The sequence below is a fragment of the Leucoraja erinacea genome, chromosome 39, assembly GCF_028641065.1.
Source record: "Leucoraja erinacea ecotype New England chromosome 39, Leri_hhj_1, whole genome shotgun sequence".
NCBI classification, from domain to species: Eukaryota; Metazoa; Chordata; class Chondrichthyes; order Rajiformes; family Rajidae; genus Leucoraja; species Leucoraja erinaceus.
Window position 1 is genome coordinate 1,585,371 of NC_073415.1, and position 144,179 is coordinate 1,729,549.

A 144,179-nucleotide genomic window follows, 5' to 3' on the forward strand; every position below is an offset into this window, starting at 1 on the left:
TCACGGGGAGAACGTGCAAACTCCGTACAGACAGCGCCCGTAGTCAGGATGGAACCCGTGTCTCTGGCGCTGTGAGGCAGCAACTCTACCGCTGCGCCATCGTGCCACGACTTAATTGGTGAAATATCCATCAGTGGCTAGACTTGAAGGAAGGCCGCATGACCAATTGGTTTGCAAATGATATTAGAGTGAGCCATGTGGTAGACGGAGAGCAGGGAACTGTCGGCTACTGGGAGGCAGGGGTAGTTTGATCAATGGGGCAGAGAAGAGGCAAGCAGTTTAATGCAGGGATGTGTGTGAGGGAGTGTCGCAGGGAAGGGATGCAGTGAATGTTGACGAGTGCGCTGGGACAGAGGGACGAGGATAGTGTTAAGTACCTGTCCCACTGTACGAGGTAATTCAAGAGTTCTCCCGAGTTTCTCCCTGATTCTAGCTCATGTAATGTCCGTAGCGGGTCCGTAGGAGTTCGTGGATGTCTAGTAGCGGCTCGTACAAGCAGCGGTAGGTACTCGGGAAATCCGGTAAACTCGTGACGTTTTTTCAAAACCGTGAAAAATGTCCACGGGTAAAAAAATACTTGTGATGAGAAAAATGGTTACTTTTCACTCGTACGAGCCCGCTACGTACATTACAAGAGCTCGAATCAGGGGAGAACTCGGGAGAACTCTTGAATTACCTTGTACAGTGGGACAGGCTCTTTAGTGTGTGGGGATCGCTGGTGGGTGTGGAGTCGGTGGGCCGAAGGGCCTGTTTCCACGCTGTATCTCTAAACTAAACTACAACTAACACAACATGGCAACAGCCTGTTCGGCCCACCGAGTCCATGCTATCCCCTTTCTCTTCCACTCCCTACACACACACATTGGGGACAATTTACAAGCTCGCCCGAAGGAAACCCACACGGACACAGGGAGAACATGCAAACTCCACACAGCCAGCAACCAAGGTCAGGATTGGACCCGGGGGTCTGGCGCTCTGAGGCAGCAGCTCCACCCGCCGTGCCGTGCCGTGCCGTGCCGCCCTTAAACTCCTTTGATTCTGCGAAACTGAGAAAGATAACCAGAAAAACAGGAGTGAACTCGTTTTCGACCAACGAACAGTGAGCCTGAGTCACTGAGTCACACGGCACTGAAAGAGGCCCTTCAGCCCAACTTGTCCAAGGTGCCCCATCTACCCTAGTTCCATTTGCCTGTATTTGCCCCATATCCCTCTAAACCTTTCATATCTATGTACCTGTCCAAGTGTCTTTTAAATGTTGTTACAGTCCCGGCCTCAACTACCCCCTCTGGCACCTCGTTCCATACACCCCCATCCTCTGCTTGAAAAAGTTGCCCTACAAATCTATATTAAATCTTTCCCCTTAAACCTATATCCTCTGGTCCTTGGGTGAATGACTGTAGTCTTATTAGTCTGAAGAAGGGTCTCAACCCAAAACGTCACCTATTCCTTCGCTCCATAGATGCTGCCTCACCCGCTGAGTTTCGCCAGCATTTTTGTCTACCTTCGATTTTTCCAGCATCTGCAGTTCTTTCTTAAACGTTGTTTAATATCACAACAGTTAAGAAACAGTTGGACAGGTACATGGTACATGGATAGGACAGGTTTGGAGGGATATGGACCAAGCGCAGGCAGGTGGGACTGGTGTAGCTGGGACATGTTGGCCGGTGTGGGCAAGTTGAGCCGAAGGGCCTGTTTCCGCACTGTATCACTCTATGATTGTATACACCTCCTTTAGATCACCACTCAGCCTCCTGCACTCCAAGGAATCGTCTCAGCCTGCCCAACCTCTCCCGATAGCTCAGGCGCCCAAGTCCTGGTAACATCCTCGTAAACCTTCTCTGCGCCCATTCCAGCATAAAGACACCTTTCAATGGCAGAATGACCACAACTGAACACAATACTCCAAATGTGGCCTCGCCAACGCCTTGTATAACTGTAATATTCCTTGCAACCGCAACAAGCCCTTACTAATGATCATGTCAAGGCTTTGACTGATTTAAAGGGGAATCATCATTTCATTTGCTTAAAGGGGCTCTAGGGGAAAATCACATTTAATTTCATGTCACAATGAACACCATTGATTTGGAGATGAATATGAATTAGAATATATGAATATGAATAAGTTCATTGGCCAAGTATTCACATACAAGGAATTTGCCTTGGTGCTCCGCCCGCAAGTGGCAACATGACACATTAGTGACAGTTAGGAATGACACATAAAACATTAAACATTAATAATAAAACACAATACGACAAATGACATGCTTCACCCCGATAAAAAGTATCATAGAGTCATAGAGTGATACAGTGCGGAAACAGGCCCTTCGGCCCAACTTTCGCACACTAACCAACATGTCCCAGCTACACTAGTCCCACCTGACCGCTTTTGGCCCATATCCCTCCAAACCTGTCTAGATCTTTCTCAAACATTGCGATAGTCCCAGCCTCAACTACCTCCTCTGGCAGCTTGTTCCATACACCCACCACCCTTTGTGTGAAAAAAGTTACCCCTCAGGTTCCTATTAAATCTTTTCCCCTTCACCTTGAACCTATGTCCTCTGGTCCTCAATTCCCCTACTCTGGGCAAGAGACTCTGCATCTACCCGATCTATTCCTCTCCTGATTTTGTACATCTCTATAAGATCACCCCTCATGAATTACTCCAATGTATTTGAAGTTAGGAAAGTCTCCCTCCGCAGTGAGATACCACAGGGTTTCCCTTGAAACGAGAACCCTTTAAATACCTCTAGAGTAAGTTCTTTCAGGTTCTCCCAGCTATAGGAAGGAGGCCATTAAGTTGGAAAGAGTGCTGATGAGATTTACCAAGGTGCTGCCTGGGCCTTGCGGGCTTGAGTTGCAGAGAGAGGCTGGGAGGTTTTTCTTTGAAGTGTAGGATGCTGAGAGGCAGCCTTGCTGGGGTGTACAAGACATGAGGGGCACAGATAGAAACATAGAAACATAGAAATTAGGTGCAGGAGTAGGCCATTCGGCCCTTCGAGCCTGCACCGCCATTCAATATGATCATGGCTGATCATCCAACTCAGTATCCCGTACCCGCCTTCTCTCCATACCCTCTGATCCCCTTAGCCACAAGGGCCACATCTAACTCCCTCTTAAATATAGCCAATTAACTGGCCTCGACTACCCTCTGCGGCAGAGAGTTCCAGAGATTCACCACTCTCTGTGTGTGAAAAAAGTTCTTCTCATCTCGGTTTTAAAGGATTTCCCCCTTATCCTTAAGCTGTGACCCCTTGTCCTGGACTTCCCCAACAACGGGAGCAATCTTCCTGCATCTAGCCTGTCCAACCCCTTAAGAATTTTGTAAGTTTCTATAAGATTCCCTCTCAATCTCCTAAATTCTAGAGAGTATAAACCAAGTCTATCCAGTCTTTCTTCATAAGACAGTCCTGACATCCCAGGAATCAGTCTGGTGAACCTTCTCTGCACTCCCTCCATGGCAATAATGTCCTTCCTCAGATTTGGAGACCAAAACTGTACGCAATACTCCAGGTGTGGCCTCACCAAGACCCTGTACAACTGCAGTAGAACCTCCCTGCTCCTATACTCAAGATAAGGTCTTTCTCCTAGGATAGAGGATTCTAAAAGTAGAGGGCGCAGCTAGACTAGAGGGGAGAGACCTCAGGGGAAACTTTATCACTCAGAGGGTTGTCTGTATCTGGAACGAGCTGCCACAGGAAACTACAGAAGTGGATATAATTATGACATTTCAAAGACATTTGGATTGATTTGGGATAGTAAGGGGTTTAGAGGGATATGGGCCAAATGCAGGCAAGTGGAACTCGAATATTGGTCGGCATGGACAGATTGGGCAAAAGGGACTGTTTCCACACTGTGTAACTGTGGCTATGACCTGTTGAGATTTTTGTATCTGAAGAGCTCGGCACCTGAACTCAGAGATTGTCCTCCCCTTGTCCAGTATCACAGACTCACACTGTTAGTTTAGTTTAGAGATACAGCACGGAAACAGGCCTTTCGGCCCACCACATCGATCACCCGTTCACACTAGTTGTGTGCTATCCCACTTTCCCATCCACTCCTTACACACTAGGGGCAATTTAGATGGAGTCAATGGTGTCACTAACGCACGATGGGGAAATGACTGAGGGAGTCTAAACCTACAAAGCCGCATGTGTTTGGGGTGTGGGAGGAAACTGGGAGAAGCCCATGTGGTCATATGGTGAACATGCAAACTCCACAAGGACAGCCCCAGAGTCCATATCGAACCTGGGTTTTGGAAGGCAGTGTCAAGGTGATCTGTTATCTGCCTGCACATACTCCATATCCCTCCATTCCCTGCTTATCCATGTGCCTATCCAAAATCCTCTTGAATGCCACAATGGTATCTGCCTCCATCACCACTCCTGGCAGTGTTTGCCGGGCACCCACCACCCTCTGGGTAAAGGATTCACCCCGCACATCCCCTTTAAACTTGGCTCTCCTCACCTGAAAGCCACACGCTCGAGTTGTTAAAAGGACACAAAGAGTAAGAGCAGCGGTAGAATTACTGCCTCACAGCACCAGAGACTCAGCTGCGATCCTGACTGTTGGTGCTTTCAGTGCGGAGTTTGCACGTTCTCCCCATGACCTGCATTTTCTCCGGGTGCTCCGTTTCCTCCCACACTCCCACACTCCCACACTCCAAAACCGTACAGGTTTGTAGGTTAATTGGCTTCGGTAAAATTGTAAATTGTAAATTATCCCTTGTGTGTGTAGGATAGTGTTAGTGTGCGGGGATCGCTGGTCGGCACGGACTCGGTGGGCCGAAGGGCCTGATTTTGTGCTGTATCTCTAAACTAAACTAAACTAAATTAAATACTGGAGTAACTGAGCGGGTCAAACAGCATCCCTGGAGAACATGGATAGATGACATTTCAGATCAAGACCTTTCTTGTTTCAAAGCTAGTGTTTGATATTTCCATCCTGGTAGAAGGTTCTGACTGTCTACCTTGTCTACAGCTTAGGACAGCACTTTGGCCATGCTGTCTTCAGTTTCAGAGGAGGTTCACGAGAATGATCCCAGCAATGAGTGGGTTAACCTATGATGAGCATTTAACGGCACTGGGCCTGTACTCACTGGAGTTTAGAAGGATGAAGGGGTACCTCATTGAAACTAACCGGACAGTGAAAGGCTTGGATAGAGTGGATGTGGAGAGGATGTTTCCACGAGTGGGAGAATCCAGGATTAGAGATCATCGTTTTAGAATTAAAGGACGTTCCTTGAGGAAGGAGATGAGGAGGAATTTCTTTAGTCAGAAGGTGGTGAATCTGTGGAATTCTTTGCCACAGACGGCTGTGGAGGCCAAGTCAGTGGATATTTTTAAGGTGGAGACAGATTCTTGATTAGTACGGGTGTCAGGAGTTATGGGGAAAAGGCAGGAGAATGGGGTTAGGAGGGAGAGATAGATCAGCCATGATTTATCAGGGGGCGCTGGAGGCAGGTTCTCTGGATGCTTTCAAGAGAGAGCTAGATAGGGCTCTTAAAAATAGCGGAGTCAAGGGATATGGGGAGAAGGCAGGAACGGGGTACTGATTGGGGATGATCAGCCATGAGCACATTGAATGGCGGTGCTGGCTCGAAGGGCCGAATGGCCTACTCCTGCTCCTATTGTCTATTGTCTATTGTCATGATTGAATGGTGGAGTAGACTTGATGGGCCGAATGGCCTAATTCTGCTCCTATCATTTATGACCTTCACTGCAATTTCTGCATTATTACCTGCTAGGTTGGTGGTGATTCAGTGCATTTTGAACAGTTATTTTAGTACAAGTGGCTCAGCAGGTGAGTTGAACAGGAATGATATTGTGGGAGAAGGCTCAGGTATCTCCAGTTCAGGATACGCTGCTCTGATCCCACTCCCTCCTTTCCCGCCCTCACCATTAACACTTTCCTTGGTCAACTGTTTATTTTATAGCTTTAAGGTGAGAGGGGAAAGATTTAACAGGAACCCAAGGGCAACTTTTTCTTATGGACGAGCTGCTAGAGGAGGTAGCTGAGGCAGTGACTATAACGGAGTCCTTTACCCAAGCCAATTAAACAACAAACCTGTGCGTCTTTCGAGTGTTGGAGGAAGCCAGTGCACCTGGAGAAAACCCACGCAGTCACAGGGAGAGCATACAAACTCCGTACAGACAGCACCCGTAGTCAGGATCGACCCTCACGCAGTCAAGGGCCGGTCCCACGAGCATGCGACCTGCATGCGGCAAGCGCGACCAAACCGGAAGCGGGGGCCGCGCGGAGGTTGAGTGAGTGACGTGAAGTTCGAGCGAAGTCCGCGGGAAGTTCGCGCGTAACGTACGTTGAGGCGGTGAGTACGGTGTCGAGGCGGCTACTGGGCCGGCAGGACGTTGTCGCTCGGAATTTTTGAACACGGCCAGTTTTTCGGAGCCCCGCGCGATGTCGGGACCAGCTCCGCACAACTCCATACGGCTCCGGCGATCGAAGTGGGACCGGCCCCGCGAGCCCGTACGGCTCAAGCGACTACGTTAGGTCGCGCTTGCCGCATGCAGTCGCATGCTGGTGGGACCGGCCCTTAAGGCAGCAACTCTACTGCTGCACCACTGTGCCACCTGCATTTAAAAGACGCTGGATTGGAAAAGCTCAGAGGGGTGAAAGATTTAATAGGAACCTGAGAGGCAACTTTCCCACACAAAGGGTGGTGTGTGTATGGAACGAGCCGTCAGAGGAGGTAGTTGTGACAGGGACTATCGCAATGTTTGGGAAACATTTAGACGGGTACATGGATTAGGAATGGGACCAGCTTAGATGGGTCACCTTGGTCAGCAGGGACGAGTCGGGCCGAAGGGCCTGTTTCTGTGCTGTCGGACTATTATTGTTAAATTTGGTGACGTGAGGTGGGGGAGGAGGGAGAGAGAGATTGCTGGATAGAGAAGGAGCAGCAGATAGTGAGGTTATAAGGTCAATATTAGTTTGGTCTAGATAAGGCGGATGAAAGGCTTAGATAAAGGCTCAGAGCAAGAAAGAGAAAGTGTGGGCGAATTTGGATTGTAGTAAGTTTAGGTGCCGGGAAATAGAGTAATTACATAGAGAGGAGGTGAGATTAGACACAGGGTTAGTCAGATTAGATTGATAGCGGATAGAGATTCAATATAGCGCAGTTCATTATAGTTTTATTACAATCCTGGTGAATTATGTTCATTAGAATGTAATCCTAAACACACACTAATCCAAATGAATGAGTTGGTCATTTGCAAGTATCTGGATCTTGTTATGCTGTGTTTATGTGGAGCAAACAACAAGGGCATGAAGCGCTGAGCTCACCTCCCCCCTCTGCCCTTCAATGAAGAACTGAGAGAGCCAGAGTCTCGCTACGGTGGAGGCACACTGACCCCTGGTGGCGCTCTGGATAACTGCAGAGATTCAGACCAATTTACATTACATAGAAACATAGAAATTAGGTGCAGGAGTAGGCCATTCGGTCCTTCGAGCCTGCACCGCCATTCAATATGATCATGGCTGATCATCCAACTCAGTATCCCGTACCTGCCTTCTCTCCATACCCCCTGATCCCCTTAGCCACAAGGGCCACATCCAACTCCCTCTTAAATATAGCCAATGAACTGGCCTCAACTACCCTCTGTGGCAGAGAGTTCCAGAGATTCACCACTCTCTGCGTGAAAAAAGTTATTCTCATCTCGGTTTTAAAGATTTCCCCTTTATCCTTAAGCTGTGACCCCTTGTCCTGGACTTCCCTAACATCGGGAACAATCTTCCTGCATCTAGCCTGTCCAACCCCTTAAGAATTTTGTAAGTTTCTATAAGATCCCCTCTCAATCTTCTAAATTCTAGAGAGTATAAACCAAGTCTATCCAGTCTTTCTTCATTAGACCCACCATCAGTAATAACCTCAAACTACAAGATAGACACAAAAAGCTGGTGTAACTCAGCGGGACAGGCAGCATCTCTGGTGAGAATATGTCCTTCCTACTGATTTCATCTCGAAGGTCCTTGGTTTAACCAGAAATGGCCCAGGGCAGTTCGGAGAAGGGGCGATGTTACACTGATGCATTAGTGGGCAAGTTCTGGGATTGAAGGGGATAGAAGGGGGAATTTGGTGCAGAGTCTTTGGGGTGGCAGTTGCAGCCTCACAGCGCCAGAGACCCGGGTTCCATCCTGACCATGGGTGCTGTCTGTACGGAGTTTGTACGCTCTTCCCTGTGACCACGTGGGTTTTCTCCAGGAGCTCCGGTTTCCTCCCACACTCCAAAGACGTACATGTTTGTAGATTAATTGGCTTCTGTAAATGATAAGTTGTGTGTGTAGGATAATACTAGTGTACGGGGTGATTGGTGGTCAGTGTAAACTCGGTGGGGAAAAGGGCCTGTTTCCGTGCTGTATCTCTAAACTAAACTAAACATAACGGAAATATTTAATAAGGAACTGCAGATGCTGGAAAATCGAAGGTAGACAAAAATGCTGGAGAAACTCAGATGGTGAGGCAGCATCTATGGAGCGAAGGAAATAGGCAACCTTTGTCTACTAATGGAAATATTTGCTGTGGTGAAAGTGATTTTAATATTTCTATCTGTTGCCGGAGTGGGAGGTGATTTTCAGCAGGAAGACACTGTATATAGAAATGCACAGAAATGTCTATGGGGAGAAAGCAGGGGAATGGGGTTAGGAGGGAGAGATAGATCAGTCACGATTGAATGGCGGAATAGGCTCGATGGACCGAATGGCCTTATCCTGCCCCTATCACTTATGAAGTTACCGCCAGATTATCCTTGTTTGGGAGAAGACCTCTCCAACTTGTGGGTTTTCAGGACCAACTCTCATCACTTATGACCTTAAATGCAAGGAAGAAAAGTATTAGAGACTGCAGATTAAAAAAGTGTCTCCAAAGTGCCTAAAAATGAGTTCCATACCAAAGATTTCCGGCTGTGGAAAGCAACTTGTCTGGAAATATCACAATCTGGTTTGGGAACTGCTCTGCCCAGGACAAGAAGGCTCTGCAGAGAGTAGTGCGTTCGGCCGAACGCACTATGGGAACTTCACTCGCCCCCCTGCAGGAACTATACATCAGGAGGTGCAACTCCAGAGCCAACAAGATCATGGGGGACCCCTTCCACCCCAGCAACGGATTGTTCCAGCTGCTACGGTCAGGCAAACGCCTCCGTTGCCATGCTGTGAGAACGGAGAGGTTGAGAAGGAGTTTCTTCCTAGAGGCCATTGGGACTGTAAACTCCTATCTCACCAGGGACTAACTTTACTGAACCACTCTACTGCTTTTTTTTTTAATTGCTTTTTTTTTTCCCTTTTTCCTTCCGCCCACATTATTGAATATGCAAAAGAATATGTGATTCTGTTCCATTCGTAGTTTGTTTGTCTGTTTTTTGCACAATCCGCGAGCATTGCCACTTTTCATTTCACTGCACATCTCGTATGTGTATGTGACGAATAAACTTGACTTGACTTGACTTGAAGACAGACACAAAAAGCTGGAGTAACTCAGCAAGTCAGACAGCATGTTGTCTGGAGAGAAGGAATGGGTGACGTTTCGTGTCGAGACCCTTCTTCAGACTGAGAGTACAGGAAAAAGGGGAAATGAAAGATATAGATGGTGATGTAGAGAAATACAGAGAAAATGAATGAAGGATATGCAAAAAGTAACAATGATAAATGAGACAGGCCATTGTTAGCTGTGGGTGAGATCAAATACACACAATGAGACTCAACTAAGGTACACAAAAAAGCTGGAGAAACTCAGCGGGTGCAGCAGCATCTATAGATGCTGCTGCACCCGCTGAGTTTCTCCAGCATTTTTGTGTACCTTCGATTTCCAGCATCTGCAGTTCCTTCTTGAACAACATGAGACTCAACTAGATGTCTTAGAAGCTGGTACGATTTGGGAGGGGGAGGGATGGAGACCGAGGGAATGCAGGGATTATTTGAAGTTAGAGAAGTCAATGTTCATACCGCTGGCCCAAGTGAAATATGAGGTGCTGTCCCTCCAATTTGCGCTGGGCTTCACTCTGACAGTGGAGGAGGCCCAGGATTGAAAGGTCAGTGTGGGAATGGGAGTGGGTTAAAGAGTTTGGCAACTGGGCTGAGATCAGGTAGGTCTAGGCGGACTAGAGTTATCTTTAGTTGAGTTGACATTGATTGTATTTCATCCAATTAACCTTCTGTGTTTTTTTTTCCATTTTGTATCTTCACAGTCTTGGTTCCTCTGATAGTTTCAAGCCTTTTCCCATTGGCCAGCGACGAGACCAACCTGATACCTTCCTTGACACAAGTAAAATTGACCGAGAGAGAGCGAGAGAGCGAGAGAGAGAGAGAGAGAGAGAGAGGGGGGTGGGCGGGGGCGGGAGGGAGGGAGGGAGGGATTCACAGTCATCATCGCTGAGCTCTGGGAACAGTAAACAAAACCACCGACCAACCGAGACAACTCGAACGATCGAGGAAGAGAGGGAGGAAAAAAAACACACACACTTTGGATTGATCTCTCCAGCCATAGCAATCATTTTGTCCCCGCTCAAGTGTGCGTGTGTGACACCACACTCATTTATCCACAAATATTGCAGTGTAATGTGGCTTTAAATTTGGTGGGAGCATCACGTTTAAATAAGGACTGTGATTTTTAAGCTGTTTTTTTTTTTTAAAGCCAGTATTAAGAGTGGAGACTGATGGTCAGAAAGCACTCGTGAGTGGGTTAGCCAGAATGATGATCAAACCCAGAAATAATTTTTTCTTTCAAACGAGACGACACACTACAATGCAAAAGCAATTTATTATCTTTTAAGTGCCTCTCCTTGACTACACGTGGAATGAATTAACGGCTGCATAAATGTATTCGAATATTTATAAATATATAGAAGCTATAGAAGGAAAATAATAGTTATTCCAACCCCCCTCCCTCCCATTTACCCCGACCAAACTCTGCTACAGCTGCTCAAAACCTGGCTTCATAATCGGGCTTGGCTGTTACTGAAACCAATCTCCATGTGATTTTGACCCCCTTCCCCATAATCTATGGAGGGGAGAATGAGAATGAGCTTCATCCCCCAAACCATGGTGTCTAGGGGCAGTGCCCAGTGGAGGGAAGAATGAGATTCAGCCCCCCTTCTCAGAGAGGTCGCTCACAATCTTAGATACCCCCACCCCTCCTCCCACCTCCCACCTCCACCAGCCTGCGGTCCCCATCTCAATGTCATCTCTGACCCCCTCGGTCACTCGAGGCCGGTGACCCTGTGGGGAGAAGGCAGGAGAGCGCGGTTGAGAGGGAGAGGCAGATGGGCCGCGATTGAATGGCGGTGGGGACTTGATGGGCCGAACGGCCTCATTCTGCTCCTAGAACTGACGGACAGTGAGTCGAGGCTCCCACAGCTCATAGATAGCTCGAGTGGTAGCGTTGATCTCAGCTCTCCCCCCCCCTTCCCCCCTCCACTCATCACCCATCACCCTCCCCCCTCCCTCTGGCCATCCGCCCATGCGGTGGTGGTGGGGTTAGGGGGTGGGTTGCGAGGGGGGGGGGGGGGGTTGAGGACGGTTAGGGTGGGCTTTACGGAGACCTGAGTCTCAGGACGGGGGGTCCACCAGAACTCACAAGATGGCGGGATGAACTCAGGCAGGCCACCCCGACCTCTCGGCGTTGCCCAACCAAATATCTTGTCCTTAAGGTGTAAGTGATAGTTCCACCAAATGCCAAGCCTGTTCTAGTGACTCCACAGGGTGACTACACACTAACGTCTGGAGAGATGCTCACCTCCACTGCACTGTACCATTGTGGCCTTGACCACGGACCCCTCCACTGCCCCCTGCTGTCTCGCACACTGAATTACAACCGGCCAAAGGTCGCTGTGGCGTGCGACTGGGTTTACAAGATGCATGATTGCCTTTGTTCTCCACGGGGGGCAACACGCCTCTCCCCCTCTACCTGGCCCTGACCGCAGCTCTCCCCAGGCTCACGTGTACTCAATCCGGCACTCATTCCCACACACACCATTGCTCCTCCGCCTCTCCACACTTGCACACTCCCCCTCACCCACTCCTTCCTCCCAGTGTCCTGCCTCCCACAATACCCATCTTCCCACTCCCTCCCTGGTCCCTTTACACCCTCCATCTTCAGACACCATCAATGAATGAAAGCTCATTAAAGTGGGGGTCAAGTCAGAGATTGATAGATTCTTGATTAGTACGGGTGTCAGGGGTTATGGGGAGAAGGCAGGGGAATGGGGTTAGGAGGGAGAGATAGATCAGCCATGAGTGAATGGCGGAGTAGACTCGATGGGCCGAATGGCCTTATCCTGCCCCTATCACTTGTGAAGTTACCGTCAGATTATCCTTGTTTGGGAGAAGACCTCTCCAGCTCGTGGGTTTTCGGGACCAACTCTCTCACGGTTATTCATGGGGTTAGAGAGTGGGAAACAGTTCAAAACCAGCAAACACAATGCCAGGAATCTCGACAGGAGTGTGCCTTAGACAAGGGGTTCCTAGATGTTACAGTCTAGCATTAACTGTACGGTGGTCAACACCAGGAAAGGCAGGCTGCGGCCTAGCGAGGGACAAAGCCTTAACCTCGATAACCCGACTTCAAACCTATCCGGCCTTAACCCTGTGAGTGAAACCACTGTTGTTGACAATCATTTCACGACCCAACAACTCATAGACCGACCGTAAGACTGTAAGACACACAGAGGCAGAGTTCGGCCATTCGGCCCATCTCCGCCATTCGATCCTGGCCGATCTGTTCTTCCCTCACAACCAATATTCTCCCCGTAACCTGTGACGTCCAACCAGACCCGGGCCACGACCCAAAAAACGTCACCCCCTTCCTTCTCTCCAGAGATGCCGCCCGTCCCGCTGAGTTACCCCAGCATTTTCTTGTGTACATCTTCAGTTTAAACCAGCGCGTGCAGTTCCTTCCGACACATGACATGAAAATCCATTGGCCACCAGAGTGTAATTCAGTGAAGCGAGCGGTATTGAGGTGTTTTGGAGGGGCTTGGCATAGGGGAAGGGGTTGACAACACTGGGTGTTCCGGGGCTGGCAAGGTGATACAGATAGTTCCTCAGATGAGCATCTCTCTCCAGTTAAAAACACACACAAAACTAAAGCAATTCTAGGCTTAACACTGCATCCGAGCTATAAAAGCTTTGTATAAGACACAAGGATCTTCACTGTTAAGAATTTTCTCCTGCTTGCAATCTGGGTAGTGATAGTTTTGGCTTTGCTTTCTGGTTTATTGCTTAAGAAAAAACGAAAAAAAAAAAAAAAAAAACCTGGTTAAATAATTCTTGCAGATTTTTAACAAACGCATAGACAGGCTGTTTTGCAGGCCGCGCCAGGCCTGTTATTTCTGGATCATATTAAGCAGTGCAACAGTTTGTGGTAAACTCTTACAGAGACAGTGTCCCCTTTAGTTTCCTTTCTTTCCCTTTGACAGGCAAGCCGCTGCCTTAAGAGCTCCGTTAAGAAGTATTCGAGATTTAACGGGGTTTCCCCGCATCTTTATCTCTCTCCCCCCTTCATCTAGTCCCCCCCCTCACCCCTGGCACACGCCCACTTTGCCCGGGCTGCTTGCAAGCCCAAGGTGGTTGAGATCTTGAGATGGGTCGGGAGGTAGAACCTAATCGAGGGCCCATTTTCCTGGGCACAATCCTGTCTCTTACCCCCACCCCCCCCCCCCTCTCCACCCTTCCCTCTCTTCCCGCCCCACGAGGCAGGGTGGACAACTCCCGCCAACCGCCATCGACCCGTGCGCTAAATAACAGGGCAGCACCTCCCTTGTGAAGGGTTTGACACAGGTGCCGCCTTGAAGGCCTTGAACGACAGATGACCATGGCGCAGGGACTGGCCCTTCGGCCCATCATGCCTGTGCTGGGCAGTTGGGGTTGGAAAGGAGGGGATGCGAGTGGAGGGCTTTGTGTGCGTTCCACGATGCCGCAAGCCAGGGGTCTCGGCCTCTGTAGGGAAGACCACCTCTGTGTCCAACGCCATGTGCCAGCGGGCACCCCTGCCAGCTTACCACCCCCCCAGGCACACTCTGGGTGAAGGGGCATCTCCAGTATCCACTCCCCGCCCCGCCTGATACAGGCATCCACCACCTTGTCCAGCAAGCTTTGACGAGACTGCCGATGGGACGTGGTGGGCAGTTCAGCTCGGGATACCATGTGCAAAGACAGACGAAAGGGATAATGTCTCTCCATTAAAACATAGCTCAAAGACTGTAACGCCGACTGAGAGATGAGCCCAGGTTTGGCTCAGTGAGTGACCCCACACTCACCCACTGCAGGGCACAAGTGACTCAATCACACTGCACCCCGTCAGGAGCAACTTGGAGAATGTTACTTAGCTCTTTTTCTTTCAATAAACAGTTTTCTGTCCAAACCAACATCTCCTGTATCCCAGGGGTGAGAGGAGAGGCCACTAGGTGGGTTCATTTTGGGAAGTCCCAACATGTTTGGTTCCTAATGAACACCCTCTAACATGCAGTCTCCCTTGGTTTGTGTGCAGGGCATTTTCCTACAACTGGCTGCTCGAAGAGGCAATGACTGGCCCACAGAGACCATGGCTAATCCTGGGAGTCCATAGCTATCCCAGAGTGACCATAGCTAGCCCGGAGAGGCCATAGCTAGCCCAGAGTGACTATAGCTAGCCCGGGAAAACATAGCTAGCCCAGAGTGACTATAGCTAGCCCAGAGTGACCATAGCCCTGTAACCATAGCTAGCCCGGAGAGGCCATAGCTAGCCCGGAGTGATCATAGCTAGCCCGGGAAAACATAGGTAGCCCAGAGTAACCATGGCTAGCCCATATAGGCTGTGCCTCTCCTGGAGAAACTGTGGCTAGCCCAGAGTGACCATAGCTAGCCCAGAGGTCCACAACTATCCCAGTGTGACCATAGCTAGCCCAGAGTGACCATGGCTAGCCCTGAGAGACCATGGCTAGACCAGAATGGCCATAGGTAACCCAGAGAGTTAGTGGTCAGATACAAGAGACCATGCCTAGCTCACAGAGAATGGCCATCTCAGAAAGACCATATCTAGCCCCGAGAGTCCATGGCTAACTCAGGAAAACCACGGCTTGCTCAGAGAGACCATGACTAGCCCAGAGACCATGGCTAGCCCAGAGACCATGGCTAGCCCAGAGACCATGGCTAGCCCAGAGACCATGGCTAGCCCAAAGACCATGGCTAGTCCAGAGACCATGGCTAGCCCAGAGACCATGGCTATCCCAGGGAGACTGCACCTCTCTCGGAGAAACAGAGACTAACTTGGAACCACCTTCATTCTGAACATAGGCACTGGAAGGGTAACTGGTCCCAGGTGGCTGGTATGGGATGGCGGCAGGTAGCACCCTGGCTGTTTGTGAGGGTCAGTGTGGCAATCTACGCTGTAAGTTGTCTCCAGTGTGTAGGATAGTGCTAGCGTACGGGGTGCTCGCTGGTTGGCGCGGACTTGCTTTGCCGAAGGGCCTATTTCTGTGTTCCATCTCCAAAGTGTAAAGGCTAACGATAAACCCTTGCTTGGGTAACAATCTCCAAGACCACCCTGGGGTTAACTGTGTGGGCCCACGATGTCGATACATCTTCGATAGGTTTCTCAGTCGTTCTTACAGTCTTTGCCTCATACTAAATCTGCTACTTTTTCCATTGCAATCTCTCACACACAAAAAGAAAACGAAAAAAAAAAACAGCTGCTTAAAGAGGAATAATATCTGGTAATAGCAAACTTTTCCTGACACAGTAGATACACAAAAGAGGGGATGATGTGTAATCCGTGAGGAAAACCTAATGGGCAAACCTACATAACCCAATTATCCATCCACAAGGAATCTCAGAACAGAGGATATCCCAAGATTAGGATGGCCTACTCCTGCACCTAATTTCTATGTTTCTATGTTATGGGTCCCAATGACCCAAGTCTGGCTTCACTCCAAGGTTAGTGTAAAGATGAGATTTGGCTTTCAATTGGATGAAGCAAACTCAAACACAGCGTTAGGAGAAAGATTCCGTGAACCAGGGTGCAGTTAGCATTGAGGTATCGACAAAGATAACTTCAGCAGAAGAGGGCAACAAAATAAACATGTCCACTCTGGGATAAAAATGGTTGCCCATCAGTTTCCCATTTACACACAGCTCTTTATGCCCACACCCCATTCACACAGCAACCAGCTAAACCCTCTGCGACCACATTAGGATAATCGTGCAACCTTTTCTCCTGCTAAATCAAATAAAAACCCACAAAAAGCAATCTAAAAAAAAAGGAAACTTATGAAGGCCAGCCTGCATTTTATTTTGCGACGGGGATTTGACAAGCATTTTGTCGAAAGGAATTAAAAAAGTAACAGTTCTCGATAAAACCAAGTGCAATGCATTGGATAGTTAAATATCTTTGTATGTTAGGGATTGTTGACGAAAAGATAAATTTGTTTTCTATTTTTTTTTAAAAAGGGTTTGCCTTTTTTTTTTTTTAAGTCCCTGCTCCTTGGGACTCTAAACGTAAATAGGAGCATTCTTTCCCAGCCTTACTATGTGTGAGGAGCTAATGTATGACTCCTTCATTTCTCTTGTGTTTATTATTTTTTTTTATTATGAATAAATCTGTACCCATTGGGGAGGGCTGACGGAGAGAATTAAAAGAAACAGATAATTATAAATAATAAAAATGGTGCTTTTTACAATATAAAGTAATTCAAATCTATGATTACAGTATATAGGTAATTAAACCATTGATTGTTATGGGAGTTGACTGTAGGTAAAAAAAAATGAAATTCATTATAGTTTATCTTATTATTTCTTTTGAAACAAGTCTCTCTCTCTAATCTGAGATATACTGTGTAGTACTAAAAGCATTTTGATGTTTTTCCTGTTAATCGCTTTCCTGACATAGAGTACAGTATCATGTATGTTATTCTATGGTTTCCTGTGATGTGATGGAATGCTCTATTCGTACCTTATTTCATTGTCCTATGGTATCCATGCTGATCTCTTCAGCCTCTCCATTAAACAGCTACATCATTAAGACAAAAAAAAAAAAATTGTAATGTTCGGGCAAAAAAAAATGTTTCAAGAGGGGGGGGAAAATTTTTTTTTTCCTTTCCTCCCAGCAAGAGAAAAACAAAATGACGCAAGTCCTTACTACCATGTTTATCGGCGTGCTTTAGGTCGGGCCGGGGTAGAGGGGTGTGAGGTAGCGAGTCTCTGGGCTGGATGGGCTTGTGTAGAAGGCAAGTGGACCACCTCCCATCACACCCATTGTGAGTTGCACCATCTTTGCCCCCCCCCCCCCCCAAAGCCAACCCCCCCCACAGGCGGGCATGGGTTTAGGCATCTGGTTGGCCGCACTCTTCCCCATGTGTGGGTCCTGCTTCATAGTTCTCCATTGAGGAAAGCTTCACCCCATCCATAAGGTCACAAGGTCGTAAGGAATAGGAGTAGAATTGGGCCATTCGGCCCATCAAGTCGACTCTGCCATTCAATCATGGCTGACCTATCTCTCCCTCCTATCCCCGTTCTCCTGCCTTCTCCCAATAACCTCTGACACCCGTACTGATCAAGAATCTATCTATCTCTGTCTTAAAAATATCCACTGACTTGGCCTCCACAGCCTTCTGTGGCAAAGAATTCCACAATCCGTAGACAGACACAAAAGGCCGGAGTCACTCAGCGGGTCAGGCAGCATCTCTCGGAGAAATCTCTCACGCACAACAAAATTGAAAAAAAATTTAAAAAAGAATATAAGCTGGTGACAACAAACTGTTCCTGACACAGTAGAAACACAAAAGAGGGAATGATGTGAAAACCTAATGGGAAAACCTGCCAAATCCACAAGTAATCCTAGGTTTTCCCATTGGGAGGTTATCACAACTTTATGGCATTGGCATCTCTGGAGAAAAGCAATTGGTGATGTTTTGGGTCAAGACCCTTCTTCAGTGGTGGCTGATCATGTTCCACTGTGGGCACTGCCTTATAGCTCACGTTCCTCCCCCCACCCCATAGTCTCCATGGTGAATATCTCAATGACTTGCAGACCTCTCCTGTGGAATGACGTGCCCTCTTCTCTGTATCTCACGCCATTTTGTCTTCTTCCCAACTCTGGCCTTCGTCCACCCATCTGCCATTCACGCCCCCTCACCTCTATCCACCTATCAGTTGCCCGGCATCGTCCCACCACCGCCTCTCTTCCAGCTTTCTCCCCCCTTCTACAATCAGTCGGAAGAAGGGTCTTCACCCTTTGCGTGTCATCCTCAACTGAGCAACTGTTTAAAATTCACCAATTTTAGATTATTATCCAACAAGCCACTTTCTTCTCCCCCCCTCTCTTCCCTGAGCCCAACTTGGATGTGCACCCATTTCCTCCACTATCCCACCTCCCCTTTCCACTCCCCCCACATCTCCTACATCCTTTCCTCCAGCCTCACAATTCTCGACACTGCTCTTCTCATCTCATAGACTTTTGTCTCCTGTTCTTCTCTTGCCTTTGTCCACCCATCTGCTCATCAACCCCAACCTCCCCCTCGCCTTTATCCACCTATCACTCCTACCCCTCCTCCCTTCTAGCTTTCTCCCACCCACCAAAATAGGTGACCCGAAACGTCACCTATCCGTGTTCTCCACAGATGCTGCCTGACCCGCTGAGTATCTCCAGCACTCTGTGCCTTTTATTGCATGAGAGAGAAAAAAAGACCCCTCACCTCCCTTCTATGGCAACGGAGTTGCTTCACGTATGTTATTCCATGAGTTTATGCATTGTGACTGAAGTCAAGTAACCATGTCCTCTCTTTGTCCCATAACCTACATTGTACCCAATCCGATCACTTCAGCTAATCCACCAAACACCACATCATTTCAAAAATATTGTGATGTTCATAAAAAATGTTTAAAGAGAAAGAAAATGCAACCCACCCCTCAGTTCTCCTACTCTGGACAAGAGTCTGTGCATCTATCCAATCTATTCCTCTCATGATTTTGTACATCTTTATTAAGATCACCCCTCATCCTCCTGCACTCCAAGGAACACAGTCCGAGCCTGCTTAACTTCTCTCTGCAGCTCAGACTCTCCACTACACTTGTGCTGCACTCTCCGAGACACTCCCTTTTAGGTGAGAGATTAAGCTGAGGGCTCACCTGGACTTTCAGGTGACTGTAAACCACCCCTTTCAAAGGACTTCTCCCTGGTATCCTTGTCCCAATGGAGTGATACATTGCCCACACCTGCCAACATGTCCCATGTACACTAGTCCCGCCTGCCTGCGTTTGGCCCATATCCCTCCAAGTCCTGTTTGTCCACAATCAGTCCCCTTACACTTCACTGCTGTTTGTAAGGAGCTTTCTATACATACCTTCACTGCCCTGTTCCTTGCACTACACCAACAATTGATGATAAAGCACTATCGATCATCCTGGGGTCATGAAGTGTGTAAAAAGATTCCTTCATTACAGAGTCTAGAGTCATAGAGTGATACCAAGTGGAAACAGGCCCAACTTGCCCACACCAGCCAACATGTCCCAGCTATACTAGTCCCACCTGCCCACATTTGGTCCATATCCCTCCAAACCTGTCCTACCCATGTCAATCCACATTCTACGGAGTAACATCAAGGGTAAAATGGCACAAGGAAAGGATTAATCAGGCACGTCTTCCAATTCACACCCTCAACGTCATCTTGAGCTGAATTTTGTGGTAATTTGTACAATATTGATCTGTAAACCACAACGTGCCTGGATTTGAGGCAGAGATTTGTCTTTGATCAGTGGGGCTATAGAGAGGGATGGCTGTCCCCCTCTCCATTCAAAGGCAATGAAAAGCCATTGGGATGGAGACCAGGCCTGCTCTTGCCCTCACGCCTGCCTCCGGCTTGTTCCCTGTCCATGCCATTCCCATTCATTCCCAATCCTATTCCCATCACTATTCCCTTTTCCAATTATCTTCCCATTCCCATTCCAATTTCCCATACCTAATCCTATTCCTATTCCCATCCCTGTTCCTATTAGCATCCCCATTCCTATTCCCATCCCCATTCCTATTCCCATCCCCATTCCCCATTCCCATTCCCATTCCCATTCCCATTCCCCATTCCCATTCCCATTCCCATTCCCCATTCCCATTCCCCATTCCCCATTCCCCATTCCCATTCCCATTCCCCATTCCCATTCCCATCCCCATTTCCCATTCCCATTTCCCATTCCCCATTCCCCATTCCCCATTCCCCATTCCCAATTCCCATTCCCATTCCCATTCCCATTCCCATTCCCATTCCCATTCCCATTCCCATTCCCATTCCCATTCCCATTCCCATTCCCATTCCCATTCCCATCCCCATTCCCATTCCCATTCCCATTCCCATTCCCATTCCCATTCCCATTCCCATTCCCATTCCCATTCCCCATTCCCATTCCCATTCCCATTCCCCATTCCCATTCCCATTCCCATTGTCTACTAACAGGATGCTTCTCCTTGAAGCATTGTCCACCCCGGGATGTGGGAGGTGGGAGCATAAAACACAGACTGGAAACCAAGTGGGAGAGACAGGGGGGGCGGGGGAGTCTAGGGTGTTAGTTGAAGTTGAATCTATCCTTGTATTTAAGCCTTAATCTGAACCACAACTATGCAATTCTTGAAAGATGTCAGCGCCTTGCTGTTAGTTAGGGGCCAGGGTGGGGGTTAGAGCGAGTGGAGGTTTTCAGAGCCAGAGGGTCTGTGCTGAGGGTGAGTTGTGTTCGAGGGGGTGGGGGAGTAATGGGTGGGGTCATGTTTTGAGGTGGGACGTTGAGCACCATCACTGTTATAGCCGGGGGTGGAGGTGCCAGGCGAGGGGGTCTGATTGGACCTGGGTGATTGAGGAAGAGAATGGGAAGACCAGGGATTCGGGGCTGGCCGGGAAGTGGCATCTCCGAGACCACTTGCCAGCTGGGATCTGGCAGTGCAGACAACATTTCCCCTTCCCATTCCCATTCCCCTTCCCATTCCCATCGCCATCCCATTCCCCATGTCCCATTCCTCATTTCCCTTCTCCAATCCAATTCCCATTCCCTTTCTTTTTCCCATTCCCTTCCCATTCCCCACTCTTATTCCCACTACCTTCCCATTCCCATTCCCTTCCCATCCCATCCCATACTGACCTTTCTGCCCTGGGCCACCTCCATTGCCAGAGTGACATGTGAAAAACTGGAGGAACAGGAGCTCGAGTTCAGCTTGAGGAGCTTACACCCCTAATGGTGCAATCATTGAATTGATCAATTTCAGATACAGTATCCAACCACCAAACCCACCCCTCCCCCCCGCTTCCTCCTCCCCCCCTCTTTCTACCTTGTGCCCCATCTGGATGCGCACCCATTTCTAGTAGAGGGGGGCAAAGCCTAGGTTGGTTGTAAGTCAGAGAGGAAGAGGACTGGATCACGGTCCCACACGCGTTAGATCAAGAGAGGGGACGGAGAGTGCATTGTGGGCTCCCCGACACGGTTCACTGGCGGTGATGTGGCCACTGTGGATGGCCAGTGAGTGGTTGGCACCAAACATTGCCCCTCCACTGGCCCCCACAGCCACCAACTGGGGGCAGTTGGCGATCGAGAGTGGGCACAGAGTCCCGGGAGGTAGAGGGGGATTTAAGGCACGCCTATGCACCCTGCACCCTCCCAAACTATAACTGGCTTCTGGTCATGGATACTCATGGGGAGTGGGGGAGTGGGGGGGGGGGAGGTGGGGGGCGGGGGGGGGGGGTAGTGGGGGGGGTGGGGGGGGGGGGGAGAGAGGAGAACAAAAACACTAAAAAACGAAAAAAAAAATACTGGGGCTTCTAAATAAATTGTACTCATAACCAACATTTCCCTAATAGAGGAAACGGCTAGACCTGTCTCCTCCCTGATTCTCCTGTGCACGCCTATATCTATGGTCTAATGCATGTTTAATTACAATTTCTTTCTCCATAATAAAACAATTTTATAGAGCAAAACATGTTTAACAGATTGAATAAAAAAGATGTTCTTGACTGTATTCAACTGTGTGTTGGTGCTTTGCAAATGCCTTGTGTCATTGCAATGGTTTATCACTCTCCCGTTCATTCTCCCAACCTCCATTTTATCCCCCCCTATCCCCATATTTAAGAATAAGGAGTAAGCCATTTAGAACGGAGACGAGGAAACACTTTTTCTCACAGAGAGTGGTGAGTCTGTGGAATTCTCTGCCTCAGTGGAGGCAGATTTTCTGGGTGCTTTCAAGAGAGAGCTAGATAGAGCTCTTAAAAATAGCGGAGTCAGGGTATATGGGGAGAAGGCAGGAACGGGGTACTGATTGGGGATGATCAGCCATGATTACATTGAATGGCGGTGCTGGCTCGAAGGGCCGAATGGCCTACTCCTGCACCTATTGTCTATTGTCTATTGTCTATTGTCCAAACCAAACCATTCGGACACTCCAGCCTGTTCTACCCTGCAGGCAGGTCCCTGCTGGTCCCTCTCCCAATCTCACCACGTCTACTCAGCCCAAAACCCGTGATGTTTACATAGACTGGGCAGCTGTTTCACCGGACACGTGCGGTCAGTCCTGGCGCCAAGGCCTGCTGGCTCTCCCAGTTGCCAACCATTTTAACCCCCGTTCCTATCCCACACTGACCTTTCTGTCCTCAGCCCCCTCCACTGCCAGAGTGAGACCACACACAAACTGGAGGAACAGCACCTCATATTCCGCTTGGGCAGATCACAACCCTAAGTTGGCACAGCGGTAGAGTCGCTGCCTCACAGCGCCCGAGACCCAGGTTCGATCCTGACCACGGGTGCTGTCTGTACGGAGTTAGTGCATTCTCCCCGTGACCGTGTGGGTTTTCTCCGGGTTTCCTCCACATCCCAAAGGTGTACAGGTTTGAAGGCTAATTGGCTTGTGTAAATTGTCCCTAGTGTGTAGGACAGAACTAGTGTACGGGTGATTGCTGGATGGAAGGCTCATTGGGATGAAGGGTCTGTTGCCATGCTGTATCTCTAAACTGAACTAAAAACAAAACTAATCTCAGGAGTCTCACAAGCATCTCATCTCCTGCATCCGATGTTCTCCATGTCAGTTCAGTTTAGTTTATTGTCACATGTACCGAGCTACAGTAAAAAGCTTTTGTCATTTGCTAACTAATAGCAATGTTACGGGACGGGAAAGGAATGGAGGGTTATGGTCTGAGCGCAGGTATATGAGACTAGGGGAGAATACGTGTTCGGCACGGACTAGAAGGGTCGAGATGGCCTGTTTCTGTGCTGTAATTGTTATATGGTTATATGGTTACAAAATGTTGTGAATTTAAAAATCAAGTCTGCAATTTATCCCATCAAATAAAGCATAAAAACAAGTTTAATTTGACACCTAATTCACTTTCATATCTTCAGTATTAAAAAAGTTATGGCCATTTTCATACTCAGAAATTAGCATCTTGTTCCCTATTGCTTTTCCATTGACTTAACACAAAAGCTGTGATCGAGGACAGTCAAAAGCCCATAACTTTCTTAAAAATTAAGAGAACTGAATGAGATTTTCAGTTATATAGATTGAAGCATTCGGAAACAAATATAAAACATCTTACTTGGATGACCTGAAATTAAAGCCTATAATTAGTTAATTACCTAATTGTAGCTAATTACAAAATTGACGGAAATAGCAATAAACACCCAGACTGCCTTGAAGATTCAAAAATGTGATATTCTCAAGATCAGAACTTTAATATTATTGTATTATGTGCTGTAAGTCCGTAACAGATAGGTAAATAAATTACAATTTTTAGCAATAGACCAAGTCTTTATGGAGAAGATCTCTTGCTAGTTGGTACATTGGCATATCATAATCAGTAGCATCATCATACTCCTCAGATTGTAACCAATAAGCAACTCTGTACACCTTGTTTTTCCTCAACTTTTCAATTTTGGCATTGTAAACTACAAGTTTTTGCTCTTCAAACCACACATGACATGCCTTTCTGCCCACTACTTCCCTACTAACAATGTCCTGTAGATTCAATTTCTTAAGAAAAGGATATATTTTTTTAAATAGCCTAAGAATCCAAATAACAAAACTAATCTCATTCACACAAGAATTCACAATGTAACATGATTTTTAAATCTCACTGTCATGAATTTATATCCCAGATGGAAGGAATTTAATGTTTAATTCCCATAAATTAATCTAGAAACATACACTCACTATAATTAAATTTATTATTTTTTTCCACAATACAAGGGACTAAACTGATATTTAGTCTAAAAATATTGACTATGGGTAAACAATAACACAAAATATAGATGATTTAGATGCTCTTGTAAGAATGATTGTCCAAATAAAAGAGCATTTTAATCATCTTGCGAGTGGCTTTTTCTCGAACGCGATCAATTGGAACGTTGCATTTGCGGTGAATTTCAAACCCATATCGGCAGCAAAAACACTGCCGGTTCGTATGGGGCCCAAATCACATTTTCGCAAATGAAAATTAGATTAAAGCCATCCCGAGAAACAATTTTTTACGTAAAATAGACGACTTACACTATGTTTTGTCCCCTTCATGCGATCCGTCCCGTTGTAGGCATTGAGGGCGTTTGAAGTCGCTTTTTATTTTAATGTAATTATTGAATTGTCTCGCGATTAAATAAATTTAAAAATAGGGAACGGATGTCCGATCGATTGTTCTTCAGCAGCTTAGCAGCCTGAGGAAAGCCGCCCCTGATAAGCAGGAGAAAACAGCATTTTAATCGCGCCCCCCCCTCCCCTCAAAGGCTCCAAAGTTGCGCACACGGCCAGTGGCAGAACTGCAGCACCGCTGAAGGTAAGTTTTGTAACATCATTATAACTAGTCAGCGGAAAGACAATACATTGTAATTGTAATAAATTTATTAGCCAAGTATGTAAATATACAGGGAATTAGATTTGCCAACAGTCATACAAAAAAGCAACAAGATACATAACCACATAAAATTTAAACGTAGACAGCCACCACAACAGCGTGTGAGAATCCCCGGAGCACACAGCATCAGCGGAGACCCACAGCCATCAGTTCAATGTCCGGGCCACACACACACGCTCCTTCACCGTGATGTGACCAGAGTTGTACCGACCGCAGTCGCTCTCTCTGCAGTCCCTGTCGCACCAGACTCCAAGATGTCCTCATGGAGTGATGTTCCTGCAAACACCGAGATCACCGCACTCAATGCACTCCCTCCGAGTCCTCACCAGCGCAGGCAGCACGTCCATCTTGTGTTGTCAGTGACCTCACATTCCCCACTGTGATGGATGGAAGGCAAATAACTCCTACCTTCTTGCCTCCTTTCCTCTCGCATTCGGGGAAATCGAAACTCCTGCATTCGGGGAAATTGAAACTCCCGCAGTCGGGGCAATCGAAACTCCCGCAGTTGGGGCAATCGAAACTCCCGCATTCGGGGAAATCGAAACTCCCGCATTCAAAACATACAAGTAAACACAGACCAAACTAACACAAGAAGCAAAAGGCTGGTGGGAAATCCTGGGGGGGGGAACGGGGGGGGGGGGGGGGAGGGGGGGGGGGGGGGGGGGACGGGGATGGGGGGGGGGGGGGGGACACATGCCCCCCATGTTTTGTAATCCGGACTTTAACAGCCGCTTACTAAGGGCTGAATTGGCCAGTTTGCGGGGCCTTTCATCGCCCGGTGTGGCTTAAAATCAAACTGCTGCATCGAGTTGATCGAGGCTCCCGATGTTGAAGCCCCCGCCAGCCCATGAAAGACCCCGTGAACGTGCCGATTCAAGCCCCGCCATTCAGGGCGGACGAAGCTGCTGTTGCTGGAGTTCGGAGTCGGTCACCAACCAGGTCAGCTCCCGATGTTACCGTCCACAGGGCCCACGGCCGAAGCCTTGCGTATGTGCGTGTGCGCGCGTGTGGCCGTCAAGAAATTGTGGTCCCCCATGATATGATAGTGATTTCCGTCCCAGCCGAAAGAGCCATTTACAGATACATGATAAAGGAATAACGTTTAATGCAAGGTAAAGTCCAATCAAAGATAGTCATCTCCAATAGCCTCCTGTATCTTTAGATCTTTACATAGACTTGCATTCAGTCCACCAAGGCCTGCTGGATCTCCTGGTTGCCAACCATTTTAACCCTCCCCCCTTCCCATTCCCACACTGACCTTTCCGTCCTGGGCCTCCTCCACTGTCAGAGTGAAGCCACATGCAAACTGGAGAAACAGCACCTCATATTCTGCTTGGGTAGCTGGCAATGCAATGGTATGAACATCTTTTGTCGTTTAGTTTTTTGATACAGCGCGGAAACAGGCCCTTCGCCCATTGCATCCGTGCCGACCAGCAATCGGCACACATTAACTCTATTCTACACACACTAGGGACAATTTATACTGATACCAAGTATACAAATCCAAGCCACTTAACTTACAAACCTGTACGTCTTTGGAGTGTGGGAGGAAACCGAAGATCTCGGAGAAAACACATGCACGTCATGGATAGAACGTGCAAACTCCGCACAGACGGGGTGCTCGTAGTCGGAATCGAACCCGGGTCTCTGGCGCTGCAAGCGCTGTAAAGGGGCTGTCCCACTTGGGCGACCTCGCCTGGAAAGCCTCGAGCTGGATCGACCGACCGCACACACACACACACACATCGCAAAGGCGGGGGCCAGGGAAAGTGGGGGAGCGCTGTATGCGCGATGAAGAGGAAGATAAACGGCTGCCACAGTGTACGGTAAGTCCTTTAGAGAGCGGGGAGAGAAGGGGGAGAGAAGGGGGGGAGAGAAGGGGAGAGAAGGGGGGAGAAGGTGAGAGAAGGGGGAAGAAAGGGAGAGAAGATGGGGGGGGGAGAAGGAGTGGAGACACTTTTAAGAAGTTTAATCAAGTTTAGCGGGCATTTTACCTACCGGAAGGTCTTCCGTGGTCCTAAAAACTCCAATGAGCCAATCAAAATACCCTGTCAGCGAAGGAGATTGCCTACGGCTGCCCTCGACTGCCTGTAACTAAATAGCGACCCTACTCCACTGCACTACGAGTTCAAAAGAACTTTGACGATCAAATTTTACAACATGCTGAAAAAATGTCCGCGATCTAGCTGAGGCCACGAGTATTCGGGAACTTCCCTCGAGCATGAAGAAGAGTTCCAGAGACCTCATAGGACCTCCTAGGACCACGTGTCGACCATGCTGCGAGTTTGAAGGTCAAAGTCACTCTTCTAAACTCTCAGAATAAGTCACCCAAGTGGGACAGCCCCTTTAGGCAGCAAATCAATTTCAGATTACTAACCAACAAACCCATCCCTCCTCTTTCCCTGTGTTATCTTCAGCCTGATCCGAACGAGATCTTACTTACATTACTTACACTGAAGAAGTTTCGGGTTTCGACCCAAAACGTTGCCTATTTCCTTCGCTCCATAGATGCTGCATCACCCGCTGAGTTTCTCCAGCATTTTTGTCTACCTTCGATTTTCCAGCATCTGCAGTTCCTTCTTAAACATTTTTACTTACATTTTAAGTTACTTCCACGATCGCTCCCTCCCTCCCCTGCCCTCCACCCTACAGATTACGTGCACCCGTAGACAACCCAGGCGGTCACGAGGAGAACGTGCAAACTCTGCACAGACAGCACCTGTGGTCAGGATCGAACCCGGGTCCCCGCATACAAACAGCATCCTACACACCTAGGGACAATTTACAATTTTTACTAAGCCAATTAGCCTACAAACCTGTACATCTTTGGAGCGTGGGAGGAGACCGGAGCTCCCGGAGAAAACCCACACTGGTCATGGGGGTGAGTGGGCAAACTCTGTACAGACAGCACCCGTAGTCAAGATGGAACCCGGGCTCTGGCGCTGTGAGGCTGCAACTCCACCATTGCACCACCGTGCCACCCATCGCTGGAGATGACGATACTGATACATGATCGGTGTTGCGACTTTTCTCATACAAATATCTCTTAAACGCCATCATCTTTGCCAGCGACTGAGCTAAAAACCACAGCACGGCAATGGGAATAATCACGGTAGAATGTTTACACTGCGGGCGTTTGTGGTGAAAGTCCACCAATTAGATTGTCCTTATCTCCTTTTTATTCCCTTGTGAATCGAAAGAAAGGTTCAGTTCAGCTCAGTTTATTGTCACGTGGACCGAGCTACAGTGAAAAGCTTTTGTTACGCGCTAATCATTCAGTGGAACGGCACACGTGATTACAATCGTGCCATCTACAGTGTACAGATGCATGATAAGGGAATAACGTTTCATACAAGAGAAAGCTCATAAAGTCCGATCAATGATACTGGCACAATCGGGGCAGTCTGGCAGTCATAAGCTCATAAGGTCATAAGTGTGAAATATGAACTATCATAAGGGATAGTAGTAGAATTAGGCCATTCGGCCCATCAAGTCTACTCTACCATTCAATCAAGGATGATCTATCTCTCCCTCCTAACCCCATTCTCCTGCCTTCTCCCCATAGCCCCTGACACCCGTACTAATGAAGAATCTATCTATCTCTGCCTTAAAAATATCCATTGACTTGGCCTCCACAGCCGTCTGTGGCAATGAATTCCACAGATTCACCACCCTCTGGCTAAAGATATTCCTCCCCATCTCCTTCCTATAGGAAAGTCCTTTAACTCTGAGGCTGTGACCACTAGTCCTGGACTCTCCCACTAGTGGAAACATCCTCTCCACGTCCACTCTATCCAAGAAAAGCAAATATGGGGGGAAAGGCTCAAAAGGGGAAGAGGCAGATGAGGGAAGGTATCAGAGTGTGAAGGAACTGCAGATGCTGGTTTACACCAAAGATAGACACAAAATGCTGGAGTAACTCCGTGGGACAGGCAGCATCTCTGGAGAGAAGGAATGGGTGACATTTTGAGTCAAGGCCCTCCATCAGTCTGAGAGTCAGGGGAGAGGGAAACGAGAGATATAGATGGTGATGTAGAGAGATATGGAACAAACAAATGTGTGATATGCAAAACAGTAATGATGATAAATGAAGCAGTCCATTGTTAGCTGTGGGCTAGGTGAAAATCAGTTACAGACAATGAAACTGAACAAGATGACTTTGAAGCTGGTAAGGTTAGAAATGATGTGTTGGAGTCGTGTGAATGGCAGCTGATTACAATGGAAACGAGAGAGATAGACAATAGACAATAGACAATAGGTGCAGGAGGAAGCCATTCGGCCCTTCGAGTCCGTGCTGACCAGCGATTACCCCGCACACTAGCGCTTTCCTACACGCAAGGGCCAATTTACTATTTTGCCGATGCCAATTAACCGACAAACCTGCACGTCTTTGGAGTGTGGGAGGAAACCGGAGCACCCGGAGAAAACCCACGCAGGTCACTGGGAGAGCGTGCAAACTCTACACAGACAGCACCCGTAGTCAGGATCGAACCTGTGTCTTTGGCTCTGCGAGGCAGACAAAAGTCAATAGACAATAGGTGCAATAGGTGCAGGAGTAGGCCATTCGGCCCTTCGAGCCAGCACTGCCATTCAATGTGATCATGGCTGATCATCCCCAATCAGTCCCCCGTTCCTGCCTTCTCCCCATATCCCCTGACTCCGCTATCTTTAAGAGCCCTCTCTCATGAAAGTATCCAGAAAATTGACCTCAACTGCCTTCTGAGGCAGAGAATTCCACAGATTCACAACTCTCTGCGTGAAAAAGATTTTCCTCATCTCCGTTCTAACTTACTTCCCCCTTATTCTTAAACTGTAAGGTGTGAGTGACAAGTGATTAAAGGGGACAAAAGTCAAGGAAAATGTAGAATAGATCATTGTGAGCCAGGGGAAGTTGACAACGAGGCATACAGTGTAAAATTTAACCAGGAGGACAGTCAGACTAGTTGGAGAACTAGGAAGGTAGAGGGATGGAGAGAGAGGGAAAGCAAGGGTTACTTGAAGTTAGAGAAGTCAATATTTATACCACTGAGTGTGATATGGATACGGTGGATGTATTGAGTGGTAATGTTGTACAGCAGGGGAAAGAAGACACAAGTGGGAGTGGCTTGTACACTCTGGAGTTTACAAGGATGAGAGGGTATCTCATTGAAACATATAAGATTGTTAAGGGCTTGGACACACTAGAGGCAGGAAACATGTTCCTGATGTTGGGGGAGTCCAGAAACAGGGGCCACACAGTTTAAGAATAAGGGGTAGGCCATTTAGAACGGAGACGAGGAAACACTTTTTCTCACACAGAGAGTTGTGAGTCTGTGGAATTCTCTGCCTCAGAGGGCGGTGGAGGCAGGTTCCCTGGATGCTTTCAAGAGAGAGCTAGATAGGGATCTTAAAAATAGTGGAGTCAGGGGATATGGGGAGAAGGCAGGAACGGGGTACTGATTGGGGATGATCAGCCATGATCACATTGAATGGCGGTGCTGGCTCGAAGGGCCGAATGGCCCTACTCCTGCACCTATTGTTTATTGTTTATTGGTCTACAGTTTAGTTTAGTTTAGAGATATAACATGGCAACAGACCCTTCGGCCCACTCAGTCTACTCTGACCAGTGATCACCCGTTCACACTAGTTCTATGCTATCCCACATTCCCATCCACTCCCTGCACACTAGGGGGCAATTTACAGAGGGCCGATCAACCTGCTAACCCACACATCTTTGGAATGTGGGAGAGAACCGGAGCTTCCGGAGGAAATTGACGTGGTCAGAGGGAGAACATGCAAACTCCACACACAGACAGCACCCAAGTGTCAGGATTGAACCCGGGCCTCTGCCCGCTGAGCCACCGTGCCAGCCCTCATTGTTTAGGAGACTTCCCATACGCCCTGGGGTAAGAATGGGCAGAGAGAAGTCTTGGGATCAGCACCTTGTGTTGGGAATGGATGGGAGGTCTGGGAATGGGTGGGAGGTCTGGGAATGGGTGGGTAGAAATGGGAATGGGTGGGAGGTCTGGGAATGGGTGGGAGGTCTGGGAATGGGTGGGTAGAAATGGGAATGGGTGAGGGAGTCTGGGAATGGGTGGGAGGTCTGGGAATTGGTGTGGGAGTCTGGGAATGGGTGAGGTGTGTTGGAATGGGTGGGGGGGGGTCTGGGAATGGGTGGGAGGTCTGGGAATGGGGTGGGGGGTGGAGTATGGGAATGGGTGAGGTGGGGTCTGGGAATGGGTGGGGGGGGGGTCTGGGAATGGGTGGGGGTGGGGTCTGGGTGAGGGTGGGGGGGGGGGTCTGGGAATGGGTGGGGGGGGGGTCTGGGAATGGGTGGGGGGGGTGGGGTCTGGGAATGGGTGGGGCAGGGCTGCACCACCGTGCCGTGCCATAAAGTGCCGACACACCACGCTGCCTCAGAAAGCATCTAACAGCCATGATCATATTGAATAGCTGGCTCGAAGGGCCGAATGGCCTCCTCCTGCACCTATTTTCTGTGTTTTCTATGGAACATTACTAGGGACCTTCTTCAGAAGTACAGGTTTGTAGGTTAATTGGCTTGGTAAAAATGTGTATTATCCCTAGTGTGTAGTGTGCGGGGATCACTGCTCGACACGGACTCGATGGGCCAAAGGGCCTGTTTCCTTGCTGTATCTCTAAACTAAACTAAAACCTAATATAATGAATAGAACAGCAGGTGGTGACATGTGCGCTATGGAGTACACTGTATTATATTAACAGAGGTAGGAAGGTGCTGAATTTCACTTGGTTGGCAAGTTTAAGAATGGACAGCAGGAGATGATACATCAGCCAGTGTTATTAGCAACATCTATACAGAATCTATCTGACTGGATCTTGTATGCTGTTTAAGAAGGAACTGCAGATGCTGGAAAATCGAAGGTACACAAAAATGCTGGAGAAACTCAGCGGGTGCAGCAGCATCGATGGAGCGAAGGAAATAGGCAACGTTTTGGGCCGAAACCCTTCCGGGTTTCGGCCCGAAACGTTGCCTATTTCCTTCAGGATTTCAGCCTGAAACATTGCCTATTTCCTTCGCTGCATAGATGCTGCTGCACCCGCTGAGTTTCTCCAGCATTTTTGTGTACCTTGGATCTTGTATGCTGATTGAAATAAGATTAGTTGAGTTTAGCTTGGAGGTACAGTGTGGAAACAAGCCCATCGGCCTTCCGAGACAATGCTGATCCATGATCACCCGTGCATAATTAGTATCCGACATTCTAGGGACAATTTACAGAAGCCAATTAACCTACAAACCTGCACATAGAAACATAGAAACATACAAATTAGGTGCAGGAGTAGGCCATTCGGCCCTTCGAGCCTGCACCGCCATTCAATATGATCATGGCTGATCATCCAACTCAGTATCCCGTACCTGCCTTCTCTCCATACCCCCTGATCCCCTTAGCCACAAGGGCCACATCTAACTCCCTCTTAAATATAGCCAATGAACTGGCCTCAACTTCCCTCTGTGGCAGAGAGTTCCAGAGATTCACCACTCTCTGTGTGAAAAAAGTTCTTCTCATCTCGGTTTTAAAGGATTTCCCCCTTATCCTTAAGCTGTGACCCCTTGTCCTTGACTTCCCTAACATCGGGAACAATCTTCCTGCATCTAGCCTGTCCAACCCCTTAAGAATTTTGTAAGTTTCTATAAGATCCCCTCTCAATCTTCTAAATTCTAGAGAGTATAAACCAAGTCTATCCAGCCTTTCTTCATAAGACAGTCCTGACATCCCAGGAATCAGTCTGGGAATGCGGGAGGAAATTGGAACCCCATTCCTGAGATTTAGTTTAGTTTAGACATACAGCGTGGAAGCAGGCCCTTTGATCCACCGAGTCCACACCGACCCCGTACACTAACACCAACCAACACACACTAGGGACAATGTTGCCTGGGAGACCGCTCCCAACACTGCTGGGAGACCGCTTTTCGGGGCTTCCGCAACGGCGACTTCTCCCGCCCGAGTTGCGGGGTTGAGGATGACCTGGAGCGGGGCCTTGCATCGCCCGGCGCGGCTTTAAATGGCCGCGGGACCTTGTTAGCGCACGCCGGGGGCTCCAACACCAAGACCCGGAGTGCGGCCTTGCATCGCCCGGCGCGGCTTTAATGGCCGCGGGACTTATTTACCATCGCCCGCCGGGGGCTTTGATTAACATCGGGAGGAGAACGAGGACCGCAGGGGAGAGATATGACTTTGCCTTCCATCACAGTGAGGAGGAGATTCACTCTGATGGATGTTCGTGTAAATTGTGTTGTGTCTTGGTTCTTCTTCTTGTTTGTATGACTGCAGAAACCAAATTTCGTTTGAACCTCTGGGTTCAAATGACAACAAATGTATTGTATTGTATTGTATTGTACTATTTTACCAAGGCAGTTAACCTACAAACTTGTATCTCTTTTGGAGTGTGGGAGGAAACCGGAGCACCTGGAGAAAACCCACGCAGTCACGGGGAGAATGTACTAACTCCGTACAGACTGCACCTGTATGCGGGATGGAACCTGGGTCTCTGGCGCTGTGAGGCAGCAACTCTACCACTGCGCCACCGTGCTTCACAAGAATGCCCAGGTCTCCTGGCTTTCTCTAAAGCTCATAAGGTTCTCTAGCCCATTACCCCTAACAGCCCAACTATTCAACAACCCTGCTGCTGATTGTGGACTTTGGAAGGAGTAGAAGGGGGACCTACAGCCCCATTTATATCAACGGTTTGATGGTTAAAAGGGTCAAGAGCTTCAAATTCCTGGGCGTGCACATCTCTGAAGATCTTTCCTGGTCCGAGAACACTAATGCAATTATCAAGAAAGCTCATTAGCGCCTCTACTTCCTGAGAAGATTACGGAGAGTCGGTTTGTCAAGGAAGACTCTCTCTAACTTGTACAGATGCACAGTAGAGAGCATGCTGACCGGTTGCATCGTGGCTTGGTTCGGCAACTTGAGCGCCCTGGAGAGGAAAAGACTACAAAAAGTAGTAAACACTGCCCAGTCCATCATCGGCTCTGACCTTCCTTCCATCGAGGGGAGTTATCGCAGTCGCTGCCTCAAAAAGGCTGGCGGTATCATCAAAGACCCACACCATCCTGGCCACACACTCATCTCCCCGCTACCTTCAGGTAGAAGGTACAGGAGCCTGAAGACTGCAATGACCAGGTTCAGGAATAGCTACTTCCCCACAGCCATCAGGCTATTAAACCTGGCTCGGACAAAACTCTGATTATTAATAACCCATTTTCTGTTATTTGCACTTGATCAGTTTATTTATTCATGTGTGTATATATTTATATCATGGTGTATGGACACACTGATCTGTTCTGTAGTTAATGCCTACTATGTTCTGTGTGCTGAAGCAAAGCAAGAATTTCATTGTCCTATACAGGGACACATGACAATAAACTCACTTGAACTTGAACTTGAACTTGTTCCTCTGCTCCCCTGATCTATATGGAACTTCATGTCGAACTTTGCTTGTAGTTTTCACTCTGACTTTGGGCTTTCACCTTGCTGTGTCTGCAGTGGGGGCGTGCTGAGCAAATGCTGGCACCGGGACAAGGACCTCATGGGGTGTGATTTATGGCCTGCTGCCCTTCACATCCATACTCGTCTGCTCACTCGTTGGCTATCCTGGCCAGATCGTAAAATATACACGGCAAAATCTCATCGCTGTCTGTTCAGCCGTGCCAACTAAAGACTATGCTTCACCGGCCCTTCAATACAAACGGAAACATTGTGAATCCACTGCCGATTCTGGGGAGAATCTCAAAAAATAGCCCTGTAGTTATCCATCTAGAGGTACAGAAGTGTGAAAACACACACCTCCAGATTCAGGGACAGTTTCTTCCGAGCTGTTATCAGCCAACTGAACCATCCTACCACAACTAGAGAGCAGAGCTGAACTACTATCTACATCAGGGGTCGGCAACATATGGCCCCCGGGCCGAAGGCGGCCCATAATCCGAAATCATCGGCCCGCAGGCGTATTTTTGTTCCATAATCATCTGGCCCGCTGACTTCCATCATCTGCGGTACCTCCCGGGCCCGAGGCCGCGGCGCCCAGGCGCGGTGATGCAAGGATACAGAAACGCCGAGTAGCGCCGAGCTCTGGCTGCACCACAACCTGCGCAAAGCCGCCGGCACGGGCGCACACATTCTGTGACTGGGCTTCACTGTCGGGATCGGGGTTGTCAATAGGCCGGGGACGAGTGGGTGTGGGTATTTGAGCCACCGCCCTCAGGACAGAGCCAAGGCAATGGTCCATACGTGCGCCATGTTGGTGTGCTCTTGTAACTAGGGACGTCATGTTGGTGAGCTCCCGTAACTAGGGACGCCATGTTGGTGAGCTCCCGTAACTAGGGACGCCATGTTGGTGAGCACCCGTAACTAGGGATGCCATGTTGGTGAGCACCCGTAACTAGGGATGCCATGTTGATGAGCACCCGTAACTAGGGATGCCATGTTGGTGAGAGCACCCGTAACTAGGGACGCCATGTTGGTGAGCACCCGTAACTAGGGGCCAGTGCTCCGGGTGGCATCCTCGAAGTGGTGGGATCTCTGTGAACACGTCGTGATAGATGTGTCCTTCCATTATTTATTATGTAAAGGTATATGTGTGTTATATTTGTGTTTATAGTTTCTTTGGTTGTTTGTTTGTTTGTCTTTTGCACAAAAGTCCGCGAGCATTGCCACTTTCATTTCACTGCACATCTCGTATGTGTATGTGACAAATAAACATGACTTGACTTGACTTGACTTGGATCGATTTGGCAGGTGGGTGGAGGAATGGTAGATGGAATTTAATACAGAGAAATGTGTGGTGTTGCACTTTGGGAAGTCTAACATGAGCAGGACTTACATTGTGAATGGTAGGCCTCTGAGTAGTGTTGTAGAGCAGAGGGATCTAGGAGTGCACGTGCATGGTTCCTTGAAGGTGGAGTCGCAGGTAGATAGATTGGTCAAAAAGACTTTTGGCACATTGGCCTTCATCCTTATTGAACCAAGAAGTTGAGAAAATAATTGCAGTCATATATTTTGGGTCAATACCCGGAACGTTGCCTATTTCCTTCGCTCCATAGATGCTGCCACACCCGCTGAGTTTCTCCAGCATTTTTGTCTACCTTGGCTGTCGAGGGTGTAGGTTAACGGTGAGAGGGGGCATGGTTTAAAGGGGATGCGTGGGGCAGGTACGAGCTCAACAGGGAGAGGTTGCGGAAGCTGGGACTCTATTCCAAGGCGCGGTGGAGGATGAGGAGAGATCTTATAGAGATGTATAAAACTATGATAGGATATCGAACCTGGGTCTCAGGCACTGCAAGGCAGCAATTCCACTACTGCATCACCGTACAGTGACGGCATTTGTTGCCTTTATTTCAGGATAATATTAGGTGCAGAAGGGCCGAATGGCCTACTCCTGCACCTAATTTCTATGTTTCTATGTTTCTATAGGACAGATTTGGAGGGATATGGATCAAACACAGGCAGGTGGGACTAGTGTAGCTGGGACATGTTGGCAAGTTGGGCCGAAGGGCCTGTTTCCACGCTGTATCACTCTATGACTCTCTAGATACAGGCAGAGGTGCTTACGATTTGGGTTTGACATCAAGGGGTCACAGCTTTTATTAAGGGTATGGCTTTGATTAGTGTTGAAATGAAAGAATTTGGTGTACACAGAGTGGCTGGTGTACATCTCTGGAACTCTCTGCCAATTAGGGCAGGAGTAGGCCATTCAGGCTATTCGAGCCTGCACCGCCATTTAGATGTGGCCATTGTGGCTATCCAACTCAGTATCCCGTACCTGCAGGTTCTCTACATGAGTTGGATCCCCCTAGCCATGACAAGGGAATGGCTAACTGCAGGCTTAAATATAGCCAATGGCTGGCCTCAACTACCCTCTGTGGCAGATGTTTCCATAGGACCACTCTTTGTGAAATGGATCTTCTCAGGCTCGGTTTTAAAGTAGCTGGGACCTGGTATCCAAGCTGGGCCGAAGGGCCTGGACTTCCCAACTGTATCGGGAACAATCTATACTGCATCTAGGCCTGTCCAGTTTGACTCTTAATATTTTTTGTTTTGCATTTCTATGATTCCCCTCTCAAATCTTCTAAATTCTAGAAGAGTGGAGTGTACATATGGTGTACATATTGCTGCTAAATTTGTATAAGATAATTACAAGCAGTTGAATAAGGGGTTGGAATGAATAAGCTTTGGCTTCTTCCTGCCCCTTTTCGGACACAGACGATTTCATTTATTTATAGAAATTGTTTCTGACACTTTATAAATATTCTTGTTTTGTTTTTTGTATGCTGTTTCACACTTGCTTTTTATTCTTTTATTCTGTTCGAAATAACTAATGAAACAAATAAATGAATAAATAGAAATGTATGGCACACATAATGTGGGCCGAAGGGCCTGTCCCTGTGCTGTACTTCACTGATAGAGGGCAGAATCCACTGATAGAGGGCAGAGGCACAACAGATGCCAGTTACACATGTGTGCAGGATGGATAACCCAGGAAAATAGATGTGGCTGAATGAACAATATGAACCAGAAACAGAGGCGCAGGTAATGTAGAGACAGCAGGGAGTCTGCAGGCCTTGGACAGCGCCTCTACTTCCTGAGAAGATTACGGAGAGTCGGTTTGTCAAGGAAGACTCTCTTTAACTTCTACAGGTGCACAGTCGAGAGCATGCTGACCGGTTGCATCGTGGCTTGGTTCGGCAACTTGAGCGCCCTGGAGAGGAAAAGACTACAAAAAGTAGTAAACACTGCCCAGTCCATCATCGGCTCTGACCTTCCTTCCATCGAGGGGATTTATCGCAGTCGCTGCCTCAAAAAGGCTGGCAGTATCATCAAAGACCCACACCATCCTGGCCACACACTCATCGCCCTGCTACCTCCAGGTACAGGAGCCTGAAGACTGCAACAACCAGGTTCAGGAATAGCTACTTCCCCTCAGCCATCAGGCTATTAAACCTGGCTCGGACAAAACTCTGATTATTAATAACCCACTTTCTGTTATTTGCACTTTATCAGTTTATTTATTCATGTGTGTATATATTTATATCATGGTATATGGACACACTGATCTGTTTTGTAGTTAATGCCTACTATGTTCTGTGTGCTTAAGCAAAGCAAGAATTTCATTGTCCTATACAGGGACACTTGACAATAAACTCACTTGAACTTGACCTTGAGGTTGGGAGAGTGGGCGGAGAAGTGGCAGATGGAGGTAGAGTTGCTGCCTCACAGCGCCAGAGACCCGGGTTCCATCCTGACTGCGGGTGCTGTCTGCACGGAGTTTGCACGTTCTCCCCGTGACCTGCGTGGGTTTTCTCCGCGCGCTCCGGTTTCCTCCCACACTCCAAAGACGTGTGCGTTTGTTGGTTAATCGGGAGTCACGGGTCGGCACGGACTCGGTGGGCCGAAGGGCCTGTTTCCGCGCGGTATCTCTAAAGTAATTGGATCTAAAATGAGGGTGAGGATCTATGACTTCCACTTGTGCCACTGTGCCAATCTTGGCTTCCTGACACCATGGACTCCAAGTTAAAGCAAGCCCTTGATTGGAAACCTTCCTTGCAAAACCACTACCCGTTTTGACTTTACCCAATCTACAGAAGCCAATTAACCCTTAAAGACCCTCGACTTTGGGAGTGTGGGAGGAAACGGAAGCATCCTGGCAGTCACGGGGGGAACGTGCAAACTCCGTACAGACAGCACCCGTAGTCAGGATGGAACCCAGGTCTCTGGTGCTGTGAGGCAGCAACTCTACCACTGCACCACCGTGCCGAAGAAGTATATTAAATTGTGAGAGGCATTGATACGGTGTAAGAATGAGGGTGAGATGGCCATTCTTACGCCATCAAGGGTCTCGGCCCGAAACGTCACCCATTCCTTCTCTCCAGAGATGCTGCCTGTCCCGCTGAGTTACGACAGCTTTATGTGTCTCTGGTTTAAACCAGCATCTGCAGCTCCTTCCCACACAACCCAATGGGATTCCATGAGGTCCTTCAGATGATTGATCAGAAGTCCACCAGCATCTCCTGAACATTTGCCGCGACCCCACCCTGAAATTAAAAACCTGAAGAGCCATAACCTGCAGAGCTGGGAAGTGGCTAGCATGAAGTAAAGGGGTTGAATGTACACCACAACCTGTCAAGGTCCTGCAATGAGTTTAGTTCAGTTTAGAGATACAGCATGGAAACAGGCCCTTCGGCCCATCGAGTCCACACTGAAGAGTAATCACCCCATTCAATAAACAATAGGTGCAGGAGTAGGCCTTTCGGCCCTTCGAGCCAGCACCGCCATTCAATGTGATCATGGCTGATCATCCCCAATCAGTACCCCATTTCCTGCTTTTTCCCCCATATCCCTTGACTCCACTATTTTTAAGAGCCCTATCTAGCTCTCTCTTGTAAGTATCCAGAGAACCTGCCTCCAGCACCCTCTGAGGCAGAGAATTCCACAGACTCACCACTCTCTGTGAGAAAAAGTGTTTCCTCGTCTCCGTTCTAAATGGCTGACCCCTTATTCTTAAACTGTGTGGCCCCTGGTTCTGGACTCCCCCAACATCGGGAACATGTTTCCTGCCTCTAGCGTGTCCAAGCCCTTAACAATCTTATACATTGCAATGAGAAACCCTCTCATCCTTCTAAACTTCAGAGCGTACAAGCCCTATGAGTCATGTCGTGGGGCGGTGCACGCAATCCTACACACACTAGGGGCAATTTACATATTGACACCAAGCCAATTAACCTACAAACCTACGCGTCTTTGGAGTGTGGGAGGAAACCGAAGATTCCGGAGAAAACCCCGCGAGAACGTGCAAACTCCGTACAGACAGCACCCGTAGCCAGGATGGAACCTGGGTTTCTGCCGCTGTGAGGCAGCAACTCTACCGCTGCACCACCAGTTCTGGAGGTTGGTCGAGAATGTGACGTGGAGAAGGGGTACATACAATACAGTGTCAATCATTCATTCATTCATTCATTCATTCATTCATTCATTCAATCAATCATTCATTCATGCAAAGAGTAATTTGCCCACGTGCCCAGGATCCAGGACTTTCACAGTTTTCATTGATTATAGGGCTGGTTATCTTTAATTGGTTCGAACTTTAGTCAAATGCATACACGGTGGTGCAGCGGTAGAGTTACTACCTCACAGCGCCAGAGACCCAGGTTCGATCCTGACTACGGGCGCTGTCTGTACAGAGTTTGTATGTTCTCCTGTGGCTGTTTGGGTTTTGTCCAGGTACATTGGTTTCCTTTCACACAACAAAGTTTGTAGGTTAATCGGCTTGGTATAATTGCAAATTGTCCCCAATGTGAGTAGGATAGTGTCAGTGTGCGGGGATCGTTGGTCGGCTAGGACTCGGTGGGCCGAAGGGCCTGTTTCTGTGCTGTATCTCTAAACTAAACTCTCACTGTATCCAGACACAGAGTGCTGGAGTAACTCAGCGGGATGGGCAGCATCTCTGGAGAGAAGGAACGGGTGACGTTTCGGGTTGAGACCAAGAAGGATCATACACATTGACCACACATTCCTTCTCTCCAGAGATGCTGCCCGGCCCGCTGAGTTACTCCAGCATCTTGTGTCTATCTTCAGTTTAAACCAGCATCTGCAGTTCCTTCCGACTAAACTGAACACTTGGTTTCCATAAATGGCATATTGGAAACCTCCACACATTCCCTGCACATTGCATGTATCTTTTGGGGGCAAAATGGCTACAGTTACATTTTTCTCCATTTTCCCCACCAATCTCCACCCTCAACCCCCACGGACCTCAACAGCTAAAACCCCAGTCCCACGGTACGAGTTCATTCCAAGAGCTCTCCCGAGTTTGCCCTGATTCGAAATCGGAGATTTACGATAATGGCCGCTCGTCGGTACTCGGGGCTCTCGTGGACATTTTTCAACATGTTGAAAAATCTTTAGACCGTCGTGAGACAGGTTAGTTTTACTCTACTGATGATGTGTTGTTGCAATAGTAATCCTGCTCAGTACGAGAGGAACCACAGGTTCAGACATTTGGTGTATGTGCTTGGCTGAGGAGCCAATGGTGCGAAGCTACCATCCGTGGGATTATGACTGAACGCCTCTAAGTCAGAAGCCCGCCTAAACGTAACGATACCCTAGTGCCACGGCTCGCTGGTTGGCCTGGGATAACCGGCCGCCGTCTACGCGGCGGCGGTCGGCGAGAAGTGCCGATTGCTACTGGCCTGGAGTGCGGACAGATGTGCGCCGCCTCTCACCCGTTTAGCACACCGTATGTTCGTGGGGAACCTGGTGCTAAAATATTCGTAGACGACCTGATTCTGGCTCAGGGTTTCGTAAGTAGCAGAGCAGCTAACTCGCTGCGATCTATTGAAAGTCATCCCTTGAGCCAAACTTTATAAAGAAAAAAAAAAAAAAAATCTTCACGAGTCTTCCGTGCTTACCTGCCGTTAGCGAGTCTTCCCGAGTGCCTGCCGTTAGCGTTACGAGCCACTAAGAGACGTCCCCGAGCTCCGACGTACCCGCTACGTTCATTCTCCGTGCTTACCACGAGTTTGATTTTTTTTTTTAAACTCGGGGGAGCTCTTGAAATGAACTCATACCGTGGGACAGGGCTTTAATCATGCTAATGTGTCCATCCATGACCCTAAAGGGCGTGTCCCATTGGGCATCATATGCGCATCACGCAAGTGGCGTGCAAGTATTTTGTGAATCCCCAAATCCTGGGACGCTGCGCGCGACTTCGAGTCACTGCCTACATCATCACACACCCGTGTACACGTCATGCATCATGACGCAAATTACGCCCAAGTGGAACATGCCCTTAACTGGCCAGCAGCATGTGTACAATAACCGTATTTCAAGTCACTCTCACTGCAGAAAAGGCCTAGTTGATTTTACATTGCAATACAATTGTGGAATAAAATAACAATGTGTTTTTTATTATTTTATAATTTATTGTGTGAAGTTCTAGTCGTCCCATTACAGGAAGGATGTGGAGGCTTAGGAAAGGGTGCAGAGAGGGTTTACCAGAATGATGTGTGGAGGAAGGAACTGCAGATGCTGGTTTACACTGAAGATGGACACAAAATGCTGGAGTAACTCAGCGGGACAGGCAGCATCTGAAAAGGGAAATAATTGACATTCGGGTCTAGACTGCAATCTGAAGAAGGGTCTTGAACTAAAAGGTCACCTATTCCTTTTCTCCAGAGATTTTACCAGAATGACACATGGATTAGAGCAGTGGTTCTAAACCTCTTTGGCATATGTGAACAAAATACTGTATGTGGTTTGTACCTTTGTTAGGTTCCTAAACATGGGCTCAACGAATGGATATGTTATTTAGGATCCCTTCATGCCCTCCGGTAGAGCCACAAACGACCCCCATGAAGGTCCTGACCCCAGGTTAAGAACCACTGTATTAGAGGGCATTGGATACCAGGTGAAGTTGGACACTTGGAATGTTTTCTCTGGAATGTCACTGGTTTAGTTTAGAGATACAGGGCAGACACAGTCCCTTCGGCCCAACGAGTCTGTGCCGACCAGCGATCGCCCATACACTAACCTACACACCAAGGACAATTTTACAACTTAGCAAAACCCAGTAACGTATAAACCCGCACGTTTTTTGGGATGTGGGAGTAAACCGGAGTTGACCCACGCGGTAACAGGGAGAACCGGCAAACTCCACACAGACAGGTCAGGATCAAGGGCGGCACGGTGGCGCAGAGTTAGAGTTGCTGCCTCACAGCGCCAGAGACCAAGGGTGCGATTCTGACTACGGGCGCTGTCTGTACGGAGTTTGTACGTTCTCCCCGTGACCTGCGTGGGTTTTCTCCGAGATCTTTGGTTTCCTCCCACACTCCAAAGACGTGCAGGTGTGTAGGTGAATCGGCTTGGTGTATGTGTGTCCTTAGTATAAGTGTAAATTGTCCCTAGTGTGTGTAGGACAGTGTTAATGAGCGGGGATCGCTGGTCGGTTCCGACACGGTGGGCCTGTTTCCGCGCTGTATCTCCGAACAATACTAAAAAAAAATCAAACCCGGATCCCTGGCGCAGTGAGGCAGTGGTTCTACCCGCTGCGCCACTGTGCCGCCCAACTTGTGACAACTGAGCCCCACTGATGGCAAGCAGTGGAAACTCAGAAAGCTGGAAGACCAGGAGTAATGATTGCAGAATCTCCTCACCAACTAATAGAAACATACAACATAGAAACATAGAAAATAGGTGCAGGAGTAGGCCATTCGGCCCTTCGAGCCTGCACCGCCATTCAATATGATCATGGCTGATCATCCAACTCAGTATCCTGTACCTGCCTTCTCTCCATACCCCCTGATCCCTTTAGCCACAAGGGCCACATCTAACTCCCTCTTAAATATAGCCAATGAACTGTGGCCTCAACTACCTTCTGTGGCAGAGAATTCCACAGATTCACCACTCTCTGTGTGAAAAATGTTTTTCTCATCTCAGTCCTAAAAGACTTCCCCCTTATCCTTAAACTGTGACCCCTTGTTCTGGACTTCCCCAACATCGGGAACAATCTTCCTGCATCTAGCCTATCCAACCCCTTAAGGATTTTTGGAATTTTCTATAAGATCCCCCCTCAATCTTCTAAATTCTAGCGAGTGCAAGCCGAGTCTATCCAGTCTTTCTTCAAATGAAAGTCCTGCCATCCCAGGAATCAGTCTGGTGAACCTTCTCTGTACTCCTTATACGGCAAGAATGTCTTTCCTCAGATTAGGAGACCAAAACTGTACGCAATACTGTACGCAATAATGGCTGGAGTCAGTGTTGGGACGCAGAACATTGGGCCAAAGTGAATGAACAAGTGCCCCAGAGGCCTAAATTTAAGTACACCTTGTTGTACACCTGTAAGCACACTTCACCTTATGATGAAGGCCCTGAATGTTGATACCAGGCTCCATGAGGTGAGCTGGGCCTCATCCACGCTCAGTAAACACACTTACAATGGTCAAAGCATCCAGTTTAGGCTTCATTGATCACCTTGAAGGGCCGCACGTGTGCGTGAGGGTACACAGGTCAACTGTAACGGTTGTCGGGGGTGATGGGGAGAAGGCAGGAGAATGGGGTTGGGAGGGAGAGACAGATCAGCCATGATTGAACGGCACAGTAGACTTGATGGGCCGAATGGCCTGTTTCTGCTCCTGTCACATGTGGACATGGGCAGGGTGTAGCAGTGGGCTGGGAGGGTCCAGGCCTGGCCTGGCCTGGCTCACCCACCACAGACCGGGGTTCACCACCAGAATGAGGAGGGGTCGAGAGGGGTGGGGGGCGGACTGGCAAGAACAATGGGGGACCCAGTGGAAGGGGGGGTGGGGCTGAGTCTCTGAGATTGAACAGAACAAGGGGGGGGGGGGGGGGCGAGATGGTAGTAGGTAGAGCCGGTGGTCGGGGTGGGGGACGGGCAGTAGATGAGACCGTTCGGTGAACTGTTGTAACTTTGTCAGTGCTGAGACATGGCAACACTGGTGTCTCTGGGTTGTCCACAAAACAAAGCATCTGACTGTGACCTAGGCAGTCGTGGTAATACTGTATCACTGAATTATCCATGGTAGGTCCAGGCTGTAGACTAGGCCAATGGCCCATGAGGGCAGGAGTCAAACCCATCGCTGAGTGTCCCTGTTTGCCGTCAGTACTGTGGCTCTTTGTCCAGGGGCAAAGATCTTTGGGCAGGAGTGTGGCGTGCTCTGGGCCTGGAGCTTTTACAGTGATGGTGTCCTCTGAGCCGCTCCATATCATCTCTGGGCCACGGCCGAGACCAGGCTGGGTTGTTCCACCTCTGGTTCTGTCTTTATCAAGTGTTCCTGTTCTTCCCCCTCCTCCCCCTCAGTGTTGGGGCTGCAGACGTTACCGTAGGGACTGGCGGCGGTGGGCGACGGCGTCCCGTTGCCGTTGGCGATGGTGGAGAGCTGCCTCCGTACAGCCATGGCCGCCATGTCCGCCAGCCCCAGCTTGACCGGTGAGGCCAGGGGGCCGGGCAAGGTGGCCCGCGGTGACTGCCCCACCGCCGCTTCACCAGCCCCCCGCCACCCGGCCCTGGGCCACGCTCCGTCCACGGGCTCCCGCTCACGCTCCCGCTCGCCGCTCTGGTCATCCAGGAGCTGCACCAGGAAGTCGATGTACTTCATGGCCAGCCGCAGGATCTCGTTCTTGCTCAGCTTCTTGTCCGGGGGGTGGGTGGGGATCAGCCCGCGGAGGTCGGAGAATGCACCGTTCACGTTTTGCTGCCTCCACCGCTCGCGGCTGTTGGTGAACATGCGGCGGACCACCTTCTGGGGCGGGCCTGAAAAAAAACCCCAAACACAGGCAGTCACAACAGTTGTTGATTAGTCCGGGTGTCAGGGGTTATGGGGAGAAGGCAGGAGAATGGGGTTAGTCAAGGAGGGAGAGATAGATCAGCCATGATTGAATGGTGGAGTAGACTTGATGGGCTGAATGGCCTAATTCCACCCCTATACCTTATGATAGTTCACAGTTCGCTATAACTTAGCTTAATAACTTGGTTCATAAAGGGCCTGTCCCACTTAGGCAACCTCTACCACGAGTTCTGACAGGTTGGCCCATGACATACTCGCAGCATGGTGGCCACGAAGTCGTAGGAGGTCTTCGTAACTCTCCCTCGTGCTTGAGAGTGGTCTCCGCATACTCGAGGCCTCAGCTAGGTCGCGGCGTATTTTTCAAGGTGATAAAAAATGACCGCGGGTAAAAATAGGTTGCCGCGTGGGAAAAAACCATATTCCCCCCCCCCCCCCCCCCCCCATGGCAGCCGTTTACCTTCCTCTTCAATCGCGCAGACAGCGCTCCTCCACCTTCCCTGGCCCCCGCTGTGTGTGTGTGTGTGTGTGTGTGTGTATGAGTGTGTGTGTGTGTGTGTGTGTGTGTATGTGCGCATGTGTGTGTGTGTGTGTGTGTGTGTGTGTGTATGTGTATGTGTATGTGTGTGTGTATGTGTATGCCTATGCGTGTGCGTGCGTGTGTGCTTGTGTGTACGTGTGCTTGTGTGTGTGCGCGCGTGTGTGTGCGCGTGTGCGTGCGTGGTCGATACAGCTCGCGGTTTCAACACGGACGGTCGATCCAGCTCACGGCTTTCCAGGCGAGCGCCCTCGAGCTGGAAGGTCGAAGACACTCTTTTTAACTCGCCGATTAGGTCGCCCAAGTGGGACAGGGCCTTAACTTAACTATCATAAGTTAGTTATGATAGTAACTAACATAAGTTCATTAAAGTGGAAAGAGTTCAGTTCACAAGAAGGACACAAACATAGTGTGAGTACATAAGTGATAGGAACAGAATTAGAGCACGCGGGTACAAACTCTGTACCCATAGGGCAGCACCCATAGTCAGGATCAGCCCATGTGTTTGCAAGGCAATAGCTCTACCACTGCGCCACTATGCTATCCTTAAAAAATGGGCTCATCTGAGATTTGAACCCAGGACCTCTCACACCCAAAGCCAGAATCATACCCCCTAGACCAACAAGCCGAGATGTGTTTAAATGGTGTAAAGTTCCAAGTATTTAGAGATATCAGAGCATCCTCGTAGATGAATCACTGATTGTTAGCAAATACAGAGAACAGTGGGGAAGGGAAATATAGCCTTAGCGTGCTCAACTTCTCCCTATAGCCCAGATCCTCGAGTCCTGGGAGCATCCTCGTAAATCCTCTCCGCACTCATCCTACCACTGCCAGAGAGCAGTGCTGAACTACTATCTACCTCTTTGATGACCCTTGCACTATCCCTGATCAGACTGTGCTGGCTTTATCTTGCAGTAAACGTTATTCCCTCATCATGTATCTGCACACTGTAAATGGCTTGAATGTAACATGTATTGTCTTTCCGCTGACTGGTTAGCACGCAACAAAAGCTTTTCACTGTACCTCGGTACACGTGACAATAAACTAAACGGAACTCTTCATCAGTCTGAAGAAGGGTCTCGACCGGAAAAGTCACCCATTCCTTTTGTCCAGAAATGCTCCCTGTCCCGCTGAGTTACTCCAGCATTTTGTGTCCATCTCTGAACTTTTCCTACTTTAATGACAGTAGACAATAGACGCAGGAGTAGGCCATTCGGCCCTTCGAACCAGCACTGCCATTCACTATGATCATGGCTGGTCATCCCCAAACAGTACCCTGTTCCTGCCTTCTCCCCAAATCCCCTGACTCCGCTATTTTTAAGAGCCCTATCTAGCTCTCTTTTGAAGGCATCCAGAGAACCGGCCTCCACCACCCTCCGAGGCAGAGAATTCCACACTAACCACTCTCTGTGAGAAAAAATGTTTCCTCGTCTCCGTTCTAAATGGCTTACTCCTTATTCTTAAACTATGTGTGGCCCCTGGTTCTGGACTCCCCCAACATCGATAGCACGTTTCCTGCCCCTAGCGTGTCCAAACTCTTAACAATCCTATATGTTTCAATGAGATATCTTCTCATCCTTCTAAAGACCTGTGATAGGTGTTGATCCAAAGGCACACACAAGGACGAGACGAGATGCAGGCAGGAACATTCCCCGAGACCAGGTCCACCCACCTGCACGCATCTCCACTTCATAATGATGTGATGATCTCCTTTTGATCCTGCTGTTTGGAAACATGCTGAAGGTGCTTGTTGCTCCAATGTACGTACTAGAACGACAGCACAACTGTGTTAGAAACAAGGAACTGCAGATGCTGGTTTACACCAAACATAGACACAGAGTACTGGAGTAACTCAGCGGTTCAGCCAGCATCTCCGTACAGACAGCACCTGTAGTTGGGATCAAACCTGGGTCTCTGGCGCTGTGAGGCAGCAACTCTACCACTGGGTTAACAGTGTTTGCCGATCACAGAATAACTGACCTACAAACTCATCAAACCTCCATTTGTGCATTTGATGTGTCTCTGGAATAAAGGCATCCCTGACTATTTCCAATGTTCAATCAGCACCATGATTTCTAGGCCACTAGAGGGCAGCTAAGAGCCTACTTACTCAACCCGAAACGTCACCCATTCCTTCCCTGCAGAGATGCTGCGTGTCCCGTTGAATTAAGGGCCTGTCCCACCTGGCCATTATTTGCGCGCCATTTAGGCGACCTGGTAGCGTGTGGGTAGCATGTGGGTAGCGTGTGGGTAGCGCGGGACAGGCGCATGGAGTGGCGTGGAGTTGGCTTGGAGTTACACGCGGTAACGCGCAGCGCGCCTTGATTTCGTGCTGCACAAAATCTCCGCGCGCCACCAGCCTGTCCCGTAAATGACAGCCAAGTGGGACAGGGTGCCGTTTCGGGTCGAGACCCTTCTTCAGACTGAAACATCACCCATTCCTTCTCTTCAGAGATGCTGCCGGTCCCGCCGAGTTACTCCTGCATTTTGTGTCTATCTTCAATTTAAACCAGCATCTGCAGTTCCTTCCCACAGATTAATTTGGTCTGCAGCTTGCTACTTTTCATTCACCTCTCTTTTGTGAGTAGGTGCATTACATCTGCAGTTTTCCAATTGCTAGCACCACACAAGAAACGGGAACATTTTAGAAAATCACCATAAATATCATAAACTGGGTAAATATCATCAACTGGGTATTCAAATGACGTCACGCGCTCCAGACGGCTGTGCGGACACTTGAAGACGCACGAGACAGTCACACGTCAGTCACTACCGGCTTGTCGCATAAATGACGGCAAGTGGGACAGGCCCTTTACTCCAACATTTTATGTCAAATCATTTATAATGTATATAACTGGGGTCCCAGCACTGAGCCTTGCGGGACCCCACTAGTCACTGCCTCCCATTCTGAAAAGGACCCGTTAATTCCTACTCTTTGCTTCCTGTCTGCCAACCAGTTCTCTATCCATGTCAATACCCCACCGCCAATATCCCAGATGGTCTCAGGCTGAGACCCTTCTTCAAACTGATGAAGGGTTCAGTTCAGTTTAGTTTAGATTATTGTCACGTGTACCGAGGTACAGTGAAAAGCTTTTAGTTGCGTGCTATCCAGTCAGCGGGAAGACTACAGGATTACAATCGAGCCGTCCACTGTGTACAGATACATGCGTAAGAAAGAACTGCAAATGCTGGTTTAAATCGAAGGTAGACACAAAAGGCTGGAGTAGCTCAGCGGGTGAGGCAGCATCTCTGGAGACAAGGAATGGGCGACGTTTAACGTAATACACTTGGCCCTTCAATAAGTTTGGACTTATTACAGCATGGCCATTCGGCCCACTAGGTCAAAGCCATCTTCTACCCAGGCAATACCATCAGCCCCAACCATCAAACCAACATGCCCACAAAGGGCACTAAAGTACAATTTTACTGAAGCCAATTAACCTACAACCCTGTATGTCTTCAGAGTGTGGGAGGAAACCGGAGCACCAGGAGAAAACCCACACAGTCACGGGGGTGAAAACTCCGTGCAGACGGCACCCGTAGTCAGGATGGAACCCGGCTCTTGGGTGCAATTCCACCACCATGCTGCCCGGAAAGTTGGCCCGATTAAATTTTCCCCCTCTCAACTTAAAACAAGGATGGCAGCGGTGGGATTCGAACCCACGCCCCCGAAGAGACTGGAGCCTAAATCCAGCGCCTTAGACCGCTCGGCCACGCTACCAACTGGTCCTGAATGGTCCCTTGCCAATCCCATAGCAATGGTACTGACCCGAGAATGATCTGTGTAAGTACAGTATCACTGATACACTCAAGTCGAGGACAATTACATTTTCTCACGACACAGACAGAAGTCACATCATCTTCCAGCTTATGATTTACAAACTTGCACCATATTTAGACAATAGACAATACGTGCAGGAGTAGGCCATTCGGCCCTTCGAGCCAGCACCGCCATTCAATGTGATCATGGCTGATCATTCCCAATCAGTACCCCGTTCCTGCCTTCTCCCCATATCCCCTGACTCCGCTATTTTTAAGAGCCCTATCTAGCTCTCTCTTGAAAGCATCCAGAGAACCTGCCTCCACCGCCCTCTGAGGCAGAGAATTCCGATTTCCATCCTGACTACCAGTACTGTCTGTACGGAGTTTGCACGTTCTCCCTGTGACCACATGGGTTTTCTCTGGGTGCTCCGGTTTCCTCCCGCTCTCGAAAGACGTACAGCATTGTAGGTCCAGAACCAGGGGCCACACAGTTTAAGAATAAGGGGTAGGCCATTTAGAACGGAGATGAGGAAACACTTTTTCTCACAGAGAGCGGTGAGTGTGGAATTCTCTGCCTCAGAGGGCGGTGGAGGCCGGTTCTCTGGATGCTTTCAAGAGAGAGCTAGATAGGGCTCTTAAAAATAGCCGAGTCAGGAGATATGGGGAGAAGGCAGAAACGGGGTACTGATTGGGGATGATCACATAGAATGGCGGGTGGTGGGCCGAATGGCCTACTCCTGCACTTATTGTCTATTGTCTATTGTTAATTGGCTTTAGTAAAAATTGTAAATTGTCCCCAGTGTGTGTAGGACAGCACTAGTTTGATCGTTTCAGACTCGGTGGGCCAAAGGGCTTTTTTCCACACTGTATCTCGAAAGCCTAGAGTGTAAAGTCTAGCCGAGGTCAGGATCGAACCCGGGTCTCTGGCATTGTGAGACAGTGGCTCTACCCGCTGAGCCACACCACATTCTCCCTTTGTTGTGGGAAAAGGTGCCAGTCACATTTAGGATCCGTGCGGTGATGCAAGATTGAACACTACAGGGGCAGCTATTTCATATCGTTTAAAAAAATCAAGCTGCTGCCTTTCATTTTGAGGCACAAATTTAAAAAGCAGAAGTTACATTAAACTTGCATCAACCCTTTACTTGCCCAAATTTTGCATAAGCATATAATTCTGCTCTTCACTGTCATCAGGCAACTGAACCATCCTACCACAATGGGAAAGCAGTCCTGAGCTACTATCTGCCTCATTGGAGATCCTCGGACTATCTTTGATCGGACTTTACTGGCTTTATCTTGCACTAAACGTTATTCCCATATCATGTATCTGAACAAGAAGGAACTGCAGATGCTGGAAAATCGAAGGTAGACAAAATTGCTGGAGAAACTCAGCGTCTATGGAGCGAAGGAAATAGGCGACGTTTCTGGCCAAAACCTTTCTTCAGACGGATGGGAGAATTCAATGTTCATGCCCCCAGGATGCAGACTCCTCAAGCGGAATATGAGGTGCTGTTCCTCCAATTTCCGGTGTTGCTCGCTCTGGCCATGGAGGAGACCCAGGACAGAGAGGTCAGACGGGGAATGGGAGGGGGAGTTGAAGTGCTGAACCACCGGGAGGTCAGGTTGGTTAATGTGGAACGAGCGGAGGTGTTCGGCGAAACGATCGCCAAGCCTACGCTTGGTCTCACCGATGTAGATCAGCTGACATCTAGAGCAGCGGATGCAATAGATGAGGTTGGAAGAGGTGCAGGTGAACCTCTGTCGCACCTGGAACGACTGCTTGGGTCCTTGAATGGAGTCGAGGGGGGAGGTAAAGGGACAAGTGTTGCATCTCTTGCGGTTGCAAGGGAAAGTGCCCGGGGAGGGGGTGGTACGGGAGGGAAGGGAAGAATTGACAAGGGAGTTGCGGAGGGAGCGGTCTTTGCGGAAGGCAGACATGGGGGGCGATGAGAAGATGTGGCGAGTGGTGGGGACACGTTGGAGGTGGCGAAACTGACGGGGGATTACTTGTTGTATATGACGGCTAGTGGGGTGAAAGGTGAGGACTAGGGGGACTCTGCCCTTGTTGCGAGTGGGGGGGATGGGGAGAGAGAGCAGTGTTGCGGGGTATGGAAGAGACCCTGGTGCGAGCCTCATCTATGGTGGCGGAGGGGAACCCCCGTTCCCTGAATAATGAGGACATTTCAGATGCCCTGGTGGAACACCTCATCCTGGGAACAGATGCGGCGTAGACGGAGGAATTGGGAGTAGGGGATGGAGTCCTTACAGGAAGCAGGGTGGGAAGAAGTGTAGTCCAGATAGCCATGGGAGTCAGTGGGTTTATACTGGATGTCAGTCAGAAGTCGATCACCTGAGATAGAGATAGTGAGGTCAAGGAATGGTAGGGAAGTGTCGGAAATGGTCCAGGTGTATTTGAGTGCCGGATGGAAGTTAGTGGTGAAGTGGATGAAGTCAGCGAGTTGTGTGTGGGTGCAGGAGGTGGCACCAATGCAGTCGTCGATGTAACGGAGGGAGAGGTCGGATGTGGGGCCCTGGTACGTATCGAACAAGATCAGTGTGGGAATGGGAAGGAGAATTAAAGTGTTTAGCAACCGGGAGATCAGGTAGTTCCAGGCCAAAACCCTTGGGAAATAGGCAACGTTTTGGGCCGAAACCCATGGGTTTCGGCCCGAAACGTTGCCTATTTCCTTCGCACCATGGATGCTGCTGCACCCGCTGTGTTTCTCCCCCAATGTTGTCTACCTGCTAAATACTTTAATTCTCCCTCCCATTCTCACACTGACCTTTCTGTTCGAGGTCTCCCCCATTGTCAGAGTGAGGCTAAACGATAATTGGAGGAACAGCATCTCATATTTTGCTTGGCAGTCTACAGTATGAATATTGACTTCTCTAACTTCAGGTAGCCCCGGCATTCCCTTTCTCTCTATCCCACCCCCAACCCAAGTTGCACCAGCTTCTCGTTCTCACCCAGCAAACAATGACCTTTATTAACGTTACTTTTTGCATATCTTTCGTTCATTGTTCTTTATCTCTCCACATCATCGTCTATATCTCCCGTTTCCCTTTCCCCAGCCCAAGGGCCTCGACCTATATTTAAGAGGGAGTGCTATATTTAAGAGGGAGTTAGATGTGGCCCTTGTGGCTAAGGGGATCAGGGGGTATGGAGAGAAGGCAGGTACGGGATACTGAGTTGGATGATCAGCCATGATCATATTGAATGGCGGTGCAGGCTCGAAGGGCCGAATGGCCTACTCCTGCACCTAATTTCTATGTTTCTATGACCCGAAATGTCTCCCATTCCTTCTCTCCAAAGTGCTGGAGTAAGTCAGCAGGTCAGGCAGCATCTCTGGAGAAAAGAAATAGGTGATGTTTCGGGTGGAGACCCTTCTTCAGTCTCCCTCCAGTTCATTTGCTGCTGGCATGCCCAGCATTTACAGAGAAAATAGGTGCAGGAGTAGGCCATTCGGCCCTTCGGGTCAGCACCGCCATTCAATATAATCATGGCTAACCAGTACCCTGTCCCTGTACGTTTTTCCCCCCCATATCCCTCGATTTGGTTTATCGCCCATTCATAACCAGAGTGAGTCGCTGGACTCAATACATCAGCTCAGAGTCTTTAAGCTGAATGAAAGGATGTCGTCAAGCTGGAAAGAATGCAGAGAAGATTTACGAGGATGTTGCCAGGACTAGAAGCATGAGCTACAGGGAGAGGTTGAGCAGGCTAGGGTTTAACTCCTTATGAGCACAGGAGGATGAGGGGTAATCTGATAGAGGTGTACAAATCACAAGGAGAATAGGCACAGCTGAAAGAGCTCAGTTGGGAGAGTGTTAGGCTGAATATCTAAAGGTCCCTGGTTCAATCCCTGCTTATTACTTTTAAATCAGTTTCTTCCCACATTTCTACCCCTCCACCTATATATATTTTTTAAAGGTAGCACAGTGGTGCATTAGGTACACAAAAATGCTGGAGAAACTCAGTGGGTGCAGCAGCATCTATGGAGCGAAGGAAATAGGCGACCCAAAACGTTGCCTATTTCCTTTGCTCCATAGATGCTGCCTCACCCGCTGAGTTTCTCCAGCATTTTTGTCTACCTTCGATTTTCCAGCATCTGCAGTTCCTTCTTAAACAACAGTGGTAGTTTCGTTTAGAGATACAGCGTAGAAACAGGCCCTTCGGCCCCACCAGCGATCCCCACACACTAAAGGGGGCTGTCCCACTTGGGCAACCTAATTTTTCCCTTGACTCGTACTCGCAGCATGGTCGACACGAGGTCCTAGGAGGTCTTCGTAACTCTCCTTCATGCTCGAGAGTGGTCCCCGCGTACTCGAGGCCTCAGCTAGGTCGCGGCGTATTTTTCAATATGTTGAAAAATGCCCGCGAGTCAAAAAAGGTCGCCGTGGAAAAAAATCGATACTTTTTTTACTCGTAGGTTTAGTTGAAGTAGGTCGTAGTAGGTCGGCATGTTAGTTGTAGGTAATCGAGGGTAGTCGAAGATAGTCTTCATCATAGTCGAAGGGAGGTCGAAGGAGATCCAAGGAGGCCGTCTTCACTCTCCACTAATCGGTGTCCAATTTTCCCGTAGCTAGTCGTAACTAGTCTTCAACATAGTTGAAGGAGGTCTTCAACATATCATTTTTTCCAAACTCTTCTAAACTCTTCTAAACTCGCCAATTAGGTCGCCAAGTGGGACAACCCCTTAACACTATTTACACCAAGCCAATTAACCTACGAACCTGTACGTCTTTGGTGTGTGGGAGGAAACTGAAGGTCTCAGAGAAAACCTACGCAGGTAACGGGGAGAACGTACAAACTCCGTAGAGACAGCACCCGTAGTCAGGATAGATGTGAGGTTATCCATTTTGGTGGCAAAAACGGGAAAGCAGATTATTATCTAAATGGTGGCCGATTGGGAAAGGGGGAGATGCAGCGAGACCTGGGTGTCATGGTACACCACTCATTGAAGGTAGGCATGCAGGTGCAGCAGGCAGTAAAGAAAGCGAATGGTATGTTGGCTTTCATAGCAAGAGGATTTGAGTATAGGAGCAGGGAGGTTCTACTGCAGTTGTACAGGGTCTTGGTGAGACCACACCTGGAGTATTGCGTGCAGTTTTGGTCTCCAAATCTGAGGAAGGACATTATTGCCATAGAGGGAGTGCAGAGAAGGTTCACCAGACTGATTCCTGGGATGTCAGGACTGTCTTATGAGTTTATACTCTCTAGAATTTAGGAGATTGAGAGGGGATCTTATAGAAACTTACAAAATTCTTAAGGGGTTGGACAGGCTAGAAGATTGCAGGAAGATTGTTCCCGATGTTGGGGAAGTCCAGGACAAGGGGTCACAGCTTAAGGATAAGGGGGAAATCCTTTAAAACCGAGATGAGGAGAACTTTTTTCACACAGAGAGTGGTGAATCTCTGGAACTCTCTGCCACAGAGGGTAGTTGAGGCCAGTTCATTGGCTATATTTAAGAGGGAGTTAGATGTGGCCCTTGTGGCTAAGGGGATCAGGGGGTATGGAGAGAAGGCAGGTACGGGATACTGAGTTGGATGATCAGCCATGATCATATTGAATGGCGGTGCAGGCTCGAAGGGCCGAATGGCCTACTCCTGCACCTAATTTCTATGTTTCTATGTTTCTAACCTGGGTCTCCGGCGCTGCAACAGATTTAAGGCAGCAACTCTACCGATGCGCCACCTTGCCGCCCTCTTCCATGCAAGAGAGATTCTTGGAGTTGTGGTCAGGAATTGTCACAGTTTACATAAAGTTATCAACTTCACAGAGAAACCACTTCCCCTAAAGTCCAAATTCAACATAACCTCACCAAGTGTGTAACGTTGTGAGTGGAAACCGCCTGGCCATTGCATCACTGGAGGGGGGGGGGGACAGAAGATCTCGGAGAAAACCCTTGTGGTCGCAGGGAGAACGGAAAACTCCGTACAGATAGCACCCGTGGTCAGGATTGAACCTGGGATCCTAGCACTGTGAGGCAGCAACTCTACCGCTGCACCACCGTGCCGGCCCTCTTATTCCCAACATGCTCCCTCCAGCACCGGCACCATCTTTACTGAAGTCCCCTCTGCCTGAAGAACCAGGGGTCACACAGTTTAAGAATAAGGGGTGGGCCATTTAGGACCGAGACGAGGAAAAGCCTTTTTTCACCCAGAGAGTTGTGAATCGGTGGAATTCTCTGCCACAGAAGGCAGTGGAGGCCAATTCACTGGATGTTTTCAAGAGAGAGTTAGATTTAGCTCTTAGGGCTAATGGAATCAAGGTATATGGGGAAAAGCAGGAACGGGGTACTGATTGTGGATGATCAGCCATGATCACATTGAATGGCGGTGCTGGCTCGAAGGGCTGAATGGCCTCCTATGTTTCTATCCATCCTGTGACATTTCTTTCCCATTCTGCCCCCTAGAGGCCCCTGATCTCACTCCATCAATACTCCAAGAGAAACCAGAAACAGCAGAGCACAGATGAAGGGCTGAATGGCCTCCTCTTGTTCCAGATCTCTTTATCTCTTGTCCAACTTAGAATGTCGAATATAGAAGAGCACAGCACAGGAACAGGCCATTCAGCCCACAACGTTTGTGCTAAACATGATGCTAGGTTAAACTGAACCACATTGAGTAGGAGGGAACTGCAGATGCTAGTTTAAACCGAAGATAGACACAAAATGCTGGAGTAACTCAGCGGGACAGACAAACAGCATCTCTGGAGAGAAGGAATGGGTGACGTTTCGGGTCGAGACCCTTATTCAGACTTCAGTTGAACCCGACTCCCTCCATCATCAACTTCTAAAGAGGGGACACAGGGAATTGCAGATGCTGGTTTACCAAGAAAGGACACAAAGTGCTGGAGTAACTCAGTGGGTCAGGTAACATCTCTGGTGAACATGGATTGGTGACGTTTCAGAAGATATAGGTATCTGAATCATTGTCCATCCATGATCCACTGAGTGTCTCATCCCACCCTCTCCCTCTCTCTAGCATGATCAACATCTCACTCACCCATACTCCCTCTATAGCATACTCCCTTTCACTCTCCCCCTCTCTCGTCCCACTAAAAGGCCTGTCCCACTTACACGACCTTTACAAGCGACTGCTGGCACCCGTGATAGGCCGCCAAGGTTTTCAACATGTTGAAAATTCGGCGGCAACCAGAAATACGCTACGACTCTTTGGAGACGTCTCAAGACCATGCAGGCTGTATGGTGGTGAGAGGCCTCCTATGGTCATGAGAGGTCACCCGCCACATGTCGCCGGGGTCACCTGTATGGTCGTTGAGAGGTCTCCAAAGAGTCGTAGTGCCTTTCTGGTCGCTGCTGAATTTTCAACATGTTGAAAATTTCGGTGACCTATGACGGGTGGCAGCAGTTGCCTGTAAAGGTCACGCAAGTGGGACAGGCCATTAGCGCATCCATCAGATAACATCATCACCAGTTTACCCCCAGTCTTCACCATATCAGGGGTATTCAGCTCGTCTCCTGCAGCCCTCCACCTCATTTCCCTGTGTTTCCCCGGCTGGGACGTGAACTGCTAGTCCTCTCTCCTCCTTGCCCAGATGCTGTCTGACCCGAGTGTCTCAGCATTCTCCCTTTTGCTCTCAGGTCCCTGGTACCTTGGACATGGCTTCAGAGAAGATCTTCTAGCTGAAGGTACAATGAACTGCAAGTGCAGGCTTACAAAAAAAAGTGCTGGAGTAATGGGGGGCGGCACGGTGGCGCAGCGGTAGAGCTGCTGCCTCACAGCGCCAGAGACCCGGGATCGATCCTGACTACGGGTGCTGTCAATACGGAGTTTGCACGTTCTTCCCGTGACCTGCGTGGGTTTTCTCCGGGTGCTCCGGTTTCCTCCCACACTCCAAAGACGTACAGGTTTGTAGGTGAATTGGGTTCAGTAAAGATTGTAAATTGTCCCTAGTGGGTGTAGGATAGTGTTAGTGTGCGGGGATCGCTGGTCGGTGCGGACTCAATGGGCCGAATGGCCTGTTTCCGCACTGTATCTCTAAACTAGACTAAACTAAAAATGTTTGGTGTAAAGCAGCTTCCTGCAGAGGGTGGGGGTGGGGGGGGGGGTGGAGGCGGGGGTGGGGGTGGGGGGGGTTGGGGGTAGGGGTTGGGTTTGGAGGGTGGGGGTGGGGGTGAGGGTGAGGGTAGGGGTGAGGGTGGGAGGTGGGGGGGGGGTGGGGGTACAAACATATACAGACCTGTTGATGATGGGGTGGGGGCCATAGGGCGAGCCGACCATTGATGCCACGGGGTGGGTGGAAAGCTGCACCATCCTGCCCTCCGAGCCGGGCACCAGGGAGGGCATGGGGTGCAGGGCGGTCAGTTGGGTGGTCCGCGGCCCGCCATTCACCGGGTGGGCACCGCTCAGCGGGTGCAGCTTGCAGTGACCCAAGCTGATGACCGGCACAGCCAACGCCAGCCCCTCCGACAAGCTCAGCCCCGTCTCCGGACAGCCCCCATCCTCCTGCTGGGCGGCATCTCCTTGGGGAGAGAGCTGCGCTGGGGTCCTGATGTCTACCCCAGCTCCCTCGTTAGTGGGGGTCTCGCTGACCAGTCCTGGCTCCGTCTTCACAGGGCTGCAGCCATCCCCGGAGATATGTGGAGTACACCTCTCGACTTTCTCCATCACTTGACCCTGTTAGCCAGGGTACCTCTCATCAGCCTGAAGGGCACGACACCAGCTGTTTGCCGCTCTGAGAATCCACTGTGTTTTATCTGTAATAAAGGGTGGGGGAGAGAGAGGGGAACAAGTCAATGAGATGGTCAAAAATAGCTGAAAGTAAAGACTTTAATGCCCTTGTCCCACTTAGGAAACCTGAACGGAAACCTCTGGAGACTTTGCGCTCCACCCAAGGTTTCCGTGCGGTTCCTGGAGTCTCCCTACCTGCTTCCACTATCTGTAACCTCCAGGAATCACACGGAAACCTTCGGTGGGGCGCAAAGTCTCCAGAGGTTTCCGTTCAGGTTTCCTAAGTGGGACAGGGGCAATAACTGCTTCAACAAGGCATTCAGGCTGAGAGATTCAGGACAGTTTCTTCCCAGCTGACATCAGGCAACTGAACCACCCTCTCACCAACTAGAGAGTGATCTTGACATGCAACCTCCCTTCCATTGACTCCATCTACACCTCACGCTGCCTCGGCAAGGCCAGCAGTCTCACTCCCTCTTCCCCCCTCTCCCATCGGGCAAGAGGTACAGAAGTGTGAAAATGCACACCTCCAGATTCAGGGACAGTTTCTTCACATAGGCTATCAGGCAACTGAACCATCCTGTCATTATCTAGAGAGCAGTCCCTCATTGGAGACCCTTGGACTATGTTTATTTGAAGTTTAAATCTTGCACCAAGGTGTATTCCCTTTATCCTGTATCTGTACACTGTGGACGGCTCGATTGTAATCATGTATTGTCTTTCCGATGATTGGATAGCATGCAACAAAATGCTGTTCACTGTACCTCAGTACATGTGACACTAATACATCACATTAAAGTGTACTGGGAAGATTGGTCAGGGTGAGAACACAGATTTAATTTTGTTTAATTTCATTTAGAGATACAACCCTTCTGCCAACTGAGCCCGCACCGACCAGCGATCCCCGCACACTAACACTATTCTACACATACGAGGGACAATTTACAATGATACCCCACCAATTAACCTACAAACAAGTACGTCTTTGGAGTGTGGGATGAAACCGGAGCACCCGATGTACAGGTTTGTAGGTTAATTGGCTTGGATAGTGTTAATGTGTGGGGATCGCTGGTCAGTACAGACCCGATGGGCCGAAGGGCCTGTATCTTTAAACTAAACTAAATTAAATCAGTGTCCTCTCCCTGACCAAGCTTCCCAGTACCAGTTTAGTTTAGAGTCATTTATTATTGTCACGTGTACTGAGGTACAGCGAATAGCTTTTGTTGCATGCTAATAGCCCTGTCGCATGGTATGAGTTCATTCCAAGAGCTCTCCCTAGTTTTAAAAAAATCAAACTTGTGGTAAGCACGGAGAATGAAAATAGCGGGCACGTCGGAGCTCGGGGACGTCTCTTAGCGGCTCGTAAGGCTAACGACAGGAACTCGGAAAGACTCGCTAACGGCAGGTAAGCACGGGAAGACTCGTGAAGATTTTTGAAAAATGTCCACGAGAGCCCCAAGTACCGACGAGTGGCCATTGCCGTAAATCTCCTCCGAGTTCGAATCAGGGCAAACTCGGGAGAGCTCTTGGAATGAACTCGTACCGTGGGTAGCCAGTCAGCGGAAAGACAATACATGTTTACAATCGAGCTGTCCACAGTGTACTTGTATGGCTTTGGAGTGTGGGAGGAAGCCGGAGCACCGGGAGAAATCCCACGCAGGTCACGGGGAGAACGCACAAACTCTGTGCAGACAGCACCCGTAGTCAGGATGGAACCCGGGGCTCTGGCGCTGTGAGGCAGCAACTCTACCGCTGCACCACCGTGCCGCACACCTGATGTTCATTACCCTGATGCTCCAGGTGAACGAACGTTGGATATTGCAGAGAGAGTGCGTGGAATTGGTCCTGTGCCTGACATGCGCACAATACACCCACTCACCAGAGACCACGGCTGCTGTGGGGATGAGATGCAGGGCATCCAGCCTCATGCATCGACGAGGATGGTTAGACAGAGGATGAACAAACTAAACTGGCTGGAATTTAGAAGGATGAGGGGGCACCTCATTGCAACTGACCGAATAGTGAACAGCCTGGATAGAGTGGATGTGGAGAGGATGTTTCCACTAGAATTCTTGATTAGTGTGGGTGTCAGGGGTTATGGGGAGAAGGCAGGAGAATGGGGTTGAGAGGAGAAGATAGATCAGGCATGATCAAACGGTGGTGCAGAATCGATGGGCCAAACTGCCTGATTCTGCTCCTGTGTCTAATGAACAGAAGTGATGAATCAGGGCTGCCAACTCTCACGCTTTGAGTGTGAGACTCTCTCATTTCCGCAACTTCTCACGCCCTCACGTTGAAGACAAAATTCTCACGCTGTCTTCAGTCCCTGCACAGCAAGGATCCTATAGCGGAGCTGTGCGATCTCTGCTGCACAGTTTGGCTCTTTGACGGCTGACGGCTGTGAGTAACCTCGCGTCTCTTCTCTCTTGGTCGGATGTGCAGCCGCCGGGTGTCGGCGCCTCTGTGCGCCGGCTGTGAGCGCTGCGCTGCCGGCCGCCGCTGCAGCCTCGCTCCCTCCCTCCCGCCCTTCAACTCACACGGCAGCTCCAGCGCCGCCAATCCACGCTACACCATGGCCGCCAGACTCCGGGGGGAGAGAGAGAGGGGGGCGAGAGAGAGCGAGAGAAAGAAAGAAAAAAAGGGAGGGATGGAGGCAAAGAGAGACAAGGGGAGGGAATGTAGAAAGAGGATGAAGGAAGGATAGGAGAAAGGGAAGAAAGAGGGAGTGTGAGGAAATAGGCTGGGGAGGGGGAGAAAGAGGGGGGATGGGGGCAGGAGGGAGGAAGGGGAGGATGGAGGAAGGGAGGGGGAAGGAAAGGTGTGTGTGTGCGCATGTGTGTCTCCCTGTGTGTTTCTCCTTGTGTGTCTGTCTCCGTGTGTCTGTCTCCGTGTGTGTGTATATGTGTGTGTGTGTATATGTGTGTGTGTGTGTGTGTCTGTCTGTCTCCCTCCCCGTGTGTATGTCTGTCTCCGTGTGTGTGCCTGTGTGTGTGTGTGTGTGTTTTCCTTTGTGTATGTGTCTCCCTGTGTGTCTGTTGTCACATCCTGGCCTTAGACAGGGCTGCCAACTCTCACGCTTTGAGCGTGAGAGTCACGCATTTCAGCCAATTCTCACGCTGATGACAGAATTCTCTTCTCAATTCGTTTTCACGGGGTCGGGGCGGGCGAGCCGACCTGAGAACTGCAGCCAGTCCCTGGGACGCAGAATGCCAACTTGATCATTATGGATAAATTGGAGGGTAGAGGAGGAACAGGGTATGAGAGCAGGGGCTGGTACTGTAGGTGTGGCATCAGGCTGTTGCAGACGGCACAGGCTTGAACTATCTCACGCACAAATTCGGTCATTCCTGGCGTGGGTTCGAATCCCACTTCTGACACCATGTTGAGTGAATCAAACATACTCACTGGTCTGGTACAACAGTATTTATTGAATAACGCATACAACAAACTACAGCATGTTACATCGACTGTATGGCAGCTCTGACTGGCAGCACATGTATAGTGTGGTCGTAGGTGGAGCTTATAATAATAACGGTCTGCTCACCCAACGCAGCCGTTCCCTCCCCGTAGCCCCCACGGGAGACGTGGTCCTCCAACTCAAGCAGCTCAGGAATCAGCAGTGCGGCTGTTTTTAAATGGCGTCTTCGAGGCGAGATGCGGGGGGGGGGGGGGGGGGGGGGGAGAAGGATTTGATTTCAAAAGTGTGCATAAACACGATGAAATGTAATGAGGAGTGGATACTTAGAAAGAAAAGTGAAATCTCTATCGAAATGGAAAAGATATCGGCGATTGTGTGTCTGGATTCGTCGTGGCAAGGAATCAAAGGAAGAAAGGCAGCCGGCAGCCGTACATGTAAATGGCTCCGTTCCGATTGGACATCTGCGAGCATTGGGCATTCCGATTGGACATCTGCGAGTATTGGGCATTGTGACATCACACGATGGAACAAATCAAAAGGCAGGCGGCAGCCACAGAGTTTTAATAGTATACTAGACCAACCTGTTGGTTCTGCTCCCCCAATGGTGTGATCCCCCAACCCAATGTTCCACCATGCACCCGTCTCCTCCAACGGAACTGAACCTGTTCCCAAATGTAAGATTCCAGCACTCCCCTGCCTCCCTCAGCAGTGGATTAAAAAAAAATTCCAATTGCACCTAACCTGCCTGCTGCAGCAGTTCCAATTGCAATACCAATTGGCCCTCCCCCTCCTGTTGAAGCACTTGCTGTGATATCCCATTGAGGTGAAAAGTTCAGAGTGTTCCTGTCTTGCAACTTTGTTTTGAAGTGTTGGAAACTGATAGGAAGGAGCAGCCGTCAACGAATCAAAAGGCAGAAAGGCATCCGGACGCCGGACGGCAGGCGGCAGCCACACAGTTTTAATATATTAGAGATAGAGATAGAAGATAGAAGATAGAAGATAGATAGATATCGATAGATAGATATAGATATAGATAGATTTGAGTAACTGTAGGGAAAGATGAACCGAACGGTAACTTTCCCCAATGGCACAATGGACCAATGTTCATCATCTGTGATTCGTCTTTGTTTTCTGGGTTTGAATTAATTATTATTATTATTTTTTTTTTAGTTTTGTTCAATTTACAGATACAGTGTGGAAACAGGACCTTCGGCCCACCGAGTCCGTGCCAACCAGCGATCCCCGCACACTAACTGTATCTTGCACAAAGTAGATACAATTTACAATTTTTACCAAGCCAATTAATCTACAAACCTGCACATCTTTGGAGCGTGGGAGGAAACCGGGGCAGCTGGAGAGAACCCACGCAGGTCATGGGGGGAAGGTGCAAACTCTGTACAGGTCGGGATTGAACTCGGGTCTCTGGCGGTGTGAGGCAGTAACTTTGCCGCTGTGCCACCATTGCACATGTCTAATTCTGGGCTCAGCCGCTTCTCGTTATCTTCTGCAAATATTGGCAAGGGGTTCCCTGAAAATGGTTAGCGGACTCCCTCGCCTGGGATCAATGCTCTAACCGCAGCCTGCGTTTTTCACCATCGAGGAGCTTGCATTTTCGGTTGGAGAACGGTGTCGGGAAGCAGAAAACCAAACGACGCAGAAAACCAGCCCTGACCAGGGGTCCGATCACCCGGCGCGGGGAAGCTGAGAATCCCCCCCAATGCGGGAGTGTGCTCGCCCCGACGAGACGGCCCAAACGCCGCGCCGGCTACGGGAGTAAGATCGCCCCGTCAACGGAAGGCTCGAGGCCCCCGACCAGGGAGAATAAAGAAGGGAAGAGATTGAACTTTTATTCGCCTTCCATCACAGTGAGGAATGTGGAGGAGTCACTGTGGTGGATGTTTATGTTTACGACAGATAGCACAATGGGCTCAGTGTTCGTCTGGCGACCGGAAGGTAGCCGGTTCAAATCCCGCTTGGAGTGCATACTGTCGTTGTGTCCTTGGGGCAAGACACTTCACCCACCTTTGCCTGTGTGTAATGTAATGTAATTATGTGAAGCACTTTGGGGTCAATGCAAGTTGACTGAAAATGTGCTATATAAATAATATTATTATTATTATTAAATGTATTTTGTGTGTTCTGTTGCTTTTTATTGGTATGACTGTACGGCAAATCAAATTCCTCGTATGTTGCAAAACATACTTGGCTAATAAAGTGTGATTCTGATTCTGATTATTATGAACGGCAGAAGGTGACATGTGTACTGGGCCTATGGACATTCTGTCAAGTGGTAATGTGGTTGTCACCATCATGGGTTGCCACCACAACACTATAAACCACCACAGAATCCACAGTGAAAGATTCTCTCTGATACTGGGCCTGATATCTAAACCCGAGATGTCGAGAGAGTGATACAGTGCTCAAGGAAGTCTTGGACCACATGGAGGAGGTTTGGGCAGCTTATGTACAGAAACCTGTACGTCTTTGGAGTGAGGAAGGATAGCGCATAAAATCCATGCGATCGCAGGAAGTACGTACAAACTCCACACAGACAGCACCTGTAGCCAGGATCGAACCCAGGTCTCCTGGCCCAGTGAGGCAGCAACTATACATGCAAAGGGACGGAAGTGCTGGTGCAGGATTCCCAAAAAAGGTCATCTTCAAGTCACAAAGAAAGCAAAGTCAATGCTTGCATGTATTTCAGGAGGGCTTGTGTACAAAAACAGGGATGTAATGCTGAGACTCTATCAGGCACTGATAAGGCCACGTTTGGAATATTGTAATCAATTTGGGCACCATATCTGAGGAAGGATGTGCTGGCTCTAGAAAGGGTCCAGAGGAGCTTCACAAGAATGATCCCAGGAATGAGTAGGTTTGTCGGCACTGGGCCTGTACTCGCTGGTGTTTAGAAGAATGAGGGGGAACCTCATTGAAACATACAGAATAGCAAAAGGCCTGGATGGAGTGGATGCGGAGAGGATGTTTCCACTAGTGGGAGAGTCCAGGACCAGGGGTCACAACCTCAGAATTAAAGGATGTCGTTTTAGGAAGGAGATGAGGAGAAATATCTTTCATCAGAGGGTGCAGAATCTGTGGAACACATTGCCACAGATGGCTGGGGAGGCCAAGTCATTAGGTGTTTTTAAGGTGCAGATTGACAAAGTTCTTTATTAGTACTGGTGCCAGGGGTTATGGGAATGGCAGGAGAAGGTGGTTGAGCCATGATTGAACGGCAGTGTAGACTTGATGGGCCGAATGGCCTAATTCTGCTCCTCTCCGAGGTACATCGAGAATCCTGACCATGCACAGTAGGTCAGCCACTACAGGGCAGTGAACCTTTGTTAGGACATCAGGGCAATGGCCTGAAACGTTAGCTCTCTTCCCCTCTCCTCAGATTCAGACTGATTTTTAGTTCTTCCACAGTTCCCAATGCTCCTGACTATCCCACGAATTAGTGCCAGAGGCTGTGAATGGCAGCATGCGTTACTTATCCGAGAATGTATCGAAGAGGGATTCTCAACACAGTACATGCATAGTCCACTGAGAGGAGGGAACAACACTGGACCTTTAGTGTTAGTTTAGAGATACAGCGTGGAAACAGGCCCTTCGGCCCACTGGGTCTGCTCCAACAAACACTAGTTCTTTCCTACACAATTTACTGAAGGCATTTAACCTCCCTACCTGCCTGCATTTGGAGTGTGGGAGGAAACCTTTTCACCCAGAGAGTTGTGAATCTGTGGAAATTTCTGCCACAGAAGGAAGTGGTGGCCAATTCACTGGATGTTTTCAAGAGAGAGTTAGATTTAGCTCTTAAGGCTAATGGAATCAAGGGATATGTTGGGGAGGAAGCAGGAACGGGATACTGATTTTGGATGATCAGCCATGATCATATTGAAAGGTGGTGCTGGTTCAAAGGGCCGAATGGCCTACTCCTGCATCCGTTTCTATGTTTCTATGTCTATGTTTTACCCGGAGAAAACTCGCGTGTTCATAGAGAGAACATACAAACCCCGTACAGACAGCACCCGCAGTCAGGATCAAAGCCGGGTCTCTGGCGCTGTGAGGCAGCAACTCTACCGCTACACCACCTTGTGTTGGGAAACGGCCCCCGCCACGGGGCTGGTGTTTCTGCAGGACCGCGTTTAAGGAAGAGTGTTCACATCTCGGTCAGCACGGTAGAGTTGCTGCCTCACTGCGACAGAGACCCGGATTCAATCCTGACTACGGGTGCTTCTGCAGTTGTATAGGTCTCTGGTGAGTCCACATCTGGAGTATTGTGTACAGTTTTGGTCTCCTAATTTGAGGAAGGACATCCTTGTGATTGAGGCAGTGCAGCGTAGGTTCACGAGATTGATCCCTGGGATGTCATATGAGGAAAGATTGAAAAGACTAGGCTTGTATTCATTAGAAGGATGAGGGGGATCTTTATAGAAATATATATAATTATAAAAGGACTGGGCAAGCTAGATGCAGGAAAAATGTTCCCAATGTTGGGTGAGTCCAGAAACAGGGCCCACAGTCTTAGAATAAAGGGAAGGTCATTTAAGACTGAGGTGAGAAAAAACCTTTTCGCCCAGAGAGTTGTGAATTAATGGAATTCCCTGCCACAGAGGGCAGTGGAGGCCAAGTCACTGGATGGATTTAAGAGAGAGTTAGATAGAACTCTAGGGGCTAGTGGAGTCTAGGGATATGGGGAGAAGGCAGGCACGGGTTATTGATAGGGGACGATCAGCCATGATCACAATGAATGGCGGTGCTGGCTCGAAGGGCCGAACGGCCTCCTCCTGCACCTATTTTCTACTTTTCTATGTTTCTATGCTGTCTGCACTGAATTTGGCTGTTCTCCCTGTGACCACGTGGGTTTTCTCTGGGTGCTCCGGTTTCCTCCCACACTCCAAAGACGTGCGGATTTGTAGGTTAATATGCTTCGGTACAAAATTGTAAATTGCCCCTAGAGTGTAGGATAGTGCAAGCGTGCGGAGATCACTGGCCGGCGAGATCTCGATGGGCCAAATGGCACGTTTCTCTAAAACTGTATCTCTAAAACTACAATCTAAAGAAATCTTCTAAATTTTAAGAAAGCCATGAGTAAGTACATAGACGAACATTCCAAAGACGTACAGGTTTGCAGGTTAATTGGCTTGGGTTTGGGTACTTGGTATAAGTGTAAATTGTCCCTAGTGTGTGTAGGATAGTGTTAGTGTGCGGGGGTCGCTGGTCGGCGCGGACTCGGTGGGCCGAAGGGCCTGTTTATGTGCTGTATCGCTAAACTAAACACTCTGCGGGTCAGGGAGAGAAAGAGAGCTACGTTTTGGGTCAATGTCCCTTCCTTCGAACATCTGAGAACGTCAGACATTGAGAATCTCAGTCAGAAAACGCCCCGTCAAGACTGAAAAACAGCTTCTTCCAACGAGCGGTAGCTCGGCATAACAGCCGCACTACGAGTGATCCCGAGTTTAAACAAAATCAAACTCGTGGTAATCACATACAGATTCAATTTTTTCAATTTTAATTGTCATTGTCAGTGTACAGTACAGAGACAACGAAATGCATTAAAATCCATCATCACATTTGTGACCCCGACGTGATTCGAACACGCAACCTTCTGATCTGGAGTCAGACGCGCTACCGTTGCGCCACGAGGTCCGCTGGCTATAATTACATTACATTACACACAGGCAAAGGTGGGTGAAGTGTCTTGCCCCAAGGACACAACGACAGTATGCACTCCAAGCGGGATTCGAACCGGCTACCTTCCGGTCGCCAGCCGAACTCTTAGCCCATTGTGCTATCTGTCGTAAACATAGTCGTAAACGTAGAATTAACTAGCGGGAACGTCGGAACTCGTAACGCTCACGGCAGGTACTCGGGAAACTTGTTAACTCGTGAAAATCTTTCAACACGGTGAAAGATTTCCACGAGTCAAATTTACTCTTGAAGTAAAAAAAATTTAAACCCGTTGTAATAATGTAGTTTACCGTAACGACTCGTGTGTCTACCGTGGGCACTCTTTACTCAGCGGGACAGACAGCATCTCTGGAGAGAAGGAATGGGTGTCAGATTCAGATTCAGATTCAATCCATTTCCAAATTTCTGCTGCGTCTTTGTGTTACTCCAGCACTGTGTGTTCACTTATTGTCAACCAGCATCTGCCCTTTCTTGATTTGTTTTAAACTCGGGATCACTGGCGTGTGGATTCGCACCGTGAGACAGGGCCATTAGATATTTACATGTGCCGAACATGAGCTGCCCCTTTTTACTCTTGCACTTAATTTTTGACATTTTTTAATTATAATGTTTGTATTATTGTCTGCTGTATATCGTACTTTTACCATTTGCGAGCAAGGCGCCGAGTCAAATTCCTTGTATATGTACATACTTGGCCAACAAATTGATTCCTGATAAAATGTTCAAGAAGGAACTGCAGATGCTGGAAAATCGAAGGTCGACAAAATTGCTGGAGAAACTCAGCGGGTGCAGCAGCATCTACGGAGCGAAGGAAATAGGCAACGTTTCGTGCCGAAACGTTGCCTATCTCCTTCGCTCCGTAGATGCTGCTGCACCCGCTGAGTTTCTCCAGTAATTTTGTCTAAATTGATTCCTGATCTGATCCGATTGAGAAGTTAACTCGATGTCTCATTTCACAAGTGGTGACTGGCTGGCTGAGTGAGGTGGTGGGGCTTTTTTGGTTTAATTTTAGATTTCCACCAGCTACGGGTCTTTCTTTTTCTACACTTTCGATAAAGGGTGAAGTGTTTGCTGGTAAACTGGTGTTTCTCCCGAGTGGTCTCTTGTGCTTATGCGGTGAATGGAAGCGCCTTGTCTGTGTCTGCGCTGCCCAACGTTCCTGTGTCTGTGTGGGTGTCTGTGTGGGTGTCTGTGTGGGTGTCTGTGTGGGTGTCTGTGTGGGTGTCTGTGTGGGTGTCTGTGTGGGTGTCTGTGTGGGTGTCTGTGTGGGTGTCTGTGTGGGTGTCTGTCTGTCTGCGTGCATGCGTGCGTCTGTCTGTCTGCGTGCGTGCGTCTGTCTGGCTGCGTGTGTGTCTGGCTGCGTGTGTGTCTGGCTGCGTGTGTGTCTGGCTGCGTGTGTGTCTGGCTGCGTGTGTGTCTGGCTGCGTGTGTGTCTGGCTGCGTGTGTGTCTGGCTGCGTGTGTGTCTGGCAGCGTGTGTGTCTGGCAGCGTGTGTGTCTGGCTGCGTGCGTGTCTGTCTGCGTGCGTCTGTCCGTCTGTCTGCGTGCGTCTGTCCGTCTGTCTACACGTGTCTGCGTCTGTGTGTGTGTCTGTATTTCTCAAACCCTCTGGATCACACTTTATGATGAATGAATAATGGTGCAGTCCATGTATGTCCCTTATTCCCTCCGACTACCGGTGGAATCCCACCTCCACCCAGCACCCCGTGATACACAAAGAAAGAGGTTTAGTTTAGAGATTACAGGCCCTTCGGCCCACCGATCCCTGCACATTAACATTGCCCTACACACACTAGGGACAATTTAGAATTATACCCAGCCAATATACCCAGCCGACAAACCTGTAGGTCTTTAGAGTGTGGGAGGAAACTGAAGCACCTGGAGAGAAAACCCGCACGGTCGCGGGGAGGAGTATGTACAAACTCCGTACAGACAGCACCCAGAATCAGAATCAAACCCAGGTCTCTGTCTCTGTCTCTGTCAGGCAGATGATGTTTCCACTAGTGGGAGAGTCTAGGACCAGAGGCCATGGGCTCAGAAATAAAATATAATACTTTCTGAAAGGAGGCGAGAAGAAATGTATTTTGTCAGAGGGTGGTGCTGGGTGGTTGATGAACGGCAGGGACTCAGTGGGCTGAAGGGACCCATGACCATGCTCTAGGGCTGCAACTCCCAATCCAAACCTGGATCGACCTTGACGGCTCCATTCCTATCATGTCTGCCTGCTTTTATATTACGTCTGAGTGAGCTGATGAATGCTACGGAGTGATACAGTGTGGAAACAGGTCCCTCGGCCCAACGTGCCCACACCAGCCAACATGTCCCACCTACACTAGTCCCACCTGCCTGCGTTTGGCCCGACACCTCCAAACCTGTCCTATCCATGTACCCGTTGAATTGTTTCTTAAACATTGCAATAGTCCCTGCCTCAACTACCTCCTCTGGCAGCTTGTTCCATACACCCACCAGCCTCCGTGTAAAACAAGTTACCCCTCTGGTTCCTGTTCAACCTTTCCCCCCTCACCTTCAACCTATGTCCTCTGGTCCTCGATTCCCCTACTCCGAACAAGAGATTAATCCGTGTGTGTTTACCCGATCTATTCCTCTCATGATTTTATTCATGGAACTAAATTAAAATGTTATATCTCTCTATTAGGAAAGGTTTAGAGGGATAAGGGCCAAACATGGGCAAGTGGGACTAGTGTAGATGGGGCATGTTGGTTGGCATGAACGGGCCGGTTGGAAAGGCCTGTTTCTGTGCATATTGACCAAGGCCATGCATTTTTAAATATTCCATACAATAGCACCATTACATATGTAGTATAACAATATTCAGACTAAATACTGCAGCTTTCATTTTGTTTGACTTTAACTAATCATTAGGTCAACAAGTTGAAATTTACTTGCTGTTTATTATTTGTTCGGTAAAATGCGGCTCTTAAAATTAAATTTTGGTCTGAAACGTCGGAGATGGACGGGAAACCTAATAAAAATATATACAATTGTGAGAGGCGTTCATACGGTAGACAGGCAGATAGGCAGACAGACAGGGGGAAAATACGTGTTTAAGAAGGAACTGCAGATGCTGGAAAATCGAAGGTACACAAAAAAGCTGGAGGAACTCAGCGGGTGCAGCAGCATCTATGGAGCGAAGGGTGCAAAATAAGCATTCGGCACGGACTTGAAGGACCAAGGCCTGTTTCCATGCTGTAATTGGTATATGGTTATATGCCGTTAGGAAGGAGATGAGGAGGAAATTATTTAGTCAGAGGGTGGTGAATCTGTGGATTTGTTTGCCACAGATGCTGTGGAGGCCAAGTCAATGGATATATTTAAGGCAGCGATAGATAGATTGATGGATAGATAGAGATAGAGATAGAGAGATTCTTGAATAGTGCGGGTGTCAGGGGTTATGGGGAGAAGGCAGGAGAATGGGTTTGAGAGGGCAAGATAGATCAGCCATGATTGAATGGCGGAGTAGACTTGATGGGCCGAATGACCCTAATTCTACTCCTGTTCATATATCGTATGAACCTTTTCCAAGCTGAGAACGTCAAATATGAGAGGGTAGACAAAAGTGCTGGAGAAACTCAGCGGGTGAGGCAGCATTTATGGAGCGAAGGAAATAGGCAACGTTTCGGGTCGACACCCTTCTTCAGAGGTTTAAAGCGGGTGGGGGAGAAGGGTGGGGGTAAAGCTTAAAGGAGATGTGCGGGCAAGTTTTTCTACACTGGTGGGCGCCTCGAACATGCTGCCGGGGTGGTGGTGGAGGCACATGCAATAGTGGTGTTTAAGAGGCTTTAGGGTAGATACACGGGTATGCAGGGAATGGAGGGATATGGATCGTGTGCAGGCAGAGAGAGGAGAGTTGGTTTTTCCATCGTGGTCGGCACAGACATTGTGGGCCGAACGGCCAGTTCCTCTGCTGGACTGTTCTATGTTCTGAAAGCCGTTTCAGTTTTTACCCCCGCGTTTCTGCTTTTCGATTAATAGGAGCAATAACCAGCGTGTGCTGGAAGGAACTGCAGATGCCGGTTTACACCGAAAATAGACACTCAATGCTGGAGTAACTCAGCGGGAAACCCCCATCTCGGCACCCGGCTTGGGAGCCGCACATTTAACCCTTTTCCAACCAGAATGATACCAGCTCCTCTGGAGCCCCAGCTCCCTCCAGGACTCTGTGCAAAGTGTCACCGTTGCATCCCGTTCATAGTTTTCCAATTCATCTTTAGTAACAGCCACTCTGTGCATGTTTTACTACAATTCCTACAACTTGTGTTTACACAGACCCGCTGAATGTGTGGTGATCCCCTTCCCCAGAGTTTGGAAACTTTAAAATTATATGTTCATCAGCTCAGAAATTCGAGGAGCAGAATTGGGCTAATCTGCCCATTGAGTCTACCCCACCATTCAATCTTGGCCGATCTATCTTTCCCTCTCAACCCCATTCTCCTGCCTTCTCCCCACAACCCCTGACACCTGTAATAATCAAAATATCAATTATTTAACGGGGGATTTCATCGGCAGCTTTATTTAAGAAAAAATAATTAATCGCTGTCCAAACAAACGTGATAAATCCGAAAACAGAATTGCTCTCCCATTTCTTCACGCTGTTTAAATAATTTCCATAATTCCGTTCTTAATGTTATTATAATCGCTATAGAATCGCTTAGCAGGCGGATCTGGTAAATGACGACCTCCGACTGTGTGGATAAATCTGTGAAATTGATCCAATTTAGTTTATTCGAGCCTTAATAGGATTGCATACAATTCAGACTCGCAACCGCTGAAACTAACCGGCGATTCCGATTCTAACCGATTTTGTTCTGAAGAAAACAAATTCACCCTGCTTAAAATAACACACCGTCACGCGTGGCTGTGTTTCTGCTTATAACGAACACCAACATAAAGCCAGCTAAACAATAGCTAACATTTAGCTCAGAACACAAAACTAAAATGCTGAAGAAATTGTAAATTAAACAAATCCCACACATATTTGTTTATTAGCGGCAGCGGTTATTGACATTATAGATAGTTTCCAATATCACCCCAAAACTCACAACAGTAATTTTCAAAAACAAATAATGATTTAACACACACCCATGACTTGTTTCACTTTAATCCTTTTCCTTGGTAAATTTTCGCCCTTCAGAATGGAACGAAGATAGACTCAAAATGCTGAATTTTAACAGTATTTTCAACCCATTTTTTGTTCTCGTTTTTAACTGGATATTTTGCTGTGATTTATACACAACTAAAGATCTATTTTCTTTTTTTGGTCACTTGAAAAATCGCCCTTACAGTTTTCACCCAGTCTGGTGGGTTGGAGACTGCCTCTCTATGTAAACTGTGGCTGAGTCCCACCACATTCCCCCATCAGTGCTGGTATGAAAGGTAACGCTGGCCTTACCCGCTGAGCGCCGCAGACATCTGAACGGAGCCATTTTCTGTCACCTCCATTCGTCGACGTTTGGCTCTTTAAAAAGTTTTTTTTTTCCCCGAGTGCCTTGTTGATGCAGATTTCCTTTTTAAGCCGGGGAAGGATGCAGCTTTGCAAGGTGCAGGCACGGATAAGCGCTCAAACAAACGTGCCAAGCCCTGATAAGGAAGAAGCCACAACCGAGACCCGGCCAATCTTCCCTATTGGCCCTTCCATTGAAACAGTTGAGGAAGCGATTTCATAGGAATAACTTCGCCGCCCAAAGCTTTTCTCTGTCTCTGGTTGAAAAAAAAAACCCTTTGGGTCCATGAGACATTGTTTGGCCTGCGTTTCCATGTTCCAATATTTATAGACTTTTATTGTTTCGTAATCACCATGGAAAGTGAAAAGAGAAAGGCCATTTCTCCACACGAACTTCCCCAGATTTCACATTAATTTCCAAATGCAATTCCCCATCAATTGCAGCGATTTTAATTTCCAAGGAAAAGGGATAATTTCAAATTGTATAATTGACTGAATTTAACACAGAAATAGGGTGAAAACACAAAGCAGACCAGGCAGTGGTCAGATTAACTGGAACTGAGGATAGACACAAGGTGTTGGAGTAAGGACCCTGTCCCACTTAGGAAACCTGTACGGAAACCTTTGGAGACTTTGCGCCCCACACAAGGTTTCCGTGCGGTTCCCGGAGGTTGCAGGTGGTTGCCGGAGGTTGCAGGTAGTGGAAGCAGGTAGGGAGACTGACAAAAACCTCCGGGAACCGCACGGAAACCTTGGGTGTGGCGCTAAGTCTCCAGAGGTTTCCGTTCAGGTTTCCTAAGTGGGACAGGGGCATAACTCAGCAGGTCAGGCAGCATCTCTGGAAAAGACTTTCAGTCTGATGAAGTCCCTCAACCCCAAACATCACCCATTCCATCTCTCCAAAGATGCTGCCTGTCCCGCTGAGTTACTCCAGCATTTTGTGTGTACCTTCGGTATAAACCAGCATCTGCAGTTCCTTCCTACACATCTCTGGAGGACGTGGATAGGCGTTGGTTCAGGTTGGGAAACATATAAGATTGTTAAGGGCTTGGGCATGCTAGAGGCAGGACACATGTTCCCGATGTTGGGGGAGTCCAGAACCAGGGGCCACACAGTTTAAGAATAAGGAGTGAGCCATTTAGAACGGAGGCGAGGAAACACTTTTTCTCACAGAGAGTGGTGAGTCTGTGAAATTCTCTGCCTCAGAGGGCGGTGGAGGCCGGTTCCATGGATGCTTTCAAGAGAGAACTAGATAGGGCTTTTTAAAAATAGCAGAGTCAGGGGATATGGGGAGAAGGCAGGAACGGGGTACTGATTGGGGATGATCAGCCATGATCACATTGAATGGAGGTGCTGGCTTGAAGTGCCAAATGGCCTGCATCTATCTATTGTCTATTGAACCTTCAGACTGATGATGAGAGTAGGTGGGACAAAGCTGAAAGAGAGGGGGTGGGGGTGGGGGGGGGGGGGGGGACAAAGCCAGCCAAGTGATGGTTCGGTGAAAGATTTTATTTCCAGAGAAAAGGCAAAAAATAGATTGGCATCAATTCAAGTTCATTCGTACTAGGCGCAGATTTAGGCCATTCGGCCCATCAAGTCTATTACATCATTTAATCAAGGCTGATCTATCTTTCCCATATCAAGAATCTATCTATCTCTGCCTTAAAAATATCAATGGACAGCCTCCACAGCCTTCTGTGGCAATGAATTCCATAGAATCACCACCCTCTGACTAAAGAAATTCCTCCTCATCTCCTTGCTTAAGAAACGCCCTTTAATTCTGAGCCTATGACCTCTGGTCCTAGACTCTCCCACTAGTGGAAACATCCTCTCCACATCCACTCTATCCAGGTCTTTCACTCTTCGTAAGTTTTAATGACATGACCCCTCATCCTTCTAAACTCCAATGAGCACAAGCCCAGTGCTGTCAAACGCTCATCATATGTTGTACTTTTCTGAAATAAAACAGGTGCTGACATTAATTCTGCTCTTTTTGCCCAGATGGTGCATGACCTCCTGACTGTGAACATACTTTCCTGTTTTATTTTACAAACTTCCAGATTTTTTAGAGACGGAAGTCATAAGGAATAGTAGAATTAGGCCATTCGGCCCATCAAGTCTACTCCGCCATTCAATCATGGCTGATCTCTCTTTCCCTCCTAACCCCATTCTCCTGCCTTCTCCCCATAACCTCTGACACCCGTACTAATCAAGAATCTATCTCTATCTCTATCTTGATGAATTAGAACTCTACAGCACGGAAACAGGCCCCTCGGCCCACCTTGCCCATGCTATCTGAGTTGGCATAATGGGCTAGTCCCATTTGCCTCAGCTTGGCCCAGAGTTCTCCAATTTTGTATACATTTTCATGATTTAGTTTAATTTATTGAACCAAAGGTTTACTGTCTGAGTTCAATTCATGAACACATCCTGCATGAAGAAATGTTGTATCACTCCATTGTTTCGAGCTGTTTACAGTAAGTTAGACAGAAGTTTGTAGTAACAGGGCTTTGAAGGAGTTTAGAATTTGTTCTGAGTCAGTATTTGCCTTAGACATTTTTGAATCAAATATCAGTACGGTCCCTCGGGACACGCTGTTCCTGTCCCTGCTGTTGGTAACTGAGTGTAAATATATACTGCAGCGGGTAGAGCTGCTGACTCAACCTCAGGTGCTGTCTGTGTGGAGTTTGCATGTTCTCCCTGTGCTGCATGGGTTTAGTTTAGTTTAGTTTAGTTTAGTTTAGTTTAGTTTAGTTTAGTTTAGATTAGTTAAGTTTAGGTTGGTTTAGTTTAGTTTAGTTTAGTTTAGTTTAGTTTAGTTTAGTTTAGTTTAGTTTAGTTTACAAAGATACATAGATATATGGAAATAGGTGCAGGAGTAGGCCATTCGGTCCTTCGAGCCAGCGCTGCCATTAAATATGATCATTTCTGATCATCCCCAATCAGTACCCCGTTCGTGCCTTCTCCCCACATCCCTTGATTCCACTAGCTCTAAGAGCTCTATATAACTCTCTTTTGAAAGCATTCAATGAATTCGCCTCCACTGCCCTCTGAGGCAGAGAATTCTACAAATACACAACTCTGTGGGTGAAAAGGTTTTTCCTCATCTCAGTTCTAAATGGCCTACCCCATATTCTTAAACTGTGGCCCCTGGTTCTGGACTCCCCCAACATCGGGAACATGTTTCCTGCATCTAGTGTGTCCAATCCCTTAAAAATTTTACATGTTTCTATAAGATACCCTCTCATCTTTCTAAATTCCAGTGAATACAAGCCGAGTCGCTCCATTCTGTCTTGGTTTGGTTTGGTTTAATTTAGTTTAGTCTACCTTCGTGTAGCCTAGTCTAGTCTAGTCCAGTCCAGTCCAGACCAGTCCAGTCCAGTGCAGACCATTCCAGTCCAGTCCAGTCCAGTCCAGTCTAGTCCAGTCCAGACCAGTCCAGACCAGTCCAATCCAGTCCAGTCCAATCCAGTCTAGTCCAGTCCAGTCCAGTCCAGTCCAGACCAGTCCAGTCCAGTCCAGACCAGTCCAGTCCAGTCCAGTCCAGTCCAGTCCAGTCCAGTCCAGTCCATTCCAGTCCAGTTCCAGTCCAGTCCAGTTCAGTCCAGTCCAGTCCAGTCCAGTCCAGTTTAGTTTAGTTTAGTTTAGTTTAGTTTAGTTTAGTTTAGTTTAGTTCAGTTCAGTCTAGTCTAGTGATACAGCATGGAAACAAGACCTTAGGCCACAGAGTCCATGGCAAATATTGACCATCTACTCACACCAGTTCTATGTTATCCCACCCACCCCCTGCGCACATGGGACAATCTACAGGGGCCATTTAGCCCACTTGTGCTGGAGTAACTCAGTCTGAAGAAGCGTTCTGACCCATAAAGTCACCCATCCTTTTCCTGCAGAGCTGCTGCCTGACCCGCTGAGTTTCTCCGGCACTCAGTGTCCGTCCTCAGCACGTAGATGGCGTATATTACAACTGCAACGCACAGCGGGCAGAAGGAATGGCCGTGGATGGGATGACAATCAAGTGTTGTTGTTGGGTTAGCAGAGTTGTTGATGCCGTACTGGTTCAGAGAGTATCCAGGAATAGTAACGTTTGGAAAATGGTAGGAATACTCAGATAAACTATTCACGGTGAAAATCCCTGCCTCTTCTGGTTAGATACTTATCTGGTTGGCTAATTAGTTGCTTCTTAAGTGTAATTGGTCTGGCAGGTCCACCACCAAATTTCTAGCAACTGATAGTCTGGCACCTCCTTTAGTTTAGTTTTGAGACACAGCATGTAAACAGGCCCTTTGGCCCACCGAGTCCATGCTAGCCAGCGATACCCATTATACCCATTCAGCCTCGACCCGAAACATCACCTATTCCTTCGCTCCACAGATGCTGCCTCACCCGCTGAGTTTCTCCAGCATTTTTGTCTGCCTCCCATTACACTAGTACACACTACACACTAGGGCTTTTTACAATTTTACCATTCCTTTACCGACAGACCAATTTGTCTTTGGAGTGTGGGAGGAAACCGGAGCACCCGGGGAAAACCCATGCTATTACAGGGAGAACGGACAAACTCCGTACAGACAGCACCTGTCGTCAGGATTGAACCTGGGTCTCTGGCGCTGTGAGGCAGCAACTCTACCGCTGTACCACTTAATCTGGATGAAATTATGAGAGCACAGTTGAAATCTCCCTAGAATTCCCCACGAAAATGTGTCGCCCATGCCGGGTGAGGGGGCTGATCTCGACCTCATCGGGACTTCCGCGGCCGATTGGCGGGTCGATTTTGACCCCTTGTGACCGGGGCTCTGGAACTCCCGCACAGCCGGAGGCAGCAGATTCGCTCCCATAACCGAAGAATGGGTCGACTAGGCTTATATTCACTGGAATTTAGAAGAATGAGAGGGGATCATATAGAAACATATAAAATTCTTAAGTGTTTGGACAGGCTAGATGTAGGTAAAAAGGTTCCCGATGTTGGGGGAGTCCAGAACCAGGGGTTACACAGTTTAAGAACAAGGGATCGGCTATTTTGGACTGAGAGGAGGGAAAACATTTTCAGCCAGCGAGTTGTGAATCTGTGGAATTCTCTGCCACAGAAGGCAGTGGAGGCCAATTCACTGGATGTATTCAATTGAGAGTTAAGTATAGTTTTTCGGGCTAATGGTATCAAGGGAAATGGGGAGAAAGCAGGAATGAGGTACTGATTTGGGATGATCAGCCATGATCATATTGAATGGCGGTGCTGGCTCGAAGGGCCGAATGGCCTACTCCTGCACCTATTTTCTGTGTTTTTATGTTTCCGAGGCCGACTTTGCGGCCCCCGGCAGCCTAGGCTGAACGTTCCACTGCCGTCTCGGATGCAGTGACCTTTGATGGCCTGGCCAAACGGATAATCCAGAAAGGCTCTGGAGCCAAGGAGGCCGGATAATCGGTGGTGGATTAGTATCACTGAAGCATTGTGGATTGTGCAGTTGTGTCTTTGGTTGCTCTCGTTGAGTAACCGCATTGAAACTTACCGAATAGTGAAAGGCCTGGATAGAGTGGATGTGGAGAAGGTGTTTCCACTAGTGGGAGAGTCGAGGACCAGAGGTCCCAACCTCAGATTAAATGGCAGTGCCTTTAGAAAGACGAGGAGGAATTTCTTTAGTTAGAGGGTGGTGAATTCTTAGCCACAGAAGGCTGTAGAGGCCAAGTCAATGGATATTTTTAAGGCAGAGATAGATAGATTCTTCATTAGTATGGGTGTCAGGAATTTTGGGAGAAGGCAGGAGAATGGGGTTAGTGGGGAGACATTGATCAGCCATGGCAGACTAGACTTGATGGGCTGAATGGCATAATTCAAATGATAAACTTATGAATTTTGGTTTTGTACTGTTGTGGTTCCCTAGTATAGTGTATATTCATTTATTGTATTATGATTATTATTATATATTTATCTGTGTGTTATTGTATCCTTAGTTTAGTTTTAGTTTAGAGATCCAGGGTGGAAACGGGCCCTTGGCCCACCGAGTCCGCACCGCCCAGCGATCCCCACACACTAACGCCATCCTACACACACTGGGGACAATTTACATTTATACCTAGCCAATTAACCTGCAAACCTGTACATCTTTGGGGTGTGGGAGACAACCCATGGGGTCACGGGGAGAACGTACAAACTCCGTACAGACAGCACCCATAGTCGGGATTGAACCTGGGTCTCTGGCGCTGTGAGGCAGCAATGCTACTGTTGCATGATCGTGCTGCATTGATGGGCCTGTTAAGCTGCAGTAACCATATAACCATATAACAATTACAGCACGGAAACAGGCCATCTCAACCCTTCTAGTCCATGCCAAACACGTATTCTCCCCTAGTCCCATCTACCTGCACTCAGACCATAACCCTCCATTCCTTTCCCGTCCATATAACTATCCAATTTATTTTTAAATGATAAAATCGAACCTGCCTCCACCACCTTCACTGGAAGCTCATTCCACACAGCTACCACTCTCTGAGTAAAGAAGTTCCCCCTCATGTTACCCCTAAACGTCTGTCCCTTAATTCTCAAGTCATGTCCCCTTGTTTGAATCTTCCCTACTCTCAGTGGGAAAAGCTTTTCCACGTCAACTCTGTCTATCCCTCTCATCATTTTAAAAACCTCTATCAAGTCCCCCCTTAACCTTCTGCGCTCCAAAGAATAAAGACCTAACTTGTTCAACCTTTCTCTGTAACTTAGTTGCTGAAACCCAGGCAACATTCTAGTAAATCTCCTCTGTACTCTCTCTATTTTGTTAACATCCTTCCTATAATTAGGCGACCAAAATTGTACACCATACTCCAGAATTGGCCTCACCAATGCCTTGTACAATTTTAACATTACATCCCAACTTCTATACTCAATGCTCTGATTTATAAAGGCCAGCACACCTAAAGCTTTCTTTACCACCCTATCTACATGAGATTCCACCTTCAGGGAACTGTGCACAGTTATTCCTAGATCCCTCTGTTCAACTGCATTTCTCAATTTGTTACCATTTACCATGCACGTCCTATTTTGATTTGTCCTGCCAAGATGTAGCACCTCACACTTATCAGCATTAAACAGTAAGTTGGAATTTAGTTGGTCAATTGCTGGTACAGGTACATATCACAATTAAACATTATTCATTCTTGATTTAATTTTGAGACAAAATTTTTTTAGAGACAGAAATCTGTGGTTAGGAGAAGGCTTCTAAACCTCTTGTTCCAGCACAGGATGGGCCAGCAGAATATGGTAGTCCTCTCTCTCTAACTCCATTTGATGCTAGAACGGTGACAGATGGTTTCAAAATGTAATGTATCTGTAATATTGTAAAAATACTTTCTGTGCGTGGATTTCATTAATCACACTTTTTGTGCCATAATTCTAAGCTGTACATCACTAGTGCGTTCATTATCAATAGGAATAGCAATTATTTTTCCTTAAAGCAAAAAAAAAATCTTAGTTTGGTTTAGTTTAGAGATACAGTGCAGAAACAGGCTCTACGGCTCACTGAGTCTGCTCCGACCAGCGATCTCCGCACACTAACACAATCCTACACACACCAGGGGCAATTTGTTACATTTATACCATGCCAATTAAACTACAAACCTGGGAGAAACACAAAATGCTGGAGTAACTCAGCGGGACGGGCAGCATCTTGGGAGAGAAGGAATGGGTGTCGTTTCGGGTTGAGCCTTCTTCAGATGTCACCCATTCCTCCTCTCCAGAGATGCTGCCTGTCCCGCTGAGTTACTTCTGCATTTGTGTCTACCTTCGGTTTAAACCAGCACCTGCAGTTCCTTCTGACACAACCTACAGACCTGTAGGTCTTTGGAGTGTGGGAGGGAACTGAAGATCTCGGAGAAAACCCACGCAGGTCACGGGGAGAACGTACAAACTCCGTACAGACAGCACCCGTAGTCGGGATCGAACCCGGGTCTCTGGTGCTCCAGGCGCTGTAGGGCAGCAACTCTACCGCTGCGCCTCCGTGCCGCCCATGCACACCGAGCTCTCCTTTGACGTTTTCGCCACCTCCAACAGGATCCCATCACTTGCCACATCTTCCCATCTCCTCCCCTTTTGGCTTTCCGCAGAGACCGCTTCCTCCGTAACTCCCTGGTCAATTCGTCCCTTCCCACCTAAACCGCCCCCTATCCTTGCACTTTCCCTTGCAACTGCAGGAAATGCGACACTTGTCGCTTTACCTCCCCCCTCGACTCCATCCAAGGACCCAAGCCGTCTTTCCAGGTGTGGCAGAGGTTCACCTGCATCTCCTCCAACCTCATCTATTGCATCCGCTGCTCTAGGTGTCAGCTGCTCTACATCGGCGAGACCAAGCGTAGGCTTGGCGATCGCTTCGCCCGACATCTCCGCTCAGTTCGCATGAACCAACCCAATCTCCCGTGGCTCAGCACTTCAACTCCCCCTCCCATTCCGAATCCGACCTTTCCGTCCTGGGCCTCCTCCATGGCCAGAGTGAGTTCCACCGCAAATTGGAGGAGCAGCACCTCATATTTCGCTTGGGTTGTTTACACCCCAGTGGTATGAACATTGACTTCTCCAATTTCAGGTAGTCCCTGCTTTCTCCCTCCCTCCCCTCCCCTTCCCAGCTTTCCCACAGCCCACTGTCTCCGCCTCTTCCTTTCTGTTCCCCACTCCCCCTCCCCCATCCCTACACCAGTCTGAAGAAGGATCTCGACCCGAAACGTCACCTATTCCTTCGCTCCTTAGATGCTGCCTCACCCGCTGAGTTTCTCCAGCATTTTTGTCTACTTTTGAGCTCTCCAAAGTCTCATTTGGAAATGTGTTTTTTTTCTTGTTACCAATAAAAGACAAGTCGGGATTTTTATTCTGCTTTCAGAATGGTCACATACTTTTGCAAACCTGTCCCTGGGCGATTGAACAATGTGTTTCTGTGGGTCAGTGGACCGAGAACTGTGGAAAAGGCAGGAAGTGCGTACGTAATGTGGACTGGACTGATGTGTGAACAGTGTGGGTGATCATTCGAAAAGAACGGCAGATATTCTGACTTGGGGGTTCGGTCGGAGGCTGAGTTTAGAGACACAGCATGGAAACAGGCCCTTCGGCCCTCTGAGTCCTTGCCGACCATCCATCACCCATTCACACCCTACTTCTATGTTATCCCACTTCCTCATCCACTCCCTCGACATCGGGGGCAATTGACAGAGGGCCGATTAACCTACAAACCTGTACGTCTTTGGGATGTGGGAGGAAACCGGAGCACCAGGAGAAAACCCACACAGTTCACGGGGAGAATGTACAACTCCACACACAGGATCAAACCAGGGTCATTGGCGCTGTCAGGCAGCAGCTCTACCCGCTGCACCACCCTAGTGTAGCGTTATTACATCGCACCACATGGAAACAGGCCCTTCAGCCCAACTCCCTACTGACAGAACCCAAGGACAGGATCAGGGTCTCTTGTGCTGTGAGGCTGCGGTTCCACCACTGTGCCACCCTGAAGACAGGTTCGCTGGCATCGCCTGTGCCAACTGCTCAGGTGCCCCATGATCTGCGGAGACCGCAGAGGGCAGGTGTTGCGGATGGCAAAGCACTGAGCCACGCTCCAGTGCTTACTGATCCAACAGTCTCAATGAAAGGCAGCTGTGGACGCTGACAGGAAGGGCAGCTCAGAACCAATTAGGATTGCAGATCGCTGTAATTAGAACCATAGACTCACTCAGCTCGGAAACAGGCCCTTCAGCCCCTCAACCATGCCGACCCATCTAAGCCACCTGCACTTGCCCCATATCCCTTGAAACCTTTCCTGCCCATGTCTCCTCTCCAATTGTCTTTTAAATATTGTTTTATTACCTGCTTGTTCCTTACACCAACCACCCTCTGACTCAAAAGTTGTCCCTTGGGTTTCTATTATATTCTGTCCCTTTCAGCTGAAACCCACGTCCTCTGGGTCTTGATACCCCTACCCTGGGTCATAGAGTCTGTGCATTCAACTTATCTATTCCCCTCATGATTTGATTCATTTCAGTAAGATAGAATAGAATATGTTTATTGTCATTGCACAAAACTGAGCAACGAAATTCCATTTGCTTCTCCTCCGTTAAAAGAAATACAACACGACACCAATGCACATATGTACAGTTAATAGTAGAATATAAATACATTTTTAAAAGAGATTAAAAGAATTTAGCGGTATTCCTCGAAGTTACTTCTTGCTCCCAGTGTTCACTATTGGAGTTAAGCTTTTTTATCGCACAATGGTAGAAACTATTTTTTAGTCTACCAGTGCGAGCCTGCAGAGACCTGAATCGCCTCCCGGAGGGAAGCAGAGTAAAAAGGTGGTTGGTAGGGTGGGATGTGTCCTTCTTGATATTTATGGCCCTGCGCAAGCGTCGGGCCTTGTATATGTCATCCAAGGAGGGCAGGTTAGCGTTTGTAATGCGCTGCGCAGTTTTTATAATTCAAACAGCGCCCTCCTCTCAGCCACAGTACAGCTGGCAAACCACACCAGGATTTCATAGGTGAGGATACTTTCCACGGCGCATCGATAGAAGGACAACAGCAGCGGCTGTGAGACGTTTGCTCTCCATAGAGACCTTAGGAAATACAGCCGTTGATGAGACCTCTTCACGAGAGTGACGGTGTTCATTTGCCATTTGAGGTCCTGGGAGATGTTTATTCCCAGGAACTTAAAGTCGTTGACTCTCTCCACCATGTCTTCTTTGATGTATAAGGGAGCAGGTTCCTCTCTCCTCTTCCTCCGGAAGTCAATGACAAGTTCTTTTGTCTTTGATGGGTTTAGTACCAGGTTGTTTTTGGTACACCAGACGGCCAGTTTTTGGACTTCATCCCTGTAGACAGACTCGTCATCGTTGTTTATCAGTCCCACCACAGTCGTGTCGTCCGCAAACTTGATGATCCTGTTTGTACTGTGTGTTGGTATACAGTCGTAAGTGTATATTGTATACAAGATTGGACTCAGCACACATCCTTGTGGCACACCTGTGCTAAGCGTCAGGACTGGGGAGTAATTGGTCCCTCAGCCTCCCGCACTCCAAGCAATAAAGTCCAAACCTGCCCTGTCACCCAGGATGTCAAGTCCTGGCAATGTCCTTGTAAATCTTCTCCACACCATTCCAACTGAGCAACATCTTTGCTGTAGCAAGGCGACCAAAACTGAACTTGATACTCCACATGTAGTCTCACCACTACAGGGTGAGACCACACCTGGAGTATTGCGTACAGTTTTGGTCTCCAAATCTGAGGAAGGACATTATTGCCATAGAGGGAGTGCAGAGACGGTTCACCAGACTGATTCCTGGGATGTCAGGACTGTCTTATGAAGAAAGACTGGATAGACTTGGTTATATACTCTCTAGAATTTAGGAGATTGAGAGGGGATCTTATAGAAACTTACAAAATTCTTAAGGGGTTGGACAGGCTAGATGCAGGAAGATTGTTCCCGATGTTAGGGAAGTCCAGGACAAGGGGTCACAGCTTAAGGATAAGGGGGAAATCCTTTTAAAACCGAGATGAGAAGAACTTTTTTCACACAGAGAGTGGTGAATCTCTGGAACTCTCTGCCACAGAGGGTAGTTGAGGCCAGTTCATTGGCTATATTTAAGAGGGAGTTAGATGTGGCCCTTGTGGCTAAGGGGATCAGGGGGTATGGAGAGAAGGCAGGTACGGGATACTGAGTTGGATGATCAGCCATGATCACATTGAATGGCGGTGCAGGCTATACGGGTCCTGTCTGTACAGAGTTTGTACGTTCTCCCCGTGACCTGTGTGGGTTTTCTCTGGGGGCTCCAGTTTCCTCTCAGACTCCAAAGAGGTTCAGGTTTGCAGGTTAATTGGTTTGGTATTATTGTAAATTGTCCCGAGTGTGTGCAGAATAGTGTTATGCCCTGTCCCACTTAGGAAACCTGAACGGAAACCTCTGGAGACTTTGCGCCCCACCCAAGGTGTCCATGCGGTTCCCGGAGGTTCCCAGAGGTTGCAGGTGGTTGCCGGAGGTTGCAGGTAGTGGAAGGTAAGACCTTCAACTACCTGCAACCTCCGGCAACCACCTCCAACTAGCATCGCAACCGGCTTCAACTAAAAAATTACCGAATTTTAAAACGGCAACCTATTTTTAGTCACGGCCGGTATTTAATTTTTTGAAATAATCGCTGGAACATAGAAGAAGCGGAAACCACTTTCGACCATTAGGGAGACGGACAAAAACCTCCGGGAACCTCACGGAACAGGGGCATTAGTGTGTGCGGGGATCGCTGGTTGGCACCGACTCTGTGGGCCGGAGGGTCAGTTTCCGCGCTGTATCTCTAAACTAAACTAAACTGTAACATAATGTCTCACCTTCTATACTCAATACTCTGAATGATGAAGGCCAATGTACCAAAAGCCTTCCTTACCACCCTTTTAGTTTAGGTTAGTTTAGTTTAGAGATATAGCACGGAAACAGGCCCTTCGGCCCACCTGGACCGTGCCGACCAGCGATCCCCGCACACCAACAATGTCCTACACCCACTAGGGACAATTTTTACATTTACCAAGCCAATTAACACCTACAAACCTGTATGTCTTTGGAGTGTGGGAGGAAACCGAAGATCTCAGAGAAAACTCACGCAGGTCACGGGGAGAACGTACAGACTATGATGCCATTTTCATGGACTCCTAGATCCCTCTGCTCTACAACACTGCAGGGCCCAGCCATTCACTGTGAAGGTCTTCCCTGGTTTGACTACCCTATATACCATACCTTGCACTTATCTGCATGAAACTCCCTCAGCTGCTCAGCCCAGCTGATCAAAGTAGGGTGCGGGAGGGCAGAGAACTCATGGTCACAGTGAGAGTGGGCAAAGTCTCTTCACATGTTGCGGCATGGTGGCGCAGCGGTAGAGTTGCTGCCTTACAGCGCTTGCAGCACCGGAGACTCGGGTTCGATCCCGACTACGGGCGCTGTCTGTACGGAGTTTGCACGTTCTCCCCGTGACCTGCGTGGGTTTTCTCCGAGATCTTCGGTTTCCTCCCACACTCCAAAGACATACAAATTTGCAGGTTAATTGGCTTGGAGTTGTATACTTGCCCCAGTGGCATGAATATTGACTTCTCTAACTACAAGTAATCCTTGCTTTCCCTCTCTCTCCATCCCTCCCCCACTATAGTTCTCCGACTAGTTTCACTGCCCTTCTGATTAATTTTAATGCCTCCTTGTCACCTTCCCCTCAGCGCAACAATGAACCATCCGACATTTCTTTGATCGATGTCTGTTTTGTTCTGCCGTTTTCACGCCTTACCCTTCCATATCTCTGTGCCCCCCTCTCCCCTGATGCTCAGTCTGAAGAAGGGTCTCGACCAGAAACGTCGCCCATTCCTTCTCTCCAGAGATGCTGCCTGTCTCGTTGAGTTACTCCAGCATTTTGTGTCTATCTTCGGTGTAAACCAGCACCTGCACTTCCTTCCTCCACATTCAGTCTATCCCAGTGTCTCTCTCAGCCTCTGTCGGGGAACGAAGGACGGAGAGTGGACACGGGAAGAAAGGAACACGTGTTTTCAGCACAAAGTGGGCCCCACGCCACAAGAGAGCTGAGAATGGCAAATCCCACTTCCCTTTTTGCTGCTCCATGCACCACTGAAGTATTTTCCACAGGCTAGTTGGAGGCGGCATGGTCAGGCACAGGTCAATACTGAAGATAGCCACAAAAAACTGGAGTAACTCAGCAGGACAGGCAGCATCTCTGGAGAAAAAGTATAGGTGACGTTTCGGGTCTTGACCCTTCTTCAGGGGAACGGGAAACGAGAGATAAGTAAGTAAGTACGTTTATTGGCCAAGTATTCACATACAAGGAATTTGCCTTGGCGCTCCGCCCACAAGTAACAACATGACATACAGTGACAGTTACGAATGACTCAGAAAACACTAAACATTAATAATAATAAAACGTTAATGATAAGACACCATTGATCAAGGATGTGAACCAACAAAATACCAGATCAAAGGGAGGCTACAGATTTTTGGCTGTTGAGTAGAGCAACTACTCGTGGATAAAAACTGGTTTTATGTCTGGCTGTGGCAGCTTTGACAGTCCGGAGTCCCCTTCCAGAGGGAAGTGATTCAAAGAGTTTGAATCAGAATCGAGCCATTGAATATGATCATGGCTGATCATCCAAAATCAGTACCCCGTTCCTGCTTTCTCCCCATAATACCTTGATTCCATTAGCTGTAAGAGCTAAATCTAACTATAATAGGATGGTTCAGTTGCCTGATAACAGCTGGGAAGAAACTGTCCCTGAATCTGGAGGTGTGCGTTTACACACTTCTGTACCTCTTGCTTGATGGGAGAGAGGGGAGAAGAGGGAGTGGCCGGGGTGAGACTGGTCCTTGATGATGCTGCTGGCCTTGCCGAGGCAGCGTGAGGTGTAGATGGAGTCAATGGAAGGGAGGTTAGTTTGTAGAAATCACAGACTGCTCCCAATTAATAATACAGATCTTTGCACACCAGCTGCATGGATATATTTAGCAAACATGACATAAGATTTTAAACCGTGCTGTAAAATAACCCAAGTATTCATAGAAGAATGACTTCATCAACACAAGGGAACATTTGAGTTTGTGAATTACTCCAAAGCTGCATGGAAAGTAGGAAGGAGGAAGTTTACATGCAGGAAGTTGGCCGCTCTTCAGCTTGCAATTTATCACTTAGTTGCCCTAAGTCCCACCATCTAGCATATGATGAGCGTTTGACAGCACTGGGCCTGTACTCGCTGAAGTTTAGAAGGATGAGGGGTCACCTCATTGAAACGTACAGAATAGTGAAAGTCTTGGATAGAGTGAATGTGGAGAGGATGTTTCCACTAGTGGGAGAGTCTTGGAATAGAGGCCACAGCCTCAGAATTAAAGGACATAACTTTAGAAAGGAGATGAGGAGGAATTTCTTTAGTCCGAGGGTGGTGAATCTGTGGAATTCTTTGCCACAGAAGGCTGTGGAGGCCAAGTCAATGGATATTTTTAATGCTGAGATAGACAGAATCTTGCTTAGTACGGGTGTCAGGGGTTATGGGGAGAAGGCAGGAAAATGGGGTTAGGAGGGAGGGATAGATCAGCCATGATTGAATGGTGGAGTAGGCTTGATGGGCCGAATGGCCTAATTCTGCTCCTATCACACGACCTTATGTCCTTAGGACCCTAGAGATATCCCTGTGCCCACACCTATTCACCTTACCCTTCTTATGACACTCCTTGATGTTTAGTTTAGAGATACGGAGTGGAAACAGGCCCTTCGGCCCACTGTGTCCGTGCTGACCAGCCATCACCCGTGCACTAATTCTACACCACACACTAAATGCAATTTACAGAAGCCAATTAACCTGCATGCCCGCACGTCTTTGGAATGTGTGGGGAAGCCAGAGCACCCGGAGAAACCCCAGGCTGGTCATGGGGAGAACGTGCACACAGACAGCACGTAGTCAGTATCAAACCTGGGTCTCTGGCGTTGTGAGGCAGCAACTCTACCGCTGTGCCACCGTGCCGACCAAAGTGCAGAAGAAATGCAGGGAATTCTCCTCAGCCTCCACACCTCGACTCTGGAACAAATTCTCAACTCATGTTCAGATTGGTATTTGACGAACTACATTCCACAAATGCCATCTTTCCTGCACTGTAACACTTTAGAAAGCATCTAATCCAATTTAGTCTGAAGAAACGCCCTGACCTGAAATGCCACATATCCGCGTTCTCCAGAGATGCTGCCTGACCTGCTGAGTTACCCCAGCATTTTGCGGTTTTTTTTTTGTAAACCAGCATCTGCAGTTCCTGAATATAGACATAAAAAGCTGGAGTAACTCAGCGGGACAGGCAGCATCTCCTTAAGGGCCGGTCCCACCAGCATGCGACTCCATGCGACAAGCACGATCTAACGTGGTCGCTTGGGCCGTACGGCCTCGCGGGGCCGGTCCCACTTCGATCGCCGGAGCCGTATGGAGTAGTGCGGAGCTGGTCCCGACATCGCGCGGGGCTCCGAAAAACTGACCGTATTAAAAAATTCCGTGCGGCAACAGCCTGCCGGCCCGCAGCTGCCTCGCCGCCATACGCACCGCCTCGACGGGCGTGCCCAGTGTCTCGACGCCGTACGCACCGCCTCGACGGGCGTGCCCAGTGTCTCGACGCCGTACGCAGCGTCTTGACGGCGTACGTCACGCGCAAACTTCCCGCGGACTTTGCCCGAACTTCACGTCACTCACTCGACCGCCGCTTCCGGTTTGGTCGCGCTTGCCGTATGCAGGTCGCATGCTCGTGGGACAGGCCGCTTCAGACTGATGTTGGGTCTCGAACCGAAACGTTACCCATTTCTTCTCTCCAGAGATGGTGCCTGGCCGGCTGAGTTATTGGGATCTGGCATCTGCAGTTCTTTGTGCCTAACTTCGATTTAAACCAGCATCTGCACTTCTTTCCTGCACATTTTATACGCAGTTCGGGTTCTAATCTATAATTCAATTTAAAATGCAATATTAAAATATTGCAATAATTTGCCCCAAACACACATAATTCTGAGTTGGTATTGAACCAGCCTCCTCCCGCACATGATGCCTTGCGAGTAACACCAGTGATATGTAATTGCACTACCAGACAACTAGAAGAGTTATACCTCACCATATCATAGCAACAAAACATTTATTGTGTTTTAGACAATTAAACCTACCAGTGAAGCTACTGAATCTTTCAATAGCCTCTGTAACTTCCTCTTTCGTTTTGATACTACATGGCTTAGAATACTATAGTCATACAGCATGTAAACAGTCCCTTCGGCCCTTCTCATCCATGCTCAACAAGACGCTAGTCCCATTTGCTGGAATTTATCCATATCTTTCCCATCCACGTATTTGACCAAATGTCTTAAATATTTAAGAAAGAACTGCAGATGCTGGAAAAATCGAAGGGAGACAAAAATGCTGGAGGAACTCAGCGGGTGAGGCAGCATCTGTGGAGAGAAGAAATAGGCGACGTTTCGAGTCAAGACCCTTCTTCAGACTGTTTTGGTGCTAAATAGTCGTGTGGATGATAGTATGGGATAACAAAGAGCTAATGTGAATGGCAACAATGCTAATAGATGTTCCTTGCTCTACATTAGATGAAGTTGAAGTGGAAGATAGACACAAATGCTGGAGTAACTCAGCTGGGCAGGCAGCATCTCTGGAGAGAAGGAATGGGTTCAAATGGACTTGGTTTTAAATGGAAGACCAGTGCAGAGCGCTGATTTTGTTTCAATCATATATAACCATATAATATAACAATTACAGCACGGAAACAGGCCATCTCGACCCTTCTAGTCCGTGCCGAACACATAATCTCCCCTAGTCCCATATACCTGCGCTCAGACCATAACCCTCCATTCCCTTCCCATCCATATAACTATCCAATTTATTTTTAAATGATAAAAACGAACCTGCCTCCACCACCTTCACTGGAAGCTCATTCCACACAGCTACCACTCTCTGAGTAAAGAAGTTCCCCCTCATGTTACCCCTAAACTTCAGTCCCTTAATTCTCATGTCATGTCCCCTTGTTTGAATCTTCCCTACTCTCAGTGGGAAAAGCTTTTCCACGTCAACTCTGTCTATCCCTCTCATCATTTTAAAAACCTCTATCAAGTCCCCCCTTAACCTTCTGCGCTCCAAAGAATAAAGACCTAACTTGTTCAACCTTTCTCTGTAACTTAGTTGCTGAAACCCAGGCAACATTCTAGTAAATTAGCAACATTACCAGGAGCTTTGTTGAGACATCATGGTACAATGATGGCACGATGACGCAGTGGTAGAGGTGACTGCCTCACAGTGCCAGAGACCCAGGTTCTGATCCCGACTACGGGTGCTGTCTCTATGGAGTTTGCACGTTCTCCCCATGACCTGCGCAGGTTTTCTCCGAGATCTTTAGTTTCCTCCCACACTCCAATGACGTGCAGGTTTGTAGATTTATTGGCCTGATATAAATGTAAATTGTCCCTTGTGTGTGTGTAGGGTAGTGTTACTGTGTGGTGATTGCTGGTCAGTGCGGACTCGGTGGGCCGAAGAGCCTGTTTCCGCGCTGTATCTCTAATCTAAACTAAGCTAAAGATTCCGTTGGTTTCAGCTGCAGTGAGCGATTGCTCATCCATGAAATGATACATGCAAATACTGACCAAGCGAAGAGAGAACTCATGCACAGCAGTGGCGCTGACTCATCTGGGAGGAATATTTTAAGTGATCAACATCCCTTCGAAGGCTTCGGAAGTTTGTCATGTCCCCAACAACTCTCATCAACTCCTACAGATGCACCGTTGAACGCATTTTATCCGGATGCATCCCAGCACGTTTGGGAACAGCTCCACCCAAGACCACAAGAAATTGCAGAGAATTGTGGACGCAGCCCAGACCATCACACACAAACCAACCTCCCTTCCATTGACTCCATCTACACCTCACGCTGCCTCGGCAAGGCCAGCAGCATCATCAAGGACCAGTTGCACCCCTGCCACTCCCTCTTCTCCCCTCTCTCATCAGGCAAGAGGTACAGAAGTGTGAAAACACACAGCTCTTCACTTCACGACTCTCAACATGCCCCAATTTCTGACACACTTTGAGCTTGCTTTTTGACTGTATTTCTTGCTAAGTTTACGTGGACAATCTGTGTTCAGTAATTGAGTTTCTCTCTGCTTTCCCCAACTATTAAGATTGTGTTGACTCATTCGCTAGGAGTATCAGATCAGTATCAGCGGACAGTAACAATATCGATAATATTTTTCCAAACCTTACTTCCAGGTAGAACAGCTTTGGTACTGAACTGTGTGTTACTCATGTGAGATGATCAACCATAACTATCACACACAAAGTGAACCCACTTAATGCTGAAGAGACTTGATGGGCCGAATGGCCTAATTCTGCTGCTATCACTTATGAACTTATGAGCTAATGAACTGAAAGCTGTGTGCAGTTTTGGTCTACTAATTTGAGGAAGGATATTCATGCTATTGAGGGAGTGCAGAGTAGGTTCATTCACCAGGTTAATTCCCGGGATGGCGGGACTGACATGATGAGAGAATGGATCAACTAGACTTATAATCACTGGAATTTAGAAGGATGAGAGGGTATCTTATAGAAAGATATACATTTAATGGGATTGGACAGGCTAGATGCAGGAAAAAATTTCCCGATGTTGGGGGAGTCCAGAACCAGGGGTCACGGTTTAAGAATAAGGGGTTAGGACTGAGATGAGTAAAAACCTTTTCACCCAGAGAGTTGTGAATCTGTGGAATTCTCTGCCACAGGAGGCAGTGGAGGCCAATTCACTGGATGTTTTCAAGAGAGAGTTAGATTTAGCTCTTGGGACTAATGGGAATCAAGAGCTATGGGGAGAAAGCAGGAATGGGATACTGACTTTGGATGATCAGCCATGATCATATTGAATGGCGGTGCTGGCTAGAAGGGCCGAATGGCCTACTGCTGCACCTATTGTCTATGTTTCTATGTACCATTGGCTTAACTGCTTGTGGCAATTAAGTATTTGTATAAAAAATGTATTTAATATGGCTGCTGACAGTATTTGCATTCATTGTAATTGTTAGTACGTAGACAATAATCCAGGCAGTGAACACTGCAGAATAACACAACAAAATAGGCTATTGGTGTAAATATATGAATAAAAAGTTTTAATTTATACATGTGTAGGATGGAACTGCAGATAATGGTTTGCACTGAAGATGTAACAAGCTGGAGTAACTCAGCGGGACAGGCAGCATCTCTGGAGGAAAGGAATAGTTGACCATTCAGTTCGAGACCCTCCTTCAGACTTGTAGAACTCTCATCAGACAAAGGAGGGGAACCTTTTTCAAAGTAGGCATAACTTGAGGAGATTTCGCAGTGAAACTGCTAACATTTGTAGGAGGGAGCTGCAGACGCTGATTTACACCCAAAAATAAACACAAAATGCTGGAGTAACTCAGCGGGACAGGCAGCAGCTCTGGATAGAAGGAATGGGTGACGTTTCGGGTTGAGAGCCTTCTTCGATCAATTTAGATAGTCCCTTTCATGATTGGAGCGCTATTTGGTTTCTGCAGCATCTTCGGCACTGGACAGGTAACGTTTCGAAAGATACGGCGCGGTGGCGCAGCGGTGAAGTTGCTGCCTTACAGCAAATGCAGCGCTGGAGACCCCGGTTCGATCCCGACTACGGGTGCTGTCTGTACGGAGTTTGCACATTCTCCCCGTGACCTGCGTGGGCTTTCTCCGAAATCTTCGGTTTCCTCCCACACTCCAAAGACGTACAGGTTTGTAGGTTAATTGGCTTGGTAAATGTAAAAAACAATGTCCCTAGTCAAGTCAAGTCAAGTCAAGTTAAGTTTATTTGTCACATACACATACGAGATGTGCAGTGAAATGAAAGTGGCAATGCTCGCGGACTTTTGTGCAAAAGACAAACAACAAAACAACCAAACAAATTATAAACACAACCATAACACACATATTCATTTACATAATAAATAATAGAAGGAAAAACGTTCTGTAGAGTTAGTCCCTGGTGAGAAAGGCGTTTACAGTCCGAATTGCCTCTGGGAAGAAACTCCTTCTCAACCTCTCCGTTCTCACTGCATGGCAACGGAGGCGTTTGCCTGACCGTAGCGGCTGGAACAGTCCGTTGCAGGGGTGGAAGGGGTCTCTCATGATTTTGTTTGCTCTGGAGTTGCACCTCCTGTTGTATAGTTCCTGCAGGGGGGTGAGTGAAGTTCCCATAGTGCGTTCGGCCGAACGCACTACTCTCTGCAGAGCCTTCTTGTCCTTGGCAGAGCAATTCCCAAACCAGATGGTAATGTTCCCGGACAAGATGCTTTCCACCGCCGCTGCGTAGAAGCACTGTAGTGCATAGTGGGTAATAGGATAGTGTTAATGTGTGGGGATCGCTGGTCGGCACGGACCCGGTAGTCCGAAAGGGCCTGTTTCCGCGCTGTGTCTCTAAACTAAACTAAAAACTAAACTAAATATGGGCCAAACGTGGGCAGGTGGGACTAGTGTGGATGGGGCAGCTTAGGGTGGCATTGTCAAGTTGGGCTGAATATCGTGTTTCCACACTGTATGACTCTATGAATGTTGAAATTGATTCAGTGTATTCCCGGCACACAGCAAAAGCTTTTCACTGTACCTCGGTACACGTGACAATAAACTAAACTCAAACTGGATCTCACAGAGCAAGGTCTCACAGGAACAACAATATAAACATGATGTGTGATAGATGGGGGTTTAACAGTGGCCAGCACACCAGGAACGACTCCACTTCTCTTCTCTATGGTGCAGTGGGAAACTTATCCTTGCACCTTTGCATAGTGGCGCAACGGTATAGTTGTTGCCAAAAGGGCCTGTCCCATTTGGCCATCGTTTGCGCCTCATTTATGCGTCATATGTAAAATAGGTCGACATGTCGTTACACGCGACATCGCGCGCAAATATAACCATATAACCATATAACAATTACAGCACGGAAACAGGCCATCAAGGCCCTACAAGTCCATGCCAACACTTATTTTCCCCTAGTCCCATCTACCTGCACTCAGATCACAACCCTCCATTCCTTTCCCATCCATATACCTATCCAATTTATTTTTAAATGATAAAATCGCGCCTGCCTCCACCACTTTTGAACGTTTGAAAGGTTCTCTCCATGGACCACCCTGCTGTTGCCAAGATGTGTCTCCAATATACTCTCTAGAATTTAGGAGATTGAGAGGGGATCTTATAGAAACTTACAAAATTCTTAAGGGATTGGACAGGCTAGATGCAGGAAGATTGTTCCCGATGTTAGGGAAGTCCAGGACAAGGGGTCACAGCTTAAGGATAAGGGGGAAATCCTTTAAAACCGAGATGAGAAGAACTTTTTTCACACAGAGAGTGGTGAATCTCTGGAACTCTCTGCCGCAGAGGGTAGTTGAGGCCACAGTTCATTGGCTATATTTAAGAGGGAGTTAGATGTGGCCCTTGTGGCTAAGGGGATCAGGGGGTATGGAGAGAAGGCAGGTACGGGATACTGAGTTGGATGATCAGCCATGATCATATTGAATGGCAGTGCAGGCTCGAAGTGCCGAATGGCCTTCTCCTGCACCTAATTTCTATGTTTCTATGTTTCTATGTGGTCTAATGGCACGTCCACTCTTTTAGCCGCCGACGTGGATGCTGCCCTGGTGGAGTGAGATGTGTAAATGTCAGTATCCACTTCAGCAGCTCCCCGTGCCTGTTTGAGCCATCTAGAGATGGTTTGGCTCGACACCCGACCATGTGGTTGTTTGTGGCTGACCCATAAAGCTTTTTCTCTCCCTCGGGAATCTTTAGTTGTGTCGATGTATAACAGCAAATGAGTCATGACACGTAAACGGGGGTCAGGTGGGTACGCCCGGAATTCCACAACAAGACCTGAAGTTCCTGGTCTGCTCTGTTTTACCAGCTCCTGAACGGTGAATGTTATTTGGTCTGGTGTTATGACCATGTTGTCCAGTCTGAGTAAGTGAAGGGACTGGACCCTTTGTGCTGAGTCTAGCACCATCAACATGACCGTTTTCAGGGTTAGCTGTTCCAGAGTGAAGGATCAGGCTGGTGACCATACCCTTAGGTATGTCAGGACAACACTGACATCCCAGATCTTGGTATACCTGGGTCTTGGGGGGTTTGAATTGAAGATCCCTCTTATTAAGTTGATCACCAGCGGATGAGACCCTATGGCCTGTTGTCCTGGTGCCTGTCTTAAATAGGCTGACAGTGCACTTCTAGCACAATTGATAGCGCTATAGCTCAGACCATCATCATGGTGAAGGCTGGCCAGGAACTCCAGTACATGTGTTATGGTGGTTGATGAGTAGGTTGTCCCTGTTCTCAAGCAGTATGTTCCCATTTTCTTATGCTCGAGAGGTATTGTTTCTTGGTGTAAAGTCGGTGAGACGCTGTCATCATGTCCATGGTCCTGTTTGACAATCCCAGGTCCAGCAAAGGTCTTTTTAGAATCTGCAACCCAGTAAGTTAATTCTGTCATGGCATGGGTGACTTTCGCCTGACACAGGGTGAATCAGTAGATCTGGTCTACTGGGAATGGTCATTGGTGTTTCAATGACCCTGTCAAGGACCACTGGGAACCATGGCTGTGTAGACCAGTCGGGTACTACCAAGATGCCTGAAGCAGAGTCCATCTGTATTTTGCGTAGTACCCGACTGATGAGGCAGAAGGGGGGGAAAGGCATAGAAAAAATAGTTCCCCCAGTTCCAGCGTGAATGCATCCATCGCCGCTGCCTCCGGGTCTGGTTCCCAAGTGACATACATTGGTACCTGGTGATTCAGTCGGAATGCAAAGAGATCGATATCTGGTGTGCCATATTGCTTTGTAATTTCAGCAAATACTTTGGGGTTTAACATCCATATACCTATTATACAATACAATACAATACAATACAATTTATTTGTCACTTGAACCTCATAGATGCTCAAGTGAAATGTTGCTTCTGCAGTCATACATACAAGAAAAAAAAGACCCAAGACACAACACAATTTACACAGACATCCATCACAGCGCATCTCCTCCTCGCTGTGATGGAAGGCAAAAAAAACGTATCTCTCCCCTGCACTTCCCTCTCCCCCTGATGTCAGAGTCAAAGTTATATATTATTATGCACCTATTATTTTCCCCCAGAGGCTGCCTGACTGGATAAGTTACTCCAGCACTTTGTGTCCATATTCAGTATAAACCAGCATCTGCAGTTCTAAACTACACATATTAATAAAACATGTTGAAATATGGGAAATTGTGTAAAACCCTCAAAAATAAATAAAATAAGTAAAGTTATTTTAACGGCTTTCCTACAAGTTCAGTGACCCCCCATTCTAAGCAGAACAGGAAGTGCTTATGAATGTATTGTTTCCATTGTAGTTAAATAACTCTAGTTAGTACATTAAATAATGGCCACGGTGGCGCAGCAGTAGAGTAGCGCCATTCAGTGATTGCACCGCCGGAGACCCGGGTTTGTACGACAACGGGTGCGGTCTGTACAGAGTTTGCACGTTCTCCACGTGACCTGCGTGGGTTTTCTCCGAGATCTTCGGTTTCCTCCCACGCTCCAAAGACGTACAGGTGTGTAGGTTAATTGGCTTGGTTTAGTTTAGTTTCATTTAGAGATACAACGCAGAAACAGGCCCTTCGGCCCACCGGATCGTGGAAGATACCTTCTGTATTAATTATACTGACAATGAAGAGTCAAGAGTGTTTTATTGTCATTGGTTCAAGTTCAAGTTCAAGTGAGTTTATTGTCATGTGTCCCTGTATAGGACAATGAAATTCTTGCTTTGCTTCAGCACACAGAACATAGTAGGCATTTACTACAGAACAGATCAGTGTGTCCATATACCATGATATAAATATATACACACATGAATAAATAAACTGGTAAAGTGCAAATAACAGAAAGTGGTTATTAATAATCAGAGTTTTGTCCGAGCCAGGTTTAATAGCCTGATGGCTGTGGGGAAGTAGCTATTCCTGAACCTGGTTGTTGCAGTCTTCAGGCTCCTGTACCTTCTACCTGAAGGTAGCGGGGAGATGAGTGTGTGGCCAGGATGGTGTGGGTCTTTGATGATACGGCCAGCCTTTTTGAGGCAGCGACTGCGATAAATCCCCTCGATGGAAGGAAGGAAGGCCAGATTTATCTCAGATAAAACAATGACATTCTTACTTGCTGCAGCACAACACAATATGTAAACATCATACACTGTAAACAATATGATAAACAAGATAAAAAACACAGTTTGTGTGTGTATACACATACTCACATATACCTATATATATATATATATATATAAATATATACATACATACATATATATATATATATATAATGAAGATAGACACAAAATGCCGGAGTAACTCAACGGGATAGGCAGCATCTCTGGAGAGGAATGGGTGACGTTTCGGGTCAAGACCCTGAAGAAGGGTCATTCTGAAGAAGGGTCTCGACCCAAAACATCTCCCATTGCTTCCACCCAGAGATGCTGCCTGTCCAGCTGAGTTACTCCAGCATTTTGTGTCTATCGTCAGTGTAAACCAGCATCTGCAGTTCCTTCTAACACATGTTAACATAGAGCACTGTAATCAAAATGATACACGAGAAGAAATGTTCAGTGTTGAATCAATTGAATAGATTTTAATGTACGTAAGGTAAAGATATCGTCAAAGATAACATCAGAGTCATTCAGAGAGTCTTGAAGATAGAGTCTTCAAAGTTAAGGTGATGAGTCTACATAACACATCCAATCTATGTTTTACAATTCAAATCCTGGCACCATACAATAAGATTCATTTCCTCTTGTCTGACAGCATCAGACAGGAAGGTATAAAGAGCCCATGGCAAGACTGGCTCTGATATCAGGATGCTGTTTATGTGCTCCTGTATAACAAGCGACCATTTCCTTTTGAAAACATCCTCGTATTTCTCCCCTCTCCCATCGGATCATTTTCCCCTTTTGATCTGTTCTTGGTCCCGAAGCTGAAACAATAACGAGGAAGCATGAATGGCCTTGAGCAGCCCCTGGCTGATTAACTCCGCACCCAACGGCAGGTTTAAAGCCATAACATTCCTGCAAGGGGCCAAAGTTTAAAAGGATATTAGCTGCTCTGGGAGCACAAAGTGAACATGGGGAAAAATGAATGGACTCGGGGCTGAATGACTTTGCAGATGTTTACAATCATTGGATGACCATTAGACACAAAATGCTGGAGTAACTCAGCGGGACAGGCAGCATCCCTGGGGAGAAGGAATGGGTGACGTCTCTGGTCGAGACCCTTCTTCAGAGTCTGAAGAAGGATCTCGACCAGCTTGGAGGGGATGATTGTATTAAATGCCGAGCTGTAGTCAATGAATAACAGCCTGACATATGAGTTTTTGTTGTGCAAGTGGTCCAGAGCGGTATGGAGGGCCAGCGAGATCTACCGTTGATCTGTTGTGGCGGTAAGCGAACAGTGAGTCCAGGTTTTTGTCGAGGTAGGCATTGATTTGCTCCATGATCAACCTCTCAAAGCACTTCATCACCACAGGCGTTAGTGCCACTGGTCGATATTCATTGGGGCACATCACCTTGCTCTTCTTGGGCACCAGTATAATTGATGCCCTGGCTGTGGCAGCTTTGACAGTCCGGAGTCGCCTTCCACAGGGAAGTGATTCAAAGAGTTTGTGGCCAGGGTGAGAAGGGTCAGAGATGATCTTGCCCGCTCGCTTCCTGGCCCTTGCAGTGTACAGTTCATCAATGGAGGGAAGGTTGCAGCCAATAACCTTCTCTGCTGATCGGACGATTCGCTGCAGCCCCCAGACCATGATGGAGAAGGTAAGAACAGACTCTACGATGGCCGTGTAGAATTGGACCATCATTGCCTGTGGCAGATTGTGCTTCCTCAGTTGCCGTAGGAAGCACATCTTCTGTTGTGCCTTTTTGACTGTGGAGTCGATGGTAGCCCCCCACTTAAGGTCCCAGGAACTTAAAAGACTCCACAGGTGTGACTGTGGTGTTGTTGATGGTGAGTGGGATGAGGGGAGGGGGCGCTCTCCTAAAGTCTACAATCAGTTATCATTACCTTCCTCTGTCCCCCCCCCCCCCCCCACCCCCTTCCACGTTTAGTTTAGTTTATTATTGTCACGTGTAACGAGGTACAGTGAAAAGCTTTTGTTGTGTGCTAACCAGAGCAGAAAGCCAAACGTAATTACAATCGATCCGTCCACAGTGTACAGATACAGGATAAAGGGAATAATGTTTAGTGCAAGGTAAAGCGCAGAAAAGTCCGATTTAGATAGTCAAAAGTCCGCCAATGAGGTAGATGGTAGGTCAGGCCCACTTTCTAGTTGGTGAGAGGATGGTTCAGTTGCCTGATAACAGCTGGGAAGAAACTACCCCTGAATCTGGAGGTGTGCGTTTTCACACTTCTGTACCTCTTGCCTGATGGGAGAGGGAGGGAGAGTAATAGCCGGGGTGAGACTGGTCCTTGATGATGCTGCTGGCCTTGCCGAGGCAGCGTGAGGTGTAGATGGAGCCAATGGAAGGGAGGTTGGTTTGTGTGTGATGGTCTGGGCTGCGTCCACAATTCTCTGCACATCCTTGTGGACTTGGATGGAGCTGTTCCCAAACCGTGCTGTGATGCATCCCGATAAAATGCTTTCTATGGCGCATCTGTAGAAGTTGGTGAGAGTTGTTGGGAACATGCCGAACTTCCTCAGCCTTCTAAGGCAGTAGAGGTGAGAACTTGAAGCTTTCAACCATCTGTACTTTGGCGCCATCAATGTATGTCGGAGTTTTGTTACTTCCAGAACAAGGGGTCACAGTTTAAGGATAAGGGGGAAATCTTTTAGCACCGAGATGAGAAAAACATTTTTCACTCAGAGAGTGGCGAATCTGTGGAATTCTCTCCCACAGAAGGTAGTTGAGGCCACAGTTCATTGGCTATATTTAAGAGGGTTAGATGTGGCCCTTGTGGCTAAAGGGATCAGGGGGTATGGAGAGAAGGCAGGGATGGGATACTGAGTTGGATGATCAGCCATGATCATATTGAATGGCGGTGCAGGCTCGAAGGGCCGAATGGCCTACTCCTGCACCTATTTTCTATGTTTCTAAATTTCTACTTCCTCTTAGATCCATCTCATGAGGGGAATGCGATACACATTCTCATCACTCTCCCTCGATGAAAGTAGTTATTCTGAACCCCCTCTCAGACTATAGAAACAGCCAACTGCAGATAGACACAAGAAGCTGAAGTTACTCAGTGGGACAGGCAGCATCTCTGGAGAAAAGGAATAGGTGACATTTCAGGCCGTGACCCTTCTTCAGACTGCGAGTGGGGGGATCGGGAAACGAGAGATGGTCATAAAGCCATGTAATAGGAGTAGAATTAGGCCATTCGGCCCATCGTCTGTCTACTCTGCCATCCAATCATGGCTGATCTATCTCTCCTTCCAAACCTCATTCTCCTGCCTTCTCCCCGTGACACATCACCCCCGGGTGGCGCCATAATGGCCGCCTCGCCAGCAGCCTGTCGTGTCCCTTCTCTGTTTTTATTATTTTAAGTATGTCTTTAATGTATCTTTCAATGTTTCTTGGCTAGTTTATGTGGGGGGAGGAGGGGGAATCGGGGGAAACTTTTGTCCAGTCACTCACTTGAACGGAGATGCGATTTTCTCCGTTTCGCATCTCCCCCCCCCCCCCCCCTTGCGGCCTAACAACTTGGATTGGCGCGGCCTTTCCTGGAGCTTCAAGCCACTGGCGTGGCACAGACTTACCATCGTGGAGCCGGGGATCCTTTCTCGAGGGCCGCCAGAAGAAGAGCTCTGACCGCTGGGCCTGTGGACTTCGTGACATCGTGAAACCCATGGTCTCCGGTAAGAAGTGGGCGATTCGGGAGCTCCTTGCTGCATTCCGTCCCGACGCCGGGTTTCGATCATCCCGACGAGAGGGCCTGGACATCGGACCGTCGGCAGCGACAAACTGCGGAGGGTTCAAGGCCCCGACCACGGTGAACAAAGAGGAAGTTGACTGAACTTTATTGCCTTCCATCACAGTGAGAAATATTGATTCCACTGTGGTGGATGTTTATGTTAAATTTTATTTTATGTGTGTATTGTGTTCCTTTCACTTACGATGGCTGTATGGTAACTCAAATTTCACTGTACCTTAAATGATTAAGTGACAATAAACGCAAACTTGAACTTGAACTTGTACTAATCAACAATCTTTTTATCTCTGCCTTAAAAATATCTACTGACTTGGCCTCCACAGCTTTTTGTGGCAAAGAATTCCACAGATTCACCACCTAATGATTAAATAAATGCCTCCTCATTCCTTCCTAAAATATAGATGGTGATATAGAGAGATATAGAATAAATGAATGAAAGATATGCAAAGACTAACGATGTTTAAGGAAAGGTGGAGCCCACAATGGTCCATTGTTGGCTGTGGGGCGGGTGATAATGAGTTATACAGAGAATGAATCTCAACAGTGTGGGTCTCAAAAAGGAAGAGAGGAGTCGAGTATTTTGAGAGGCACCTTTAATTATGTTCCTCCCGGTTGTAGGGAGGTCCAATCAAGAGAAAGATGGCACCCAAACCCCTGCCTTTAAACCCTCTGGTTAAGGACCGCCTCCGGACTGAACCACTCCCGGGCCGAGGGGTTCGACAGTATGATGGTGCGACCCTTGGGAGCCACCATAACAGCATGTAGATAGGGTGGTAATGAAAGCTTTTGGTAGGCTAGCCTTTATAAATCAGAGCATTGAGTATAGAAGTTGGGATGTAATGTTAAAATTGTACAAGGCATTGGTGAGACCAATTCTGGAGTATGGTGTACAATTTTGGTCGCCCAATTATAGGAAGGATGTCAACAAAATAGAGAGAGTACAGAGGAGATTTACTAGAATGTTGCCTGGGTTTCAGCAACTAAGTTACTGAGAAAGGTTGAACAAGTTAGGTCTTTATTCTCTGGAGCGCAGAAGGTTAAGGGGGGACTTGATAGAGGTTTTTAAAATGATGAGAGTGATAGACAGAGTTGATGTGGACAAGCTTTTCCCATTGAGAGTAGGGAAGATTCAAACAAGAGGACATGACTTGAGAAATAAGGGACAGAAGTTTAGGGGTAACATGAGGGGGAACTTCTTTACTAAGAGAGTGGTAGCGGTGTGGAATGAGCTTCCAGTGGAAGTGGTGGAGGCAGGTTCGATTTTATCATTTAAAAATAAATTGGATAGGTATATGGGCGGGAAAGGAATGGAGGGTTATGGTCTGAGTGCAGGTAGATGGGACTAGGGGAAAATAATTGTTCGGCACAGACTTGTAGGGCCGAGATGGCCTGTTTCCGTGCTGTAATTGTTATATGGTTATATGGTAATATAGCATGACAGTGAAACTAGTATGATGACTACGGTGGGGGAGGGACAGAGAGAGAGGGGATGCAAAGGTTATTTAAATTTAGAGAAGTCAATATTCATACCGCTGAGTTGGTTTATACCACAGATACACACAAAGTGCTGGAGTAACTCACAAGGTCAGGCAGCGTCTCTGGATAAAAAGGACGTTTTGGGTCGGGACCCTTCTGGAGAAAATAGGTTGGGTGTGAAGAAGGGTCGTAACCCCAAAATGTCACGCAACCTTTTTCTCCATAGATGCAGCCTGACCGGTTGAGTTACTCCTGCACTGTGTGTCCATCTCTCACTGGTTTTGTCCAGACCAACATTTCTACACCCACCTTGTCACCCTCCCCACCTGCCACCACTTCCCCTTCCATGTTTACCGGAGCCTCTCTCAGGTTCGGGAAGGGGAAGCCCGCCTTCAGCTTCTGCTGGTCGTGAGAGTGGTCATGTTCCTGACTGCCCGATGTATGGTGGGCACTTTGCCGCCCCTGGGCATCCTCTACAGGGTAATGGAGGCCAGCTGGATCTCGGTAGCGCAGGTGCCCTGCTAAAACGGGCAGGGTGGCTTCCTGTTATTGAGATGAGTTTAACTCAAGGTTAAAATACAACACATGCTTTCTCTGGTGAACTTCTCAGATTCTGGTGAACTTCTACCGCTGCACCATCGAGAGCATCCTTACCAACTGTATCACAGTATGGTATGGCAACTGCTCTGTCTCCGACCGGAAAGCACTGCAGAGGCTGGTGAAAATTGCCCAACGCATCACCGGTTCCTCGCTCCCCTCCATTGAGTCCGTCCAAAGCAAGCACTGTCTGCGGAGGGCGCTCAGCATCGCCAAGGACTGCTCTCACCACAACCACGGACTGTTTACCCTCCTACCATCCGGGAGGCGCTACAGGTCTCTCCGTTGCCGGACCAGCAGGTCCAGGAACAGCTTCTTCCCTGCTGCTCAACAATGTACCTCGATGACTGCCAATCACCCCCACCCCTCCGGACACTCCTCCCACAGGAAAAACACTATGACTGTATGCATGTAAATAGATTTATTTATTGAAATCATATTCTATGTCGCTCTTCCAGGGAGATGCTAACTGCATTTCATTGTCTCTGTACTGTACACTGACAATGACAATTAAAATTTAAATCTGAATCCGAATCTGAATCTGAATCTGAATCTGAATCTGAATCTGATTTGCAAACATCAGCTGCCTCAGCATTGCAAACGAGCTGGAGAAAGCACACCACCAGATTCATGGACAGTATCTTCCCAGCTGTTATCAGACAACTAAACCATCCGATCACAACCAGAGAGCAGAGCTGAACTACTAAAGATAGACACATACACTGGAGTAATTCAGCGGGACAGGCAGCATCTCCGGAGAGAAGGAATGGGTGACGTTTCGGGTCGAGACCCTTCTTCAGATCCGAAACATCACCCGTTCCTTCTCTCCAGAGATGCTGCCTGTCCCGCTGAGTTACTCCTACATTTTGTGTCAATCTGTGGTTTAAACCAGCATCTGCAGTTCCTTCATGTACAGTACTGAACTACTATCTACCTCATTGATGTCTCTCGGACTATCCTTGATTGGACTTTGCTGGCTTTACCTTTCAACGTTATTCTGTTATCATGCCCCTATACACTGTAAATATCTCCCTATGGACTGTAAATGGTTCGATTGTAATCATGTATTGTCTTTCCGCTGACTGGTTAGCACGCTACAAAAGCTTTTATACTGTACCTTGGTACACGTGACAATAAACTAAACTGAAGTGAGAATGGTTACCTGATGGGCTCGCCACCCTTGAAGGAAGAACGTTGTGGTGAACACTGTGCAGTTGGTGCCCAGCTCACGCACAGCTAATGGCCGAGTCAGCAACATTTACAATGCGGCAAGATCGGCAAGATATTTAAAACACTTTCACCTGCGGCCTTGTACATTTGGTTCATTAACTTCCCTTGCTGCACCAGGGACCCGGGTTCGATCCTGACCTCGGGTGCTGTCTGTGTGGAGTTTGTACGTTCTCCCCGTGACCACGTGGGTTTTCTCCAGGTGCTCCGGTTTCCTCCCACACTCCAATGACAGACAGGTTTGTAGGCTAATTGGCTTGGTATAAATGTAAATTGTCCCTAGTGTGTGTAGGATAGTGTTAGTGTGCGGGGATCACTGGTCGGCTAGTACTTGGTGGGCCGAAGGGCCTGTTTCCTTGCTGTATCTCTAAACTAAACTGTGGTGGGAGATTGCTAACCACACTCTTGGTTTCGAGTTTAACTAAGACATACAGCATAGAAAGAGGTCGCAGGGAGAAGGTACAAACTCCAAGGTCAGGTTTGAACCCGGGTCTCTGGCGCTGTGAGGCAGCAACTCTACCGCTGCACCACCGGCCCACCCAAGTGGGGATGTCATGTTACAGCTGTACGTGGTTCAGAGCGGACTGCGTGAGAGCTGGCCTCAATGTGAGGGATATTCCCCTGGAAGAGGAAACTAAAGTGGTTTTACTTGCCCAAATGTCTTGTAACATTATTCCCCCCGTACCACATCCTCTGGCAGCGTGTTCCGTATACCCAGCACCTTCTGTGTGAAAACATTGGCCCTCAGCTCCCCTTTCAATCTTTGCCCTCTCACCTTAACCCGATGCCCTCCAACTCCATGACTCTCGTTAAGTGAAAGGAGCAGAATTAGGCCATTCGGCCCATCAAGTCTACTCCATCGCTCAATCATGGCTGGTCTATCTCCCCCTCCTAACCCCATTCTCCTGCCTTCTTCCCATAACCCCTGACACCCGTACTGATCAAGTATCTACCTATCTGCCTTAAAAATATCCATTGAATCGGCCTCTACAGCCATCAGTGGAAATGCATTCCACAGATTCACCACCCTCTGACTAAAGAAATTCCTCCTCATCTCCTTCCTAAATGTATGCCCTTTTATTCTGAGGCTGTGTCCTCTGATCCTAGACTCTCCCACTAGTGGAAACATCCTCTCCACATCCACTCTATCCAGGCCTTTCACTATTCGCTAAGTTTCAATGAGGTCCATCCTCATTCTTCTAAACTCCAGCGAGTACAGGCCCAGTGCCGTCAAACGCTCATCATAGGTTAACCCACTCGTTCCTGGGATTATCTTTGACACCTCCTCCCGACCCTCTCTAAAGCCAGACCCTCATAAAAAGCCAGTGACCATTTAATTTATTACTGTCCTTCATGATTGTATGAACCTCTCAGGTCAACCCCTTATCCTCATACGTTCCAGGGACAACACTCTATCTAACCTCTTCTTCCCGACGTGCCGTGTGGTAGAAGTTCATCCCGAGGTGTGGCGGCCCGTAGCTGACAGGCCTGGCTCGCTGCCGCAGTACCGGGTCCCCACCCGGTGAGGGCCTCGGCGAGCCCGGCCCCTGCTCGCCCTGTGGGCCAGAGTGGAGGGAGTGGGTGGGGGGGCCGGGCTGCGGGAGGGAGTGCAGGGCCTCGACGGGGGAGTGGCCACTGGAGGCCCTGCAAAAGCCTGGGGCTGGGCTGGACCGGGCTCCGCTCCAAGAGGCCCGGCACGTGGACCGCACGCGGTGATGGAGGACACCACGGCTACTCTTGGCCAGGCCGACCCGGCAACATCGCCATGACAACGGGCCTTCACGGTCAGGTCAAGATCCCTGCACCTACAACTGGGACTTGGAAATGGCGACTCTGTAGACTGTCTCAGTGTACTACTGCTGTACACACTTGTACTGTATCTGAGATACTGATCTAAGGTGTGTCTCAATTCTGATGTATAGTGATACTTGTACTGAACCGCATACAACAATGAATTTCATTCTCCTCAGTCTGTGTGGCAGATCAAGTACCATTGAAATAATTCCAGCAACAGCTTTGTGAATCTTTTCTACACCCTCTCTCGTTTAATCACATCCTATAATAAAGGTGACCAGAAGTGTACACAATACTCCAAGTACATGACCCTATATCCACGTTATGTCACGTGACTTCCCAACTTGCCCAGGTTACTGGTTGGTGCTCTACCCATTTTACTCTCTTGCTTTTCAGATGTAGTTTGGTAGAGATTGTTTAACAGGGGCAAAGTGTTGAGGTCTCAAGACTAGGTCTTCGGTGAGAATGGTTCTGTGGTGGAGTTAATGGTTTATACACTTGCTTCATGGAGCAGCTGAATTTACAGAGGGCACTGCAGAGTTTGGTTTAGTTTATGGATAAAACATGGAAACAGGCCCTTCAGCCCACCGAGTCTGTGCCGATCGCCAATGTCTGTACACTAGTTCTATCCTACACTCGAAGGGCAATTTTACCAAAGTCAATTAATCTGCAAACCTGTACATCTTTGGAATGTGGGAGGAAACAGGAGCACCCAGAGAAAATCTATATTGGTCATGGGGAGAAGGTACAAGCTCTGTACAGACAGCATCCGGAGTCAGGATGGAACCCGGGTCTCTGGCGCTGAGAGGCAGCAACTCTACCGCTGCGCCACCGTGCCACCTCGAAAAGATCATCCACACATTCATCTCCTCCCGCCTAGATTACTGCAACTGCCTTTACACTGGCATCAGCCAATCTTCCCTGTCCCGCCTGCAACTGGTCCAAAACGCCGCAGCGTGAGACTCCTGACGGGCACCCGAAAAAGGGACCACATCACCCCGATCCTGGCCTCTCTCCACTGGCTCCCTGTGCGGTTCCGTATACATTTCAAGACCCTCCTCCATGTCTACAAAGCCCTCAATGGGCTTGCCCCCACCTACATTAAAAGTCTTCTCACCCACCACTCCACCTCCAGGTCCCTCAGATCGGCCGACTTGGGGCTGCTGAATATCCCGCGGTCTAGGCATAAGCTCAGGGGCGACCGTGCCTTTGCGGTTGCAGCCCCTAGACTGTGGAACAGCATCCCCCTTCCCATCAGAACTGCCCCCTCCATCGACTCCTTTAAGTCTAGACTAAAAACTTATCTATACTCCCAAGCCTTTCCTGACGTCCACTGAGCGAGGGCTACATGTATATATGTATGTAGTTTGTTTGTTTATACTATTCTTATAACAAGTGTAAAGCACTTTGGCCAACGAGAGTTGTTTTTTAAATGTGCTATATAAATAAATGTGACTTGGCTTGACTTGACTATTGTTGGGTTCTTAAATGGAGAATTCAATGTTCATACCGCAAGGTTGTAAGTTACCCAAGCGAAATATGAGGTGCTGTTCCTCCAGTTTGCACGCAGTCTCACTCTGTCAGTGGAGGAGGCCCAGGACTGAAAAGTCAGTGTGGGAATGGGAAACGGAGTTAAAATGGTTAGCAACTGGGAGCTCCAGCGGGCCTTGGTAAAGGGGGCGCAGGTGTTTGATCTGTTCTTTGCCGGCTGCCATAAATCAAAATGGATTGTGAAAAGATATTCAAAATCAGGATGTGTTTTGACAAAGTAAATAAAGGGAAGCTGTCTCCACCAGCAGGAAGATGGGGGCTCCCCCGGGCATCTAGTGAAGGTATTTGGCAAAGGAACCAGAAAGCAGATGAGGAAGTCAAATTTCATGCAGCTCCTTATGATCAGAATCGCTGGATTTAAAATCATAACATGGTAACAGAAGAGTAGGAGGCCATTCAGCCCTATAGATCCATGCCGGCCCCCTGCAGGAGAGATGGAGGTATTCCCATTCCACTGCCCTGTTCCAGAAAGCCTGTCATTATTTTTCTTTCCACCATTAGGGCCTCGCAGCGGTAGAATTGATGCTTTCCAGCGCTTGCAGGTTGCAGCACCAGAGATCCAGGTTCGATTCCACCTATACGGAGTTTGTACGTTCTCCCTGTGACGGTGTGGGTTTTCTCCAAGATCTTCGGTTTCCTCCCACACACCAAAGGTGCACAGGTTTGTAGGTTTGTCGATTGGCTTGGAAAAAGTGTGAATTATCCCTAGTGCGTGTAGGATCGTGTTAATGTGTGGCGATTGCTGATCAGCGCGGCCAAAGGGTCTGTTTCCGCGCTGTATCTCTGAACCTAACTACATACGTAATCCAACATATTCACAGTCATAGAGTCATACAGCATGGGGCCCAACTTGTCCATACTGATCAGAATACCCCATCCAAGCTTGCCCCATTTGCCTGGATTTGGCCCTTATCTCACATAAGGGCCTGTCCCACTTAGCCGTCATTTGCACGTCACGCAGATGGCCGCGCGAAGATTTTGTACATCACAACATCCTGCGACGCCGCGCGGCCATGCGTCGCTGCCTATGTCGTCACGCACCATGCACGCATCACGTGTGTCTCACGACACGCATGTCATGCGCCGTGACACGTAAATGACGTTGTGTAAATTACACACAAATGACAGCCAAGTGGAACAGGACCTTACACCTTTAATTAGAGGAATTAACAAGTCCTTTTCAGAATGGCAGGCAGTGAGTAGTGGGGTGCCGCAAGGCTCGGTGCTGGGACCCCAGCTATTTATAATATACATGAACAATTTAGACAAAGGAATTAAATGCAAGATTTCCAAATTTGCAGATGACACAAAGCTGTGTGGCAGTGTGAGCGGTGAGGAGGATGCTATGCGGCTGCAGGGGACTTGGTTAGTTTGGGTGAGTGGGCAGTATAATGTGGATAAATGTGAGGTTATCCACTTTGGTGGAAAGAACAAGAAGACAGATTATTATCTGAATGGTGTCAGATTAGGAAAAGGGGAGATGCAACGAGACTTGGGTGTCAATAGACAATAGACAAAAGGTGCAGGATTAGGTCATTTGCCATTCACTGTGATCTTGGCTGATCATCCACAATCAATTCCCCGTTCCTGCCTTCTCACCATATACCCTGACTCCGCTATCTTTAAGAGCTCTATCTAACTCTCTCTTGAAAGCATCCAGAGAACCTGCCTCCACTGCATTCTGAGGCAGAGAATTCTACAGATTCACAACTCTCTGGATAAAAAGGTTTTTCCTCATCTCCATTCTAAATGGCCCACCCCTTATTTTTAAACTGTGGCCCTTGGTTCTGGACTCCCCCAACATTGGGAACATGTTTCCCGCCTCTAGCATGTCCAATCCCTTAATATTCAATAAGATTCCCTCTCATCCTTCTAAATTCCACAGTATACAAGCCCAGTCATTCCATTCTATCAACATATGACAGTCCCGCCATCCCGGGAATTAACCTTGTGAACATACGCTGCAATCCCTCAATAACAAGAATGTTCTTCCTCAAATTTGGTGACAAAAACTGCACACAATACTCCAGATGTGGTCTCACTAGGGCCCTCCACAACTGCAGAAGGACCTCTTTGCTACTCTTGTTATGAAGGACAACATGCCACTAGTTTTTCGACTGGGCTTATATTCATTGGAATTTAGAAGGATGAGAGGGTATCATAGAAATATATAAAAGTCTTAAGTGATCGGACAGGCTAGATGCAGGAAAACATTTCCCGATGTTGGGGATGTCCAGAACCAGGGGTCAACATTTAAGAATAAAGGGTAGGACTGAGGACTGAGATGAGGAAAAACTTTTTCACACAGAGAAACATAGAAACATAGAAAATACGTGCAGGAGGAGGCCATTCAGCTCTTCGAGCCAGCACCGCCATTCATTGTGATCATGACTGATTGTCACCAATCATTAACCCGTGCCTGCCTTCTCCACATATCCCTTGACTCCACTAGCCCATAGAACTCTATCTAACTCTCTCTTAAATCCATCCAGTGATTTGGCCTCCACTGCCCTCTGTGGCAGGGAATTCCACAAATTCACAACTCTCTGGGTGAAAAAGTGTTTTCTCACCTCAGTCTTAAATGGGTTCCCCTTTATTCTAAGACTGTGACCCCTGGTTCTGGACTAGCCCAACATTGGGAACATGTTTCCTGCATCTAGCTTGTCCAGTCTTTTTATACATTTATATGTTTCTACAAGATCTAAACGAAAGTGCCTGTCCCACTTTCACGAACTAATTCACGACCTTTTTTACTCGTGGACATTTTTCATCAGGCTAGAAAAAACGCCCCGGCCCACATGATGCCACGAGTACCGACAACTAGCATCACGGCCCGCTACGACCAACCTACGACCTCCTACGACCTCCTGCGACCTCGTGACGACCATGCTGTGAGTATGAGTCAAGGGCAAACTCGGCAGATGTCGTGAATTAGGTCGTGAAAGTGGAACAGTCCCTTAAACTAAACTAAACTGAAAGCCTTCTCCATGCCACCATCTCAAGGGCGGTAAAGATGGAAATAGCTCCTGGATTTGGAGTTAAGACACATTCTGTGCGTTAATTATTGAAATACTCAAACATTGTTCCCTGACCTTTAAATCTATTTATGACGATTTTATGTTTTAATTGTGTTTTAAAAAACATAATGGTGTGATAGAGGACTACAGATTGTGTTGTGTGTTGATAACCATGTTCATTGTTCACAGTCTGGTTTCAAATGGCAATTACGTCACCTCCAGGTCAACTGTGACTCCACTGGCTGTAAATGTTCACTGTGTTATATCAAATACTTGCTATTTCAAGTCTACTAAATAACACTCGGAACATAGAAACATAGAAACATAGAAACATAGAAAATAGGTGCAGGAGTAGGCCATTCGGCCCTTCGAGCCTACACCGCCATTCGATATGATCATGGTTGATCATACAACTCAATATCCCATCCCTGCATTCTCTCCATACCCCCTGATCCCTTTAGCCACAAGGGCCACATCTAACTCCCTCTTAAATATAGCCAATGAACTGGCCTCAACTACCTTCTGTGGCAGAGTGTTCCAGAGATTCACCACTCTCTGTGTAAAAAATGATTTTCTCATCTTGGTCCTAAAGGATTTCCTCCAATTTGCACTGGGCCTCACTCTGACAATGGAGGAGGCCCAGGACAGAAAGGTCAGTGTGGGAATGGGAGGGGCAGTTATGAATTTCGTTGTCCAATGCATTTCGTTGTCTCTGTACTGTACACTGACAATGACAATTAAAATTGAATCTGAATCTGAATCTGAATCTGAAGCTCCACATAGTGTTTGGCAACCGGGAGATCATGTCGGACTCTAGGCAGACTGAGCAGAGGTGTTACCAGAACCTATGGACCTGTTCTGACTATCGGGCCACTGAAGTTAAGTGTAGGACTGAGGGCAGGAAGGGGTTAACGTGGGTCAAGCGTGGAATGAAGCACTTTGCTTAGCTCGCTCCCCGAACCTCGACCCAATCACAAACATGGCAGCATTTTTTGATGGCTCAGAGCAGACGCCTACACACAAGGAATCTATTCCCCATGTAATTAAAAAAAAATCAAACATAATAATAGAAGGAAGCTTTGGGCGTCCGCTGGTCACTCATGTTCTGAGGGCCATGTTCAGGAAGATATTAGTCAGCTGATTCACACACTTCACACAAAGAAACGGAGCATTATTTTCCCATTGCTTCCTCTCCAAATTACTGGAATTCACTGGTAAGGGTCTTTAGTTTAGTTTAGTTTAGTTTAGTTTATAGAGATACACCACGGAAATAGGCGCTTCGGCCCATCTAGTCCACTCCAACCAGAGATCCCCACACATTATGTGGAGCTTCATGAGGCCAATTCATTGGCTATATTTAAGAGGGAGTTAGATGTGGCCCTTGTGGCTAAAGGGATCAGCGGGTATGGAGAGAAGGCAGGTACAGGATACTGAGTTGGATGATCATATTGAATGGAGGTGCAGGCTCGAAGGGCCGAATGGCCTACTCCTGCACCTATTTTCTATGCTTCCATGTTTCTATTAACACTATCCTACACACACTGGGGACAATTTATATTTACAACAAGCCAATTAACCTACAAGCCGTGTTTAAGAAGGAACTGCAGATGCTGGAGAGTCTGAAGAAGGGTTTCGGCCCGAAACGTTGCCTATTTCCTTCGCTCCATAGATGCTGCTGCACCCGCTGAGTTTAACCTACAAGCCTGTGCATCTTTGGAGTGTGGGAGGAAACCGAAGATGTTGGAGAAAACCCACTTGGTCACAGGGAGAACGTGCAAACTCCGTATAGGCAGCACCTGTAGTTGGGATTGAACCCGGGTCTCTGGCGCTGCAAGCGCTGTAAGGCAGCAACTCTACTGCTGTGCCACCATGCCACTTATGTCGGTCTCAAGGTGGCGCAGCAGAGTTGGGAAGAAGATGGGATCTTCGTTATTTTTTTTCATATCGTTCATTCATCTGTTCTGTATGTCTCTCTCACCATCTACACCTCTCGTTTCATTTTCTCTAACTCTCAGTCTGAAGAAGGGAACCTGAAATGACCGAAAATTGGTGACATTTCTCGATCTGAAATGTCATCCATTCCTATCCTCCAGAGATGCTGTTTGACCCACTGAGTTACTCCAGCATTTTGTGTCTATCTTCAGTTTAGTCAGCATCTGCAGTTCCTTCCTACACTGTATATTTCAATCTTTCTTTTAAAGCCTTGTGAGTAACTGCCGGAAACCAGCAGTGATCTCCCTGGGGACTGGGTGGAAACCTAGACCCACACAGGCATTCTCCAAGGATAGCTCAAGTCCTCGACATTTACAATATCTTCAAGAAAATGCCGACTTCCTGTTAGAGCACGAACAATGTTGTCTCACTTTATACAATAGGATCTTTCGAACAAGTATTGAAGCAAGTGTTTGCCTGAACCACTGCTGTTTGGAGAACACCATTAATGATCTCCCAGTTGCCAAAAACTTTAACGCCCCTTCCCATTCCCAATCTGACCTTTCTGTCCTGGGCCTCCTCCACTGTCAGAGTGAGGCCCAGCGCAAATTGGAGGAACAGCACCTCATATTTCACTTGGGCAGCTTACACCCCAGTGGTATGAACATTGACTTCAAGTAATCCTTGCATCCCCTCTTTCTCCGTCCCTCCCGCACCCAAGTCGTAATACTAGTTTCACTGTCATCCTTTTGAGTTCCATTCTCTGTATTAACCTATTATCACCTATCCTACAGCCAACAATGGATCATTGTGAGCTCCACCTTACCTTGGTTGTCATTGCTTTCTGCATATCTTCCGTTCATTTATCCAAAGTACCGTCTGCATCTCTCATTTATTATAATTTCCCAATAAAGTTCCCTCTTCCCCCTTTAATCGAGTGTGTAAATGCTTTCTCCACCACCCTGCCCATCTGGCTCGGCACTATCTTTCTGCTGAGTATTAATGTCCCCGCACAGATACGGAAGTTGACAGGCGATTGCGATGTTTGTTCACAGCTGGGAAAAGGATGGAAGCTTTCATCCCATGAACAACATCAATGGCTCAATGGTTCACGAGTACTTTATTGTCACATGCACCGAGGTACAGTGAAGTACATTTCTGTATACAGTTCAGTACAAGTATCACGGTGGGTGTCATGGTGGTGCAGCGGTAGAGTTGCTGCCGTGCAGCGCCAGAGATCCGGGTTCCATCCTGATGACCGGTGCTGTCTGTACGGTGTTTGTATGTTTTCCCCGCGACTGCGATGGTTTTCTCCGGGTGTTGCGGTTTCCTCCCGCAGTCCAAAGACTTACAGGTTTGTAGGTTAAATGGCTTCGGTAAAATTGTAAATTGGTCCCAGTGAACAATATATATACTAATATCTATACTAAAGTAAACTAAACTAATAACCACTCAGATACACCTTAGATCAGTATCTCAGATACAGTACAAGTGTGTAACAGTAATACACTGGGAGAGGCTACAGAGTCGCCATTTTCAAGTCCCAGTTGTTGTAAGCGCAGGAATCTTAACCTGACCGTGAAGGCCCGTTGTCATGGCGACGTTGCAGGGTCGGCCTGGCCAAGTGTAGCCATGGTGTCCTCTGCTGCTGCTCCGTCGCTGTAGGCCGCGTGCGGTCCACGTGCTCGGCCTCTTGGAGCGGAGCCCGGTCCAGCCCAGCCCCAGGCTTCTACAGGGCCTCCAGCGGCCCACTCCTCCATCGAGCCTTATTTTACATTTACACCAAGCCAATTAACCGACAAACCTGTACGTCTTTGGAGTGTGGCTGGAAACCGACAATCTCGGAGAAAACCCACGCAGGTCACGGGGAGAACGTGCAAACTCCGTACAGACAGCGCCCACAGTCCACATGGAAACCGGGTCTCTGGCATTGTAATGCAACTATTCTACCGGCGCGCCGCCCTAAAAGATGGGCTCGTCCGGGATTTGAACCCGGGACCTCTCGCACCCAAAGCGAGAATCATACCCCTAGACCAACGAGCCGATGTCTTCTGACAATCTAATGGGTTTCATGATCACCACTGTTGACGGAGGCTGGTTTAGTTTAGTTTAGTTTGGAGATACAGCGCGGAAACAGGCCCTTCGGCTCACAGAGTCTGCACTAAACAGCGATCCCCGCACACTAACACTATTTGACACACACAGGAAACAATTTACATTTATACCAAGCCAATTAACCTACAAACCTGTACGTCTTTGGAGTGTGTGAGGAAACGGAAGATCTCGGAGAAACCACAAGCGGTCATGGGGAGAACGTGCAAACTCCGTACAGACAGCACCCGTAGTCGGGATCAAAGCCGGGTCTCCGGCACTCGTGTCTCTGGCGCTGCGAGCACTGTAAGGCAGCAACTCTACCGCTGCGCCACAGTGCCGGCCAAATTGGAATCTGGAACGTCATCAAGGCCAAAAAGGCTGGTAAACGGGATTGGTATAAATGAGTATTGGGTCAGCATGGATGTGGTGGGCCGAATGGCCTATATTTTGCAACTTCTCCACAATAAGTTGAAATTCCCCTCTTGCATTGGGATCTGCACTCTAGGTCTCTGGATCAACAGTTCAAGCTGCAAGGCCTGTAAACATAGAAACATAGAAACATAGAAATTAGGTGCAGGAGTAGGCCATTCGGCCCTTCGAGCCTGCACTGCCATTCCATATGATCAGGGCTGATCCCCAACTCAGTATCCCGTACCTGCCTTCTCTCCACAACCCTCTGATGCCCCTTGGCCACAAGGGCCACATCTAACTCCCTCTTAAATATAGCCAATGAACTGGCCTCAACTCAACCCTCTGTGGCAGAGAGTTCTGTCCAGAGATTCACCACCACAGCACCACTGTACATTAACCCTCTTGAATATCCAGCATGGATTGTTTGCCAGTTGTTTGCAGGGTCATGGAGTGATACAACGTGGAAACAGGCCCTTCCACCTATCTTGCCCACACCAGCCAATATGTCCCAGCTATAGGAGTAGGCCTATTCGGCCCCTTCGAGCCAGCACCACCATTCAATATGATCATGGCTGATCATCCACAATCAGTACCCTGTTCCTGCCTTCTCCCCATATCCCCTGATTCCACTATCTTCAAGAGCCCTATCTAGCTCTCTCTTGAAAGCATCCAGAGAACCGGCCTCCACCGCCCTCTGAGGGCTGTATCTCAATCTCTCTTGAAAACATCCAGTGAATTGTCCTCCACTGCCTTTGTGGCAGAGAATTCGACAGATCCACAACTCTCTGGGTGAAAATGTCTTTCCTCATCTCAGTCCTAAACGACCTACCCCTTATTCTTAAACTGTGACTCGTGTTTCTGGACTCCCCCAACATGGGAAACATTTTTCCTGCATTTGGCCTGTCCAATCCTTTAATAATTCTATATGTTTCTCTCTTTTTTTTTTTTTCTTTAATTTATTTATTAGAAGTAAGTACAATACAGTGGTACAACAATTATGTTAACATATTACATTCTCTGTACAACTTCCTTATTTTTTAAAGAGAAAAGAAAGAAGAGAGAAAGGAAAAAGAGGTATTCCAAATAGTGAAGGATAGACTAGTGAGCTTGAGTGAAAAACAGATAAAGAAAATAGTGAAAAAAAGAAATAAGTGAAGAAGGAGAGCAGGAAGGAGTTGTGTATTCAATCGCAACAAGGAGATTAATTTTTAATATTCTGAATCGTCTTTCAATTCAATTCAACTTTATTGTCATTGCACAGATACAAGTATAGGTACAACGGAATGCAGTTTAGCATCTGGTCATAGTCATAGTACAAGAAGTAAAAATAAAAATAAAGAATATGCATACAATATAGTAAAAGAGTACTGGTTAACAATGTGTGGAATGTGGATGGATTAGAAAAAAAACTGGTACATAGGCAAATACTGTATACAAATGGGAGAGACTAAAGATATCTAGTGACGGGACTCCGAGTTCAGCAGTGTAATGGTGTTGTTGAAAAAGCTGTTCCTCAGCCTGCTTGTGCATCTCGAGACCTGAGGCTCCTGTACCGCCTCCCTGATGGGAGGAGGGCAAACAGTCCATGGTTAGGGTGAGAGGGGTCCTTGATGATTTTCCCGGCCCGTCTCTGACACTGTTTTCGGTGGAGGGCATCCATGGCAGGGAGCGGGGCACCGATGATGTGCTGAGCGGTTTTCACCACCCGTTGTAGTGCCTTCCTGTCAGCGGCGGTACAACTGCTGTACCATACCGTGGTCAGGATGCTTTCGATGGTACAGCGGTAGAAGTTGGACAGGATCTGGGGGGACAGGTGAGCTTTCTTGAGCCTCCTCAGGAAGTAAAGGCGCTGCTGCGCCTTTTTGATCAGTTTGGTGATATTGAGGGACGAGGACAGATCTTCCGAGATGTGTACCCCGAGGAATTTGTAGTTGGAGATGCGTTGGAGACGGTCTTTCACCCATACCTGAAACTTTTAATTTTCATGATACTATGGCACCACATGAATACAAGAAATCAATAAATGGGGACCACCTCATTAAGAATAGGTCTTGTTTGTCTATTAGGAGGAGTCTTATTTCTTCCAAATGTGCTGTGTCCAACATATTACTGATCCACATTTTAAATGTTGGTATATTAGCATTTTTCCAAAATTTAAGTATGAGTTTTTTTGCTATTATCAACCCATAATTGAAAAATGAGTTTTGGTGTGTATTTAATTTGTTCCCATCTCCACTTACTCCAAATATAATCATTTCTGTATTAGGTTCCATTTTTATCTTAAATAGCTTTGAGAATATATCAAATATGTCACATCAAAATTTATAAAGTTTTGTACAAGAGACAAATGAGTGTGTAATATTGGCATTTTTAGAAAGACATTTATCACAGATGGGAGAAATATTTGGATAAAATTTATTCAACCTAGTTTTGGAATAATATAATCTATGTAATATTTTAAATTGAATTAAATTATGTCTAGCATTGATCGAACATTTATGTATATATATCAAATACTTTTCCCATGTTTCTTTTAAGATTTTTGTCATTAATTATTTTTCCCAGTCTTCTCTAATTGCCTCTGTTGATAGTAATTCTATGTTTAAAATACTGTTATACAAATATGATATTAATTTTTTTGACCGCCTTGATATTCATTACTTCTTCCAGTGGATCTAAAATTATACTTTGAAATCTTGGTATATATTTCTTCATAAAATCACATACCTGTAGGTATTTAAAATATTGGTTGTTATTCAATTTAAATTTTGATTTTAGTTGTTGGAATGAAAGTAGATTTTCCAATGCATACAAATCACCTACCTTTTTAATTCCCACTCTTTCCCATTGTCTATATGTTTTATCCATACCCGATGGTTTAAATACTGGGTTATTCACTATTGGTGTTAGCATTGATAAGTTTCTTAATTTTTAAAGTTAATTTTATTTGTTTCTCTAAGATCAACGGGAGCAATTTAAAGTGTTGTATATAAACCTGGATTAGACAGCTGGGTCGAACCTGGGTCTGAGCTCTGTAAGGCAGCAACTCTACCGCTGCACCACCGTGCCACCCTGGAGAGGAGGAATGGGTGATGTGTCTGAAGAGGTTCCACACACACCCCTCTCCCCTCCCCCACACACTCCCCCGCCCACACAACCCCTCCCACACGCACCCCCCCTCCCCACCCCCACCACCCTATATCCCCCCCACACGCTTCCTGCCCACTCACCCACACTCACCCCTCCCCCATACTGCCCCCCTCCACCACACACACGCTTCCCCCACACCCCCCTCCCCCACACCCCCCCCACCCCCTCCCCCACACCTGTCAGCTGCTCCTGTGCAGTAATACCTGCGCGTTCTATGTCACAATGAGAACCCAATGGGCGGGAATGGCTGCGCCACTGGAGAGCCGCTAAGAGCAGATGGGGGGGGGGGGGGGGGGGGGGCGTTGAGGGTAGATGGAGTGAGTGTGTGGCATGGGAAGGGCAAGAGGCGTAGTGGGGGGGGAGGTTGAGGGGAGGAGGGGGAATCAGGGGCGTCATAACGGGAACCCATCAGCCGTGCCTGCGCAGTTAGGGGGTATGGGTGAGTGGTAGAATAATGCATTGGGGGAACGGGTTGCGTTGGGGGATCGGGTGAGTGGTGGAATATTGCGTTGGGGAATGGGTTGCGTTGGGGGAATCCCTTGGGGGTGGGTGGTGGAATATTGCATTGGGGAACGGGTTGCATTGGGGGAACGGGTGAGTGGTGGAATATTGCATTGGGGAATGGGTTGCATTGGGGGAACGGGTGAGTGGTGGAATATTGCGTTGGGGAATGGGTTGCATTGGGGGAACGGGTGAGTGGTGGAATATTGCGTTGGGGAATGGGTTGCGTTGGGGGAATGGGTGAGTGGTGGAATATTGCATTGGGGAATGGGTTGCATTGGGGGAACGGGTGAGTGGTGGAATATTGCGTTGGGGAATGGGTTGCGTTGGGGGACCAGGCCTCCCTGTTACTGGGACCCAACGGGTCCCACTTAGTCAAGTGTTTATCTAAATGACCACCATCACCAGGTGGTGCTTAGTCCTTCCTCATTGTGATAGTGCTTTCTGCTCATTGCCTCATTACAAATGTGCACTGTCACCATATCCTTGGTTCCAGATTTCTTCTTTCAGTTTGTAAAAATTATGACAATTCAAATCAATGTTTCATGGGCTACTCAATTTAAATTGTCCAGTTTTACACAATATAAAGCTGATGAAGGCAGACAATTTAACACTGACAACGTACGTCAAAGCTTATACCCTGTCATCGAGTCATCCAGCATAGAAACAGGCCCTTCGGCTAACTCAACCATGATGCCCCATTGAAGCTAGTCCCATTTGCCCACATTTGGTCTATCTATCTATCTATCTATCTATCTATCTATCTATCTATCTATCTATCTATCTATCTATCTATCTATCTATCTATCTATCTATCTATCTATCTATCTATTTATCTATCTATCTATCTATCTATCTATCTATCTCTTCCATTATACTTATAAAACTCTCATCTTGTCCTCTTCCGGCTTCCATTGTTTTCAAATTTGCGGAAAAATGGTACCCGATAGCGCTATGATTTTTCGCCACCTTACTCACCATTCTCCTGCGCCGCAAGTGCATCAAGTTTTATTCCAATCGGTGAAATATTACAAGAGCCCCTTCCGGTACCCGCTGTCCATCACCGACGTAGAGAATAAAGGTGACGAAGCGGAGTGCGGGTGGGGGCTCCTGTGTTCGCGGGCGGGGGCGTCAGCCACCACGACGAGCCGGGTGCCGATGAGTGCAGCCGGGGCTGGGAGCCACTGAGTGCGACAGGCGCCGGGTCCTGGAGCCGGTGAGTGCGGTCAGAGCCGGAGCCGCCGAGCCCCACACACCCCCCTCCCACCTCCCCCTCCCCCTCCTCCTCACCACACACCAACCCCTCCCACATACACACTCTCTCCTACCCTCATACCCCCCCTCCCCCCACATACACCCCCCCTCCCGCACACACCCCTCCCCCACACACACACACCCTCTCCCGCACACACCCCCTTTGCCCCTCCCCCCACACACACCCGTCCCCCCCCACACACACACACACACACACACACACACACACTCTCCCGCACACACCCTTTCCCCCTCCCCCACACCCCTCCCCCCCACACACCCCCCTCTCCTTCACCTCCCCCCCCCCCCCCCACACCCCCTCTCACAATAGCTCAGGCCATCGAGACCTGACAACATCCTCATCAATTTTCTCTGCAGTCGTTCCAGCTTAATGACATCCTTCCTATAGCAGGGTGACCAGAACTGAACACAATACTCCAAATACGGCTTCACCAATGCCTTGTACAACTGTAACATAACGTCCCAACTTCTATACTCAATTCCCTGACTGATGGAGGCCAGTGGAGCCAAAGCCATCTTTACCACCCTATCTACCTCTGAAGTACTTTCAAGGAACTATCTGCGTGTACTTGATAGAGGTCTTTAAAATGATGAGAGGGATAGACAGAGTTGACGTGGACAAGCTTTTCCCTTTGAGAATAGGGAAGATTCAAACAAGAGGACATGATTTGAGAATTAAGGGACAAAAGTTTAGGGGTAACATGAGGGGGAACTTCTTTACTAAGAGAGTGTTAGCTGTGTGGAATGAGCTTCCAGTGGAAGTGGTGGAGGCAGGTTCGATTTTATCATTTAAAAATAAATTGGATAGATATATAGACGGGAAAGGAATGGAGGGTTATGGTCTGAGTGCAGGTAGATGGGACTAGGTGAGAATAAGTGTTCGGCACGGACTAGAAGGGCCGAGATGGCCTGTTTCCGTGCTGTAATTGTTACATGGTTATATGGTTATACGTCTGGAACCCTCTGCTAGGTGGCACGGAGGCGCAGCGGTAGAGTTGCTGCCTCACAGCGCTTACAGCGGGTTTGCTCCCGACTCCAGGTTCTGTCTGTCCGAAGTCTGTACATTCTCCCCGTGGTTTTTCTCCGAGTTCTTCGGTTTCCTCCCACACTCTGAAGAAGTACAGGTATGTAGGTTAATGCATATTTCGAAGCCCGCACTCCTAAGACGTACAGGTTAATTAAGCTCCAATGAAACATTTTAATTGGTCGACGCTCAGTCTGGGGGCTGAAGGGCCTGTTCCCATACTGTATCTCTAAAGTCTAAAGAAATGTAAGGTCTAAAGAGGGTGTGGAAAGAAGATTTAGAGGGGTATAGGCCAAACACAGGCAGGTGGGACTAGTGTAGATAAGACATCTTGGCCAGTGTGGGCAAGTTGGGCCGAAGGGCCTGTTTCCACGCCGTATGACTCAATCTTCTAAAGAAACATAGAAACATAAAAATTAGGTGCAGGAGTAGGCCATTCGGCCCTTCGAGCCTGCACCATTCGCTATTCAATATGATCATGGCTGATCATCCAACTCAGTATCCCGTACCTGCCTTCTCTCCATACCCCCTGTTCCCTTTAGCCACAAGGGCCACATCTAACTCCCTCTTAAATATAGCCAATGAACTGTGTGGCCTCAACTACCTTCTGTGGCAGAGAATTCCAGAGATTCACCACTCTCTGTGTGTGAAAAAAAATGTTTTTCTCATCTCGGTCCTAAAAGATTTCCCCCTTATCCTTAAACTGTGGCCCCTAGTTCTATACTTCCCCAACATCGGGAACAATCTTCCTGCATCTAGCCTGTCCAACCCCTTAAGAATTTTGTACGTTTCTATAAGATCCCCCCTCAATCTTCTAAATTCTCAGATTCAGATTCAATTTTAATTGTCATTGTCAGTGTACAGTACAGAGACAACGAAATGCATTCTAGCGAGTACAAGCCAAAAGAAGTACAGGTATGTAGGTTAATTGGCTTGGTGTGTGTGTAAATTGCCCCTGGTGTGTGGAGAATAGTTTAAGTGTGCGGGGATGGACTTGGTGGGCTGAAGAACGTGTTCCGCGCTGTATCTCTTAAACTAAACTAAACTAGATTCCTCTTCAAAATATGAAAAGTGTGCCCTTTTGTTCATTATGACAAAAATATGATCTAAGTGTTTGCAATATTATAAAATAAATATTGCCAGTTACTGTGATTGGCACAGCTAGTAGAGCTGCAAAATGACCCAGGTTCCATCCTGATATCTGGAGCTGCCTTTGTGGAGTTTGCATGATGTCCCTGTGTGGGTTTCTTGCAGGTGGTAGATTAATTTTCTGCTGTAAATTGCCCCCAGGGTGTAGGAAGAGGTAGATTCTGGGGAACAGGCTGGCGTTGGAACATTGTGGTCAAGCACTTGTGGGCCAGTATGGGAAAGTTGGGCCGAAGGGCCTGTTTCCACGCAGTACCGTTCTACCTTCTAAACTCTAGCACGTACAGGCCCACTGCCATCAAACGCTCATCATATGTTAACCCACTCATTCCTAGGATCATTCTAGTCAGCCTCCTCTGGACCCTCTCCGGGGCCAGTATATCCTTCCTCAGATACAGTGCCCAAAATTGCTTGCAATGTGATCTGACTTATAGAGTGCCTTATAGAGCCTCAGTATTACATCCCTATATAGAGAAACATAGAAAATAGGTACAGGAGTAGGCCATTCGGCCCTTCAAGCCAGCACCGCCATTCAATATGATCATGGCTGATCATCCAAAATCAGTGTCCTGTTCATGCTTTTTCCCCATAGCCATTGATTCCATTAAATCTAACTCTCTCTTGAAAACATCCAGTGAATTGGCCTCCACTGCCTTCCATGGCAAAGAATTCCACAGACTCACAACATTCTGGGTGACGTCCTTCATATTTGTATATTCAAGTCCTCTCGAAACAAATGCTAGCATTCCGTTTGCCATCCTTACTACCGGTTCGACTTGCAGATTAACTTTTTGGGAATCCTGGACAGAGCCGAGAGGGTTAATAAGTGACAACAGCCACTGAAAGGGAGAGCCACTAAATTTGGAAAAGATGGCCAAGAACTATTAGACCAGGAAAGAGTTTTTAATTGTTTGTCACAGACTGTTCCAATAAAAGTCAGTCATTTGGATGCTTGGAGCGCCGGGTCCCAGGATGCACCTGGTGGGGCATGGCAGCCATCTTGCAGCTGCTTCCTGTCCACTTCCTGTTCAGTGATCGGCTCGCCGCTCAGCAGTCCCCGGCAGCGCATGTCCTCCCAAACAGGATGCCCCAGCTCCCCAGGTGTGAAGCGGGCAGAGAGATGGGGGAATCCTTCACAGACTCAGCCCGCCCAAAGCCTAAAGCTGAGGACGGGACGGTGGGGGGGAGAACAGATTAGCGTTTAACCCCCAGGGCCTTCCTTCCGGCTAGAAGTGGAAGGAATCAAGGAGCAATGAATGGCTTTGTGCACTTAACCCTTTCACTACTGGGCTGCATGGTGGCGCAGTGGTAGAGTTGCTGCCTCACAGCTCCAGGGCTTCCAAGATGTCGCCCAACGCAGGTGGATCTTTGTATGCGGGTCACAGTAGCAGATGTACAATCACATATTACAATCGCTCATACTTTAAAATCTCTGCAACATATATTAGACTTCATTGGATTTTATAGAAACATAGAAACATAGAAATTAGGTGCAGGAGTAGGCCATTCGGCCCTTCGAGCCTGCACCGCCATTCAATATGATCATGGCTGATCATCCAACTCAGTATCCCGTACCTGCCTTCTCTCCATACCCCCTGATCCCCTTAGCCACATGGGCCACATCTAACTCCCTCTTAAATATAGCCAATGAACTGGCCTCAGCTACCCTCTGTGGCAGAGAGTTCCAGAGATTCACCACTCTCTGTGTGAAAAAAGTTCTTCTCATCTCGGTTTTTAAAGGATTTCCCCCTTATCCTTAAGTAGAAATGGCTCGATTGTAATCATGTATTGTCTTTCTGCTGACTGGTTAGCATGCAACAAAAGCTTTTCACCGTACCTCAGTGCACGTGACAATAAACTGAACTGAAACTGAAACTGAAAATGAAACAGAGTCCCGGGCCTGCACGGAGTTTGTACGTTCTCCCTGTGACTGTGTGGGTTTTCTCCGGGTGCTCCGGTTTCCTCCCACATTCTAAAGACGTACAGGTTTGTCGGCTAATTGGCTTTGGTAAAGATTGCAAACTGTCCCCAGCATGTGTAGGATAGTGTTAGTGCACGGGGATCGCTAGTCGGAGCGGACTCGGTGGGCTGAAGGGCCTGTTTCTGCACTGTATCTCTAAACTAAACTAAACAGGTCAACGTTTAACCCTGGCTCCTCCCTTCTGGGCAGGGGTGGAGGGCATTCCTGAACATTGAATGGATCTGAATCTTTAACCCTAGCACTACCGAGTATAAGCATCAAGAAATCACCATGCAGCTTTAGAGGACTTTAGTTCAGACACATTTGCAGTACTGTGGGCAGTTCTGGTCCCCACATTACTGGAAGGATGAGGAGGCTTTGGAAAAGGTGGTTTGCCAGAATGATGCCTGGATTAGAGTGTTTCAGCTCCACACACAGAGATATTGGATAGGTTTGGGTCGTTTTCTCTGTAAGGGTATATTAGCTACAGGGATAAGTTGGACAGACTTGACACAAAAGGCCAAAGTAACTCTCCGGTCAGGCATCATCTCTGGAGAACATGGGTTGGTGACTTCCCGGTTCAGGACCCTTCTTCAGACTGGAGAACGTTTACTGACTTGAAACATCACATGTCCATGTTCTCCAGACATGCTGCCTGACCCACTGGGTTATTTCAGCAGTGTATATCTATCTTTGGACAGACTTGACTTGTTTTCTCTGGAACACCAGAGGTTGTGGGAAGACATGGTAGCAGTATATAACATTATGAGAGGCCTACAGATAGGGTAGACATTCACAACCTTTTTCCCAGGATGGAAAAATCTAACACTAGAGGGCGTAGTTTTAATTTGAGAGAGGCAAAGCTTCATGGAGATGTACGGGGCACGCATTTTACACAGAGGGGGTAACATGAGGGGGAACTTCTTTACTCAGAGAGTGGTGGCTGTGTGGAATGAGCTTCCAATGAAGGTGGTGGAGGCAGGTTTGTTTTTATCATTTAAAAATAAATTGGATAGTTATATGGACAAGAAAGGAATGGAGGGTTATGGTCTGAGCGCAGGTATATGGGACTAGGGGAGAATACGTGTTCGGCACGGACTAGAAGGGTCGAGATGGCCTGTTTCCATGCTGTAATTGTTATATGGTTATTATATGGTTATATAGAGGTGGTGTGTCTTGTCCTTGTTAATAGCACACTATGTTGAGCCATAGACATACAGCATGAAAACAGGCCCTTTGGCTCAACTTGCCTGATGGGAGAGGGGAGAAGAGGGAGTGACCGGGGTGAAACTGGTCCTTGATGATGCTGCTGGCCTTGCCGAGGCAGCGTGAGGTGTAGATGGAGTCAATGGAAGGGATGTGTAGGAAGGAACTGCAGATGCTGGTTTAAACCGAAGATAGACACAAAAAGCTGGAGTAACTCAGTGGGGCAGGCAGCATCTCTGGAGAGAAGGGATTAATATGGGTCTCGATCCGAAACGTCACCCACCCCTTCTCTCCAGAGATGCTGCCTGTCCCGCTGAGTTACTCCAGCATTTTGTGTCTATCTTCGATTACTCCAGCATTTTGTGTCTATCAATGGAAGGGAGGTTGGTTTGTGCGATGGGCTAGGCTACATCCTCAACTGTGCAATTTCTTGCGGTCTTGGATGGAGCTGTTCCCAAACCATGCTGTGATGCATCACGATAAAATGCGTTCAATGGCGCATCTGTTGTAGTTGGTGAACTTGGGGACATGCCGAAAGTCCTGAGCCCTTTGAGGAAGTAGCAACGTTGATGTGTTTCCTTGGCCATTCCTTCGACGTGGCTGGTCCAGGACAAGTTGCCGGTGATATTTTCAGTACAGCTCTTGTTTGCGTACTGCTTGGTTCCAGGAGTCAATCACTATCTTCTTTGCCTTGCGTTCAGTGTGGGAGAGATTGTTGCCTTGACACCAAGTTATATGGTTCTCAATCTCCTTGCAGTACTCTGTCTCATCATTATTTAATATCCAGTCCACCACTATAGTGCTGACTGCGAACTTGGAAACATAGAACATTGAAAATAGATGCAGGATTAGGCCATTCACCCTTTCGAGCCAGCACAGCCATTCAATATGATCATGAGTATAGGAGCAGGGAGGTTCAACTGCAGTTGTACAGGGTCTTGGTGAGACCACACCTGGAGTATTGCGTACAGTTTTGGCCTCCAAATCTGAGGAAGGACATTATTGCCATAGAGGGAGTGCAGAGAAGGTTCACCAGACTGATTCCTGGGATGTCAGGACTGTCTTATGAAGAAAGACTGGATAGACTTGGTTTATACTCTCTAGAATTTAGGAGATTGAGAGGGAATCTTATAGAAACTTACAAAATTCTTAAGGGGTTGGACAGGCTAGATGCAGGAAGATTGTTCCCGATGTTGGGGAAGTCCAGGACAAGGGGTCACAGCTTAAGGATAAGGGGGAAATCCTTTAAAACCGAGATGAGAAGAACTTTTTTCACACAGAGAGTGGTGAATCTCTGGAACTCTCTGCCACAGAGGGTAGTTGAGGCCAGTTCATTGGCTATATTTAAGAGGGAGTTAGATGTGGCCCTTGTGGCTAAGGGGATCAGAGGGTATGGAGAGAAGGCAGGTACGGGATACTGAGTTAGATGATCAGCCATGATCATATTGAATGGCGGTGCAGGCTCGAAGGGCCGAATGGCCTACTCCTGCACCTAATTTCTATGTTTCTATGTTTCTATGGCTGATCATCCAAAATCAGTACCCCGTTCCAGTTCTCTCCCCGTAGCCCTTGACTCCTTTAGTCCTAAGAGCTAAATCAAATTCTCTTTTGAAAACATCCAGTGAATTGGACTTCACAGCCTTCTATGGCAGAGAATTCCACAGATTCACAACTTTCTGGGTGAATAAAATGTTCCTGATCTCAGTGCTAAATGGACTACCCCTTATTCTTAAATAGTGACCCCTGGTTCTGGACTCCCTCAACATGGGGAACATTTTCCTGCATCTAGCCTGTGCAATACCTTAAGAATTCTATATGTTTCTATAAGATATCCTCTCATCCTTCTAAATTCCAGTGAATACAAGCCCAGCTGACCCATTCTTTCATCAACTTGGAGATTGAGTTGGATTTGTGCATGGGTGCACAGTTGTGGGTGTATAAGGAGAGAAGGGGGCTGAAAGCACATCCTTGTGGAGCATCAGGTTGTGAATTAACACAGATTTGTCCCCTATCCCCTCTGATTGTGATCCATTGGTCAGGAAGTCGAGGATCCAGTTGCAGAGTCGAGTCGGACTCCAAGCTCAAGAAGAATGGAGATGAGCTTGGATGGGATAACGACACTGAAAGCAGCCGTGTCGTCTATGACAAGGAGTCTGATGTACAGTAGGTGTCCTTCGTATCCAGGTGTTCCAGGGATGAGTGCAGGGCCAGGGACTTGGCATCAGCCATGGACCTGATGTGGCGGTAGGTGAATGATGATGGTATCTGCCTCCACCACCACCCTTGGCAATGCGTTTCACACCCCCACCCCTCTCAGTGTAAAAAAATCTTACCATGCTCATCTCCATTCAACCTTCCCCCTCTCACCTTATTGCTATGTTGTCTAATGTGGTTATTTCCACACTAGGAAAAAGGCTCTGGCTGTCTACCCTATCTATGCTGCTCACAATTTTATCAAGTCTCCCCTCAATCTCCAATGTTTCAGGGAAAACATTCCAAACCTATCCAATCTCTCTCCGTAGCTGGGACCCTCTGATTACCAGAAGGTTCATCATTCTGCTGTGGGCGCTGTCCTGTGTGGTATGGCTGCCCAGCCTGTAGCTGTCTGTTTTTTCAACTTTTTAAAAATGTTTAGTTAGTTGAGTGTTTTGTTTTTAGGAGTTCTAGCCTTTTTTATGTGGGGGGTGGGAGGGGGGAAGGGGGAAACTGCTTTCAGGGTCCCTACCTGGTCGGAGAGGCAGTTTTTCTCCGGGCTGGACCATCGACCCGTCCTCGCGGCCTACCAGCGGGCCTGGAGCGGCGTTTCCTGTCGGGGGCCGCCCTGTACCTCGGCTTCAGCGGCGGCACAGCGCTGGAGCGCTATCGCGGAGCGGAGCGGGCGATGTCACCGCGGTGGAGCTCCGGTGAGCTGAAGACCGCCGAGAAAAACATCGCGGAGCTGCGGGTCTGTGGAGCGGTGGCGCTGAACTTAAACATCGCGGAGCCTGGGATCTATCGCCGAGATCGCCAGTTGTGGAGCTCCATCCGGCGCGGCCTTGTTGGCTTCGGAAGCCGCGGCCTCCAGTACGGAAGCGGCCGTTCCAGGTGTCCCAAGCCGCTGTGAGGATTCTCCCGACGCCGGAGCTACATCACCCGGCGAGAACGGCCTGGAACATCGGGCCTCCGTAGAGGCGACTGTGGAGGCTTCAATAGGCCCGACTATGGGTGAACTGGGGATGGGGACTGGACTTTGTGCCTTCCCCCACAGGGGGAACCATTGTGGGGGGATGTTTTTATGTTTATTGTTAAATCTCTTGAATGTTATGTCTAATCTTTATCTGTGTGCTGCATGGCAAGACAAATTTCACTACACCATTTGGTGTACGTGACAATAAACGTCCTTTGTCCTTGTCCTTTGTCCTTGTCTAAACCTCCACTGCATCCTCTCCAAGGCTTCCACATTCTTCCTTCCTGTAATGGGGGTGACCAGAACTGCACACAATACTCTAAATGCTGCCAAACCCAGAGTCCTATAGAGCTGCATCTTGACTTTGTGACTTATATTCAATGCCCCTGGTAGTGAAGGCAAGCATTACATTTGCCTTCTTACCACCCTATCTACTTGTGTTACCACTTTCAAGGTGCTATGACTTGGACTCTGCTCATCAATGCTGTTAAGGGTGTTGACATTAACTGTGTCCTCTCACATTCAATCTCCCAAAGTGCAACCCTTCACACTTGCCTGGGTTTAACTCCATCTGCCATTTCTCTGCCCATTTCTGCAGCTGATCTCTATCCTGATGTATCTTCTGACAGCATTCCTCACTGTCGGCAACTTTTTCAGTTTTGGATTCGTCAGCAATGTTACTCACCGACCCATCTACATTTACATCTAGGCCATTTATATATATCAGAAACAGCAAGAGGTCCCAACACAGATCTCCGCAGAATCCCACTGGTCACAGACCTCCAGCCAGAATATCTACCTTCCACTGCAACCCTCTGTCTTCTATGAATAAGCCAGTTCTCTATCTTGACGACCAAGTCATAGTGAATCGGTGCTTCTTCATCCATTCCTTGTATGTTTACATACTTGGCTAATAAAATGGGTTTAATTCAATTCTGGATCAGCCTACCATGTGGTACCTTGTCAAAAGCCATACCAAAATCCATGCATACAACATACCTGCCCTGCCTTCCTCAACCTCCTTTGTTATGCCCCTGTCCCACTTAGGAAACCTGAACGGAAACCTCTGGAGACTTTGCGCCCCACCCAAGGTTTCTGTGCGTTTCCCAGAGGTTGCAGGTGGTTGCCGGAGATTGCAGGTAGTGGAAGCAGGCAGGGAGACTGACAAAAACCTCCGGGAGGTTGCATTGTACAGACAATACACTTATGCAGGATGCAACCCGGGTCTTATAGAAGTTATATAGAATGTATATAGAAGAAACACGTTACATCTTAATTTTACCAATATGTTTAAAACATTTAGTAAAGCTCGCAGATGTCAACTATTTTTATGTGATCAGAAGTCAAGGACCAAAAACGTGTTATTGCTTAGTTTATTTTGCTTTAGTTTAGCACATCATGGTAACTCAGAGATTGGAGATAAAGGGCAAGGACAGTGAGAGGTTAAAGTTAGTAAAAACATGCATGCTAAGCAGCCAAAGATAAGAACTGAAATTGTAATAAAACGCTGCTTGAAATTATGGATCAGAGAACATTTGGAGAGTGGCCAAGCTGTACTATCTCTGAATGTTCCAGGCCCAGATTTGTGCAAATTAAAGGCTTCTCGTCTTCTTGAAGAATTATCCGTGTCTGTGTCATCTTATCTTTAATTTGAGTCTTGTAAACCACGACAGTCTCTGGCGCTGTGAGGCAGCAACTTGACCTCTGCACCACCGTGCCAACCTGGTCTTAGTTGCATGTGTGGAGTTATACCATTGAGCGATGGACTAGAGGAATTGGTGTATAATGCTGCCCTCTTGTGGCAGAACATCAAACTGTGTTGAAAACCATACACTTCCACTAGATATCAGACAGCAGGCATGATCCGTGCTGCAGCCAGTTACCTGACAGTGCACTGATCCACACTACCCCTTACCACATGTACAGCAATGTCCAGACACAGGGACCCACGCAGTCTGGAGCAACTTGACAGTGGGGACACCATGAGAATAGGTGGACCCACGCTGTCGAGGGCCATTGGGGAGCAAGGGGGGGCTTTGCAGAATGAGGGGGGCCATCGACTGCATTTCACTCCCACCATCCTCATCATTAAAAACCCTGTGCTTAGGGCAGAGGGTGGGGGGGGTGAAGATGTCCTGGTTGGGTTGCTCCTGGGCCTGGTCAAGTTGGCCATCCGCGAGTCAAGGCACCAGGCGGAAGAGGACTCTGCCCGTGCCGGCTACCTGCCCTTTTTACGTCCGTGCCCGGGTGGTGTTAGAGAGGGACTACACGCTGTCCACGGGCACCTTGGGGGGTTTCCTGCGGCGCTGGGCACCGCGGGGGGCTAAATGCATCCTTGACAAGAATGGTGATATACTGTGGAGTATTTCATAATATTTCTTGTATTATGGTGGTGGGTTTATTAGTATTGTTTGTATTGTTCATATTATTGTAACTAATTGATTACATTTAGTTTTGATTTAAATAAAGGAAGGCTGCTGAGAGACACCTGGTTGGTGTCCATCGAGAACGAAGGCCTGGATCGCCACTGCAAGGAAATATAGACCGTGTGATTTCATTTTTGTAACTCAGTTGCCTCCAGGAAAGTGGCGACACTTGTGTACTGCCTAGGTGAGGTCTGCTGTAGGATATTACCGGGTTGTACGCAAGAACAAAGCTTCTCATTGTGCCTAGGTACATGTGGACAACACAGTGTCATTGACACACTGAACCCTGAGGTACATCACTAGTCACAGGCCTCCAGTCCAAGGAGCAATTTCCACCATCACCCTCTGCTTCCTTCAATGGGGCCAATTTGCTATCCATTCATCTATCTCTCCTTGGATCCCATGCGATCTAAGGCACTTCCACATCATCGTCTATATCTCTCATTTCCCTTTCCCATGCCTTTTCAGTCTGAGGAAACAGAAAATAGGTGCAGGAGTAGGCCATTCGGCCCTTCGAACCTGCACAGCTATTCAATATGATCATGGCTGATCATCCAACTCAGTATCCTGTACCTGCCTTCTCTCCATATCCCCTGATCCCTTTAGCCACAAGGGCCAATTCTAACTCCCTCTTAAATATTGCCGATGAACTGGCCTCAACTACCTTCTGTTGCAGAGAATTCCAGATATTCACCACTCTCTGTGTGAAAAATGTTTTTCTCATATCGGTCCTAAAAGATTCTCCCCTTATCCTTAAACTGTGACCCCTTGTTCTGGACTTCCCCAACAACGGGAACAATCTTCCTGCATCTAGCCTATCCAACCCCTTAAGAATTTTGTAAGTTTCTATAAGATCCCCCCTCAATCTTCTAAATTCCAGCAAGTACAAGCCGAGTCTATCCAGTCTTTCTTCATATGAAAGTCCTGACATCCCAGGAATCAGTCTGGTGAACCTTCTCTGTACTCCCTCTATGGCAAGAATGTATTTACTCAGATTAGGAGACCAAAACTGTACGCAATACTGCAGGTGTGGTGTCACCAAGACCCTGTACAATTGCAGTAGAACCTCCCTGCTCCTATACTCAAATCCTTTTGCTATGAATGCTAACATACCATTCGCCTTCTTCACTGCCTGCTGCACCTGCATGCTCGGTGGTTCAATGGAGTTTAGTTTAGTTCAGAGATACAATGTGAAAACAAGCCTTCGGCCCACTGAGTCCGCCACCCTACTTTTAATACTTTAATGACTGGTGTACCATGACACCCAGGTCTCGTTGCATCTCCCCCTTTCCTAATTGGCCACCATTCAGATAATAGTCTACTTTCCTGTTTTTGCCACCAAAGTGGATAACCTCACATTTATCCACATTATACTGCATCTGCCATGCATTTGCCCACTCACCCAGCCTATCCAAGACACCTTGCAGCCTCCTAGCATCCTCCACACAGCTAACACTGCCCCCCAGCTTCGTGTCATCCGCAAACTTGTAGATGTTGCATTCAATTCTCTCGTCCAAATCATTAATATATAGTGTAAATAGCTGGGGTCCCTGACAGCGTGCAATGTGAAGCTGTTCATCGTACCTGACACATGACATTAATAAACATGAACTAACCTTGCACCAGCTTATTTCCTTTCAGTGACTGCTCGAGTAACTTGTTCAGTTTTGGTCTCCCTGCTATAGGAAGGATGTTGTCAAGCTGGAAATAGTGCAGGAAAGATTTACGTGGATGTTGCCAGGACTCGTAGGCCTTAGACACAGGGAGAGGTTGGGCAGCGTGGGACTTTACCCCTTGGAGTGCAGCAGGATGAGGGGTGATCTTATAGAGGTGTACAAAATCATGAGAGGAATAGATTGGGTAGATGCACAGAGTCTCAGCCCCCTATTGTACTCCCTGTACACACATGACTGTGTGGCTAGGTCCAGCTCCAACTCAATAATTAAGTTTGCTGATGACACTGTGATGGTGGGCCTGATCTCAGACAATGATGAGAAGGCCTACCGGGAGGAGGTGGCTGGTCTAGCACTCTGGTGCCAGGATAACAGCCTCGTCTTGAACATCAAAAGAACGAAGGAGCTGATCATGGACTTTAGGAGGGCACATCATCCGAGGACGTACACTCCATTGAGGATAAATGGGGATCCTGTGGATAGGGTGAACTGTTTTAAATATCTGGGAGTCCACATCTCCGAGGATATGATGTCCGAGGACATCACACGCCTCAGCACTCGTGAGTAAGGCAAGGCAGCACCTTTACCACCTCAGGCAATTGAGGAAATTCAGAGTGTCTCCGAGGATTCTCCAGTGCTTCTACGCAGCAGCGGTGGAAAGCATCTTGTCCGGAAATATTACCATCTGGTTTGGGAATTGCTCTGCCAAGGCCAAGAAGGCTCTGCAGAGAGTAGTGCGTTCGGCCGAACGCACTATGGGAACTTCACTTGCCCCCCTGCAGGAACTATACATCAGGAGGTGCAACTCCAGAGCCAACAATATCATGAGAGACCCCTTCCACCCCTGCAACGGACTGTTCCAGCTGCTACGGTCAGGCAAACGCCTCCGTTGCCATGCGGTGAGAACGGAGAGGTTGAGAAGGAGTTTCTTCCCAGAGGCAATTCGGACTGTAAATGCCTATCTCACTAGGGACTAACTCTACTGAACGTTTTTCCTTCCATTATTTATTATGTAAAAGAATATGTGTGTTATGATTGTGTTTATAGTTTGTTTGGTTGTTTGGTTGTTTGTCTTTTGCACAAAAGTCCGCGAGCATTGCCACTTTCATTTCACTGCACATCTCGTATGTGTATGTGACGAATAAACTTGACTTGACTTGACTTGACTCTCTTGCCCACAGCAGGAGAACTGAGAACCAGAGGACATGGTTTTAAAGTGAGGGGGGAAAGGTAACTTTTTTGCACAAAGGGTGGTGGAAATCTGGAATGAGCTGCTGGAGGAGGCAGTTGAGGCAACATTTAAGAAACATTGAGGGCTAAGGAGTGGTGTGTAAAATCATGAGAGATAGAGATAGGATGAATGCATCGTGAAGGAAGGAACTGCAGATGCTGGTTTAAACCGAAGAGGGACACAAAATGCTGGAGGAACTCAGCGGGACAGGCAGCATCTCTGGAGAGAAGGATTGGGTGACGTTTTGGGTCGAGACCCTTGTTCAGACTAATGAATGCATCTTCTATCCAGGGGAGGGGATTATGAACCAGAGCACAGAGATTTGTGTGAGGGGAAAGATTTAATAGCAACTTGAGGAGCAACTCATCACTCACGGGGTGGTGGGTGTATGAAACGAGCTGCCAGAAGAAGTACTTGGGGTGGGTACAATAACAACATTTAAGAGGCATTTGGACAGGTACATGGATTGGAGAGCCAACCTCAGGCAAATGGTTCTGGATTAGTTGGGACACCTGGGTCAGCATGGAAGAGATGGGCCGAAGGACCTGTTTCCATGCTGTATGTTTCTATATGAAGATGGACACCAAGTCCCTTTGTATGTCAGGCATCCCCTTCCTTCCTTAGTTACATAATACTCTGCCATCTCTTGGCCACATTCATCTTCCGTCTCAGTCAACCCATCTCCATCGCCTCGAAGCCTCTTTGCCTCAGAAGGTCATAAGTTCATAAGTGATAGGAGCAGAATTAGGCCATTCAACCCATCAAGTCTACTCCACCATTCAATCATGGCTGATTTATCTTTTCCTCTCAACCCCAATCTCCTGCCTTCTCCCCATAAACCCTAACACCCGTACTAATGAAGAATCTTTCTATCTCTGCCTTAAAATTATCTACTGACTTGGCCCCCTCAGCCTCCTGTGGCAATGAATTCCACAGCGCCTCTACTTCCTGAGAAGATTACGGAGAGTCGGTTTGTCAAGGAGGACTCTCTCTAACTTCTGCAGGTGCACAGTAGAGAGCATGCTGACCGGTTGCATCGTGGCTTGGTTCGGCAACTTGAGCGCCCTGGAGAGGAAAAGACTACAAAAAGTAGTAAACACTGCCCAGTCCATCATCGGCTCTGACCTTCCTTCCATCGAGGGGATTTATCGAAGTCGCTGCCTCAAAAAGGCTGGCAGCATCATCAAAGACCCACACCATCCTGGCCACACACTCATCTCCCTGCTACCTTCAGGTAGAAGGTACAGGAGCCTGAAGACTGCAACAACCAGGTTCAGGAATAGCTACTTCCCCACAGCCATCAGGCTATTAAACCTGGCTCGGACAAAACTCTGAACATTAATAACCCATTATTTGTTATTTGCACTTTATCAGTTTATTTATTCATGTGTTTTGTAGTCAATGCCTACTATGTTCTGTGTGCTGAAGCAAAGCAAGAATTTCATTGTCCTATCAGGGACACATGATAATAAACTTGAACTTGAACTTGAACTTGAGATTCACCACCCTCTGACTAAATAAATTCCTCCTCCTTTCTCCGTCCTTTAATTCTGAGGCTGTGGCCTCTAGTCCTAGACTCTCCCACTAGTGGAAACTGGCCTCCTCCTGACATCTTATGCCACCCCCCCTCCCCCGACCCCCCCCCCCCCCCCCCCCCCACCCCGAGCTCCCCAACACTGACACACATCACAATATTACAGGAATCCAAATCAGTTACTCCATTCAATCTATACTCAAATCTCCAAATATTTAGCTGGAGATTCAAGTTCAAATTCAAATCTCCAGCTAACTTTGAATTTAAACTCGAAAACCTAATTTAGCTTAGATTTAGTTTAAATTTCAAGCTTGAATATGACATTAGCTCCCAAATTGAAGGCCACTGATATGTATTGTGAGGAAGTGTGGAACAAGACCCACTGGTCGGCAGGCATGGTTCCAGCTCGGTGTCCAATCTCTCACAGAATTTACAATCTACGGTAACTTTGAGTTTACGATTATGATTTCTTTCCTTTGCCTCCTGTGGTCGATTGGGTTTTTGCACCAAGTCGTGGCCATCTATCGAATCTTGGAGCCAGATCACACACATCTGTGGCGCAGCGGTAGAGTTGCTGTCTCACAGCGCCAGAGGCCGGGGTTCGATCCGGACCACGGGCGCCATCTATACGGAATTTGTACCTTCTCCCCGTGACCTGCGTGGGTTTTCACTGGGTGCCCCGGTTTCCTCCCACTCTCCAAACCAAAGATGTGCAGGTTTGTAGGTTAATTGGTTTGGTAAAATTGTAAATTGTCCCTAGTATGTGGTGATAGTGTTAGTGTACGGGGATCGCTGGTTGGCGCGGACTTCCTGTGTCCGTGCTGGATCTCAAAACTAAACTAAACTAAGCTCCCACACTCTGGAATACTCTGCCGTAGTTCCGCTTTCCACCCCTGGGTGGCAGTGCGATACCAGGAAGAAGTCCGCGTTCACTCTGATTCTCCTTTGGCCTGAAACCTCTAACATCTGAACACTCCTGACCTATCAACGTTGAACAGAGAGATGGCGACACTAGGAACAGCAGATGCTGGTTTACTGAAAAAGGACATGACTGATCTATCTCTCCCTCTCAACCCCATTCTCCTGCCCTCTCCCCATAACCCCTGACACCCATACTAACGAAGAATCTATCTCTGCCTTAAAAATATCCACTGACTTGGCCTCCTCAGCCTTCTGTGGCAAGGAATTCCACAGATTCACCACCCTCTAGTTAAATACATTCCCCTCATTTCCTTCCTAGAGGAATATCCTTTAATTTTGAGGCTGTGGCCTCTGGTCCTAAACTCCCCAACTAGTGGAAACTGGCCTCCTCCTGACGTGGTGGAGAAAGTTCAGGTAGCATCTTTTGAGAACTTGGGTAGGTGACGTTTCGGGTTGGGTCCCTTCATCAGACATTGTAGGTGAAGGTGTAGGAAGGAACTGCAGTTTGCACCCAAGATAGACACAAAATACTGGGTAACTCACGGGTACAGGCATCATAGTCTGGGGAGAAGGAATGGGATGTTTCGGGTCAAGGAAAGAGGGTCTCGACCCTTCTTCTCTCCAGAGATTTGCCTGTCCTGAGTTTCTCCAGCGTTGTAGTCGTAGCTGGGGGTGAGAAGTCTTCAACAGAGTCGAAGGGGGAGGAAGGAGTTCAAGTTGATAGGTGGATAGTTGAAGGGGGTCTTAAGGTGGGGACATTTTTTCAAAGGGTCTAGGAAACTTGCAATGGGGGAGGGGAGTTGGGACAGTGTTTGTTAGTTAATGATCCCACTTGGGAGACCTCTTTGTGAGTTGTGACTATTCTCGTCTCATACTAGTGATATTGTCGACACACCAAGGCGAGGGGGAGGTCTTTGTAAATGTCTTCATGCTCGAGGAGTGAGGGGAGGCGTACTTTCGATGATCAGGACATTTCAAATTTGGCAATATGGAAAAAAAATAAAAATGAGTCGCAATGGAAAAATCGATACTTTTTTTTACTCGTACTGTCAGTTGTAGGAGGTCATAAAGTCGGCATGTTAGTCATAGGTAATCGAGGGTAGTCGAAGGTAGTTTTCATCATAGTCGAAGGGAGGTCGAAGGGAGGTCGAAAGAGGTCGTCTCGTCTTCACTCTCCAGTATTTGGTGTCCAATTTTCCCGAACTTAGTCGTAGCTAGTTGTAACTAGTCTTCAACATAGTCGAAGGAGGACAAAGGAGTTCTTCTACATAGTTGAAGGAGGTCTTCAACATGACATTTTTTCAAATCTTCTAAACTCGCCAATTAGGTCTCCCAAGTGGGACAGCCCCTTTAGTTAATGATCTAAAACTGGAGAATTCTTTGTGATAGTTAATTCTCGTCTGTGATAGTGATTTTGAGGACCAAGGCGAGGGGTAAATCAATGTCAGTAGCTAGAGTGAGGGACCCAAACAGTACCCATGAGTCGACATTTCAAATCTGGCACAGAATAAAAAAATGATATGATAGGATTCAATCACGTACTGTCAGAGGAGGAAAAAGTCTTTTGGCCCAGGTGGCGTCATGAACAATGGCTCAGAATAGTCTGCGGGCCGGACGATCGAGAGTGTCGGTGGGGGGACCGGTCTGGAGGCGGGCTTTTCTTTTCATGCAGGCGGCACGGACCACGGTCTGAAGAAGGGTCTCAACCCATTCTTTCTCTCCAGTGATGCTGCCTGTCCCGCTGAGTTACTACAGCATTTTGTATCCGGCATACTGTATTGTTACATGTGCCATGCTACATGTTTTGTGTACAACCTTGTAAAATCCTATAGCAAACATCACCCAGACAGTACCCAAGAGTCGCCATGTATCTTACACAGACAAAATGATATATAGTTCACGCGCGCAACAAAAGCTGTGCCCAGTGTTCACGCTGTAGCTCAGAATAGTGAAAGGCCTGGATAGAGTGGGTGTGGAGAGGATGTTTCCACTAGTGGGAGAGTCCAGGACCAGAGGCCACAGTCTCAGAATGGCGGACGTTACTTCCGGTGGGCCGATTAGGCCTAATTCTTTAGTCAGAGGGTGGTGAATCTGTGGAGTTCTTTGACCAGATGGCTGTGGAGGCTTGAGTAAATGGATATTAGGAAGGGAGAGATAGATAGATTCTTGATTAGTAAAGGTGTCCGGGGGGGGGGGGAGAAGGCAGGAGAATTGGGTTACCGGAGGGAGAGATTGAATGGCGGACGCGACTTATGGGCCGAGCCCGCCTAATTCTATTGGCCCAGACCCAGACCGGGACCGTACATCACCCGGCGCGGCTTCATGGCCGCGGGACTCACCATCCCCCGCCGGGGGCTCCAACTTTGTACTTTCCGACCGGGAGCGGGACCGTAAATCGCCCCGCGCGGCCTAAAATGGCCGTGGGACTTATCATCACCTGCCTGGGGCTTGGACATCGGGACAGAAATTGAGAGCAGGGGAGAGAAAAGACTTTGCCTTCCATCACAGTGAGTTCACTGTGATGAATGTTTGTGTGAATTTAATTGTGTGTATGTCTGTAGGACATTGTCTTTGTTTGTATGGCTGTGTAAACAAAATTTCGTTTGAGTTTCACTGGGGCTCAAATGACAATAAATTTGTTTTGTATTGTTGTATTGGAATGGCTTTGTCAATGGCGTTGTCACAGAGGTTTGGGGCGGCACGGTGTCACGGCAGGACAGTTGCTGACTTACTGCACCAGAGCTCCCGGTTCGATTCTGACGACGGGTGCTGTCTGTACGGAGTTTGTACGTTCTCCCCGTAACCTGCGTGGGTTTTCTCCGGGTGCTCCGGTTTCCTCCCACACTCCAAAGACGTGCAGGATTGTAGGTTAATTGGCTTCGGTAATAAAAAATTGTAAATTGTCCGCAGCGTGTAGTTAGTGTACGTGTGCGGGAATCATTGGTTGGTACGGAATCGATGGGCCGAAAGGCCAGTTTCCCAACTAAAGTAAGGTAGAGTTCATCAACAAGGATGACTTGAAGTCGAGTGTAGGTGTCTTGCTGGTGGGTCCTTTCTCTGGTTGTCGAGATGGTTGAACAGACCATCCCTGGGGCTACACACTGTGTGGGGATGTGCAAGAGATACGACCATCCAAGTGGACTCCCAGGACAAGAAGTCACAGCTTAAGGATAAAGGGGAAATCCTTTAAGACCGAGATGAGAAAAACATTTTTCACACAGAGAGTGGTGAATCTCTGGAACTCTCTGCCACAGAGGGCAGTCGAGGCCACAGTTCATTAGCTATATTTAAGAGGGAGTTAGATGTGGCCCTTGTGGCTAAAGGGATCAGGGGGTATGGAGAGAAGGCAGGTACGGGATACTGAGTTGGATGATCAGCCATGATCATATTGAATGGCGGTGCAGGCTCGAAGGGCCGAATGGCCTACTCCTGCACCTATTTTCTATGTTTCTATGTATCTGTGTAAAGTGGGGAGACTGGTGAAACCACCACACAGTCCTTGACAGAGACAGACCCAGATCCAAGGGCATGGACTCAGGCTGGATTTACGTATAAGCTTCATAGGCTGATTGGGAGGGGCCTCACAAGTGGAATAGGCCAGTGCCTCTCTTCATCTAAATCCGGCCCTGCATGGTCTCCACCACCATGGGGAAGTCTCCCCCTCCTTCAGCCTTCTTTCAACTTCTTTAGTTTAGTTTAGAGATTCAGAGCGGAAACAGGCCCTTCGGCCCACCCATGTGCTGGCTCCTCCTCTCTCCCAGCATAAGCCCCTTCCCGCAAAGTCTCCAGAGGTTTCCGTTCAGGTTTCCTAAGTGGGACAGGGGCATTAGGTTATCTCTGGGCGTTCCGGCTTCCTCCTGTCCTCCAAAGACGTACAGGTTTGTAGGTTAATTGGCTTGGTAAAATTGTAAATTGTCCCTACTCTGGCTTCAACTCTGATCAAGAAGGCTCACCAGCGCCTCTTCTTCCTGAGGAGACTGAAGAAGGTCCATCTGTCTCCTCAGATCCTGGTGAACTTCTACCGCTGCACCATCGAGAGCATCCTTACCAACTGCATCACAGTATGGTATGGCAACTGCTCTGTCTCCGACCGGAAGGCATTGCAAAGGGTGGGAAAATTGCCCAACGCATCGCCGGTTCTCGCTCCCCTCCATTGAGTCTGTCCAAAGCAAGCGCTGTCTCTCAGCATCGCCAAGGACTGCTCTCACCCCCAACCATGGACTGTTTACCCTCCTACCATCCCTACAGGTCTCTCTTTGCCGAACCACAGGTCGAGGAACCAATCCTGTTCTACTCAACAACATCGGTGACTGCCAATCACTTTAATTTTATTATTTTATTCAAATCATTTGCTATGTCGCTCTTCCAGGGAGATGCTAAATGCATTTCGTTGTCTCTGTACTGTACACTGACAATGACAATTAAAATTGAATCTGAATCTGAATCTGAATCTACTGTGTAGGATTGTGTTAATATGCGGGAATCGTTAGTCGAAGTGAACACGATGGGCCGAAGGGCCTGTTTCTGTCATGGGATAGACTGAAACTGAGACTGAAGTCCCCCACACCTGGCTGAAATAAGATTACAAGGAGATCGGAGCAGCTCCCACCAGCAAGTATTAAACCCTGCTACGTTTTTAATTGAACGTTGCACAAGTTTTTCGGATGCAGACACAATCAAACCCAGTCTGGAGTTCCCAGTTGTCCCAATCCTGAATCAATTAACAAAACCGCCGCCTAATTGATGCCCCAAGTGTCAGAATCTCAGCAATCCCAAAACGTTACAACGATCAAATTGTAACAAGCTGTTCGAAGCACGCATGTGTAGGGCACATGATGCTAAATGCTCATCAGCTGCTGCCTGAGAGAAACTAAGCGTGTGCGAACATTGAAGATAGCACAGGGACTGGTAGTAAGGAAGGCAAACACCTTGCTTCAATGTCTGCAGTCGGTGGTAGCCAGTGCCATCTTCTTGGCTGCCGGGTGCTGGGCGAAAGACACGGACACCAACAGGATCAACAAACTCATCAGGAAGGCCGGCTCTGCCCTGGGGGCGGAGTTGGAGTTGGAGTTGGAGTTGGAGTTGGGTTCACGGGAGGTTGGTCTTGGAGGGGAGGATGCTCCTCAAACTGCGGAGCATCCTGGACAATACAGCTCACCCCCTCCGTGACACACTGGTCAACCTGAGGAGCACCTTCAGCAACAGACTGGTTCCACCAAGATGCAGCACAGAACGCCACAGGAGATCCTTCTTCCCTGTGGCTATCAAAGTGTACAACTCCTTCCCCCTTCTGTCGTGGGGTAGACTGAGACTGAGACTGATTACCCCCTCCCCAATCTTTGCACATCCCCAATCCCTTTCCACTTGTCACTTTAATTTCCTGCTTCATGTATCTTGTTGTGTTTCATGACTGTTGGCAGATCAATGGAATAAATAATGTTCTATCGTACTGTATCGTAACATTTATTTTAATAAATCAGAGAACCAATTTAGTATACAATTTTGGTCGCCTAATTATAGGAAGGATGTCAACAAAATAGAGAGAGTACAGAGGAGATTTACTAGAATGTTGCCTGGGTTTCAGCAACTAAGTTACAGAGAAAGGTTGAACAAGTTAGGGCTTTATTCTTTGGAGCGCAGAAGGTTAAGGGGGGACTTGATAGAGGTCTTTAAAATGATGAGAGGGATAGGCAGGGATAAGCTTTTCCCACTGAGAGTAGGGAAGATTCAAACAAGAGGACATGACTTGAGAATTAAGGGACAGTAGTTTAGGGCTAACATGAGGGGGAACTTCTTTACTCAGAGAGTGGTGGCTGTGTGGAATGAGCTTCCAGTGAAGGTGGTGGAGGCAGGTTCGATTTTATCATTTAAAAATAAATCGGATAGTTATATGGATGGGAAAGGAATGGAGGGTTATGGTCTGAGTGCAGGTAGATGGGACTAGGGGAGAATACGTGTTCGGCACAGACTAGAAGGGCCGAGATGGCCTGTTTCTGTGCTGTAATTGTTATATGGTTATATGGTTAATAACACAATGCTGTCAGGCAGCAACTCTACTGCTGTGCCACCATGCCATCCAGTGTTCAAACAGTGGCTCCGAATGCTAGAGTGTTGCTTCTTAGCTGGGTCATAGGGAATGATCCTAGGAATGAGTGGGTTAACATATGATGAGCATTTGACGGCACTGGGCCTGTACCCGCTGGAGTTTAGAAGAATGAGGGGGGACGTCATTGAAACTTACCAGAGAGTGAAAGGCCTGGATAGAGTGGATATGGAGAGGATGTTTCCACTAGTGGGAGAGTCTAGGACCAAAGGTCCTAGCCTCAGGATTGAAGGACGTTCCTTTAGGAAAGAGATGAGGAGGAATGTCTTCAACCAGGGGGTGGTCAATATTGAGCTTGTCCTTCTCTATTGTCAGAGTGAGGCCCAGCGCAAATTGGAGGAACAGCACCTCATATTTCACTTGGGCAGCTTACACCCCTGTGGTATGAACATTGACCTCTAACTTCAAGTATCCCTTGCTTTCCCTCTCTCTCTCTATCCTTACCCCTTCCTAGTTCTCCGACTAGTTTCACTGCCCCCTCGATTACATTTTATCTCTGCATGCTTCATTGTCAACTTCTCCTAGCTAATAACAATCAATTCTACATTTTCCTTGATCCACGTCCCCTTTGATGTCTCGTTTTCACACCTTACCCTTCCTTATCTCTGTGTCTCCCTCTCCCCTCACTCTCAATCTGATGAAGGGTTTAAGAAGGAACTGCAGATGCTGGAAAATTGAAGGTAGCCAAAAGTGCGGGAGAAACTCAGCGGGTGCAGCAGCATCTATGGAGCGAATGAAATAGGCAACGTTTCAGGCCAAAACCCTTCTTCAGGTCTTGACCTGAAACATCACCCATTTCTTCTATCCAGAGATGCTGCCTATTCTGTTTGGGTCGAGACCCTTCTTCGGACTAAGAGTCAAGTTAAAGGGAAATTAAAGATGTAGACAGTGATATAGAGAGATATAGAACAAATATGAATAATGATGATCAAGGAAAGGTGGAGCCCACAATGGGCCATTGTTGGCTATGGGGAAGGTGATAACGAGTTATACAGACAGGGAAACTCAACAGGACAACAGTGAAACTAGTACAATGACTAGGGTGTGGGAGGAATGGAGGGAGAGCGGATGCAAGTTTTACATGAAGTTAGAGAGGTCAATGTTCATACCGCTGGGGTGTAAGCTGCCTAAGCGAAATATGAGGTGTTGGTCCTTTAATTTGCGTTGGGCCTCACTCTGGTAATGGAGGAGGCCCAGGACAGAAAGGTCAGCGTGGGAATCTGTTTAGCAACCGGGAATTCATGTAGGCCAAGGCTTAGCTGGTATCTGACTCCACCACCACCCCTGGCAGTGTGTTCCAGACAACAGCCACCCTCTGTGTGATAAATGTGCCCCGCACTTCTCCTTTAAACTTCCCCCACTTACCTTAAAGCAACACCCTCCAGTCTTTGATATTTCCACCCCGGGAACAAGGTTCCGAATATCTATCCAATCTCAATGGTTCAATGGTGCTTTATTCAGTATTGAGTATTCAGTATTCAATATTTCTTTAAAATCATTTTCACTGAGTACCACAGAGGAAGTACTCTGTAAACTATTGTACCCCTAAACTTTTCGCATACACAGAGGAAA

General features: G+C 47.9%; 2 protein-coding genes, 1 long non-coding RNA gene and 3 other non-coding genes across 16 annotated transcripts in view; 2 read left to right on the top strand and 4 right to left on the bottom strand.

Annotated features, from left to right (window-relative positions):
- Positions 1–10,329, top strand: part of nfixb (nuclear factor I/Xb) — a 465,085-nt gene extending 454,756 nt beyond the window's left edge. For all 11 annotated transcript variants that reach the window (XM_055664149.1, XM_055664144.1, XM_055664154.1 and 8 more), the window contains one exon: positions 10,197–10,329. In XM_055664149.1, coding sequence (XP_055520124.1) covers positions 10,197–10,211 — 15 coding nt within the window. In that variant the 3' untranslated portion in view covers positions 10,212–10,329. The remainder of the gene's footprint in view (positions 1–10,196) is intronic.
- A 42-nt stretch (positions 10,330–10,371) lies between these two features.
- Positions 10,372–16,257, top strand: LOC129714543 (uncharacterized). The gene is made up of 2 exons (XR_008726362.1): positions 10,372–14,764; positions 14,884–16,257. It is a non-coding gene; the product is annotated as an uncharacterized LOC129714543 (long non-coding RNA).
- Positions 16,258–44,249: 27,992 nt separating this feature from the next.
- Positions 44,250–72,868, bottom strand: LOC129714463 (protein lyl-1-like). Its single transcript, XM_055664068.1, has 4 exons — positions 72,675–72,868; positions 57,669–58,185; positions 47,373–47,467; positions 44,250–45,131 (listed from the first exon to the last, which is right to left on the bottom strand). The coding sequence occupies exons 2-4, from the start codon at positions 58,094–58,096 to the stop codon at positions 44,584–44,586; spliced, it is 1,071 nt and encodes a 356-aa protein (XP_055520043.1). The 5' UTR covers positions 58,097–58,185; positions 72,675–72,868; the 3' UTR covers positions 44,250–44,583.
- On the bottom strand, positions 49,340–49,421 carry trnal-uag (transfer RNA leucine (anticodon UAG)). The gene has a single exon. It is a non-coding gene; the product is annotated as a tRNA-Leu (tRNA).
- trnaw-cca (transfer RNA tryptophan (anticodon CCA)) lies at positions 67,152–67,223 on the bottom strand. The gene has a single exon. It is a non-coding gene; the product is annotated as a tRNA-Trp (tRNA).
- A 41,889-nt stretch (positions 72,869–114,757) lies between the features above and the next one.
- trnap-ugg (transfer RNA proline (anticodon UGG)) lies at positions 114,758–114,829 on the bottom strand. Its single transcript has one exon. It is a non-coding gene; the product is annotated as a tRNA-Pro (tRNA).
- Between the last annotated feature and the right edge of the window lie 29,350 nt (positions 114,830–144,179).

Excerpts from the sequence above, each read along its gene's own strand:
- LOC129714463 (XM_055664068.1), bottom strand. The coding sequence starts at position 58,096 with ATGGAGAAAGTCGAGAGGTGTACTCCACATATCTCCGGGGATGGCTGC. Across the intron at positions 47,468-57,668 it reads CCCCACCCCATCATCAACAG|TACGTACATTGGAGCAACAA; the intron begins GTCTGTATATGT and ends CTGTCGTTCTAG. Across the intron at positions 45,132-47,372 it reads TGAAGTGGAGATGCGTGCAG|GCCCGCCCCAGAAGGTGGTC; the intron begins GTGGGTGGACCT and ends GTTTTTTTTCAG.